The sequence below is a fragment of the Coregonus clupeaformis genome, chromosome 23, assembly GCF_020615455.1.
Source record: "Coregonus clupeaformis isolate EN_2021a chromosome 23, ASM2061545v1, whole genome shotgun sequence".
Lineage (NCBI taxonomy): Eukaryota > Metazoa > Chordata > Actinopteri > Salmoniformes > Salmonidae > Coregonus > Coregonus clupeaformis.
In genome coordinates this window covers 33,438,127-33,580,514 of record NC_059214.1, presented here as the reverse complement: position 1 = coordinate 33,580,514, position 142,388 = coordinate 33,438,127, and the positions used below count along the sequence as shown (strand labels likewise).

Here is a 142,388-nt window from a genome sequence, read left to right as displayed (position 1 = left end):
AAAAGGCACATGAAAGCCCGCTTGGAGTTCGCCAAAAGGCACCTAAAGATTCTCTGGTGTGATGAAACCAAGATTGAACTCTTTGGCCTGAATGCCAAGCGTCACGTCTGGAAGAAACCTGGCACCATCCCTACGGTGAAACATGGTGGTGTTAGCATCCTGTTGTGGGGATGTTTTTCAGCGGCAGGGACTGGGAGACTAGTCGAGATCGAGGGAAAGATGAACGCAGCAAAGTACAGAGAGATCCTTGATGAAAACCTGCTCCAGAGCGCTCAGGACCTCAGACAGGGGTGAAGGTTCCCCTTCCAACAGGACAACGACCCTAAGCACACAGCCAAGACAATGCAGGAGTGGTTTCGGGACAAGTCTCTGAATGTCCTTGAGTGGCCCAGCCAGAGTCCAGACTTGAACCCGATCAAACATCTCTGAAAACAGCTGTGCAGCGACACTCCCCATCCAACCTGACAGAGCTTGAGAGGATCTGCAGAGAAGAATGGGAGAAACTCCCCAAATACAGGTGTGCCAAGCTTGTAGCGTCATACCCAAGAAGACTCGAGGCTGTAATCGCTGCCTAAGGTGCTTCAACAAAGTACTAAGTAAAGGCTCTGAATACTTATGTAAATGTGATATTTCATTTGTAAATTTTTTATACATTTGCTAAAATTACTAAAAACCTGTTTTTGCTTTGTCATTATGGGGTATTGTGTGTATATTGATGAGGGGGAAAACAATTTAATCCATTTTAGAATAAGGCTGTAACGTAACAAAATGTGGTAAAAGTCAAGGGGTCTGAATACTTTCAGAATGCACTGTATATCAATGATAGAATACACTTATATCCTTGAAATAAGGCTTTCCATATCTGAACTATAGTAGTATAGTAAAGGCTTTATTTCTTTAGGCGAAAGGTGAGCATGTGTGAGCTGACATCATTTCCTGAGGAAACACTAACTGTCCTCTTCTTCCATCTCCTAGCCTCTCCTTCTCTCTTTTTTCCTCTCCTATTCTCTCTCAGGGGTGGAGATGATCCCTCGCTCATTCCGAAAGAAGATAAAGAAACCAGCGACAAGCGGATTGTTAAATTCGCCTGATATTTCTGCACTCCGCATTATGTAACCATATTACTGTACGCTTGGCAGAGAAAGGTTGTATTGTATCACTGAATATTTATGACAGTGAATGGGGCTTTCTACCTCCACATTAGTGAGTTACTGTATGTTAGCCACTTACAGTACGTGACTATAGAACCAGCATTCAAGCAGAGACATTGATACAGACAGCGCAGTTTCTCCCACTTGAGAGCAAGCGCACACACACACACACACACTCCCCAGTCCTCACCTGGTCACAGCCAGCGTTGACCAGCTCCTGCAGCATCTGTCGGTTGACGTCTCCAGCGGGGTGGGCAGAGCCAGAGGAGGGTCCAGACTCATTGGCAAAGGGCATGAGGGACTTGCGGATCTCCCTCAGAGCGTTCTGGTAATTGTTGAACTTCTGAGGGGGCCGGTGCTGCTGCTGGCGACTGCCGGGGTCTTTGCCCTTGCATTCAGCCCCGCGGCCCCCCTCGCCCCGGGAGCTGCCCCCGTGGAGGGCCTGGCTCACCAGCTTGGCTGGCTGCTTTAGCCCCTCCTTGATCTCCTGGAGGCGCTGGCGCGTGTTGCCCATGTACGGAGCAGCGGGAAACGTCTTGGGCCTCATGACACTCCCGTTTTAGTCTAAGGAAATCACACCCAAACACACACACGCACACACCTCCACCAAAAACGGATACACTCGCACACACTCCTAAGCTTGCTCCGGAGCTCGTGACCTAAATAGTTAAGGCCCTCCAGTAGGAGAGATCTGTGCATAGATCTGTGAGATTCCTCCTTTCTCTCTCTCTCTTGGTCTAGGGTTTTATAGATTTTGTTTGTCTCTGTGTGGCTGGCTCCTACTGATAGGAATCCCACTGGCGTGCCATGGTGTGTGTGTTTTAGGGGTCACATTCCTCCTTATTCCAAGTAATGTGAGGGGTCACAAGGGTGCCCTTGCCCCAAACCGTTCTGGCTCCCATCTGCGCCTGTGGAGCAAGATCAGAACAGAAAATGTTACTGAATTGTCACTGAAATGTCACTGTGTGGTCGAGTTATGGTCATGGTGGCGTAGGGTCATATTATTTACACAGGTCTCATCCACTGTGTGTGAAATGCTCCTGTGTTATCCAATATTAACACCCCTTTACGGTTTTATCTCCAAGAACATTGTCTACATTCTATCGTGGCAGTGCTACTCTCCGGGGCAGACTATAGGAGGTGTGAAGGAAGTATGTCTCTGTGCACACTCACGTGGAATATGCGGCAACAACAATGTATTATCACTGTGTAATCGTGTAACAGCTTTTGTGGTGTAAAACACTGTATTACACATTTTCAATTATGACAATGATTAAAATATAGGTGTTTAGCTTGATTGCAATTCAGTGGCTTTAGAACAGGACTGATAGACCACCAGATCGGTATACTTGGTAGGCCTTGAGGCCTGGGATAGCTTTGAACAGCTTGAGATCAGCAGCATCCCCTAGGTCCATCTAAATCAGGACACTACCTTCAATAACACCCTCTGTCACCACCTCTCTCACTCTCTCTCTCTGCGCCATGTCCCCTCAAGGGTTGAAAAGGTATTTTTGGGGTTTGGATGTTTAAGAAGTTTTCTGACACAATCACAGCACTCACTGTGAGTTAAGACAGTTTTTCGAAACAAACACATATTTGAGATGGTAGTGCCAAGCTCCACAACAAGTTGCCCAATCTCCAGAATCTTTAGCCTCAGTTCCCATTCTTGTGATGCTTTGAGTGCCGCATCCCACCCATAAAGCATTCCATTCAACAAGTAACAACAAGAAAGCTCATATCATTCTATCACGGGGCAGAGCGGACAGAAACATGGATTTACCCTGAAGAACAACAGACAGAGGAGGGTAGAGACAGGGTCTCCTGAATGTTTAAAAAACACTAATAGGACCAGCTGTGGCCAGCAGTTGGAATTGTAGTTGACAGACGGAAGTTTACATACACCTTAGCCAAATACATTTAAACTCAGTTTTTCACAATTCCTGACATTAAATCCTAGTAAAAATTCCCTGTCTTAGGTCAGTTAGGATCACCACTTTATTTTAAGAATATGAAATGTCAGAATAATAGTAGAGACAATGATTTATTTCAGCTTTTATTTATTTAATAATATTCCCAGGTGGTCAGAATTTTACATATACTCAATAGGTATTTGATAGCATTGCCTTTAAATTGTTTAAATTGGGTTAAACGTTTCGGGTAGCCTTCCACAAGCTTCCCACAATAAGTTGGGTGAATTTTGGCCCATTCCTCCTGACAGAGCTGGTGTAACTGAGTCAAGTTTGTAGGCCTCCTTGCTTGCACACACTTTTTAAGTATTGCCCACAAATGTTCTATAGGATTGAGGTCAGGGCTTTGTGATGGCCACTCCAATACCTTGACTTTGTTGTCCTTAAGCCATTTTGCCACAACTTTGGAAATATGCTTGGGGTCATTGTCCATTTGGAAGACCCATTTGCGACCAAGCTTTAACTTCCTGACTGATGTCTTGAGATATTGCTTCAATATATCCACATAATTTTCCTTCCTCATGATGCCATCTATTTTGTGAAGTGCACCAGACCCTCCTGCAGCAAAGCACCCCCACAGCATGATGCTGCCACCCCCGTGCTTCACGGGTGGGATGGTGTTCTTCGGCTTGCAAGCATCCCCCTTTTTCCTCCAAACATAACGATGGTCATTATGGCCAAACAGTTCTATTTTTGTTTCATCAGACCAGAGGACATTTCTCCAAAGTGCAGTTGCAAACCGTAGTCTGGCTTTTTTACGGCGGTTTTGGAGCAATGGCTTCTTCCTTGCTGAGCGGCCTTTCAGGTTATGTCGATATAGGACTTGTTTTACTGTGGATATAGATACTTTTGTACCTGTTTCCTCCAGCATCTTCACAAGGTTGCTGTTGTTCTGGGATTTATTTGCACTTTTCGCACCAAAGTACGTTAATCTCTAGGAGACAGAACGCGTCTCCTTCCTGAGTGGTATGACGGCTGCGTGGTCCCATGGTGTTTATACTTGCGTACTATTGCTTGTACAGATGAACGTGGTACCTTCAGTCGTTTGGAAATTGCTCCCAAGGATGAACCAGACTTATGGAGGTCTACAATTTTTTTTCTAAGGTCTTGGCTGATTTCTTTTGATTTTCCCATGATGTCAAGCAAAGAGGCACTGAGTTTGAAGGTAAGCCTTGAAATATATCCACAGGTACACCTCCAATTGACTCAAATTATGTCAATTAGCCTATCAGAAGCTGCTAAAGCCATGACATCATTTTCTGGAATTTTCCAAGCTGTTTAAAGGCACAGTCAACTTAGTGTAAACTGGAATTGTGATACAGTGAATTATAAGTGAAATAATCTGTCTGTAAGCAATTGTTGGAAAAATTACTTATGTCACGCACAAAGTAGATGTCCTAACCGACTTGCCAAAACTATAGTTTGTTAACAATACATTTGTGGAGTGGTTGAAAAACGAGTTTAAATGACTAAGTGTATGTAAACTTCCGACTTCAACTGTAGTACTGATGTGCATAGTGTATATAGTGTACATATGAATCACTGTTCGTGTCACGATCGTCGTATGGAGTAGACCAATGCGCAGCGTGTTGAGCGAACATACTTTATTTAATTAAAGTGCACACACGATACAAAACCAACAAAACGATAACGTAACGTCCTAGGTAACATAGACCAACACGGAACAAGATCCCACAAACACAAAGGGAAAACAGACAGTTTAAATATGGCTCCCAATCAGAGACAACCAGCCACAGCTGACACTCGTTGCCTCTGATTGGGAGCCACTCAGGCAAACATAGAAATAAACACAACTAGAACTCCCAACATAGAACTACAACACATAGAATGAGCACACCCTGGCTCAACATATAGAGTCCCAGAGCCAGGGTGTGACAGTTCGCTCATGAACTGCACTTTTCTACCTGTATATGTCCTCCTCTTTGCTTGATTATGTGTTTTTATGTACAGTACCAGTCAAAAATGTGGACACCAACTCATTCAAGGGTTTTTCTTTATTTTTACTATTTTCTACATTGTAGAATAATAGTGAAGACATCAAAACTATGAAATAACACATATGGAATCATGTAGTAACCAAAAAAGTGTTAAACAAATCAAAATATATTGTATATTTTAGATTCTTCAAAGTAGCCACCCTTTGCCTTGATGACAGCTTTGCACACTCTTGGCATTCTCTCAACCAGCTTCACCTGGAATGCTTTTCCAACAGTCTTGGAGTTCCCACATATGCTGAGCACTTGTTGGCTGCTTTTCCTTCACTCTGCGGTCCAACTCATCCCAAACCATCTCAATTGGGTTGAAGTCGGGTGATTGTGTCATCTGATGCAGCACTCCATCACTCTCCTTCTTGGTCAAATAGCCCTTACACGGCCTGGAGGTGTGTTTTGGGTCATTGTCCTGTTGAAAATCAAATGATAGTCCCACTAAGCGCAAACCAAAATGGATGGCGTATCGCTGCAGAATGCTGTGGTAGCCATGCTGGTTAAGTGTGCCTTGAATTCTAAATAAATCACTGACAGTGTCACCAGCAAAGCACCCCCACACGGTGGGAACCACACATGTGGAGATCATCCGTTCATCTACTCCGCGTCTCACAAAGACACGGCGGTTGGAACAAAAAATCTCAAATTTGGACTCATCAGACGAAAGGAAAAGATTTCCACCTGTCTAATGTCTATTGCTCATGTTTCTTGGCCCAAGCAAGTCTCATCTTCTTATTGGTGTCCTTTAGTAGTGGTTTCTTTGCAGCAATTCGACCATGAAAGCCTGATTCACGAAGTCTCCTATGAACAGTAGATGTTGAGATGTCTGTTACTTGAACTCTGTGAAGCATTTATTTGGGCTGCAATCTGAGGTGCAGTTAATTGTCGATAGTTTTTGCAACTGCACTTGAAGAAACTTGAAAAGTTCTTGAAATTTTCCGGATTGACTGACCTTCATGTCTTAAAGTAATGGACTGTTGTTTCTCTTTGCTTATTTGAGCTGTTCTTACCATAATATGAACTTGGTCTTTTACCAAATAGGGCTATCTTCTGTATACCCCCCCTACCTTGTCATAACACAACTGATTGGCTCAAACGCATTAAGAAGGAAAGAAATCCCACAAATTAACTTTTAACAAGCCACACCTGTTAATTGAAATGCATTCCAGGTGTCTACCTCTTGAAGCTGGTTGAGAGAATGCCAAGAGTGTGCAAAGCTGTCATCAAGGCAAAGGGTGGCTACTTTGAAGAATCTCAAATATAAAATATATTTTGATTTCTTTAACACTTCTTTGGTTACTACATGATTCAATATGTGTTATTTCATAGTTTTGATGTCTTCACTATTATTCTACAATGTAGAAAATAGTAAAAATAAAGAAAAACCCTGGAATGAGTAGGTGTGTCCAAACTTTTGACTGGAACTGTATGCAGAGCCGCAACCAACATTTTCCCGCAGGGATAATAAAGTCAATTTCTTATTTTTTCAAACAAAAGGCCTATCTGACTGATTAGAGACACCTGTACTGTTTATTACACAGGATCTATGGTGTCTTTTGGCGAGCAATTACACGGTAACGGAATTATGTTTTGACTCAGATTTTTCAAAAGAAAATGTATGCCAAACAAAAACCATTGATTTCAAAGTTTAACAAACCATACAACCATATGCACAAGGACGACTTCGAACAATGTACACAGAAGATTTTACAAAAACATATTTACTGGAAGAACTGTGCAGATGCAAAGTTTGGTAACAGAATTAAGGTAAAATCTCCCTCTGTTTTTTATGCGAACACGTTTTCCAAAACTCTTAAATATCTGCTCTGAATTAAGATTCAAAGATATCTGCAGAAAGAACATGGTGTCAGCTATGACATGACACCTTGAGTTTGAAAAAACATATTCTGGTTATTGAACTACAGTGGGTGAAGTGGATTTACATCACGTAACGGAATTATGGTAACGGTATTACATCATGGGTCCCTGATCTGTACTATACAGCAATGCATAATTATGGATATGAATATCATTCTCTTCATGGTGATGTATGCAAAATAAGTACAGAAAGGTAGAAATATGCAATATCCTTCTTGCATATTTTGGTATTATTCTACACACTGGCTATTATTCTAATGAGCTCCGCCACCAACGAAGAACACATTTGGTTGGTCCGGACCAGACCAAATCTGAACCAATCATAGACATGTATGTTTCACAAGTTTGGACAAACATACAGTACAGCACAGTAGAGTTCAGTTCAGTACAGTAGATATGATCAGTACAGTACAGCAGAGTACAGTATGTTATACAGTACTCAGTCACACTTTATTTGGATAGTCCGGATAGTCCATTTGTAGATGCTCTACAGATGGTTATACTATCAACAAACTATCTGTTGATAAGCAACTGCTTGCTAAGGTTACGGTTAGGGTTAAGTTTAGGGTAAGGGTTAAGTTTAGGGCTAGGGTAAGGGTTAAGTCAAGTGTAGGGTTAGGATAAGGGTTAAGGTTAATAGATAGCTGAAATGTTACTGATAGTCTGTATAGCAAATAAAGTGCTACCCTGTACTCTCCTCTAGTGTGCTCTACTGTACTGTACAGAACTCTACTCTAGTGTGCTCTACTCTACAGAACTCTACTCTAGTGTGCTCTACTGTACTGTACAGAACTCTACTCTAGTGTGCTCTACTCTACAGAACTCTACTCTAGTGTGCTCTACTGTCCTGTACAGAACTCTACTCTAGTGTGCTCTACTGTACTGTACAGAACTCTACTCTAGTGTGCTCTACTCTACAGAACTCTACTCTAGTGTGCTCTACTGTACTGTACAGAACTCTACTCTAGTGTGCTCTACTCTACAGAACTCTACTCTAGTATGCTCTACTGTACTGTACAGAACTCTACTCTAGTGTGCTCTACTGTACTGTACTGTTCTCTACTGTACTGTGCTGTCCAAACTTGTGAAACATAAACGTCTATGATTGGTTCAGATTTGGTCCGACCAGGGCGGACCGACCAAATTTTAACTACTTTTCAATGTCCATGGACGTCCGGTATCGGTCGGTGCTCAGTGGGTGAGGATGCTTGTTACAGTAAATGGAAAGAGGGTAGGTGGTAGGTGTCAGTATGAGCCGAAGGTGACATTAACAGAGAGAGAGAGAGAGAGAGAGAGAGAGAGAGAGAGAGAGAGAGAGAGACAGAGACAGAGACAGAGACAGAGAGAAAGAGAGATTGTCCAGACTGTTTTTACAGTCTTGCTTTTAACACCAGACGACAGAAAGAGAAAAGAAAACAGTTATGAGCTGAACATAACATTATGCCAGAGGAAGGGAGGACAGTTGCAGGTGACCCAACTGTGGTTTGTGACTACTATGATTTCCCATTGTAGACAATTCAATTGCATTAATTCTGTTACTGATATTTGGGTAATTCCGTTACTGATTTGGTCACAGAATTATGAGTTCTAATCACTTAATAATTCATAAACAAACTTGATATAAATAAAAACACAAACTAATTGGTAGTCCTACCTTTAATTATTATTTCTGTAAAATTTCATTATCCTCCCTCCTCATGAGGGAGAGAAATTAGAAACTATATCTTAAAGATGTGGGTTTTTGGTAACGGAATTACACGGCACAAGGCAATGATTCTTAAACTTACAGAAGGCAAATAATTTATCCAAAACTAAATATAAGAGTTGATATTCATTGGCAGGGGTCTTTACATTTACATTTATGTCATTTAGCAGACGCTCTTATCCAGAGCGACTTCTTTACTTCAACATTATTGTGTTTTGATGAATTTCTAATACCTTTTAAAACAATTTTTGGTAGATATTGTGTAAGACCCCTTTTCCATCTGTTTGACCAGAAATCAAAGCCATTGCTTATTCCTAATTTTTGGGATGGAAAATGGTTGGAAAAAATATAGACTCTTAGCTTTCATTTGACACCCAAATGGACATGCTTCTATGAACGTCACTTTGGTGCTCACAGGTCCTTTTAGATGGAAATGCCTTGGCCTGTTTTTGCCAATGAGATCCTCAGTCTGCAATGCCTGACAATAATGTCTGAGTGGTTGTGGTTGGGATCCAATATTTGATTACATGTGGAGACACAAGTCACACAACGGTAACAGAAATGTACAGAGATCCTTTCAAACATGTAAAACATAAACAAGTTAACTTTAATGTTGCCATTCATCACATTGAAGCTGTTGCTGTAGATCCAATCTAGATTTAGGTTGGAATGAAAGTATATTTAGATGAGATTACTTTGATTCAAGGTATTGTAATCAAGAAGTCAATAATGTAAACAAATACAGTAGGCTTATATCTTATCTCCTGATGCGAGATGTAGGTTTGCAATAAAATGATACATATTCATTATATTGCATTCAAGTCAGATTGCCAGACAGTAACACAGACTGTAATCCAAAAAGCCAGTCTTATCAATACAATACTCACATCAATAGATAACATCTGATCCTGTTAGAATAGGACATTTAAAATGTATGCTACAGTCACAATAAAACGAATAGGCTATTCATTGTAATACCTGCATAATAATAATTGTATTATTGTTATCTATTGTAACATTATTTGTGTGCCTGTTATGTTGTTTAAAGGTAGAGATAGAACAAGGTTCCTACCTTGAACCTCGTGTGTTGTTGCACACCTGAATGAAACGCATGGTTGCATCAGCAGCAATCTACTAGCCTACTGTACTAGACTGATAATTTGGGATACACTACGCAAACTAATCTTAACCAGTTCAATTGTGGCAGTTTAAAACAAGTATTTGTCTTGAAAGTTATTTCATTATAGGTTTTATAATTAAAATGTCCAAACTTAATAAACAACCAGTGAGAAGTTTATGTTATTAAAAGTTTCTCAAACAGCATCATAACAAAAATCTGGACATTAAGAACAACGGTGCACATCACACAAGAAGACTGTAGACTATTTGCAGCCCGTCTACAGAATGAGAGTCCATTATGGAATGTAATAATTCACCAAACATTTAATGCAAACAGAAACAGCCTAAGAATCCATATTCATCGCAAAGAAACATTGTAAGGCTCATTCGTGTTTCAAAAGGTACAACGTAACAGTTTTAACACGTCATTTAAATATTATTTTGGCACGCTGAAGACCCCCTCCCATCCTAGGCTTTAGTGAAAACAAAACTCGACCATTGTAAAATAAGATTTGTTTGAATATCCTAAACACATTGATCACTTCATGGGTTTTCTTGTCGAGGTTATGATTAATTTGAACATTTCGAGAGTTAAAAATATTGTGGGGCCTTCTCAACTTTGCGCTGGAAGTTTTAAGATCTATCCGCGGATCAGAGCGCAGCTCTGCACCCTGTAGCAGCCCGACATTCCAATGTAGGGAGAATTTCAGTCCCAGCAGTCTTCCTCTGGCCGAAAGCTAGTCGCGTTGGAAGAAATCCGAGGCTTTATCTTCAATTTAAATAAATGTCAGTACTGAAAATAACGTTTATCTTTCTGTTTTCATCAAAATAGTTAGGCTTTCCCAAAATATGATGAAGATTTGAACTTACCATGTGATAGAAGTATCATTCAACTTTAATCCGAGAAAGAATCCAACCAAATACCCTTTTCGGAAAACTTTATATCCAATCCTTTGTTGCACAACCCATACGATAATGTATCGATATTGCTCTTAACGGTAGGCCCGAGTAAATATCATGAGAAGAGACTCCATTTTCTCCCAACTACAGGCAGAATTAGAATGCAGTACAAAGTTGGACACTTACTGCATTGTTAACATTCCTGGAGTCACGTGAGGGACCAATGCACGTCAGCACCGCACATATTCTAGGCGGGGCTTCCTAATACAACTTGGCATTGATTCTTGCATCCAGCAAAAACCCTGGGTTTAATGTCTATGGCAAAACCACCGTAAAACAAAATGTGTTCATCTTTACTGAGAATCCGAACACTCAAAAATATTCAATATTTTTATTTATTTTCATAGGCAAATAAACACAATCAATAACCCTTGACATTAAAGGCCAGGATGCTGACAGATTGCATTAAGGAATGCTTTTGATACAGTTAACCACTCTTTATTGATTCAAAGATTGTCTGCAATTGGTATGGATGAGACGAAAGGTGTCCCACAGGGGTCGGTCTTAGGTCCTGTACATTTTACTGTTTATATAAACAATGTTGGTCTATCTGCAAAATATTTTAACATAACCTATGTAGATAACACTGCTGTGTATGCTATTTCCCCCACGGTTGACCAGGCTCTTTCGGAGTTTCAATTTAGATGTACTAGATACCAGACCTGGTCAGAGGGATGGCTAACTCTGGAGATCCCTTCAATCGGAGTTGGGTAGATCTGCTTTTAGTTTTTTGACGCATCCCGGAGTCGCCTCTTCACTGTTGACGTTGAGACTGGTGTTTTGCGGGTACTATTTAATGAAGCTGCCAGTTGAGGACCTGTGAGGCGTCTGTTTCTCAAACTAGACCCTTTAATGTATTTGTCCTCTTGCTCAGTTGTGCACCGGGGCCTCCCACTCCTCTTTCTATTCTGGTTAGAGACAGTTTGTGCTGTTCTGTGAAGGGAGTAGTACACAGCGTTGTACGAGATCTTCAGTTTCTTTGCAGTTTCTTTCATGGAATAGCCTTAATTTCTCAGAACAAGAATAGACTTTCAGAAAAAAGTTATTTGTTTCTGGCCATTTTGAGCCTGTAATCGAACCCACAATTGCTGATGCTCCAGATACTCAACTAGTCTCAAGAAGGCCAGTTTTATTGCTTCTTTAATCAGCACAACAGTTTTCAGCTGTGCTAACATAATTGCAAAAGGGTTTTCGAATGATCAATTATCCTTTTAAAATGATAAACTTGGATTAGCAAACACAACGTGCCATTGGAACACAGGACTGATGGTTGCTGATAATGGGTCTCTGTATGCCTATGTAGATATTCCATTAGAAATCAGCAGTTTCCAGCTACAATAGCCATTTACAACATTAACAATGTCTACACTGTATTTCTGATCAATTTGATGTTATTTTAATGGACGTTTTTAATGGACAAGTGACCCCAAACTTTTGAACGGTAGCATATACTGTATATATATATATACACATATATATATATACACACATACATACATACATACATACACACACACACACACATACACACACACACACAGTGCATTCGGAAAGTATTCAGACCCCTTTACTTTTTTCATATTTTGTTACGTTACAGCCCTATTCTAAAAAGGATTAATTGTTTTTTGTCCTTATCAATCTACAAACAATACCCCATAATGGCAAAGCAATAACATGTTTTTGATGTTCAATCGGGTTCAAGTTCTGGCTCTGGCTGGGCCACTCAAGGACATTGAGACTCCCGAAGCCACTCCTGCGTTGTCTTGGCTGTCTGCTTAGGGTCGTTGTATGGTCCCGTGTAGCTCAGTTGGTAGAGCATGGCGTTTGCAATGCCAGGGTTGTGGGTTCGATTTCCCATGGGGGGCCAGTATGAAAATGTATGCACTCACTAAGTGTAAGTCGCTCTGGATAAGAGCGTCTGCTAAATGACTTAAATGTAAATGTTGTCCTGTTGGAAGGTGAACGTTCGCCCCAGTCTGAGGTTCTGAGCGCTCTGGAGCAGGATTTCATGAAGGATCTCTCTGTACTTTGCTCCGTTCATCTTTGCCTTGATCCCGACTAGTCTCCCAGTCCCTGCCATTGAAAAACATCCCCACAGCATGAGGCTAACACAACCATGCTTCACCGTAGGGATGGTGCCAGGCTTCCTCCAGACATGACGCTTGGCATTCAGGCCAAAGAGTTCAATCTTGGTTTCATCACACCAGAAAATCTTGTTTCTCATGGTCTGAGAGTCCTTTAGGTGCCTTTTGGCAAGCTCCAAGCGGGCTGTCATGTGCCTTTTACTGAGAAGTGGCTTCCGTCTGGCCACTCTACCATAAAGGCCTGATTGGTGGAGTGCTGCAGAGATGGTTGTCCTTCTGGAAGGTTCTCCCATCTCCACAGAGGAACTCTGAAGCTCTGTCTGAGTGATCATCTGGTTCTTGGTCACCTCCCTGACCAAGGCCCTTCTCCCCTGATTGCTCAGTTCTGCCGGGCAGCCAGCTCTAGGAAGAGTCTTGGTGGTTCCAAACTTATTCCATTTAAGAATGATTGAGGCCACTGTGTTCTTGGGGACCTTCAATGCTGCAGAAATGTTTTGGTACCCTTCCCCAGATCTGTGGCTTGACACAATCCTGTCTCGGAGCTCTACGGACAATTCTTTCAACCTCATGGCTTTTGCTCTGACATGCACTGTCAACTCTGGGACCTAATATAGACAGGTGTGTGCCTTTCCAAATCATGTCCAATCAATTGAATTTACCACAGGTGGAGGCCAATCAAGTTGAAGAAAAATCAATGGAAACAGGATGCACCTGAGCTCAATTTCGAGTCTCATAGCTAAGGGTCTGAACACTTCTGTAAATAAGGTATTTTTTAATTTATTTTTATAAATTTGCAAACATTTCTAAAAACCTGTTTTTATTTTGTCATGATAGAGTATTGTGTGTAGATTGATGAGGAAAAATGTAATTTAATCCATTTTAGAATAAGGCTATAACGTTACAAAATGTGGAAAAAGTCAAGGGGTCTGAATACTTCCCGAATGCACTGTATGTATATATATATATATATATATATATATATATATATACAGTACCAGTCAAAAGTGTGGACACACCTACTCATTCAAGGGTTTTTCTTTATTTTTACTATTTTCTACATTCTAGAATAATAGTGAAGACATCAAACTGTGAAATAACACATATGGAATAATGTAGTAACCAAATAAGTGTTAAACAAATATATTTTATATTTGAGATTCTTCAAAGTAGCCACCCTTTGCCTTGATGACAGCTTTGCACACTCTTGGCATTCTCTCAACCAGCTTCAAGAGGTAGACACCTGGAATGCATTTCAATTAACAGGTGTGCCTTGTTAAAAGTTAACCACCCTTTGCTTTCACAAAGGTTTTGCACACTCTTGGCATACTCTCAACCAGCTTCACCTGGAATGCTTTTCCAACAGTCTTGAAGGAGTTCCTGCATATGCTGGGCACTTGTTGGCTACTGTTCCTTCACTCTTCCATCCGACTCATCCCAAACCATCCGAATTGGTTTGAGGTCGGGGGATTTTGGAGGCCAGGTCATCTAATGCAGCACTCCATCACTCTCCTTTTATGTTTTTTATGGGTATATCAGCTTTAATATTGCAGATAGATTGTAACTTCCATCAATGTAATTGTCTGCATCACTTCCAATCCCCCATATGTTCCCCCCCCCCACAAATATATATATATATATTGTGATGTCACGAGAGGCTGTGTCCTGGAGGGACGTTACATCCCCCTGAGATGGCTGCAAACCCAGACAGCTATGGCTCCATCTGCTGGTATGGTCGGGAACTCCACCCCTCTATGGCCAATCTTCCCACGCAGCTGAAACAAATGAGGAGCTGATGAGCTGAAGGTTTGGGAAGGGAAGAGACACAGTCTCCAAGCTGGGCTCTCTGGAGGACAAGAGTGCTGCACGTCCACTTCCATGAGGAATATAAGGATTTGGAGATACTTACCTTTGGGAAATACTCACCTTTGGATATATGCACCTGTGGAAATACGTGAGAGACATTTGGAAGGACTTTTTGCTGGGTTGGCCACTAGCTGCAACGTGGACTACAGTAAGGCTGGGGAAAAGTTATCTGAGCGAGTGAGAATTATGATTTTGGATGTGGAAGAGACATCCCTGAACTGTTAACCCTTAAAGAGCCACAAGAGAACAGAATTTGGTTATATTTTCGTTAATTTCCCAAGACCTATAATAAAATCCTTGTTTTGTTTGAACCTTGTCTCCTTGCACTACTTGAGCAATCCCGCTGAAAGCTGTGTAGCCTCTCGTGACGTCACAGATGGTGGAGAATACGGGCACGCCCAAGCGTTAATAGTGCATGTCAGAGGAGGATACCGAAGGTTTGATCACCCAGTTTTCCAAGTTGGCCGTAGGCTCCCCGCCGACTGAAATGGAGGACATATTGAAAGCCCTTGTTGCTGGCCAGCAAGCCCAGATGCAAGCAAACGTGGCTCTCTTGGAGGAGCAAAAGAAAGCCAACCTTCTGAAGGCAGAGGAATTGCAGTTGCAGAGACAGAGGGTTGTCCAAAATACCCGCCCAATAAAGGCAAGTGACTTTATATCTAAGATGGGAGCTACCGATGACATTGAGGCATACCTGCATGCATTTGAGGCCACGGCCACTAGGGAAGCCTGGCCCAAGCAACAGTGGGTTGGTCTGTTAGCCCCCTTTCTAACCGGGGAATCGCTGAATGCTGTCCGGGACCTGGGCCCTGACCAGGTTACTGACTATGATGCCCTGAAGTCTGAGATCCTCAGCAGATATGGACTCACAAAGTTTGGTATGGCCCAGCGCTTTCACAGCTGGACCTTCCAACCAGACCAACCTCCCTCGGGCGCAGATGCATGAACTTGTCCGAATCGCAAGGAAATGGCTGGATCCGCAGAGGAATACAGCAGCGGCGGTGGTGGGAGGCCGTTGTGGTGGATCGTTACCCTACGCGCCCTGCCTTATGAGGCAAAACGGTTCATCAGTCAACAGGCCTTGACCACGGCTGATCTGACCGTGGAAGCTGTGGAAAAGTACCAGGCCACAGCGGAGATGCTGAATGCTTCCCGAAAAGACCCCAGGAGTGCGGCCCCACCACAAATGGGAAGAACCCGTCCAAAGGACCCCAAGGTCTCGAACCCAGCCACGTCAGGACTTATCCCGGCTCCAGGGGGAGCCAGAAACCAGGCGGGTCCAAGAAGAGTACACCAGGAGGGGGGAAACTCGACAGTGTTACCGGTGTGGGGAGATGGGACATATCTCCTGGCAGTGTGGGAAACCAGCCGATGAACCTATGCCCACTGCGGAGTCCTCCAGCTCAGCACCCACACACCGTTTTGCCTCGCTCTTGGGAGTCGTAGATGGCGGCCCAGATCGACCCCCACCTGCCCGGTAACTGTGAATCACCATGATGTGGAGGCCTTACTGGATTCTGGTAGCCGGGCCACCCTGGTGCGTAAGGATTTGGTGGGCCCAACGTGTCTGACCCCGGGGAAAGTCCTCCCAGTTTCCTGTGTCCATGGGGACACCAGAGAATACCCCATTACTGAACTTACAATGACCAGCACACGGGGAACCATACACACGACGGCGGGGTGGTTGATTCCTCCCCGTCCCTGTCCTAATTGGACGAGACTGCCCAGCCTTTACCCACTCTGGAGAGAGTCTCAGGAGAGGATAACCCGAGTACCTCGGAAACGGAGAGGCAAGACTCATCCTGGGAAGGCTCCGGTGCAATCCTCCGAGTTACTCACTCCCGCCCGGGCTCTGATAGGGATGGCAGGTGCCCAGACCGACACAGAGACGGAGCTACAGAATCTGGACAAAGAACTGTCTGGTCTGAAGGGGACCGCTGAGAGGTATCGTTTGTTAAAGCAACAGTTAGACATGAAGACAGAAGAGTTAGATATCCTCCAGGCTAAACTCCAACAGAGCTCCTTCCATAAGAAACAGGAGGAGCTGTAGAGGCTGCGCAGGACCATCGAGGAGTGTGAGGAGACCCTGCGCAGTAGTAAGGAGGTCCAGAAGAAGGCAGAGGAGAAGTACAAGGTGTTGGAGAACAAGATGAAGAATGCGGAGGCAGAGAGAGAGAAGGAACTGAAAGCTGCTCAACAGAAGCTAAACTCTGCTAAAACCAAGGCTGATGCGTTCAGTAAGAAACTCAAGGAGAGACAACAGGAGGCTGAGTCCCTGGTCCTAGAGTTGGAGGAGTTGAAGAGAGAGCAGTCTGGGAAGCACCACGGCAATGCGGACGCCCTCTCCCGGCGTGATGCCTTCTTCGCTGCCTTTACCCGCGACGAGGACGTCGGTCCCGAGGAGGGGGATGTGTGATGTCACGAGAGGCTGTGTCCTGGAGGGACGTTACATCCCCCTGAGATGGCTGCAAACCCAGACAGCTATGGCTCCATCTGCTGGTATGGTCGGGAACTCCACCCCTCTATGGCCAATCTTCCCACGCAGCTGAAACAAATGAGGAGCTGATGAGCTGAAGGTTTGGGAAGGGAAGAGACACAGTCTCCAAGCTGGGCTCTCTGGAGGACAAGAGTGCTGCACGTCCACTTCCATGAGGAATATAAGGATTTGGAGATACTTACCTTTGGGAAATACTCACCTTTGGATATATGCACCTGTGGAAATACGTGAGAGACATTTGGAAGGACTTTTTGCTGGGTTGGCCACTAGCTGCAACGTGGACTACAGTAAGGCTGGGGAAAAGTTATCTGAGCGAGTGAGAATTATGATTTTGGATGTGGAAGAGACATCCCTGAACTGTTAACCCTTAAAGAGCCACAAGAGAACAGAATTTGGTTATATTTTCGTTAATTTCCCAAGACCTATAATAAAATCCTTGTTTTGTTTGAACCTTGTCTCCTTGCACTACTTGAGCAATCCCGCTGAAAGCTGTGTAGCCTCTCGTGACGTCACAATATATATATATATATATATATATATATACATACATACACACACATACATACACATACATATAAATAAATACATATCCTTTAAAAAATATATATTTCCATTTATTACTTTCCAACCACACCACCCCTTCCCTAATTGTAGTAAACTAGTGAACAACAACGCTTAGGCCTCTACTTCCAGCTTATACATACTACAGTGGGGAAAAAAAGTATTTAGTCAGCCACCAATTGTGCAAGTTCTCCCACTTAAAAAGATGAGAGAGGCCTGTAATTTTCATCATAGGTACACGTCAACTATGACAGACAAAATTAGAAAAAAAATTCCAGAAAATCACATTGTAGTATTTTTAATGAATTTATTGGCATATGATGGTGGAAAATAAGTATTTGGTCAATAACAAAAGTTTCTCAATACTTTGTTATATACCCTTTGTTGGCAATGACACAGGTCAAACGTTTTCTGTAAGTCTTCACAAGGTTTTCACACACTGTTGCTGGTATTTTGGCCCATTCCTCCATGCAGATCTCCTCTAGAGCAGTGATGTTTTGGGGCTGTCGCTGGGCAACACAGACTTTCAACTCCCTCCAAAGATTTTCTATGGGGTTGAGATCTGGAGACTGGCTAGGCCACTCCAGGACCTTGAAATGCTTCTTACGAAGCCACTCCTTCGTTGCCCGGGCGGTGTGTTTGGGATCATTGTCATGCTGAAAGACCCAGCCACGTTTCATCTTCAATGCCCTTGCTGATGGAAGGAGGGTTTCACTCAAAATCTCACGATACATGGCCCCATTCATTCTTTCCTTTACACGGATCAGTCGTCCTGGTCCCTTTGCAGAAAAAACAGCCCCAAAGCATGATGTTTCCAACCCCATGCTTCACAGTAGGTATGGTGTTCTTTGGATGCAACTCAGCATTCTTTGTCCTCCAAACATGACGAGTTGAGTTTTACCAAAAAGTTATATTTTGGTTTCATCTGACCATATGACATTCTCCCAATCCTCTTCTGGATCATCCAAATGCACTTCAGACGGGCCTGGACATGTACTGGCTTAAGCAGGGGGACACGTCTCGCACTGCAGGATTTGAGTCCCTGGCGGCGTAGTGTGTTACTGATGGTTGGCTTTGTTACTTTGGTCCCAGCTCTCAGCAGGTCATTCACTAGGTCCCCCCGTGTGGTTCTGGGATTTTTGCTCACCGTTCTTGTGATCATTTTGACCCCACGGGGTGAGATCTTGCATGGAGCCCCAGATCGAGGGAGATTATCAGTGGTCTTGTATGTCTTCCATTTCCTAATAATTGCTCCCACAGTTGATTTCTTCAAACCAAGCTGCTTACCTGTTGCAGATTCAGTCTTCCCAGCCTGGTGCAGGTCTACAATTTTGTTTTTGGTGTCCTTTGACAGCTCTTTGGTCTTGGCCATTGTGAAGTTTGGAGTGTGACTGTTTGAGGTTGTGGACAGGTGTCTTTTATACTGATAACAAGTTCAAACAGGTGCCATTAATACAGGTAACTAGTGGAGGACAGAGGAGCCTCTTAAAGAAGAAGTTACAGGTCTGTGAGAGCCAGAAATCTTGCTTGTTTGTAGGTGACCAAATACTTATTTTCCACCATAATTTGCAAATAAATTCATTAAAAATCCTACAATGGGATTTTCTGGATTTTTTTTTCTCAATTTGTCTGTCATAGTTGACGTGTACCTATGATGAAAATTACAGGCCTCTCTCATCTTTTTAAGTGGGAGAACTTGCACAATTGGTGGCTGACTAAATACTTTTTTGCCCCACTGTATATACATTTTATGGACACAGTCAATTTTACAATAATTATATTTTGTTTGTTTTTACTAATGAACTTCCTCTACCCTCAACCTCTCCGATCCTTTTCATGATGTCCATCCGGTTTGCTTCTATATGCCAATGGTGGAACAAGCTCCAATACGGTGCCAGGACAGCGGAGTCACTGACCACCTTCCGGAGACACTTGAAACCCTACCTCTTTAAGGAATACCTGGAATAGTATAAAAGTAGTCCTTCTACCCCCCATTCATAAACAGTCCCAGTTCATAAACACTATGCCATGGAATCGGTATGTCAAAAATCTCTTCCCAACTATTTTGCAATCTATATGGGACGGCTGTCAATCCTTTGGTCATTAAATGAAACTGATATACTTTTTTATTTATCACAATTTTCTTTAACCAATTATGGTATTTAATGCAGGGCTGAAAGACAAGTTCCTTATTCTATATATACAGTTTGTTTCTCACTAGGGTTGAAGAGAACAAAATGTGGTTGATGAGAGAGAATGCTTGATAGGATGACATGCGATATATTGCGGTAATGCTGCAATTATTTGGTTGTAATTTTGGGTAGAGCAGACATATCCATATGTATTTGTTAGCTGCATGTGTGACAAACTCCACCAGTCCTACCTATGATATCATTAACGAAGATAATACCTTTTTTAATATTTTTAAAACAAAAAATAATGTTTTTTGATCAATTAGTATATTTGAGTTTAACCACAATATTTGTTGCATTATTTGTTCTGTTGTTTCTGGAGGATTAAATTGAAATTGCAACCAACTTTCTATGGCATGTTTTAGTGATATTGATAGTGATATTTGGGAGATTATTTCCTTTTCAAATAACTGAAAGTGAGAGGTTGTAATCTGAATAAAGGGAAAAAGGCCATTCTTGAACATGGGGTGAGAAAATCTTACTAATTTGCTAGAGAACCAGTTCGGATTGAAGTATAACTTCTGTATGACTGAAGCTTTTAGTGATAAGTCTAATGCTTTAATATTTAATAATTTCTGTCCTCCGAATTCATATTCATTATATGAATAGGCCCGTTTAATTTTGTCTGGCTTGCCATCCAAATAAAATGGAAAAAAAAAATCTCATTTAATTAAGAAAACTGTTCGCTAGGCATAGGCAAGACCATAAGCAAATAGGTAATCAGGGTGATTTTTCCACAAATAGACAGGTATTTACCATGGTAGCAAGAGCTTATCTATTTTTGCTAACTTTCTATAATAATGTATTGGAGTGAGATCATTTATTTCATTTGGGATATGTATTCCGAGTATATCCACATCACTATCAGACCATTTTATTGGTAAACTACATGGTAATGTAATTGTTTTATTGTTTAGTGATCCAATATGTAATATAGTACATTTATCATAATTTGGTTGTAATCTAGAGAGGTTAGAAAATGTATCTAGATCCTCTATGAGGCTGTGGAGGGATTCAAGTTGTGGATTTAAAAGAAAACATCAATCATCAGCGTACAATGACATCTTTGTTTTTAAACCCTGGATTTCTAATCCCATGATATTATTGTTGGATCTGATTTTAATAGCTAACATTGAGGGCCATAATAAATAGATATGCCAATAGTGGACAACCTTGTTTTACTCCTCGACAGTTTAACATTTTCGGAGAAATAGCCATTATTTATTATTTTACACCTATGTTTACTATACATGATTTTAACCCATTTTATAAGAGATTCTCCAAAATGGAAATGCTCCAGGCATTTATATATAAACTCCAGTCGTACTTTATCAAATTGTGGTCCTCTGTAGCTCAGCTGGTAGAGCACGACGCTTGTAACGCCAAGGTAGTGGGTTCGATCCCCGGGACCACCCATACACAAAAATGTATGCATGCATGACTGTAAGTCGCTTTGGATAAAAGCGTCTGCTAAATGGCTTATTATTATTATTATTATTTATCAAATGCCTTTTCAAAGTCTGCTATGAATAGCAGGCCTGGTTTCTCAGATTTTTCATAGTGTTCTATTGTTTCCAGTACTTGCCTTATATTTTCTCCAATCTATCGTCCATGTAAAAAACCTGTCTGATTTAGAATGAATAATGTGCGACAATACCTTTTTAATTCTATGCGCTATACACTAAGGGACTGGATCTTTATATTTCCCACTTGTATCCTGTTTCAGTAATAATGAAATCAGCCCTTCTTCTTGAGTGTCTGATAATCTACCATTTACATAAAGTGGTTAAAACATGCTAATAATGGTCCGCTGAGTATATCAAAAACGGTTTGGTATACCTCGACTGGTATGCCATCCAACCCTGGAGTTTTCCCGGAGTTAAAGTCTTTAATTGCATCCAGAAGTTCCTCCTCTGTAATTTCACCTTCACATGAGGCTTTCTGTATGGCTGTTAATTTTACATTATCAATAGAAAAAAAATCCCTACAATTAGCTTCAGTTAGAGGAGATTGAGGCGACTGAAACAAAAACATATGCTCAAAGTACTTTGCTTCATCTTTCAAAATATAATTTGGTGAATCTTGGGTGACTGTCATTTGTAACCAGTTTCAGTAAATAATTTTTTGTAGCATTTCTATTTTGAATATTAAAAAATAATTGGGTTAGGGGTTGTTAGTTAGACTCTTTGTTTCTGTGTCAGCATCTGTGTGTGTGTGTGTGTGTGTGTGTGTGTGTGTGTGTGTGTTGTGTGTGTGTGTGTTCAAGGGGGTTGAGAAGGGGAGGAGGAGGTGTGTGTGTGTGTGTTTGTGTGTCTGTGTTAAAGGGGGTTGAAAAGATGGTTTGGGTTTTTGTAGTCTTTATTTGGCAGCCTCTCTTTCCTATGGTAGTGTACAGTTGTACACAAATACTAATTTTCACAAAGTCTGCTGCCTCAGTTTTGATGATGACAATTTGCATATACTCCAGAATGTCATGAAGAGTGATCAGATGAATTGCAATTAATTGCAAAGTCCCTCTTTGCCATGAAAATTAACTGAATCCCCCCAAAAACATTTCCACTGCATTTCAGCCCTGCCACAAAAGGACCAGCTGCCATCATGTCAGTGATTCTCTCGTTAACACAGGTGAGAGTGTTGACGAGGACAAGGCTGGAGATCACTCTGTCATGCTGATTGAGTTAGAATAACAGACTGGAAGCTTTAAAAGGAGGGTGGTGCTTGAAATCATTGTTCTTCCTCTGTTAACCATGGTTACCTGCAAGGAAACACGTGCCATCATCATTGCTTTGCACAAAAAGGGCTTCACAGGCAAGGATATTGCTGCTAGTAAGATTGCACCTAAATCAACCATTTATCGGATCATCAAGAACTTCAAGGAGAGAGGTTCAATTGTTGTGAAGAAGGCGTCAGGGCGCCCAAGAAAGTCCAGCAAGCGCCAGGACCGTCTCCTAAAGTTGATTCAGCTGCGGGATCGGGGCACCACCAGTGCAGAGCTTGCTCAGGAATGGCAGCAGGCAAGTGTGAGTGCATCTGCACGCACAGTGAGGCAAATACTTTTGGAGGATGGCCTGGTGTCAAGAAGGGCAGCAAAGAAGCCACTTCTCTCCAGGAAAAACATCAGGGACAGACTGATATTCTGCAATAGGTACAGGGATTGGACTGCTGAGGACTGGGGTAAAGTCATTTTCTCTGATGAATCCCCTTTCCGATTGTTTGGGGCATCCGGAAAACACTTTGTCCGGAGAAGACAAGGTGAGCGTTACCATCAGTCCTGTGTCATGCCAACAGTAAAGCATCCTGAGACCATTCATGTGTGGGGTTGCTTCTCAGCCAAGGGAGTGGGCTCACTCACAATTTTGCCTAAGAACACAGCCATGAATAAAGAATGGTACCAACACATCCTCCGAGAGCAACTTCTCCCAACCATCCAAGAACATTTAGGTGACGACCAATGCCTTTTCCAGCATGATGGAGCACCTTGCCATAAGGCAAAAGTGATAACTAAGTGGCTCGGGGAACAAAACATCGAAATTTTGGGTCCATGGCCAGGAAACTCCCCAGACCTTAATCGCATTGAGAACTTGTGGTCGATCCTCAAGAGGCGGGTGGACAAACAAAAACCCACAAATTCTGACAAACTCCAAGCATTGATTATGCAAGAATGGTCTGCCATCAGTCAGGATGTGGCCCAGAAGTTAATTGACAGCATGCCAGGGCAGATTGCAGAGGTCTTGAAAAATAAGGGTCAACACTGCAAATATTGACTCTTTGCAAAAACTTAATGCAATTGTCAATAAAAGCCTTTGTGAAGACCAATACTTGTGTCATTCTCAAAACTTTTGATCACGACTGTACTATGTGCATGACACAAGTAATTTTTCCAACAATTGTTTACAGACAGATTATTTCACTTATAATTCACTGTATCACAATTCCAGTGGGTCAGAAGTTTACATACACTAAGTTGATTGTGCCTTTAAACAGCTTGGAAAATTCCAGAAAATGATGTCATGGCTTTAGAAGCTTCTGATAGGCTAATTGACATAATTTGAATTAATTGGAGGTGTACCTGTGGATGTATTTCAAGGCCTACCTTCAAACTCAGTGCCTCTTTGCTTGACATTATGGGAAAATCAAAAGAAATCAGCCAAGACCTCTGGAAAGAAATTGTAGACCTCCACAAGTCTGGTTCATCCTTGGGAGCAATTTCCAAATGCCTGAAGGTACCACGTTCATCTGTACAAACAATAGTATGCAAGTATAAACACCATGGGACCACGCAGCCGCCATACCGCTCAGGAAGGAGATGCGTTCTGTCTTGTAGAGATGAATGTACTTTGGTGTGAAAAGTGCAAATCAATCCCAGAACAACAGCAAAGGACATTGTGAAGATGCTGGAAGAAACAGGTACAAAAGTATCTATATCCACAATAAAACGAGTCCTATATCGACATAACCTGAAAGGCCGCTCAGCAAGGAAGAAGCCACTGCTCCAAAACTGCCATAAAAAAGCCAGACTACAGTTTGCAACTGCACATGGGGACAAAGATCGTACTTTTTGGAGAAATGTCCTCTGGTTTAAATATAGAACTGTTTGGCCATAATGACCATCGTTATGTTTGGAGGAAAAAGGGTGTGCTTGCAAGCCGAAGAACACCATCCCACCCGTGAAGCACGGGGGTGGCAGCATCATGCTGTGGGAAAGCTTTGCTGCAGGAGGGACTGGTGCACTTCACAAAATAGATGGCATCATGAGGAAGGAAAAGTATGTGGATATATTGAAGCAACATCTCAAGACATCAGTCAGGAAGTTAAAGCTTGGTCGCTAAATGGGTCTTCCAAATGGACAATGACCCCAAGCATACTTCCAAAGTTGTGGCAAAATGGCTTAAGGACAACAAAGTCAAGGTATTGGAGTGGCCATCACAAAGCCCTGACCTCAATCCTATAGAACATTTGTGGGCAAAACTGAAAAAGCGTGTGCGAGCAAGGAGGCCTACAAACCTGACTCAGTTACACCAGCTCTGTCAGGAGGAATGGCCTAAAATTCACCCAACTTATTGTGGGAAGCTTGTGGAAGGCTACCCGAATCGTTTAACCCAAGTTAAACTATTTAAAGGCAATGCTACCAAATACTAATTGAGTGTATGTAAACTTCTGACCCACTGGGAATGTGATGAAAGAAATAAAAGCTGAAATAAATCAGTCTCTACTATTATTCTGACATTTCACATTCTTAAAATAAAGTGGTGATCCTAACTGACCTAAGACAGGGAGTTTTTACTAGGATTAAATGTCAGGAATTGTGAAAAACTGAGTTGAAATGTATTTGGCTAAGGTGTATGTAAACCTCCGACTTCAACTGTATATCTCACTAGGTAAGGATATTTAAGCCTCCATATACAGTGGGGAAAAAAAGTATTTAGTCAGCCACCAATTGTGCAAGTTCTCCCACTTAAAAAGATGAGAGAGGCCTGTAATTTTCATCATAGGTACACGTCAACTATGACAGACAAAATGAGAAAAAAATTCCAGGAAATCACATTGTAGGATTTTTTTATGAATTTATTTGCAAATTATGGTGGAAAATAAGTATTTGGTCAATAACAAATGTTTCTCAATACTTTGTTATATACCCTTTGTTGGCAATGACACAGGTCAAACGTTTTCTGTAAGTCTTCACAAGGTTTTCACACACTGTTGCTGGTATTTTGGCCCATTCCTCCATGCAGATCTCCTCTAGAGCAGTGATGTTTTGGGGCTGTCGCTGGGCAACACGGACTTTCAACTCCCCTCCAAAGATTTTCTATGGGGTTGAGATCTGGAGACTGGCTAGGCCACTCCAGGACCTTGAAATGCTTCTTACGAAGCCACTCCTTCATTGCCCGGGCGGTGTGTTTGGGATCATTGTCATGCTGAAAGACCCAGCCACGTTTCATCTTCAATGCCCTTGCTGATGGAAGGAGGTTTTCACTCAAAATCTCACGATACATGGCCCCATTCATTCGTTCCTTTACACGGATCAGTCGTCCTGGTCCCTTTGCAGAAAAACAGCCCCAAAGCATGATGTTTCCACCCCCATACTTCACAGTAGGTACGGTGTTCTTTGGATGCAACTCAGCATTCTTTGTCCTCCAAACACGACGAGTTGAGTTTTTACCAAAAAGTTCTATTTTGGTTTCATCTGACCATATGACATTCTCCCAATCCTCTTCTGGATCATCCAAATGCACTCTAGCAAACTTCAGACAGCCCTGGACATGTACTGGCTTAAGCAGGCGGACACGTCTTGCACTGCAGGATTTGAGTCCCTGGCGCGTAGTGTGTTACTGATGGTAGGCTTTGTTACTTTGGTCCCAGCTCTCTGCAGGTCATTCACTAGGTCCCCCCGTGTGGTTCTGGGATTTTTGCTCACCGTTCTTGTGATCATTTTGACCCTACGGGGTGAGATCTTGCGTGGAGCCCCAGATCGAGGGAGATTATCAGTGGTCTTGTATGTCTTCCATTTCCTAATAATTGCTCCCACAGTTGATTTCTTCAAACCAAGCTGCTTACCTATTGCAGATTCAGTCTTCCCAGCCTGGTGCAGGTCTACAATTTTGTTTCTGGTGTCCTTTGTCAGCTCTTTGGTCTTGGCCATAGTGGAGTTTGGAGTGTGACTGTTTGAGGTTGTGGACAGGTGTCTTTTATACTGATAACAAGTTCAAACAGATGCCATTAATACAGGTAACGAGTGGAGGACAGAGGAGCCTCTTAAAGAAGAAGTTACAAGTCTGTGAGAGCCAGAAATCTTGCTTGTTTGTAGGTGACCAAATACTTATTTTCCCCTATAATTTGCAAATAAATTCATAAAAAATCCTACAATGTGATTTTCTGGAATTTTTTTTCTCAATTTGTCTTTCATAGTTGACGTGTACCTATGATGAAAATTACAGGCCTCTCTCATCTTTTTAAGTGGGAGAACTTGCACAAATAGTGGCTGACTAAATACTTTTTTTCCCCACTGTATCCACTAGTTCTAATGTGTCCATGACATTCATGATTTCTTTAAGAGCATGAGGGTGATAGTTTGTAGTGTGATTTCCTTTACAGTCCATTAAGCTATTTAAAACAGTATTGTAATCTCCCACCATAATAATATAGTCTTGTATTGCTTGCAGGGTTGATAATTTATTATATACAGTGAGGGAAAAAAGTATTTGATCCCCTGCTGATTTTGTACGTTTGCCCACTGACAAAGAAATGATCAGTCTATAATTTTAATGGTAGGTTTATTTGAACAGTGAGAGACAGAATAACAACAACAAAATCCAGAAAAACGCATGTAAAAAATGTTATACATTGATTTGCATTTTAATGAGGGAAATAAATATTTGATCTCAATCAGAAAGATTTCTGGCTCCCAGATGTCTTTTATACAGGTAACAAGCTGAGATTAGGAGCACACTCTTAAAGGGAGTGCTCCTAATCTCAGCTTGTTACCTGTATAAAAGACACCTGTCCACAGAAGCAATCAATCAATCAGATTCCAAACTCTCCACCATGGCCAAGACCAAAGAGCTCTCCAAGGATGTCAGGGACAAGATTGTAGACCTACACAAGGCTGGAATGGGCTACAAGACCATCGCCAAGCAGCTTGGTGAGAAGGTGACAACAGTTGGTGCGATTATTCGCAAATGGAAGAAACACAAAAGACCTGTCAATCTCCCTCGGCCTGGGGCTCCATGCAAGATCTCACCTCGTGGAGTTGCAATGATCATGAGAATGGTGAGGAATCAGCCCAGAACTTCACGGGAGGATCTTGTCAATGATCTCAAGGCAGCTGGGACCATAGTCACCAAGAAAACAATTGGTAACACACTACGCCGTGAAGGACTGAAATCCTGCAGCGCCCGCAAGGTCCCCCTGCTCAAGAAGGCACATAACAGGCCCGTTTGAAGTTTGCCAATGAACATCTGAATGATTCAGACGAGAACTGGGTGAAAGTGTTGTGGTCAGATGAGACCAAAATCGAGCTCTTTGGCATCAACTCAACTCGCTGTGTTTGGAGGAGGAGGAATGCTGCCTATGACCCCAAGAACACCATCCCCACCGTCAAACATGGAGGTGGAAACATTATGCTTTGGGGGTGTTTTTCTGCTAAGGGGACAGGACAACTTCACCGCATCAAAGAGACGATGGACGGGGCCATGTACTGTCAAATCTTGGGTGAGAACCTCCTTCCCTCAGCCAGGGCATTGAAAATGGGTCGTGGATGGGTATTCCAGCATGACAATTACCCAAAACCCGCGGCCAAGGCAACAAAGGAGTGGCTCAAGAAGAAGCACATTAAGGTCCTGGAGTGGCCTAGCCAGTCTCCAGACCTTAATCCCATAGAAAATCTGTGGAGGGAGCTGAAGGTTCGAGTTGCCAAACGTCAGCCTCGAAACCTTAATGACTTGGAGAAGATCTGCAAAGAGGAGTGGGACAAAATCCCTCCTGAGATGTGTGCAAACCTGGTGGCCAACTACAAGAAACGTCTGACCTCTGTGATTGGCAAAACCCTTGTTGGCACCAAGTACTAAGTCATGTTTTGCAGAGGGGTCAAATACTTATTTCCCTCATTCAAATGCAAATCAATTTATAACATTTTTGACATGCGTTTTTCTGGATTTTTTTGTTGTTATTCTGTCTCTCACTGTTCAAATAAAGCTACCATTAAAATTATAGACTGATCATGTCTTTGTCAGTGGGCAAACGTACAAAATCAGCAGGGGATCAAATACTTTTTTCCCTCACTGTATATTGTCAAAGAAGCGTTATATCATTATTTGGTCCGTAAAGGTTAATGAGCCATATCTGTTTATGGTCCAATAATATATTTAATAAATAATAAATAATAATAATAAATAATATTTAAAATATTATTCCATGTAAATATTGTTCTTCTTTTGTTATTATCTGCTAAGCCATTACAATTATAACTGGCTATACTTATTTATACTTACCATAATGAGATACAAGTTTCAAATCTATTTATCATAATAGATGTTTGTAAATTTACCAATAAAAAGTACCATAGTGATTGAGTGTCCATATAGCTGTACCATGATATTTGCATTGCTGCTAAGTAACCCTCCAATTGTTCTCCACTATTCCCCCCGCTAAAGCACCTCCCAATCCCAAATTGGGTCGTCATCCCAGTGATCGGCATACCACCCCCGTCCCTCCGGATCCCTAGGCCCCCCGAGAGGCCAGGACCAATCCTTCGAAAACAGCACACAGTGCCACCCACAAAACAGAAGCAGGTCAACCGCCAAAAGCATTTCCAATGCTCTCACCTCAATTTGCTTTATATATATATATATATATATATATATATATATATATATAGCTATTAAAAATATACATTTATTTATTCAAATATCTTGCATATCTTAATTTCCATCATTATCAATTAATATGCGTAATAATGTCAGCAGTTCATGCGAAGGATTGTTACCTATAACCCGGATTGCCATTGTATTACATTACATTTTTGTCAAGCAATTATTATTTTAGCAAACAATTATTGTGGTTCATCCTATATTCTCCCTAACATCCTTACCCCCTTGCAACAGATGTGGGATACACACACACGCACGCACACACACACACAGATACTCTTACACACTCAACCCATTTCCTCCACAATCAACCATAAACTCAGATGCTCAACGGTAATTACATCCTAGAGCCAAACTCAAGAAAGGACCTGATTTATGAATGCACATACAGTTACTTTATAATCGTTATAATCGACTGCGATATTGTTAAAAAGATCACTCAATCTTGAACTAAGCCATCATGCTCATAATTATGTATTTATTAGTGAGATTATTACATACAGACCCATTATACACATCGAAAAGACAACTACGAAAATGCTAAATCGACTGAGTATTCATGCATTGTGAACAGAAGCACCTACACAATTCAAAAGACCAAGACAAAACATATGTACAGTTGTCAAAGATGAAAAGAAAATCATTCATCCATTTTGGGCCTATTCTAGCTGGAGTACCAGTCTGTTTAGCTAACACTTCACTCCTTGTACACTGTCATATGCCAATGTTTAGCATGACAGGAGTGGCAAGGAGCGAATGATAGCTAAATAGACTGGCACCCAGACTAGGCCTATTCAGGGGAGTCAATAAATGGGACCTCACTCAGTATTGTTGAGTCCTTTGGGAGGTTTAAGAAGGTAAGGATTGTCATTGTACTTCTAATCAGGTACGTGTCTTTGACAGGACCTTGTACATAGCGCTGGTTCCTACTCCCTGCACATGCTCCAGCCTCTTTAGCTCAGTCAGACACAGGAAGTACATGGGGGCCTTGGTGCCCACCCCTGTGATCCTCTTCAGCTCCTCCATCAGAAACCATCCAGGGCCTGCATCACCACCTGAAGGAGGAGCAACAGAGTCACAATAAGATTAATTTCAGAAGGTCAATTAAGAGAGTGGAATGGAATGCAATGAAAACAAATGTGCATCCTGAGAGGGCATAGTTCTGTGTGTCCCCACTGGAGATCTGAAAATATAATTTCAGTGAGTTAAGTTTAACATGGTTTACAAAAGCAGTAAGCTGTGACTGACTGTGGCCTTGCTCCTCTTTGGCACCGTTGATCTTCTGAATGGCCTGGTTGAGGCTGGACAGAGGAATCTGTCTCAGGTAGCTTGGAAGACTCAGGAACTCCCTCTCTGACACCACAGCCAGACTCTGAGCCCTGGAGGAACGACAGAGAGAGACCAGAGGTATGACTAGCAATTCCAAGTAAAGTAATCTATTGATATTGGGGGCAGTTTAACTTCTGAAGATACGTTAATAATAACAACCCTATTCTACATTCTTTGTTGACATCGTAAGATTTTACCTGTTCTCCTTCCCTGTTGCAGTGTGGAGGGTTGAAGGCTTGAGGTGTGGCTGAACTACTGCTGTGGGGAGCTTCTTGCTCTGGGAAATGAGCTGCAAGATGAAAGACAAACCCATCAGAACCAGTCAGCACAGTAGTTATAATCACAAAACTATCTAAAAGCTTCACACATTCACACTTAGTAGTACAGACACCAACGCCTTTTTCCCACTGTCTGTGCACAGGGAAGGCACAGTTCCCACATCTACTCCATACTTTGACTCCCACAAGTCTCCAGTCCACTCACCTTAAAGATGTCCTGTGTGACAGAGCTTAGGTCCGGCATCTCGGGGGTGGATGGATCGGGGTAGTCCCCTCTGACCCGTGGGGTCCCCAGATTGAATGTTTGGGTGGGACCATCCTGATCCAGGACAGAGAGAGAGGGCTCTCCTGCCCCCATATTCTGCTCCCCACTGGTTCCACCACCACCCCTCTACAGTCAGGGAGATGGGAAAATAGATACACTCAAACTTAACTATAACTATACCAACATCCTTAGCAACAGGGGGAAAGTAAGCACTCAAGGGCCTTTATAGCGGTTTCAGCTTACACAGGGTAGAGAGTTGCCCAGAAAGGACTCTAGGCTTGGCATCTCTGGTGTAGGTTTGTCCTCTGTACATCCAATGATTGAGATCTCTGACACATTATATGACCAGGCTTGATTGGAGCCTCTAATGGAGGTTGGAAGTTCTGAGTGATCTTGGTCTTCATCTGCCTGTATGTCTCTCTCACCCTGCAACAACATGACAGTTACTCACTATATTTGAGTGCAATTGGTAGTTATGTCTATGGTCCATACGCCTCCATAAATAAATAAATGCATAAACAAACAGACACATTGACAGTAATACACACCTTTCTGGTGCTAAGGAGTCTGTTGATGTATGGTGTCTCAAATGCTGGGACCTCAGGGGTGGCTTGGCGGTTGCCAAGGCGACAGGGGGACTCTGGGTCAATCTCTCCCTGCAGAGGAGGGGACAGAGCGTGTCGCTGTGACTTTGTGATCTTCAGACCTGGGGTGCAAAACACAGGCGGCTCGGGGGACTCCATGGTAGCCAGGCTGTACATCATGGAGTTTGATGTTGGGGTCGAGAGGACATGTGCCGGTCTCTGTGACATTGCTCCCAAGCCAGAGGACACTGCTGAGCTGTTAACAAAACAGCACCATTCATAAGACTAAGAGCACAGGACATTCTACTTAAGAAGGCTGACATTAATTTTTGTAGGAACTTTGGAAGCTGTTAACCAGCCAAGTAGTAGATTTGAGAGTCAATCAGAGCCAAACAGAACAGTATTATACTAATCACCTGAGAGGCTTTGAGGGCTTCTTGCGCTGCAGGTCCATAGTGAAGTCGTTGTTGAGACACATGGTTTGTTCCGTGAGGCCAAAGTCGACCATGCGGGGGGTCAGGAGGTCGTCGTCTTCGTCCATACGCAAAGTGCACTTGGGCGTTTTGGGCATGGGTGGCTGCATGGCCAGGACTAGAGACGGCGGAGGGAGCGTGGGGGCCTCAGCGCTGGAAAACACTGTGCCACCCAACACCCTCTTCAGGTGGATCTCCGACAGACCAAAGTCAGAGAGCTGGGGGGTGCGCATGGGGTCAATGAAGGGCGGAGGGGGCATCTTCAGAGGGGTCACTGAGGGGAGGTATCCCTCTCCTTCCTCCTGGTCCTCCTGTCCTCCCTCGGTCTCATCCTCGTCCTCTTTCTCTGACGCTTCTGCCTCCTGGATGTTCGGCTCTGTGGGAGAGAGACAAGATATCTAGATAAACCAGCAGAGTTCAGGAGGGGAACATTCAGATAGAAATGGACAATTCCACAGTAACAGAGTGAAAAGTGCTCAAAATAGCCCACGTTAACATATGTAGCTTAAGAAACAAGGTTTCTTTTTAAATTTTTTAATTTTTAATTTGCTAGTAACAGATGACATTCATATTCTATCTCTGAAACTCACTTAGATAATATATTTGATGATACAGTGGTAGCAATACAAGGTTATAACATTTACAGAAAATATAGAAATGCCAATGGTGGAGGTGTTGCTGTTTATATTCAGAACCACATTCCTGTGAAGATTAGAGAGGATCTCATGTTAAATACTGTTGAAGTAATATGGCTACAGGTTCATCTGCCTCACCTAAAGCCCATTCTGGTGGAAAGTTACTATAGACCACCAAGTGCTAACAGTCAGTATCTGGATAACATGTGTGAAATGCTTGATAATGTATGTGATATCAATAGAGAGGTATACTTTCTGGGCGATTTAAATATTGACTGGCTTTCATCAGGCTGCCCCCTCAAGAGAAAGCTTAAAACTGTACAAACAGTACAGGAATGAAATCATCAACATGTATTGATCATATCTTTACTAATGCTGCAGAGATTTGTTTGAAAGCAGTATCCAAATCCATTGGATGTAGTGATCACAATATAGTAGCCATATCTAGGAAAACCAAAGTTCCAAAGGCTGGGCCTAATATTGTGTATAAGAGGTCATACAATACGTTTTGTAGTGATTCCTATGTTGATGATGTACAGAATATATGTTGGTCCGTGGTGTGTAATGAGGATCAAACAGACACTGCACTTGACACATTTATGAAATTGCTTATTCCAGTTACTAATAAGCATGCACCCATTAAGAAAATGACTGTAAAAACTGTTAAATCCCAATGGATTGATGAGGAATTGAAAAACGGTATGGTTGAGAGGGATGAGGCAAAAGGAATGGCAAATAAGTCTGGCTGCACACCCGATTGGCAAACGTATTGCAAATTGTGAAATCATGTGACTAAACTGAATAAAAAGAAGAAGAAACTACACTATGAAACAAAGATAAATGACATAAAGAATGATAGTAAAAAGCTTTGGAGCACCTTAAATGACATTTTGGGAAAAAAGGCTAACTCAGCTCCATCATTCATTGAATCAGATGGCTCATTCATCACAAAACCAACTGATATTGCTAACTACTTTAATGATTTTTTCATTGGCAAGATTAGCAAACACAGGCATGACATGCCAGCAACAATTGCTGGCACTACACATCCAAGTATATCTGACCAAATTATGAAAGACAAGCATTGGGGTCTGACAACTTGGATGGAAAATTACTGAGGATAATAGCGGACGATATTGCCACTCCTATTTGCCATATTTTCAATTTAAGCCTACTAAAATGTGTGTGCCCCCAGGTTTGGAGGGAAGCAAATGTCATTCCGCTACCCAAGAATAGTAAAAGCTCAATTTTAGTCTCATCTGACCAGAGTACCTTCTTCCATATGTTTGGCTTTTGGCGAACACCAAACGTGTTTGCTTATTTTTGTCTTTAAGCAATGGCTTTTTTCTGGTCACTCTTCCGTAAAGCTCAGCTCTGTAGAGTGTACAGCTTAAAGTGGTCCTATGGACAGATACTAAATTCTCCGCTGTGGAGCTTTGCAGCTTCTTCAGGGTTATCTTTGGTTTCTTTGTTGCCTCTCTGATTAATGCCCCCATGCCTGGTCCGTGAGTTGATGGGCGGCCCTCTCTTGGCAGGTTTGTTGTGGTGCCATATTCTTTCCACTTTTTAATAATGGATTTAAATGGTGCTCTGTGGGATGTTCAAAGTTTCAGATATTTTTTTATATCCCAACCCTGACCTGTTTGGAGAGCTCCTTGGTCTTCATGGTGCCGCTTGCTTAATGGTGTTGCAGACTCTGGGGCCTTTCAGAACAGATGTATATATACTGAGATCATGTGACACTTAGATTGCACACAGGTGGACTTTATTTAACTAATTATGTGACTTATGAAGGTAATTGGTTGCACCAGATCTTATTTAGGGGCTTCATAGCAAAGGGGGTGAATACATATGCATGCACCACTTTTCCGTTATTAATTAATTTTGTGTATGTCCATTACAAAATCAATTTAAATTACAGGTTGTAATGCAACAAAATAGGAATAACACCAAGGGGGATGAATACTTTTGCAAGGCACTGTAAATTGTGGATACAGAGTTACCTGTCTAACAGAACACAGAGGGTGTTCTTTAATGAAAGCCTCTCCAACATAATTCCCCAGGGCAGCTGTGTAGGCCCATTACTTTTTTAAAAATCTTTACTTAATGACATGCCACTGGCTTTGAGTAAAGCCAGAGTGTCTATGTATGCGGATGACTCAACTCTATACATGTCAGCTACTACAGCGACTGAAATGACTGCAACACTTAACAAATAGTTGCAGTTCGTTTCAGAGTGGGTGGCAAGGAATAAATTAGTCCTAAATATTTCTAAAACTAAAAGCATTGTATTTGGGACAAATCATTCACTAAACCCTAAACCTCAACTAAATATTGTAATAAATAATGTGGAAATTGAGCAAGTTGAGGTGACTAAACTGCTTGGAGTAACCCTGGATTGTAAACTGTCATGGTCAAAACATATTGATTCAACAGTAGCTAAGATGGGGAGAAGTATGTCCATAATAAAGCACTGCTCTACCTTCTTAACAGCACTATCAACAAAGCAGGTCCTACAGGCCCTAGCTTTGTCACACCTGGACTACTGTTCAGTCGTGTGGTCAGGTGCCACAAAAAAGGACTTAGGAAAATTGCAATTGGCTCAGAACAGGGCAGCACGGCTGGCCCTTGGATGTACATAGAGAGCTAATATTAATAATATGCATGTCAATCTATCCTGGCTCAAAGTGGAGGAGAGATTGACTTCATCACTACTTGTATTTATGAGAGTTATTGACATGTTGAATGCACCGAGCTGTCTGTTTGAACTACTGGCGCACAGCTCGGACTCATGCATACCCCACAAGACATGCCACCAGAGGTCTCTTTACAGTCCCCAAGTCCAGAACAGACTATTGGAGGCGCACAGTACTACATAGAGCCATGACTACATGGAACTCTATTCCACATCAAGTAACTGATGCAAGTACTAACATTAGATTTTAAAAAAACACCTTATGGAACAGCGGGGACTGTGAAACAACACAAACATAGGCACAGACACATTACATTTTACACATTTTAGTCATTCAGCAGACGCTCTTATCCAGAGCGACTTACAGGAGCAATTAGGGTTAAGTGCCTTGCTCAAGGGCACATCGTCAGATTTTTCACCTAGTCGGCTCGGGGATTCGAACCAGCGACCTTTCGGTTACTGGCACAACGCTCTTAACCACTAAGCTACGTGCCGCCTCATGCATACACACACACGATAACACACGTACACATGGGTTTTGTACTGTAGATATGTGGTAGTGGTGGAGTAGGGGCCTGAGGGCACACAGTGTGTTGTGAAATCTGTGAATGTATTGTGGTGTTTTAAAAATTGAATGAACTGCCTTAATTTTGCTGGACCCCAGGAAGAGTAGCTGCTGCCTTGGCAGCAGCTAATGGGGATCCATAATAAATACAAATACAAATGCTGAGACTAAGATTTTACACATTAAAATATCAAACAAAAACCAATGATTGCAAAGTTAAAATCATACAACTCTATACATAAGGACTACTTTGTGCCCTCATTGTTACCAAACTTTGCATCTGCACTGTTCTTCAAGTAAATATGTTTTTGTCAAAGGTTCTGTGGAAATTGTTACAAGTCCTTGTGCATAGAACAGCCTCAATTCGTCGGGGCATGGACTACAATGTGTCGAAAGCGTTCCACAGGTATGCTGGCCCATGTTGACTCTAATGCTTGGCTGGATGTCCTTTGGGTGGCAGACCATTCTTGATACATGCGGGAAACTGTTGAGTGTGAAAAACTCAGCAGCGTTGCAGTTCTTGACACACTCAAACCGGTGCGCCTGGCACCTATTACCACCCTGTTTAAAGGCACTTCAATATTTTGTCTTGCCCATTCACCCTCTGAATGGCACACATACACAATCCATGTCTCAGTTGTCTCAAGGCTTACAAATCCTTCTTTAACCTGTCTCTTTCCCTTCATCTACATCGATTGAAGTGGATTTAACAAGTGACATCAATAAGGGATCATAGCTTTCACCTGGTTAGTCTGTCATGGAAAGCGCAGGTGTCCTTAACGTTTTGTACACTCAGTGTATATCAAGTAAACCAAACCAAATACTGAATGATTTTGACGTACTAAGTGAAGTGTTAAATAGAGATACTTTCCTACCTGACTGTTCTTGTGTGTTCTTAGGCGCTCTGTAGCCGTATTTTTCATAGTGTCTCCTCAGTCTCTGGATGTCCTCTGTGGTCCTCTGCTTCAACACCATACACGTCTTTATGAAGCTCCTCACCTCATTCTCCCCTGCCTGCTGGCGCACCAGCTGCTCCTTCACCTGGCCCTGGGCATGCAAAACAAGCCAGTTATGTAAATATCTGTATACTAATGAATCACATAGTTATATAAGCTACACAGCGCTGCTCAAGCAGCTCAGCACAGCAGGTGTTAAATTGACAGTTACCTTGAGTCCCCTGACCTCCGAGTGCAGCTCATGCAGAACTCGCACCGCACCCTCAGTGCTATGATCTGAAACACAATTTTACAGAATGTTACAGTATACAAGAATACACTAATCACAAGTGGTGCATTGACTGACTAGACACGTTAGCCGAAATTACATTTGAGTGGAAGTCTGTTTCATAACGTTAACGTTACCTTCATCGTCGTAGTTCTGGTGTGCCTGCTGAAGACTGGCAGTTTCGGTCTCCAAATTCACGGCTAGGTTTCGCAACTTTGTGAAAAAACGTGCCGACAAGTCCATTTGTTAGCAGATATGTTTCTAAAAGTAGTATTATCTTGAACTGCAATTTAAACAATTTTCGCTGTGTGTTTACATTCATACAAGTTAAAACAGGAATATTTTTCAAATTTGGCGCCACATCCGGAATCTAACGGAAGTAGGTTTATTCAGGACTTTCACGACCGAAGAAGAGAAAGCATCTCGAGCTAAATGCAATTCTGCCACCTGCCGTCCTTGACGAGTTCGATATATACAGTATCTTTTTTTTTTTACAGACATGGGCAAGAGATCATTTTAGAAGAATTGTGTGGTGGACTCACAAAATAATCAATAAGCAAACTTCAAAGCCAAGAGTGTGTAATACACTTCCATGTGAACATTTGTAACATCCATGACGAAAACGTTTTTTTATACCTCTTTTAATTTGCATTAAACTCACTTCCTTTGCATATTACAGAGGAAGGTTAGAGCTGGGAGGTGGAGGGACCTTATCAGATCCCTGATTATGCTGGAGAGTGTATAAATACTGAGGAAACAGTGAAGGTCACTACAGACATGCACTAAGAAACATTCTGACAGGTGAGTAATGGAGCACAGCAAGTTTACATGTTATTCTGAATAGCATATGTATTTACAGTAGATATGGTTAGTGGATATTATGGTTAGTTAGTGGAGATTGGCCTACTATATCAACTACAGTGGCGTATTGGCCTATAATTAGATATGTGTCTGTTCTTTCCTCAGCACCAGAATCAGCTGGCAATTTCACACTGAACAGATATTTATTAATAATAATAATATGCCATTTAGCAGACGCTTTTATCCAAAGCGACTTACAGTCATGCGTGCATACATTTTTGTGTATGGGTGGTCCCGGGGAGCGAACCCACTACCTTGACGTTACAAGCGCCGTGCTCTACCAGCTGAGCCACAGAGGACCACTATTAAGTAAATCCATCTAGTTCTAGCCATGCAATGTTTGGCAAGGTGCTGGAGCCAGTTTGCTACATGCAGACCATGACAACCCTGGTGGAGGGCATGTGTACCTACCTGGGTGGCAGCGCCTCAGCTGAGGAGACCTGGCCAGGAAGAACCTGGACTACATAGACCAGGAGCTGGGTGCTGCAGGGCAGGGCCTGCTGACTGACCAGGAGGTCCATCTCCTGGAGGACGACCTGGCTGTGGTGTACTACCAGCTGGGCGCGGCCGTCAGGCCCAGCCGAAGTTCACCAAGCGTGTTCCTCCAGTACGTCCAGGAGCACCGGCTGGAAAGGCAGTTGACAACACTCCACAGCAGGCTGATGGGGGTGTTGGTGCTGACGGACCAGCCAAATCTGCTGGAGGAGCTGGTCCAGAGCCTCAAGCCCAAACGCTGGGAGATGAGGGAGTTCTGTGTCAAGGTCAGTGGGGGTCAGGGCGTGGTCAGCATCAGCACACAATGCCCAACAGGCAACAGAGATCATCATGTTACACTCTAAATATCTCTAACCAATGAATGTGTAAATCATTTGAACACAAATCAACAAAATTATGCACGAAGTTCAAATAACAAAATTGTTTGCCTGGGAGCCATGCTTTATCCAACTGTCAGACTAAAATAGTTTGTAAAATAGACATGAAGTTAATGATTTTCTAGCCTGGTCCCAGATCTGTCTGTGTTTTTGCCAACTCCATTGTTGTCATTGTTAAGCCAAAGCTTTTTGGCATGATAGCACAAACAGACTGGCACTCAGGCTAATGATTTTACCCCTAAATGTTTTACCCTAAAATAGTTGCAGGTTGTGTAGTTATTCAAAAATATATTAAAATAATTGTAATGCAGTTGCATATCCAAAGCTCACCCCTATCTAGTCCAACACTTGGTACGTCACACTGCAAAATTAGGTCAGATGTCTGTTTGCATTCCTCTCCTAGCGAGCAGAAAATGTGTAGAGAGAAAACCTTATTTCACCTTGGGAAAAATACAACCACATCTGTTATGTTAACCTTGGATAACTTATTAGGCACAAACATTGCAGCAAAATGTATGATGTATGATACTGATTAAATACCCGCTATTTTGGGCACTCTATGATCTTGAAGAATCATCCCAGCCCCTGCTGTTGCAGCAGATTTTTCAAATCATATAAATAGCTCTGTGCTATTCCTCTCCAAATGCTGATTCTACAAGATGCAGTCTGTTCAGTATAGTAGAGCACCAATCATCCAAGGGGGCCAACACTCTACAATTTTTGGTAGAGTCATATAGTCATAGCATAGAACTTGGGTTTTGTTGTATCAGCCTCTCTTCCCTTTCCTTGCAGGTGAACTTTGTCCTGGGCATGGGTCTGCTGTGCCTCTTCACCCAAACCTCCCTGACGGGCCGAGACCAGGCCCTGCTGATGAAGACCTAGTCTGAGCGCATGGGCGCCCTCTACAGGAAGATGAAGACAATTGGGGGTCACTGTTCAGGCTACTTCCTGCAGCAGACAGAGGAGGATGTGCGTCAGCAGCTGCATGAGGCCATGCAGAGCCGTTCAGCCCCCGAGGAGGCATTAGCCGGCATCCTTAAGACCCTGGAGAAGAACTACGACTGGCTGTAGTGGGCCGTCATGGTGCCGTCGTGGGACCCTTGGATGAGAACAGGGGGAGGTCCAGGGGACCACTCTACAGCCCAATCACTTCCTGTCCGTGTTGTCTGAGGCACCCTGCCCTCATGTGGTGGCCTGCTACCGTGACACGCCTACCTCGCTGGATAAGAGCCGCATCCACCAGCTGATCGTGGACCTGGAGTGGAAGATCCCCAACCCGCCTCCTGAGGTGTACGTCTCCATTGAGGAGGACCCGGGGAAGGCCCGATGCTATATGGCCTCTCGCATGCTGAAGAAGCTGCAGGAGAGGCTGGGCTCCGCGGTGGACGTCCACGTGGTGCCGGACAAGATGGAGATTAAGTGTAACTTCCCCCAAGCCTCCTACTACCTGTACGAGTACAAACACAGGCTGGCCTCAGGCACCGTGTGTGGGTTTGGATAAGAGAAAGGGGGGCTGGCTAGGCCTGCGGGCTGAGGCTCAGCTGCTGCAGTGCTACATCTGCTGAGGCTGGACACACATGAATGCACTACTTTAAAAAAAACTCCAGATGTTCACAGTCAACTGAAACCTTGTTTTCCTCTTTATTTCTGCTGTTTCATACCGGTAGTTTCATAACCAAATTGCCCTTGTATAATGTAATTGACATTTCTTCACAATAAAGGAAATTAGAAAAACAAAAAACATTTCTACTAATATTTCTTCACAATAAATACAATTTAAAAAACACAAAAAGTATTTTCATCATTACATGTCCTGAAATACACTCTTAGTTAAAGCAACAATATCATGTACCGTTTGGGATCCACCTAGAGAGCTTAGTAACTATTAGTAATCCAGACTAAGGGTTGTATGATGCACAGTTTACGTGGATTTGTTTAAATTGAACAAAAAAAAATAAATGAAATCTTTATATATATATATATATATATAAAGTATAATACAATTTTAGACCAGTCTACACAATACCAAGTCGGAGCTACACTATACATAAGTGGTCACAAATCCTGGTCATTGAGCGCTCTAGGCTGCGCAGGACTAAAACACCTAGTTCTACTAACAGAATCAGATGTGTTAGTGCTGGGCTGGAACATAAGCCTGCACATCCTATACCTCTCCAGAACCAGGCTTAGTGACCACTACTGTTGATAAATGGCCACACTGTACTAGAGATGTAGCACATATTCCTTATCCTGCTGTAAAAACTTTTCCATGTCTCTCCTGATATCAGGGAAGCCCTGTAGAACCATCTGGAAGCGGTCTGAGGACAGGGAGAAGAGCTGGCAGGTGGTCAGAGCTTGAACCGTGGCCAAACGCTTTCCTTTGGTCATGAGGCAGGTCTCTGTAAACCAGTACGGCATAGAACAACACAATATAAATGTATTACACAGCATATCAGCTATGCCCACTGTTCCTTGTCATATCCTGCATAGTCCCCAGGGATGTAATCAGCACAACAATGTAGAACAGGAGAATAAGAATAACTAGTGTGGGGGGTTGGGTCTTTTCAATTATGTAAGAAAACGGATGGGGGATGAGGTTTGACAATCAGAATTTCTAGATTACCCAATCTCTTGTGTGATGAATAGAATGATAGTCTGAACAAATGAATTAAGGAATGAATACTCGGATCTGAGCCTGACCTCCAAAGTAGTCTCCGTCAGCCAGTTCCTGCGAGAAGGAGTCTGTCTCCACCAGGACCTGGCCATGCTCGATGAAGAACATGCGGTCTCCGGGCGCGTTCTGGTGGAAGATGACATCATCCTCCTGGAAGACTTCGAGCTGAAACTGGAGAAGGACGGTGTTCAGGAAGTTGACGTCTCGGTTCTGGAACATGGGTACGTTGTTCAGCAGGCTCAAACACATCACTGTCAGAATCTCCTGCATCACACACACACACACAGAGCTTTTTTTCAGATAATTTCATAATGAAGTTCCACAAATAGAACTTTGAAAAATAGAAGTTCCACAAATAGACAGACAGGTCCCACTACTAAACAAAGGTGTGATGACCAAAGGAAACCACAGGTAAGTAGAATGTGGTTATGTACTTCATGTAGTTACATACTTATACCTATAGTGGTACATGTGTATAACTATTGTATTAGGTCTGTGTAATGTACAGTAGGACCTACATTCTATAGAATAAAATAGAATAGAATATGATTGACTCAAGCACCTCTCTCAAAGCTGAGGAGACTGAAATTAGAAAGTTCTTTTCGTCAAACCATCTCCCCCCATATCGGGCCCCGTAGTACTTCTGGATTCGAAGTCGAAGGTCGTTAGGAAGCTTCAGGAAAGTCATGTAGTCGTCTAGATGATTCATCTGTGGATTATCAGACGTGGTAGACTTTGAATGACATGCCATTACAATCAAAAGTGACATATCAATAGAGTTCCTTGCTTATGTGATCGAGTTTTTAGCCGAGTCGTCTGTGTTACACTTAGTATACCTTGTCCTTGTAGGCCTTTGCTGCTTGGTCTACGTTGGTTATGATGGCAGCAGCGTTGGCTACCAGTACAGTGTACATTAGAGCCCCAGACAGCATACTGGTCATGACCACCCACAGCTCCACCTCATCTATGGAGCAAAACACCCAGTACACACTTAAATACAGTGTAATACTTGGCTATTGAACTCCGGGCACTACAGTCTTGGAATAGCACAGGTCTAACATACTGTATGAGTATATATGAAAGACATGATCTATTGTGTGAACAGAATATCAACAGGTTATCAGAAGTCCTTACTTGTTGGTGACTCATTGGAGCCATAGGAAATTTGGATCATATGAGAGAGAGCACGAAACACTCCAAAGGAATACTTCTCACCGACCGTAGCATTCTGGAAAATATCACATTGTTTATATAGGGTGAACTAACCCTTTAAATGCAGCCAAAACCGTACACATCTCAGTAGGTGTGGGGCTTACCATCAGCTTCTCTTGTCTGACCCAGCAGTCAGATGGGAACTCCTCCAGCATCGGGACAAAGTACTGAATACAGCCGTTCCAGTGGCACAGCAGGAACATCATCATGAACAAAGACAGTATGCGGAAGAACAGCTGAACATACTCCAAGTTGGCATTTGAAACCTATGGAGAAAGAAACAAATGCACTCAATTAAAATGATGGCACTAAAAATATTGATTGGACTGCAAAGATAATCTAGAAGTGATGTGTACACCAATCAAAAGTTCTACATTTTACATTTTAGTCATTTAGCAGACACTCTTATCCAGAGCAACTTACAGTTAGTGAGTGCATACATTTATTTATTTTTTCTACCCCTGTCATTGTTTGTATTCATTTTTGACTTTGTGGTATTTTCAGCATGGGGAGATGGTAGCATACCAGAACTTACCTTCTCAACTTCATTGAAGAAGCGGACAAGCCTGGAGACTCTGAGGAGCCTGACAAGGCTGATGATTCTGACAAACATGAGGATCCGCACCATTCTACTGGCTTTGGAACCTGAGGTGGAGGTGTCACTGTGGGATTGTAACTCCTGACACAATAAAAATACATAAATAAAAATATATGTTTTAAATGTATTGATCTTACAATAGACTGGAACTACTGTATAACAGCGTGATGCTGGAACAGTTGGAGTAGTAATTTATCATTACCGCGATTAATAGTATGTAGCCAATTGGGAATGCTGCAATCACATCTGGTATGAACCAACTCTTTAGGTAAATCACACGGATCTTTTTGATATCCAGTATAGCCACCTACGGAATTGAAAAACAGACAGTAGATTGATATTAGTGCTTGGCAGCATTCCTCAGACAAATGAATACTTCAACAATGCAACTCAAGCTAAATGTTTTGGGATTCTGGCCAAAATTAAACGAGACTGTGATGCCATCCAGAATGTAAGTCAGAAGCTATTAATAGAGAACTGCATTAATATAAACTTGACAGGGTCGTCAATTGGCCAAACTTTCAGATTAATATTTTACATAAATTTGGCCTGAAACTGAAACAGAATAAGACACAACCTGGTGCTTGATCAGCCCCCTTACATGCCTATTTCCTTCTTATGAAATAAAAAGTGTCCACGGTCATGTTTCATCATGTTTCATCATCTGTACACAGTGCACTTCAGAACATATTTACTAAGCATCTTGCTCCCAAGTCAAATTTGCGCCTGTTATTTTCATGAGAGAATATAACACAAAAGCAAACCTAATCTATATAAATAGTTATCTGTAAATTAATCTACTTCTCTGAATCGTTATCTTCCACATTATGTCAATTCCCTCTTGCAAATAACAGCTGCAGGTTTAGCACATGTGCCAGGGGTTCAATTAATCTGTCCCCTTACATGTACTGAAACAAATACAAATAGGGCAGATTGGGTTTGCATGCTCGTGGAAGGGGATTATAAAACTATCGCAGATTGGGTCTGGTCTGAAAATAGAGTAAAGTCAGCGCCTCGTTACCTCACTGTCCTCAGAGATGATACCCATGCGAAAATTCAGAGCCACATCCATCAGAAACAGAGTGTCTGAGAAGACATTGAAACCTTCCCAGCCCACTCCACTGTACCCGTCTAAGAAAGCTATCTCCATGGGGATCCCAATCAAATTCAGGAATGTGATGGCAACCATACACATGATGTAGTAACTCCTACAAGACACAATAACAAAAGGTATGTATATTATTAAAGTCATGCACACACGCAGTTCTTAGAAGCACTGTTAGAAACACCCTTTAGTGTTTTCTTTGACATATACCTAAGGTCTTTGCTGTTTTTGCTAACTTTGCTGTGTTGTTCTTTGACAGACAAAAATGCCAAGACACCCCTTAGGTCTAACTCTGTTGTGTTGTTCTAGGACACACAAAATGCCAAGGCAGCACAAACAGTCGCTGGAGAAGAATACCTTATGGGGCTGAATGGGTGGATGACCCAGACTCCACTCTGCAGCTGGCGTATACATTCCTTCTCCACAGCTATCTCGCTGCCGTACACAGATAGAGACTGCCTGTTCAGCTGAGGCAGAAAGACAGCTCGCCAACCACAGGTGCTGGCTGTGCGTCTGCCGACGGGGGCTTGGGAGTTCTCCATCCCAGAAGCAGCACACGGTTCTTCTGTTCAGCCGACTGCGCTGGCCATCCTTCTCTGGGCTGCTGAAGAGTCAAGTCTAACTTTGCTCTAAACTGACCTGTCTTTTTGGTCACAGGGTAATTTTCCATCACAGCTCCTGTGGACGGGGCTTATTGAGGCGGTGTGGTGGGAGGAGAGCTGCTGCCAGACTTTCTCTCCCTCTCTCTCTCTCTCTCTCTCTCTCTCTCTCTCTCTCCCCCTCCTCCTTTCTCTCTCTGTCCCTCCCGGCTCATCAACTATTCAGTATCTCCGCTTCATGCAAGCATGAATCAAGCCCAGTCAAAAGGAAAGGCTGGATCACATTAATACTGAATACAATGGGTGGTTTTGAATATCACAATTATTGTCATCTGAATTAGACAACTAGCAGGGCACAGGGTGAGGTTTAGTAATGGTAACAGTAGACCATTGAATAATTAAAATAGTAATTTAACCAGGACAATAGTTACATGTTAAAACTATAACAACACATTAGTTATAAATTATAGGCTAACAACTTTCTTGTTTTTTGCTGGTTTTGGTATTTTAACATATTGTGTGCATACATGCTTATCTGGGATGCTATCTAATGGGATATGTGTATGTCTGTATATTATATTACAATGCCATGTCTTCTGGCTAAGCTCCCAGTAAATGCTTTATAAGTGTCAGATGAGGTCACAGTGTTGTCAGAAATGAAAGCTTACTAGTGTAACTGTAAAAGGAATTAACTCCTGCCAATACGATTTAAGTAAAGGTCACACAAGACAAAATTACACTCATTCCAAACAACATGGTCGATATCAATCGACTGGCCAAATGTCTTTTTTATGCATTCTATTTTCAATGCAACCTGAGTACCACAGGAGGTTGGTGGCATCTTAATAGGGGAGGACGGGCTCGTGGTAATGGCTGGAGCAGAATCAGTGGAATGGTATCAAATACATCAAACACATGGTTTCCATGTGTTTGATGCCATTCCATTACTCCGTTCCATACATTAGTATGAGCCGTTCTCCCCTCAGCAGCCTCCACTACTGAGTACATCAAAAATACATTTCAAGACATGCCACATCCTAAGTTACACTGAATTTTCTCATGTTGGTTTGCCTTTATGAATATGTTATTTTAGTATGCAAGAAGAATGTCGGATTTTTTTTGCCATGCAGTCTTGTTTTAATCTTCCATAACAATATGAGTGGATATAGAATTTTCTTCTTCAAATTGTTTTTATTATATTGTCAAAATAATTGTACATTTATAATGTAAGAAATTAATCTACAGTTTATAATATACAGCATACCGGTATCTGTTCATTTTATTTACTGAAAATTAGTAACTTCCTTAGGTTCTAATAATAATATAATAATATGCCATTTAGCAGACGCTTTTATCCAAAGCGACTTACAGTCATGCGTGCATACATTTTTTTTTGTGTATGGGTGGTCCCGGGGATCGAACCCACTACCTTAGCGTTACAAGCGCCGTGCTCTACCAGCTGAGCTACAGAGGACCACATAGTTCTACATAGTTTTTAAAACTAAGTGTTAGTGAATGGTGTTGTTCGAGGCCCCTTCACTCAGTTATCTCCTCAGTTTTTCCTCTGCATATCTTTAGGTTTGGATTCACTCTGTTGTTGTGCCTCTGAAAAGAAGAAAGGTAGATGAATGAAGAGTGAGTATTACATTTGTTGAGACATAAAGCAGCAGAAGAGGGGCTTTAATGAAGATAAAAGGGTCTCACTCTTCAGATCCTCCTGGCGCTATTGGGCGGTCATCTCCAGATCTTTCCTGATGTTAGGGAAGGCCTGAAGGACCTGCTAGAAGCTGTCTGCGTGCAGGGATAAGAGCTGGCAGATGGTCAGAGCTCGCACCGTGGCCAAACGATTCCTTTGGTCAGGAGGCAGATCTCTGTTGGACAGAGAGATATAAAGCAGTGAGTCCCTGCAGTCAGACCAGTCTGACTCACATTTCAAAGCAGCTGTACCAACTTTAGTCCTGGAGATCTACAGTGTGCAGGCTTTTGTTCCAGCCCGGGTTCAGCTAATCATGGTCTTCCTCTATGAAGAAAATGGAACTCTAGAGACAGACACACATGTCCAGGGATCTTTTTCCCAACCCACCTCCAAAGTAGTCTCCGTCAATAAGCTCCTTCTGGAAGAAGTCTGTCTTCACCAGGAACTGGCCGTGCTCGATGAAGAACATGCGGTCCCCAGACGTGATGATGTCAGCCTCCTGGAAGACCTCAAACTGCAACTGGGTGAGGACGGCGTTCAGGAAGTTGACGTCTCGGTTCTGGAACATGGGCGTGTTGTTCATCAAGGCTGCACAAATCACTGTCAGGATCTCCTGGATAACACAAAACAACAAGTAAAGCCAGTTAGCTTTACAACGTCACAATGCCTTTCCATTAATATTTAAAGGACCAGTGCAGTCAAAATTCTGTTGTCCTGTGTTTTGTATCATATTGTACAACAGCTGATGAAACAAACACTGTAAAAGTGTGAAAAAATGTGATCAGTGTTATTCCCTGATATTTGCAGGTTGAAAATACAATCTACACAGGATCTTCTAATCAGCAAGTTTCGGCACCAGGCGGTAAATTGGTTAATAGACCAATAACAAAGACAGTTCCAAACCTCTCTGGCAATAACAGCTAGTTTTCAGTTTTTCCCTCCCCACTGAGAACACTCCCAGTCAGTCCTAGCAAAATTCTTGTTTGAGAAATAGTTTCTTGCCAAAAAGTTATTTTTGTCCATTTTAAAGAAAAACTATTACATTAAGGTACTTAATTGTTATGCAGAAATGATTTGATACTTATATATAAACATACTGTACACCTTTACCTCTTTCAAAGACTTGGACACCAAATTGCGTGTCCTTCTCGTCAAACCATTTCCCTCCATAGCGGGCCTTGTAGTAGTCAGTGATGTGAAGCCGAGTGCCTTGGGAAGCTTTCTGTAGGACATGTAGTCTTTCAGATGATTCACCTGTGAAATACAGCATATGATAGGACATGACAACAACCCTTGATAAATCCACTGAAATCATTATTCTGTCCATGCCTCGTTTTACACTATTTCCTCTGTGAACACCTTGTCCTTGTAGGCCTTTGCAGAGGCATCTATGTTGGTCATCATGGCAGCAGCATTGGCTACCAGTACAGTGTGCATTAGAGCCCAAGACACCATGCTTGTCATGACAATCCAGAGCTCCACCTTGTCTACAGACAGGAACAAGTAATATTGGATTGGATTGACAGTATGTAGTGCTTTTCCTCCTGGTGCAACAAGCGCTTTACATTGTATGAGGAAACTCACCTCATCCACTATCAACAGATACAACAAATAGGCTAGATGTATAGAGATTTCACTAAGAACCATTGGCCCCTAACTAACAAAGGGTGGCCATAGGTCTACACATATAGTATACAGTATAACCCTACTGTATCTGGAATTAGTACAAACATAAGAAACTCCATGATCTTCCCAGCAGCCAGGGAAGTTGTGTCAGGGCCAGGGTTTAGCAAATACTAGATGAGAAAAGACACTGCCAGGGGACCATTGTGTTTTAGAGGATGAGCTGTATATTGCCGCAATGAGAATGATATGAGTAATGAGTAATGCTGTTATCACATCTGGAAAGAACCGTGTCTTAAAATATTACGTCTGGATCTTTCTCAGATCAAGAATGGCTACCTGAGAGTGAAAGTTAATTAGAATATTATCAGAGGGATGATTTGTGGCTATATTTGTGTTGCCTAGATGCTAGACTCACAATCTGATGAGTTTTCTTACCTCACTGCCATCACTGAGAATGCCCATACGAAAATTCAGGGCGACATCAACCAAGAACATGGCCTCTAACCCTAGGAAACTATTTTCTACCTTCTCCTTCCTCCTTAATCCTCCACCCCCTCCCCCTCTGCGGACAACTTTGTCAACCACTTCGAAAAGAAGGTTGACGACATCCGCTCCTCATTCACTCAGCCTATTGTCCATTGGTCCCACTCACACAAAACTACCCTATGCCTTGACCTCTTTCTCCCCTCTCTCTCCAGATGAAATCCTGTGACTAGTGAGGTCTGGCTGCCCGACAACCTGCCCGCTCGATCCCATCCCCTCCTTTATCCCCTGCTTTCGACACCATGAACCATCAGATCTTCCTCTCCACCCTCTCAGGGATGGGCCTCTTGGATTATATCCTACTTGGCAGGCCGCTCCTATCAGGTGACGTGGAGAGGATCTGTGTCTGCACCACGTACTCTCCCTACTGGTGTCCCCCAGGGCTCGGTTCTAGGCCCTCTCCTCTTCTCTCTATACACCAAGTCATTCGGCTCTGTCATATCCTCACATGGTCTCTCCCGTCATTGGTATGCGGATGACATTCAACTACTTTTCTCCTTCCTGACACCCAGGTGGCGACACGCATTTCTGCGTGCCTAGCAAATATCTCAACTTGGATGTCGGCCCACCACCTCAAGCTCAACCTCGACAAGACGGAGCTGATCTTCCTCCCGGGGAAGGCCTGCCCCCTCAAAGACCTCTCCATCATGGTTGACAACTCCACCGTGACGCCCTCCCAGAATGCAAGGAACCTTGGCGTGACCCTGGACAACACCCTGTCGTTCTCTGCAAACATCAAAGCAGTGACTTGCTCCTGCAGGTTCATGTTCTACAACAGCGGTTCCCAACCAGGGGTACTAGGACCCCTGAGGGTACCTAGTCTATCCACAGTGGGTACTTGAGAATATTCATGAGACCATAAGCCTACTGGTAAAATGCACGAGGGGGTACTTCAGGGGTACAGTAACCGAAAAAGGTTGGGAAGCACTACTCTACAAAATCCTTAGAGTATGACCTTACCTCACAGAAGAAGAGGCACAGGTCCTAATCCAGGTACTTGTCATCTCCCGTCTGGACTAATGCAACTCGCTGTTGGCTGGGCTACCCGCTTGTGCCATCAAACCCCGGCAACTTATCCAGAATGCTGCAGCCCGCCTAGTTTTCAACCTTTATAAGTTCTCCCATGTCACCCCGCTCCTCCGCACACCCCACTGCCTTCCAGTCGAAACACGCATCCACTACAAGACCATGGTGCTTGCCTACGAAGCAGCAAGCGGAACTGCCCCTCCCTACCTTCAGGCTATGCTCAAACTCTACACCCTACACCCCAACCCGAGAACTCAGTTCTGCCACCTCTGGTCTCTTGGCCCTTGCGCAACATGTAAAGTATTGGTCCCATGTTTCATGAGCTGAAATAAAAGATCCCAGAAATGTTCCATATGCACAAAAAGCGTATTTCTCTCAAATGTTGTGCACAAATTTGTTTACATCCCTGTTAGTGAGCATTTCTCCTTTGCCAAGAGAATCCATCCACCTGACAGGTGTGGCATATGACAAAAACGGATTAAACAGCATGATCATTACACAGGTGCACCTTGTGCTGGGGACAATAAAAGGCCACTCTAAAATGTGCAGTTTTGTCACACAACACAATGCCACAGATATGCAATTGGCATGCTGACTGCAGGAATGTCCACCAGAGCTGTTGCCAGATAATTAAATGTTAATTTCTCTACCATAAGCCGCCTCCAACTCCTTTAAGAAAATTTGGTAGGAAGTCCAACCGGTCTCACAACCGCAGACCACGTGTATGGCGTCGTATCGGCGAGCGGTTTGCTGATATCAATGTTATGAACAGAGTGCCCTATGGTGGCGGTGAGGTAATGGTATGGGCAGGCATAAGCTATGGACAACAAACACAATTGCATTTTATCGCTAGCAATTTTAATGCATAAAGATACCGTGATGAGATCCTGAGGCCCATTGTCATGCCATTCATCCGCCGCCATCACCTCATGTTTCAGCATGATATTGCACTGCCCCATGTCGCAAGGATCTGTACACAATTCCTGGAAGCTGAAAATGTCCCAGTTCTTCCATAGCCTGCATACTCACCAGACATGTCACCCATTGAGCATGTTTGAGATGCTCTGGATCGACGTGTACGACAGCGTGTTCCAGTTCCTGCCAATATCCAGCAACTTCGCACAGCCATTGAATAGGAGTGGGACAACATTCCACAGGCCACAATCAACAGCCTGATCAACTCTATGTGAAGGAGATGTGTTGCGCTGCATGAGGCATTTGGTGGTCACACCAGATACTGACTGGTTTCCTTATCCACGGCCCTACTTTTTTTTTTTTAAAGGTATCTGTGACCAACATATGCATATCTGTATTCCCAGTCATGTGAAATCCATACATTTGGGCCTAATGAAATTATTTCAATTGACTGATTTCCTTATATGAACTGTAACTCAGTAAAATCTTTGAAATTGTTGCATGTTGCGTTTATATTTTTGTTCAGTATATATATATACTTTCCTGAACCAACACTTGCACTTGATCCCTGAGAAACAATACCTGTGGCGCGACACCACCGTTAAACAAGCGTGATCAGGGATTTCCATTGGAGAAGTAGTTTATTTCTGCTTATCTTCATACTGTACTATCTTTGGTGCTGCTGCTGTGAGCTCAGCCAAAATCAAACAGCTTAATTTATAAGCACAGTGGCTGCAGTTACAAAGACAGCCCAATTCCGATCAATGCGTGAATCTGATATGGGTTGCATGCAATGATTTATTAGCCTGAAGACTCACACTAAATTCTTCTTTGTTCGCTAGATACTTTATTGTGGAGAAGAAACTAATGTCTGTGGGTGTTGCGTAGCGTTTGGTAGGAGCAAGGAGTCTGGGTAGCCAGGCAAATTATTTATGTTGGTCACATGTAAAACTGAGTGTGGACAGTCAGAAAAAAATATTGGATATGGAACAAAAATCTGAATTGGGTTCTTTGGGTGGCTGTGTAAACACAGCCAGTGTCACACACACACACACGGCTTGTTCGACATTGCAGCTACAAATCACCTTGCACCAGAAATAACTACTCATTGTTATTTGTAGATCAGTCAGTCACAATTTACACATGATACACTTAAGCAATAATGCCCGAGGATGTGGTATATTGGCCAATATACCACGACTTAGGGCTGTTCTTACAGTGGGGAAAAAAAGTATTTAGTCAGCCACCAATTGTGCAAGCTCTCCCAATTAAAAAGATGAGAGAGGCCTGTAATTTTCATCATAGGTCAACTATGACAGACAAAATGAGAAAAAAAATCCAGAAAATCACATTGTAGGATTTTTAATTAATTTATTTGCAAATTATGGTGGAAAATAAGTATTTGGTCAATAACAAAAGTTTCTCAATACTTTGTTATATACCCTTTGTTGGCAATGACACAGGTCAAACATTTTCTGTAAGTCTTCACAAGGTTTTCACAGACTGTTGCTGGTATTTTGGCCCATTCCTCCATGCAGATCTCCTCTAGAGCAGTGATGATTTAGGGCTGTCGCTGGGCAACATGGACTTTCAACTCCCTCCAAAGATTATCTATGGGGTTGAGATCTGGAGACTGGCTAGGCCACTCCAGGACCTTGAAATGCTTCTTACGAAGCCACTCCTTCGTTGCCCGGGCGGTGTGTTTGGGATCATTGTCATGCTGAAAGCCCCAGCCACGTTTCATCTTCAATGCCCTTGCTGATGGAAGGAGGTTTTCACTCAAAATCTCACGATACATGGCCCCATTCATTCTTTCCTTTACACGGATTAGTCGTCCTGGTCCCTTTGCAGAAAAACAGCCCCAAAGCATGATGTTTCCACCCCCATGCTTCACAGTAGGTATGGTGTTCTTTGGATGCAACTCAGCATTCTTCGTCCTCCAAACACGACGAGTTGAGTTTTTACCAAAAAGTTCTATTTTGGTTTCATCTGACCATATGACATTCTCCCAATCCTCTTCTGGATCATCCAAATGCACTCTAGCAAACTTCAGACGGGCCTGGACATGTACTGGCTTAAGCAGGGGGAAACGTCTGGCACTGCAGAGTCCCTGGCGGCGTAGTGTGTTACTGATGGTAGGCTTTGTTACTTTGGTCCCAGCTCTCTGCAGGTCATTCACTAGGTCCCCCCGTGTGGTTCTGGGATTTTTGCTCACCGTTCTTGTGATCATTTTGACCCCACGGGTGAGATCTTGCGTGGAGCCCCAGATCGAGGGAGATTATCAGTGGTCTTGTATGTCTTCCATTTCCTAATAATTGCTCCCACAGTTGATTTCTTCAAACCAAGCTGCTTACCTATTGCAGATTCAGTCTTCCCAGCCTGGTGCAGGTCTACAATTTTGTTTTTGGTGTCCTTTGACAGCTCTTTGGTCTTGGCCATAGTGGAGTTTGGAGTGTGACTGTTTGAGGTTGTGGACAGGTGTCTTTTAAACTGATAACAAGTTCAAACAGGTGCCATTAATATATGTAACGAGTGGAGGACAGAGGAGCCTCTTAAAGAAGAAGTTACAGGTCTGTGAGAGCCAGAAATCTTGCTTGTTTGTAGGTGACCAAATACTTATTTTCCACCATAATTTGCAAATGAATTCATTAAAAATCCTAGAATGTGATTTTCTGGATTGTTTTTCCTCAATTTGTCTGTCATAGTTGACGTGTACCTATGATGAAAATTACAGGCCTCTCTCATCTTTTTAAGTGGGAGAACTTGCACAACTGGTGGCTGACTAAATACTTTTTTTCCCCACTGTATGTACGACACAATGCGGAGTGCCTGGATACAGCCCTTAGCCGTGGTATATTGGCCATATACCACAAACACCTGAGGTACCTTATTGCTATTATAAACTGGTTATCAATGTAATTAGAGCAGTAAAAATAAATGTTTTGTCATACCCGTCTGATATACCACGGCTGTCAGCCAATCAGCATTCAGGGCTCGAACCACCCAGTTTATAATAGAGTACCACAGTATGAGTCATAATACCTAGCAGGGAAATGGTTCCAATTGTTTTTCCACCATTAATTTTTCCAATAGGGGATTTTAGAAACACTTAAAATAAAGGCTGTGTTTCGTGTATGCTTACCCTGGCGTGACGTTTTGATAACCGTGTATATCTCACTAGGACAAGGTGACTTTTATCAATATATTCGCCTGTATTTACCCTATATAAAAAAAAAGCTAATTAGCTGCTGATGTGGCTATCATAAAGAACTCCAAATACCATGGTGATGTGGACGAGACTGCGTAATCGAAGCAAAGGTAAGAATCTCTGGATTAACTATCTAATGTTAGCTAAATGTAGTAATTAATAAATTGGCAAAATTTCTTTAAATTTAACAATTCTGTTAAGTGTCTTGTGCAAGGTTTAAATTGACACAATACCTGTTTAGCAAAGGATTCAGCTAGAGATTATATGCAGGAGCTTGCAGGGATTTGTAGTCTTGCATGATGTCTACTTTGACGCTAATTAGAATTTTGGAATATGAGAGTAAATAGAGCCGAATATATTGATAAAAGTCACCTTGTCTGAGAGAGATTTTCATGGTTATCAAAACGTCACGCCAGGGTAAGCCTACACGAAACACAGCCCTTATTTGAAGTATTTCTAAAATCCCCTGTAAGACCGCTAGGTTTTATGGGTATTAGGACACCACTGTGCGGCTGTGGTGGATGCCAACCGCCGTTAAACCTAATCGAAGAAGAAGAAGAGACTCTGTACGGTTTTGGTGCTCTCCAACACAGCCACTCACACACACATGCCAGGGCCGTGTTCAGTACGAAAATGTTTTGGAACGTCGCAGATATAAATGCTATGGATGTCATTATTTACGTTACATGTCATAGAATAGAGGCATGTTTGTTCTAAATAGCATATTTATATCTGAATTTAACAAAACGTTGCGTCCTGCTGAACGCGATCCAGGTAAAACATGTAGGCCTAAATTAGATGACCTTTACTCATTGGAAAATTAATTCTAAACAATTCCACAATATTTGTGCATGAGAACGTCAACACCACATAATACACGCTAATTCCATGGAATTCCATTTGGGATATTTTGACAGGGTAAGTGTAGAATGGCGTACACTTTAATTGAATTCGTTGCAGCTCGGAAATTAAAACTGCATGTCCCGGAAACTTAGCGCAACCATTTAAAAACATGCCTGCTTCCACCATGTTGTATAAGGAAGGACAGAGTAGGACACACGTGAATCGGAGTTCCTGTGCAAGAAGGCTTACCAGCTAGCTAAGTATGTTACATAAGTTTTATTTCCACTAGTGTGATGTTAAGTATCTTCTCTCCTGAATGTTTCATTGCGCGCTGCTCGTTAAGAAAATCAGTATGAGTGATATTTTGCCATATTACAAGTTGATATTTTCCCAACATCTAACTAGTTATGTTAGCTGTCTGGCTATAGCTAGCATCCCTAACATTTGTGTTGATTTATAAGCCAGAGCCCATTCTTTCACAGGTTGGATGGTTTTGGTTCTCCTAGTAGAGAGCTAGTTGGCTATGATTTTGCAAGTTTAACTTCAACGTGATAATAACTAACTAGTTCATGTAGCACAAACTAAGTTCATGTAGCACAAAGCTAGCTAGCTAGCTACAATGTTGCCATCAATTTGGGAGCTACTATAATATTTAGGCTGGGTTTCTGTACAGCACTTCGAGATATTAGCTGATGTAAGAAGGGCTATATAAAATAAAATAAAATTGATTGATTGATTGATTTAGGAATGTCACTTTAACGCATGTATCAGTATCTCGTTATGTAACGCTGACTCGATACATTGTTGCCTCGCTTATTGTCCTCCATTTTTAACTTGGTTACAGCCTGAAAAAATGTCCACCATATCTGCTGCCAGCGTTGAGCCCGTTGCAATTGAGGGCACGGAGAAGAAACCACTGAAACCCTGTTGTGCGTGCCCAGAGACGAAGAAAGTTAGGGATGCGTGGTAGGTTTACAATGTCTTTGAACCTGAATTGCATTATTCTTGTAAAGTGAACGTTTTTCGTGGACTCTCTGTTTTTGGAGTAAGCAGTTGCTGATGACAATTCCTCTGTTTCAGCATCATTGAGAAGGGCGAAGATAGTTGCACAGATCTCATCGAGGCACATAAGGATTGTATGAGGGCGCTTGGATTCAAGATTTAATATAACTTTATATAATGAGTAATTGGTAAGTTTCAGATATGTCTATGTCCTGGAGCAGAACTCTCATATTAATTTAGCCTCGCTTGTGTTTTGAAAAGAACATTATGTCCTAGATGTAGCTCAATGCAATAGGAGTGGGCGGGGCACTAGAGGGAGGCATGTATTGAATTTGCTTGTCTGGTTTATCAGTGGTTTTACTTGTATGCTGCAGTTCAGCTAGCGTGATTCAATGACTACAGACCTGTCTTCTGCATGTTTTTCAGTGTCCTCTGTAGGGTCATGTTACCCTTTGCTGCCTTTTTTCTGCTAAAGTTGATCAAACTGCTGATGTCAACAACTGCTGTTGTGTTTTATTATTTATGAGTGGGAGCAAATACCCTTTGATGGTGCAGGACTTGTTGTTTCTCTGGGATTGACTTGAAGGAGATCCTGTGTAGCTGAGGTGGTAGAGCATAGCGCTTGCAACACCATGGTTGTGGGTTCGATTCCCATGGAATATCATGATGGAAGATATGTTCCACTGAGTGATGTGTTTTTAATGCTCTGGACTTTAGAATTATGGAAGGGGGGGAGTGTGAAAATGTATGCACTCACTACTGTATGACGCTGGATAAGAGCGTCAGCTAAATGACTGAAATGTAAATCAAATAGATTAAATAAATGATGCTCGCAAGCAGGGATGGGGACAAGCTTGTCTATATTACTAGTGTTTTTCTTTATTCTGATCAGTATTCATTACCTTTCCTGGTTTATTTCTGTTAAAGTTGACACTCCTGTTCTCCTCTTGCAGTGTGTCGTTGCTGGCTGGCTGTCTTGAAGGGACCTGGGATATTCCTTGTTTATATTTATACCTCAACATGAAAGGAAGATGTGATCGCTGCAAAGATGATCATGATGGAAGATATGTTCCACTGAGTGACATGTGTTTTTAATGCTCTGGATTTCAGAATTATGTGTATGTTCTGCTGATTTGAATGTCATAAATATTCTATGCAATTTGACTTGAGTACTTGATTTTATATGGCAGGATGAAACTCAATTGAATGAATTGTAAAGGTAGAAAGTGTTAAGGATGCAATATTGTCCTAATTTCATGCTGAACCATAGACATAACTATACATGAGAAAAGGCTGACTATACTTCCTGTCACTCTGCAAAAACTTCCTGGTTTGAAGGTCCTTTTGATGTTCTCCTAACTGTTCGAGGCTGACTGGGACAACTGCTCTCTCTGGTATGCACTTCGCTTAAAATAACTTCTGCTCCAGTCAACACTTGGCATATCTGAATTCTTAAAAGGAATTGGTGTGCTCAACTCAAATGTTTGTAGTAAAAAGTATTTGAAGAAAGGAAAAGTCCATTCTGTGGAAAGTTCTTTACGTTTTAATGTATTTTTGTAACAGAAGAGGTCAGAGCAAATGGATGCATCTTGTGTGGTGTGGAGGCACGTTCTAGTCTGACACCAACTCTTTTTGTTTCTCGATATCCCAGGTGGTATGATCAAAGCCACTCGTTTCACCCCGACCCCTATTCCAGTGACACTTGGACTACAGTCGTGGTCAAAAGTTTTGAGAATGACACAAGTATTGGTCTTCACAAAGTTTGCTGCTTCAGTGTTTTCAGATGTTACTATGATATACTGAAGTATAATTACAAGCATTCCATAAGTGTCAAAGGCTTTTATTGACAATTACATTAAGTTTATGCAAAGAGTCAATATTTGCAGTGTTGACCCTTCTTTTTCTAGACCTCTGCAAACCGCCATGGCATGCTGTCAATTAACTTCTGGGCCACATCCTGACTGATGGCAGCCCATTCTTGCATAATCAATGCTTGGAGTTTGTCAGAATTTGTGGGTTTTTGTTTGTCCACCCGCCTCTTGAGGATTGACCACAAGTTCTCAATGGGATTAAGGTCTGGGGAGTTTCCTGGCCATGGACCCAAAATGTTGATGTTTTGTTCCCCGAGCAACTTAGTTATCACTTTTGCCTTATGGCAAGGTGCTCCATTAAGCTGGAAAAGGCATTGGTCGTCACCAAACTGTTCTTGGATGGTTGGGAGAAGTTGCTCTCGGAGGATGTGTTGGTACCCTTCTTTATTAATGGCTGTGTTCTTAGGCAAAATTGTGAGCCCACTCCCTTGGCCGAGAAGCAACCCCACACATGAATGGTCTCAGGATGCTTTACTGTTGGAATGACACAGGACTGATGGTAGCGCTCACCTTGTCTTCTCCGAACAAGCTTTTTTCCGGATGCCCCAAACAATCGGAAAGGGGATTCATCAGAGAAAATGACTTTACCCCAGTCCTCAGCAGTCCAATCCCTGTACCTTTTGCAGAAAATCAGTCTGTCCCTGATGTTTTTCCTGGAGAGAAGTGGCTTCCTCGCTGCCCTTCTTGACACCAGGCCATCCTCCAAAAGTCTTCACCTCACTGTGCGTGCAGATGCACTCACACCTGCCTGCTGCCATTCCTGAGCAAGCTCTGCACTGGTGGTGCCCCGATCCCGCAGCTGAGACGGTCCTGGCGCTTGCTGGACTTTCTTGGGCGCCCTGACGCCTTCTTCACAACAATTGAACCTCTCTCGAAGTTCTTGATGATCCGATAAATGGTTGATTTAGGTGCAATCTTACTAGCAGCAATATCCTTGCCTGTGAAGCCTTTTTTGTGCAAATAAATGATGACAGCATGTGTTTCCTTGCAGGTAACCATGGTTAACAGAGGAAGAACAATGATTTCAAGCCCCACCCTCCTTTTAAAGCTTCCAGTCTGTTATTCTAACTCAAATCAGCATGACAGAGTGATCTCCAGCCTTGTCCTCGTCAACACTCTCACCCGTGTTAACGAGAGAATCACTGACATGATGTCAGCTGGTCCTTTTGTGGCAGGGCTGAAATGCAGTGGAAATGTTTTTGGGGGATTAAGTTAATTTTCATGGCAAAGAGGGACTTTGCAATTAATTGCAATTCATCTGATCACTCTTCATAACATTCTGGAGTATCCAAATTGCCATCATAAAAACTGAGGCAGCAGACTTTGTGAAAATTAGTATTTGTGTCATTCTCAAAAGTTTTCACAACTGTAGTCCTCTGACAAGTGTCTCTGACTGGTTGGGCATGGTATGTCAACTATGGGGGAAGGGGATTCATTTTTGAAACCCGATCTACTCTGTAATTCTACCTATTTCAGTATCTCTAAATATGCACCCAGCAGAGCCCCTCTCTTAGCACCACACTGGACCAGTGAGGATTAGGGGCAAATAGTGATTCTGGTGAAAACATTGTTCAGTTCTGGCAGAAGGGAGAGTTCTTCTTGGTGTGACTTACCTGGAGGCATGACCAGAGCCACTCTATATGCACCCAGCAGAGCCTGGAGCATAAGATTTTCACTGTACCCTGCAATTACAGGTGCAGCTCAATAAATTAGAATATTGTGGAAAAGTTAAGTAATTTCAATAATTCAATTGACAAAGTGAAACTCATATCGTGGATTAATTACACAAAAAGTGAAATAGTTCAAGCCTGTATTTGTTTTAATCTTGATGATTACGTCTTACAGCTCATGAAAACCCCAAATTCAGTATCTCAGAAAATGTGAATATGACATAAGACATGTCGGCCTTCTGAAAAGTATGTTCTTGTACATGCAGTCAGTACTTGGTTGGGGCTCCTTTTGCAGGAATCACTGCATCTATGCGACGTGGCATGGAGTCGATCAGCCTGTGGCACTGCTGAGGTGTTATGGAAGCCCAGGTTGCTTCGATAGCGCCCTTCAGCTCGTCTGCATTGTTGGGTCTCATGTCTCTCATCTTCCTCTTGACAATACCCCATAAATTCTGTATGGGGTTCAGATCATGCGAGTTTGCTGGCCAATCAAGCACAGAAATCCCATGGTCACTGAATCAGGTATTGGTACCTTTGGCAGTGTGGGCAGGTGCCAAGTCCTGCTGGAAAATGAAATCAGCATCTCCATAAAGCTTGTCAGCAGAAGGAAGCATGAAGTGCTTTAACATTTCCTGGTAGACGGCTGAGTTGACTTTGGACTTGATGAAACACAGTGGACCAACACCAGAAGATGACATGGCTCCCCAAATCATCACTGACTGTGGAAACTTCACACTGGACTTCAAGCAACTTGAATTCTGTGCCTCTCCACTCTTCCTCCAGACTCTGGGACCTTGATTGCCAAATGGAATACAAAATTTACATTCATCTGAAAAGAGGACTTGGGACCACTGAGCGACAGACCAGTTATTTTTCTCCTTAGCCCAGGTAAGACGCTTCTGACGTTGCCTCTGGTTCAGGAGTGGCTTGATACGAGGAATGCGACAGTTGTAGCCCATTTCCTGGATACGCTCTTGATGCACTGACTCCTGCCTCAGTCCACTCCTTGTGAAGCTCCCCCACATTTTTGAATGGCCTTTGCTTGACAATCCTCTCAAGGCTCCGGTTATCCCTGTTGCTTGTGCACCTTTTCCCACCACACTTCCTCCTTCCACTCGACTTTCCATGAATATGCTTGGATACAGCATTCTGTGAACAGCCAGCTTCTTTAGCAATGATCTTTTGAGGCTTTTGCTCCTTGTGGAGGGTGTTGATGACTGTCTTCTGCACAACTGTCAAGTTAGCAGTCTTCCCCATGATTGTGAAGCCTACTGAACTGGACTGAGAGAATATTTAAAGGCTCAGGAAACCTTTGCAGGTGTTTTGAGTTAGTTAGCTGATTAGAGTGTGACACCTTGAGTTTACAATATTGAACCTTTTCACAATATTCAAATTTTCTGAGATACTGAATTTGGGATTTTCATGAGCTGTAAGCCGTAATCATCAAGATTAAAACAAATACAGGCTTGAACTATTTCACTTTTTGTGTAATTAATCCACGATATGAGTTTCACTTTGTCAATTGAATTATTGAAATTACTTAACTTTTCCACAATATTCTAATTTATTGCGCTGCACCTGTACATCTGCTGCCCTGCACATGTGACTAATAAACTCTGTCACTTATCTCACTTCTCTCTCTCTCTCTCCCCAGCAGTGTTATGTTAAGTAGCTGGTCTGCTTTCTGTCTGTGGCTCTACTCCTTGGGTTTCAATTCCAAACATGGTTATCCTTCTAGGGGTCTCTCTCCCCCTCTCGCTCTCTCTGTGCTGCCAACTGTGAGCTCTCTAGCGCAAGCAAATGGGTGAGGGGAAATAGAAAGAAAATCTAGAGCCCGACACAGCAAAACATTGAAGGGACAAGAGGGAGGGAGAGACGCACAATGTGAGAAATCTATTCCAATCGTGGTTATGGTGTAATAACCGAATAAAGACGAATCGTGTACTCCAGCTGTATGTAAGAGCGCAACAGGGAACATTATTTTTGCAATGTTTTCTCAGTTTTGACTGAACTTTTGAGGAATAGGCCAACTCCAGTGACAACGGTTCAGTCTCACTGATAAAGCAACAAAAACTTCAAGCTTGAGTGGAGGACAAACTTTTTCTACGAGCTTTGACCTCTGGTAGCTTTGTAAACTTTGGAATATTCTGAGTGTAAATTTTTTTAACTTATGGAACAACTAGACATTTGGTTTGGAATAACAGCCTCCCTTACCATGTGTGCAGACAACTCCACCCTGTTGGAGGCGGTTCTCTACGGCCATCCACCATGCGATGGCTGGACCAACAACACAGAGGGGGCCTTCTACCACCTGGGCAACACCGTCTTGTTCCTGGGGTACATGGGAGGCAGCGGCGCCTATGGCTGCCTGTTCATATTTGGTTTCCAGATGCTTGCCTTCACCTGCCTGGCCCTGTGGGGCTGGATGACCATGTGTGGGGTGGACGTGTTTTCCTGGAACTTGCTACTGCTAGTGGCCTGTGTGCTCCAGATCTGCCACCTCATATACAGGCTGCAACAGGATGGCCTGACCAGCGAGGAGCTGTCGGCCCTCTACTCAGCCGTCTACCGGCCCATGGACGTTCCTGTACAGGTGTTCCAAGACATTGTGGGTGCCTGTGAGAACAAAGTGCTGCCACTAGGGGTAGTGGAGATGTACACGTGGAGGGCAAGACACCCATCGAGTGAGGGAAAAGTGTAAGTCCCAATTCCAATGTTCATTCGTGGTAGTATGCTACTGTAGATATTGGAAAAGACCAGAGTCTTGTTTTAGTTAAGTTGCTGGAGTAACAGTAAATTGTAATTTAGTTAAATTACTGATGTCAGATTGCAATTGTCATGTTGTAGTGAGTGTTCCTAGTTAATGCTCTGAGTGAGGTGTGTTCTATTCCCCGCTTAGCGTTTTATCTCTCTTGATCTGTCTCTCCAACAACGACAACGACAATGACCCAGACTAGGGCTCATTGAAACCTGAGAGAGAGATATTACTTACCAACGATATAATTAAACACGGAACACTTTCAAGAGGTCATGTGTCCTAAGCAGTGACTCCGTTGCTTGTTGGCTAAGATCGAATTTAGTGTGTGTATCAAGTGTGTGTCTGTTGGGATTGGGAAGGTGTGGTTAAAATATCCAAGCCCCAGACGTTGTAAAATACAGAGTATTCGTGTCACTGACCCACTGTAGTGTAGTTGCTCCCCTTAGTGGCAGGGTGCCAGATCTGGGTCAAATACATCATGTCAAATACTTTTATTTTCAAGTATTTGAGGTGTGCTTGATTTAGCTCATTTGGGACTATTCCATTGGTTCCATTGTACCAGGCAAATTAAATTAAGTGCTGTTCAATGAATTTAAAGTATGTGATGTATTTGACCCAGGTCTGGTGGCTGCTGCTAAGTTGTTGGGATAGCTTTATATTTGGTGCTCTCCTGAGGTTGTGTACCAACACAGTAAACAAATCCCCCTATACGACCTCTAAAATTAAATGTTCATACACTGGGATAGCTAACTATCGTACGCAAATAATGTTTGGTGTCATAAGATGACGTCTGTTTATGCCATTTTTATGACTAACAATTCCAAGTTTCACTGACTTCAAACGAATGCCATGAACATGAAGTCATACCTGAAAGAGCACTGAGGGAATGTCTGTGACTTATAAACCAAGAATATATGTTTTTCTCTCTGTCTGTGTTTAACTTGGATCAGGACAGAGATATTCATGTTAACTTGTATTCATGTTAACTTGTTTCAAGGTTTTGGATCAAGCCTAGTTATGTGCATCTTCTCTCTCTCACTTCTCTCATTATCACCTATCCATGCTTTCTCCCCTCTTCTCTCTTACTAACCTTGTCCTTTCCTGCTCTCCTTGGTAGGATCCGTGTGTCTCTGGATGGACAGTTCCTCCATTACATCTTCCCCCACAAGTTCATGGACTCTCCTGAGTGGGAGTCTCTCCAACCCAATGAAGAGGGGAACTTTCAGGTACTGGACAGATGCTCGTCATTCATTCATCCAGTCATTCATTAATTTATGAACATTTAGCCTTTCCCTTCACTCTCACCCCTGACCATCTATCCCCCTGAACCTCAGATGACCCTGACGGCGGAGATGGACTGCCGCTACATCTCATGGCGCCGGCGCCGCCTTTACATGCTTCTGTCCAAGGAACGCTACATTGCCTGCCTCTTCTCTGTCATGCTGGGCAGCGACATCGCCGACAAGCTCTACTCACTCAACGACAAGCTCTTCGCCAAGAGCGGCGTGCGCCTCGACATCCGCCTGCCCAGCCTCTACCAGGTCCTGGCCCCCTCCTCCCCAGGCAACGAGGGGGAGGTCTGTAACGGCAGTGGTAGTGGGAGTGCCAGGGACCAGGTAGCCCCAGTGAAGCAGATAGAGCATGGCGTTTGCAACGCCAGGGTTGTGGGTTCGTTTCCCACAGGGGGTATGAAAAAAAATTAAATAATGTAAGTCGCTCTGGATAAGAGCGTCTGCTAAATGACGTAAAATGTAAATGAAGCAGCAGTGGTGGATGTGGACCCGGTGCCAGATCCGAGAGAAGACCCCCACCCCGTCAGCGCCAACCTCCCACCAACCCTCCCAGCGCCAGCCCTCAGACATGGAGATGCCCTCTGGTGAGGACTCTACCAGCCTGGTCCTGGAGGACTTTGCGGATATGACCGGGTCCTTAATGGATTATGGGAGTGAGAGGGATTATTTGAGGTAGAAGGCAGGTTGCTGGAGCTAACACACTGGGCCACTACTTAAGATATATGTAAGTACACCTGTGTGCAGTGAGAGAGTGGACTGGGCGGGGGGTTGCGTGTGTGTTTTGCTTGCTGTGTCCACACTCACTAATCCAGCTTTGAACAGGCCAGGCCATGTTGTAAAGAACCTAATTTCACTTTGCAATGATTTGAGTGATTTTCAGTTTGTTATCTGACATATTCAATCTATTTTATGCAGAGGCTATGCACTGCTTGCTCTTTCGCCTTCTAAAATTATATGAAAGTCGAGAGAGTGAGTTAGTAAAATCGATATTTCTTTGTAAAAACTAATGAGCCTGAGAGGAAAAACATTGGATTGATCAAAGAGTTGGCAGAACTGGGACACCTCGCCTCATGGGTACCCACCCAACCCCGAAGGCCTCTCTGTCTCTAGTTTCTAAAGTTTACGGCAAACTTTTAATTTGGCTCTATACTCCAGCATTTTCGATTTGAGATCAAAAGTTTTATGAGGTGACAGTACAGAATGTCACCTTTTATTTGAGGGTATTTTCATAAATATCAATTTTACCGTTTAGAAATGAAAGCACTTTATGTATCTAGTCCCCCCATTCGAAGGTGTCATACGTATTTAGACAAATCCACTTATAGTGTATTAAATGTGGTCCCATATTCCTATAGCACGCAATGACTACATCAAGCTCATAACCCTACAAACTTGTTGGCTGCATCTGCAGTTTGTTTTGGTTGTGTTTTTGGATTATCTTGTGCCCAATAGAAATGAATGGTAAATAATGTTGTCACTTTTATTGTAAATAAGAATAGAATATGTTTCTGAACACCTCTACATTAATGTGGATGCTACCATGATTACGGATAATCATGAATGAATCGTGAATAATGGTGAGTGAGAAAGTTAGAGGCATACAGTGCCTTCAGAAAGTATTCATACATTTTGTGACAGCCTGAATTTTGTGACAGCTTCACCTGGAATGCTTTTCCAACAGTCTTGCGGTCCGACTCATCCCAAACCATCTAAATTGGGTTGAGGTCAGGGGATTTTGGAGGCCAGGTCATCTGATGCAGCACTCCATCACTCTCCTTCTTGGTAAAATAGCCCTTACACAGCCTGGAGGTGTGTTGGGTCATTGTTCTGTTGAAAAACAAATGATAGTCCCACTAAGCCCAAACAAGATGGGATGGCGTATCGCTGCAGAATGCTGCGGTAGCCATGCTGGTTAAGTGTGCCTTGAATTCTAAATAAATCACAGACAGTGTTACCAGCAATGCACCCCTCACCATAACACCTCCTCCATGCTTTATGGTGGGAAATACACATGCGGAGATCATCCGTTCTTCTTCTTATTGGTGTCCTTTAGTAGTGGTTTCTTTGCAGTAATTCGACCATGAAGGCCTGATTCACACAGTCCCCTCTGAACAGTTGATGTTGTGATGTGTCGGTGACTTGAACTCTGTGAAGCATTTATTTGGGCTGCAATTTCTGAGGCTGGTAACTCTAATGAACTTATCCTCTGCAGCAGAGGTAGCTCTGGGTCTTCCATTCCTGTGGTGGTCCTTATGAGAGCCAGTTTCATCATAGCGCTTGATGTTTTTTGCGACTGCACTTGAAGAAACTTTCAAAGTTCTTGAAATGTTCCGTATTGATTGACCTTCATGTCTTAAAGTAATGAAGGACTGTCATTTCTCGTTGCTTATTTGAGCTGTTCTTGCCATAATATGGACATGGTCTTTTACCAAATAGGGTTATCTTCTGTATACCCCCCTACCTTGTCGCAACACAACTGATTGGCTCAAATACATTAAGAAGGAAAGAAATTCCACAAATGAGCTTTTAAGAAGGCACACCTGTTAATTGAAATGCATTCCAGGTGACTACCTCATGAAGCTGGTTGAGAGAATGCCAAGAGTGTGCAAAGCTGTCATCAAGGCAAAGGGTGGCTATTTGAAGAATCTCAAATATAAAATATATATGTTTAACACTATTTTTGGTTACTACGTGATTCCATATGTGTTATTTCATAGTTTTGATGTCTTCACTATTATTCTACAATGTAGAAAATAGTAAAAATATGAGTAGGTGTGTCCAAGCTTTTGACTGGTACTGTATGTAAATGAGATATTTCTGTATTTCATTTTCAGTACATTTTCTTCAAACATTTCTAAAAACATGTTTTCACTTTGTTATTTTAGGGTATTGTGTGTAGATGGGTGAAATATATATATATATATATATACAGTGGGGAGAACAAGTATTTGATACACTGCCGATTTTGCAGGTTTTCCTACTTACAAAGCATGTAGAGGTCTGTAATTTGTATCATAGGTACACTTCAACTGTGAGAGACGGAATCTAAAACAAAAATCCAGAAAATCACATTGTATGATTTTTAAGTAATTAATTTGCATTTTATTGCATGACATAAGTATTTGATACATCAGAAAAGCAGAACTTAATATTTGGTACAGAAACCTTTGTTTGCAATTACAGAGATCATACGTTTCCTGTAGGTCTTGACCAGGTTTGCACACACTGCAGCAGGGATTTTGGCCCACTCCTCCATACAGACCTTCTCCAGATCCTTTAGGTTTCGGGGCTGTCACTGGGCAATATGGACTTTCAGCTCCCTCCAAAGATTTTCTATTGGGTTCAGGTCTGGAGACTGGCTAGGCCACTCCAGGACCTTGAGATGCTTCTTACGGAGCCACTCCTTAGTTGCCCTGGCTGTGTGTTTCGGGTCGTTGTCATGCTGGAAGACCCAGCCACGACCCATCTTCAATGCTCTTACTGAGGGAAGGAGGTTGTTGGCCAAGATCTCGCGATACATGGCCCCATCCATCCTCCCCTCAATACGGCGCAGTCGTCCTGTCCCCTTTGCAGAAAAGTATCCCCAAAGAATGATGTTTCCACCTCCATGCTTCACGGTTGGGATGGTGTTCTTGGGGTTGTACTCATCCTTCTTCTTCCTCCAAACACGGCAAGTGGAGTTTAGACCAAAAAGCTCTATTTTTGTCTCATCAGACCACATGACCTTCTCCCATTCCTCCTCTGGATCATCCAGATGGTCATTGGCAAACTTCAGACGGGCCTGGACATGCGCTGGCTTGAGCAGGGGGACCTTGCGTGCACTGCAGGATTTTAATCCATGACAGCGTAGTGTGTTACTAATGGTTTTCTTTGAGACTGTGGTCCCAGCTCTCTTCAGGTCATTGACCAGGTCCTGCCGTGTAGTTCTGGGCTGATCCCTCACCTTCCTCATGATCATTGATGCCCCACGAGGTGAGATCTTGCATGGAGCCCCAGACCGAGGGTGATTGACCGTCATCTTGAACTTCTTCCATTTTCTAATAATTGCGCCAACAGTTGTTGCCTTCTCACCAAGCTGCTTGCCTATTGTCCTGTAGCCCATCCCAGCCTTGTGCAGGTCTACAATTTTATCCCTGATGTCCTTACACAGCTCTCTGGTCTTGGCCATTGTGGAGAGGTTGGAGTCTGTTTGATTGAGTGTGTGGACAGGTGTCTTTTATACAGGTAACGAGTTCAAACAGGTGCAGTTAATACAGGTAATGAGTGGAGAACAGTAGGGCTTCTTAAAGAAAAACTAACAAGTCTGTGAGAGCCGGAATTCTTACTGGTTGGTAGGTGATCAAATACTTATGTCATGCAATAAAATGCAAATTAATTACTTAAAAATCATACAATGTGATTTTCTGGATTTTTGTTTTAGATTCCGTCTCTCACTGTTGAAGTGTACCTATGATAAAAATTACAGACCTCTACATGCTTTGTAAGTACGAAAACCTGCAAAATCGGCAGTGTATCAAATACTTGTTTTCCCCACTGTGTGTGTGTATGTATATATATATATATATATACAGTCATGGCCAAAATTGTTGGCACCCCTGAAATTTTTCCAGAAAATGAAGTATTTCTCACAGAAAAGTATTGAAATTACACATGTTTTGCTATGCACATGTTTATTTCCTTTGTGTGTATTGGAATAACACAAAAAAACAGGAAAAAAGCAAATTTGACATAATTTCACACAAAACTAAAAAAATGGGCCGGACAAAGTTATTGGCACCCTTTCAAAATTGTGGATAAATAAGTTTGTTCCAAGCATGTGATGCTCCTTTAAACTCACCTGGGGCAAGTAACAGGTGTGGGCAATCTAAAAATCACACCTGAAAGCAGATAAAAGGAGAGAAGTTGACTCAGTCTTTGCATTGTGTTTCTGTGTGTGCCACACTAAGCATGGAGAACAGAAAGAGGAAAAGAGAACTGTCTGAGGACTTGAGAACCAAAATTGTGGAAAAATATCAACAATCTCAAGGTTACAAGTCCATCTCCAGAGATCTAGATGTTCCTTTGTCCACAGTGCGCAACATGATCAAGAAGTTTGCAACCCATGGCACTGTAGCTAATCTCCCTGGACGTGGACGGAAGAGAAAAATTGATGAAAGGTTGCAACGCAGGATAGTCCGGATGGTGGATAAGCAGCCCCAAACAAGTTCCAAAGAAATTCAAGCTGTCCTGCAGGCTCAGGGTGCATCAGTGTCAGCGCGAACTATACGTCGAAATTTGAATGAAATGAAACGCTATGGCAGGAGACCCAGGAGGACCCCACTGCTGACACAGAGACATAAAAAAGCAAGACTACAGTTTGCCAAAATGTACATGAGTAAGCCAAATTCCTTCTGGGAGAACGTCTTATGGACAGATGAGACCAAGATAGAGCTTTTTGGTAAAGCACATCGTTCTACTGTTTACCGAAAATGTAATGAAGCCTTCAAAGAAAAGAACACAGTACCTACAGTCAAATATGGTGGAGGTTCAAAGATGTTTTGGGGTTGTTTTGCTGCCTCTGGCACTGGGTGCCTTGACTGTGTGCAAGGCATCATGAAATCTGAGGATTACCAAAGGATTTTGGGTCGCAATGTAGGGCCCAGTGTCAGAAAGCTGGGTTTGCGTCCGAGATCATGGGTCTTCCAGCAGGACAATGACCCCAAACATACTTCAAAAAGCACCCAGAAATGGATGGCAACAAAGCGCTGGAGAGTTCTGAAGTGGCCAGCAATGAGTCCAGATCTTAATCCCATTGAACACCTGTGGAGAGATCTTAAAATTGCTGTTGGGAAAAGGCACCCATCCAATATGAGAGACCTGGAGCAGTTTGCAAAAGAAGAGTGGTCCAAAATTCCGGGTGAGAGGTGTAAGAAGCTTATTGATGGTTATAGGAAGCGACTGATTTCAGGTATTTTTTCCAAAGGGTGTGCAACTAAATATTAAGTTAAGGGTGCCAATCATTTTGTCCGGCCCATTTTTTGAGTTTTGTGTGAAATTATGTCAAATTTGCTTTTTTCCTGTTTTTTTTGTGTTATTCCAATACACACAAAGGAAATAAACATGTGCATAGCAAAACATGTGTAATTTCAATACTTTTCTGTGAGAAATACTTCATTTTCTGGAAAAATTTCAGGGGTGCCAACAATTTTGGCCATGACTGTATATATGTGTATATATATATGTGTCCCCTGTTATTGGGTAATGGTGAGAGGTTAGCATGTTTTGCTTCAATAAAAGTGACACAATACATTATTTACCATTCATTTCTATTGTGCACAACATAATCTGAAACACAACCAAAACAAGCTGCAAATGCATCCAAGTTTGTTGAGTCACATGCTTGATGTAGTCATTGCGTGCTAGGAATATGGGACCAAATACTAAACTTTTGACTAAATGTAATACACTATAAGTGAATTTGTCCAAATACTTATGACACCTTCAAATCGGGGGACTAGATTCATAAAGTGCTGTAATTTCTAAACGGTAAAACCGATACATATGAAAATACCCTCAAATAAAAGGTGACATTCTGTACGGTCGCCTCGTACAGTGCATTCGGAAAGTATTCAGACCGCTTGACTTTTTCCACATTTTGTTACGTTACAGCCTTATTATAAAATTTATTAAATAATTGTTTTTCCTCATCAATCTACACACAATACCCCATAATGAAAAGTGAAAACAGGTTTATAGAAATGTTTGCAAATGTATTAAAAAATAAAAAACAGAAAAACCTTATTTACGTAAGTATTCAGACCCTTTGCTATGAGACTCGAAATTGAGCTCAGGTGCATCCTGTTTCCATTGATCATCCTTGAGATGTTTCTACAACTTGATTGGAGTCCACTTGTTGTAAATTAAATTGATTGGACATGATTTGGAAAGCCACACACCTGTCTATATAAGGTCCCACAGTTGAGAGTGCATGTCAGAGCAAAAACCAAGCCATGAGGTCGAAGGAATTAGAGCCCTGAGACAGGATTCTGTCGAGGCACAGATCTGGGGAAGGGTACCAAAACATTTCTGCAGCATTGAAGGTCCCCAAGAACACAGTGGCCTCCATCATTCTTAAATGGAAGAAGTTTGGAACCACCAAGACTCTTCCTAGAGCTGGACGCCTGGCCAAACTGAACAATAGGGAGAGAAGGGCCTTGGTTAGGGAGGTGATCAAGAATCCAATGGTCACTCTGACAGAGTTCCTCTGTGGAGATGGGAGAACCTTCCAGAAGGACAACCATCTCTGCAGCACTCCACCAATCAGGCCTTTATGGTAGAGTGGCCAGACGGAAGCCACTCCTCAGTAAAAGGCACATGACAGCCCACTTGGAGTTTGGCAAAAGGCACCTAAAGGACTCTCAGACCATGAGAAACCAAGATTGAACTCTTTGGCCAGAATGCCAAGCGTAACGTCTGGAGGAAACCTGGCACCATCCCTACGGTGAAGCATAGTGGTGGCAGCATCAACCTGCTCCAGAGCTCTCAGGACCTCAGACTGGGGCGAACGTTCACCTTCCAACAGGACAACAACCCTAAGCACACAGCCAAGACAACGCAGGAGTGGCTTTTGGACAAGTCTCTGAATGTCCTTGAGTGGCCCAGCCAGAGCCTTGAACCCGATCAAACATTTCTGGAGACACCTGAAAATAGCTGTGCAGCGAAGCTCCCCATCCAACCTGACAGAGCTTGAGAGGATCTGCAGAGAAGAATGGGAGAAACTCTCCAAATACAGGTGTTCCAGGCTTGTAGCATCATACCCAAGAAGACTCGAGGCTGTAATCGCTGCCAAAGGTACTTCAACAAAGTACGGAGTAAATGGTCTGAATACTTATGTAAATGTGATATTTCCGTTTTAATTTTTAATACATTGGCAAACATTTCTAAAAATCTGTTTTTGCTTTGTCATTATGAGGTATTGTGTGTAGATTGATTGGGGGAAAAACTATGTAATCCATTTTAGAATAAGGCTGTAATGTAACAGAATGTGGAAAAAGTGAAGGGGTCTGAATACTTTCCGAATGCACTGTATAAAACATTTGATCTCAAATCCAAAATGCTGGAGTATAGAGCCCAATTAAAAGTTTGCGCTTCACTGTCCAAATAAATACGTAGGGGAGAGTATATTGCAGCTTGTCCCTCACTCATCTCCCAGTGTGTGGCCTGCCCTCTTGGTAGCTAATGTCCTGCTGAGTATGGGTGTGTTTGTTTACCTACAGTAGGATAGACTGCCCTTTTTCCGCCAGGATTCAGGCCATATGAAAGACAATTTTGTGCTACAGTTTATGAAACCGTTTACCTCAGAGTGACCCTGGTAGCTTATGTTGGTTCAGACAAATGGGGGTACCATCTGAATGTATGTTGGAGGTTTGTAGTTTGGAACAGGAAGGGGAGACAGCAGGGTGGGGGTGGGATGCTGGCAGTCAGCTGTGTGTTTTTGTCTGACAAGGATTAGAGCCTGCTGGAAACTTTTGGAATATCCTGGCAGTCAGAGATGCAGTGCCATGCACTTAATCCACGTGCCTGCCCACTGCCCCCTCCCTCTCCCCCGCTATCCCCAAATCCTCCCAGAACCAATTGCGGGACAGACCGTGTTTTGGGCGGAGTGGGGAGAGGGTGTTGGATTCCAGGATAGTTGCTGGGTAGAGGGTGGAGGGCTCTGACTCTGCTGTCATTGTAACGGCTTATGACCTTCAGGTACAGTCTATGGTCGGTTAGCCAGTGGCTACGGCAAGTAGGGGAATGAGTGGAGTGAGGTTCGAGAAGGGTGAGGGTTGACAGGGGTGAGGTATGATAGGGGTGAGGGATATGAGGGATGTGGGTCATGTGAAAGCAGAGACCAGACACGCTTAGAGAACAGCTCATCACTCCACTATCATTAACTAGGTTTCCATCCAATTGGCGACAGATTTTCATGTGAATATTGTAAAATCTGCATAAAACAATATGCGCATGTTTCCATCAAGCTGACTTTTTGTGGATAAAAGGCTGTGCGTAATAAATTAAAAAATACAAGTAAAAATGGGTTTCCATTGTATTTTCATCTCTAGTGATGGTTTTATCAAAAAAACTGTGTTATATAGCAAATATGCCCATTCTGGTCTTGACACGTGTGCTCTAGCCAACCGCTTGCAGATACAGTGCGGGTAGGCTACTTACATGATGAGATTATTTTTATTTGTCAAATGGCAGCCAAGCATGATCATCATGTCACCAGAATAAGACCCTCGATTATTTATTGGAAAGGACCATCAAGCTCATCACCGTCCAACCTCCCACTGGGCAAAAAATGGTTGAATCAACATTGTTTCCACATCATTTCAACCCCCCCCCCTAAAAAATATGAAATCAAGGTGGAAAACTGATTGGATTTGCAAAAAGTCATGAACATGAGGGCATTTTGTATTTTTTTTCACGCAATTTTTAATCCAATGGTGAAATGTTTTGTTTATTTCATGTTGAATTCACAAATGTAAATCAAAACTAGACGTTGAACTGACGTCTGTGCCCAGTGACTTAAATGTATGTTCATCATAACTGATTTAATCTGTAGCCATTTCTCGCATAATTAAATGATCCCACCATGTCGAATGAACAAATTGTCTGACATTTATAAAATGTTTCGACATTTCCTATTTCCATCAGCCCGGTTGTGACTTTTTTCATGTGTCAGGTAATTAATTCACATGAAATGGTTGGATGGAAACCAGGTAAATGTCACATCACAGGTCAATACATCCCTCACTGTTAACCAGTTCAGGTGTCAGGAATGTGAGGACTATGCCTATGTAATTTGACCAATGTGAGCGTTCGTTGTGAGATCATCTTGCAACCCTACACTATGCTGTAAGGCATGTACATAGCATTTAAGGGAAGATGAAATACTCTCTATACTTGGACAAGGTTAATATGAACTGCCTGCCATTAGGTAGGTTGCCGTAGTAACAGTTCTGCTTGTGTTTCTTGACAGTTCATGATAGACCGACCAGTTGTCAATGACCGGTGTTCTCTGTTGGTTCCACAGGAGAGGAAAACGCTGGGACTGTACCGATGCGATACCAGAGAGGGAGAGCTCCTTTGGCCCCCACGGACACCCATAAGCTGTGATGGTTTCACCCGCATTACAAACAGTGGACACATTCCAGAAAGTCTTTATTACAGTCAGGCTATGCAGATTATCAGATGTCACAACACCTGGCAAAGTGTTTAACATCTCAGGAACCACATTGTCTTATAGCATTCTCCTGAGATGAGCAGTGCGACTGCAAAAAAGACAACCTTGAACACAACCATCATCACTGCCCTGGGTGGAATCAGACCCACCCAACACCAAATTCCACTCTCTCACCTTACCTCTCTTCCTCTGATGTGCGTGACAATATAGGAAAGAGTGAAACCCTGGACACTGAACAGAATTATGTTCTAAAACTGCATTTAATAGTAAAGGTCACAGACCTCTTTTTATTATGTCACTCACATGTCTCCCATTCATCTGGATGGAAAGCCTTTTGATGTGGTATATTGTGTTAGATAGGATTATGATTCCACATTAAAGCAATCATGTGTCTTTTATTTTTGAACAGCCAGGGTTGGGTTGGCTAGCTAGGGGCACGTTAATCGTGTTTGTTTGTGCAGACATAATCTGAGAGAATAAAGTTTGACAGACAGCATGCTAGAAAGGGATTTATCTTCATACTCACATTTCCCAAAACATGATTTCAAATTGAACAGGCATTTGTGTATGTGAATGTGAGATGTCTCACACATTGTACATTTATTTAGTCATAAACATAGAGCATGAGTGTTTTGTTTTTGTTGTTGAAATAAAAAATGGGACTACATATACACACTGTGATAAAAATGTATTTTCATGGGGCCAATGTTTCTCCATAAAGCTCTTGGTGAAAATGCATTGCCTGTCATTTTTTATTCTGTCTACTCTCTCCTCCATCCTTTGTCAGAAATAATGTTGTCTCAAAGTTTATCATCATGAGGCACTCAAACTCAGTTCTTATCACAGTTTCACATGTTGCTCACCCCTGCTTCTCAGAACTCACAGATGTAAGCCCTTGAGAACAGACAAAATACACACGTTCCAGAGTTACCCTTTTATTGTTTTGCTTAAACAGAAGCTCTGAATAAAGTAACATTCAGCTGCATCGGAATGATTATGTACAGCAATACTACTAATGCTGTTAGACAATACTAAAGACATTTAAAAAGTAGTTTGGAACTGTCCTGGAATTTGTTTGGCTGTAGGTGGTCCGTCAGTAACATGACTAGGGTTATAGCATGGCAAAGTTTGTGTTTGTGTGTAGCTGTTTGCAACGGGAGCTATTAGCTGCATGTGTGTGTTTCTGTGTGAGCTAGTCCCAGTAAAACTCCTAATTTCCTTTCCTTCATGCCAAATGATAACTATAAGGATAGGCTTCCTCCTTACCGCTTAGACCTATCAAAGCATTCCACATCATTGATGATGAAGGAAAGGAGACGAGGAGAGGACGCTGTTTCAGACTATTGGGAGGTTGCCAGAGAGAAAGAAACACATGTTGGTTCATAGGCTCTGTGTGTGTTTACTACATGAGGGTTCTCAGTAATTCCAACACAGCTGCACAAAATCATGGTTCCATGGAGCTCCTCGCCTTACATCAATCTTCTTCACACACAATGGCTCCACTTCTCTGAAAGAGAAACGAAAGAGTAACAGTGTCATATGCATGCACAGGAATGCATACACACTGCATGCTGCTGTGTGTGGTGTAGGTACGTGTGTGAGAGTATGTGTGTGTTAAATAGATGAAAGGACTTATACCCGACAGAGGGGAACTCTGATATGCAGACAGACACAAAGTGGATGTCTCCCTGCCGGTAGAAGCGTGCTCCAGTGTTCTTCAGCTGGATGGAGTCTATCTCACACAGTGGCACTGGGTGGCCTATCACCCTCTTATACACAGTGTTGTCTGACTTTCTGAAATACACACACACACAGCATGCCTGTTACTGAGAATATAATCCATGTTTACGTATCATACCGTGAACAGCTTTGAATCATGCTGTGTATACATTTTGGTCTCTAACAGTAAGGGTTAATGGTTGTACCTACAGCCTGAGTTTCTGCTCTGTTCGAGGAAGTCCCTCAGTTCTCAGGATCACCTGCACCTCAGCACTCTTGTCCAGGGGGGACACCTCCAGCTGCACCAGGATGTGATGGGCTGGGGAGAGAGGGAACAGAGTGGGAAAGAGGAGGAGGGGGAGGATGGGAGAAGGGGACGGGATGTAACTTGATTATCATCACATGAGATATTTCTGTATTTAACCATTCAACTGTGGGGCCAAAGTAGTGGGGATGTGTCATAATGAGCATCCAACAATCGTCTGATGGGACAGCCAGTCTGTGTTTTTACATAGAGATAAATGTAGGCTACTCACCACAGAAGGGAGGTGCAGAGGTTGTCAGGAGGAAAAGCTTCTCTAGTTGAGGAAGAGGAGAGACTGTTATTCCGCTGTTCTCCAATAACCCTGAAACACACAAGGACACATGCACATAAAAAAGACAGAGAGTAAGATGTAAAGTAGCAATTCCTATCACAGTTATGACAGATGAAAGGCCTCCATAGTACATTTACTGGTTTATCTGTTGCAGTCTGTCACTGTATCTGCTGCGCCAGTGCACCATAGTGATAAGTGGACGCCAGACCAGACATGACACTAGCTAGGTCAGACAGTTGCACTGTCTCTCATTGAGTGAAACCTGACCAAAGTGAAAATGGAAAGTGTGCTGGGAAGTTTGAATATGACAAAAATATCATATTTAAACACATTTCACACGTTTGTAAATAGCCTACTATAGGCTACATGTAAAAGGTGGCTATTTATAATATTTACATTTGCATGACCAACGTACTCACAGACAGCAGGTTTGTATAATATCTGGGGAAATAGCATAATGTTGATGATGCCCTCACCTATTCGTGGACATCTTCCCGGGCAGCCTAAACAGCGCCCCTTGAGGAAGTCCTCATAGCTGGAACAAGGGATGCCAGACAGTGGGCAGGTCCCGTTCAGTGCGCTTATGTAGAGGTGGAGCGCCCTCATGTGGTTACAGATCACATTGCCGTATACTGGAAAGTAGACAAGAACTGACCACAAACGAAGATTCTCAGGCAGCCAGAAGCTTACCACTAAACAGCCTATAGGTTAGTAAACATAGTGCTTACTGCTTAGTTAGTGAATGATAAACAGTTGTTTAAGTTGAACGACATGTCTGAAGCTGATACTGAAATTAATACACACTTAGGTTAGGCCTCTTCGCCAATGAAACATTTTGGCGGCCAAACACGCACTTACTTGACAAAAACCTGGAGTGCGAGCAACCTGCTTGGTCCATCCCGCCATTTAGGAAGAAGTCTGCATGGCCGACAGGGATGGAGATGCCAAAATCTGAGATAAAAGGTTGATAATCGATGTGGAAAGGCTGATACCAGGACACATCATTTTGTCATTCCAATGAACAGTGAGACTTTTGAAATTGAATAGGTTTAAGAGGAAAAGATGGAAAGATAGCAGAAATCTCTTTGCAATAACAATGATTTGTGTGATTTGTGTGTAGCCTATTCTCTCACAGTCGGAATCAGTGTGGATGGCCTCGACAAACAGTGCATCTGAGGGGTCAAGACGGTCATACTTGTCGGCTCCTTTAAACATGGGTCCAGCCGGGTCCAGACCTACAGCAGGAGATACTGAGGTCAGTGGGGGATAGATAGAGTACTGCATCAGCAACAGTGATGACAAACATAAATACACACACACAGAGAGCCTGTGAACTACTGTACTAAAGCATTCAGACTACTTCACATCACAGCGCTGAAGGCCTCTACTCTGACAAAAACACCAGAGATAATGTGCAGACAGACAATTGTATGTATTATTGTGTCGTTGTGTGACCTCAGAAGGGTAACGTCTCCCTCTTTCACAAATTCAGAGTGCCACCTTTCAATGTCTGCTGTTGTTGTTTTCCGGAGCTGTCTCTTTCTTTGAAAGTCTAATTCAGTCAGGTTGGCAGAGATGAGAGGGTGACTGCCCTGCTTTGTGGTGACCAGTCACTGTCTGGCCCTGTAGAGCCTTGTTCTGCAGACAGTAGGGGCCCTGTGGAACTGTTAATGGGTCAGACACAGATGGCGCTCACCTGTGATTCTCCCTATCTTGCCCTTGAACAGGGTCCCCACGAATCCAGACACATGTGCCCCAAGACTAACCCCAATGAAGTGAAATGACTCCAGTTTGCATCCATGGTTCTGTGGGACAGACATCAGATCTCCGTTATTTTCATTACTTTTAACTTAATTTGCTGTCAGTATGTAGACGTAAACAAATGAGGAGGCCCTGACCTGGAGCTGGTTGATGAGGACAGAGATCTGGATGGCCACCTCCTTGTAGTTCTCCACCACCAGGTTGTAGGCGTATGAAGCCCCATAGACCCAGTCCACCACCACCACGTTGGCATCCTGCACCTGCAGCAGAGCCTGGGCAAGCTGCTTCACCCAGGATGGCTTACTGCCCAGAGCCCTGGGAGGGAGGGAGGAAAGGGGAGGTGGAGGGAGGGAGGTTGGGAGGGAGGGAGAGAGAGAGAGATAGCTTATACGTTTTATATGTAGAGTATGAATATACCAAGTTTTTGACCTCCCTCCCTTTCTCCTCACCTGTATCCATGGACAATTATCTTGGTGGGTTGGGAGGAGTTGAAGTAGGAGGTGTTGTTGCTGAGGGATTCCTGACTGAAGAGGCTGGCACAGTCTGTATTCTTGCGTGTCAAGAGCAGGTACTGCACCTGTAGCTTGCTGCCCTGCTGATGGTACTCCAGCCAGGTCTTGTTGTTGAAGTCAGCACATTCTGATCTGGGCTGCTCATCTTCCCCTGCAGGTTCAGAGGAGAAATGTCCATAAAGAACCATGAGAACAACACCAACACCACCACATTTTACCTAATTTCTACCAGCATGTCACATGTGCAACCAGAGGAAAAACAACTCTAGACCACCTTTACTCCACACACAGAGATGCATACAAAGCTCTCTCTCGCCCTCCATTTGGCAAATCTGACCATAATTCTATCCTCCTGACTCCTACTTATAAGCAAAAAAAAAAAAGCAGGAAGTACCAGTGACTCGCTCAATACGGAAGTGGTCAGATGACGAGGATGCTACACTACAGGACTGTTTTGCTAGCACTGTTCCGGGATTCATCCAATGGCATTGAGGAGTATACCACCTCAGTCACCGGCTTCATCAATAAGTGCATCGATGACGTCGTCCCCACAGTGACCTTATGTACATATCCCAACCAGAAGCCATGGATTACAGGCAACATCTGCACCGAGCTAAAGGCTAGAGCTGCCGATTTCAAGGAGCAGGACACTAATCCGGACGCTTATAAGAAGTCCCGCTATGCCCTCAGATGAACCATCAAACAGGTAAAGCGTCAATACAGGACTAAGATTGAATCCTACTACACCGGCTCTGACGCTCATCGGATGTGGCAGGCTTGAAAACTATTACGGACTACAAAGGGAAACCACAGATGATGCAATCTCAATCGCACTCCACACTGCCCTTTCCCACCTGGACAAAAGGAACACCTATGTGAGAATGCTGTTCATTGACTACAGCTCAGCGTTCAACACCATAGTGCCCACAAAGCTCATCACTAAGCTAAGGACCCTGGGACTAAACACCTCCCTCTGCAACTGGATCCTGGACTTCCTGACGGGCCGCCAGGTGGTAAGGGTAGGCAACAACACATCTGCCACGCTGATCCTCAAAACAGGGGCCCCTCAGGGGTGCGTGCTTAATCCCCTCTTGTACTCCCTGTTCACCCACGACTGCGTGGCCAAGCACGACTCCAACACCATCATTAAGTTTGTTGACGACACAACAGTAGTAGGCCTGATTACCGACAACGATGAGACAGCCTATAGGGAGGAGGTCAGAGACCTGGCAGTGTGGTGGCAGGACAACAACCTCTCCCTCAATGTGAGCAAGACAAAGCAGCTGATCGTGGACTATAGGAAAAGGAGGGCCGAACAGGCCCCCATTAACATCGACGGGGCTGTAGTGGAGCGGGTCGAGAGTTTCAAGTTCCTTGGTGTCCACATCACCAGCGAACTATCATTGTCCAAATACACCAAGACAGTTGTGAAGAGGGCATGACAACACCTTTTCCCCCTCAGGAGACTGAAAAGATTTGGCATGGGTCCCCAGATCCTCAAAAAGTTATACAGCTGCACCATCGAGAGCATCCTGACCGGTTGTATCACCGCCTGGTATGGCAACTGCTCGGTATCTGACCGTGAGGCGCTACAGAGGGTAGTACGTACGGCCCAGTACATCACTGGGGCCAAGCTTCCTGACATCCAGGACCTATATACTAGACAGTGTCAGAGGAAGGCCCTAAAAATTGTCAAAGACTCCAGTCACCCAAGTCATAGACTGTTCTCTCTGCTACCGCACGGCAAGCAGTACCGGAATGCCAAGTCTAGGACCAAAAGGCTCCTTAACAGCTTCTTCCCCCAAGCCATAAGACTGCTGAACAATTAATCAAATGGCCACCTGGACTATTTACATTGACACCCCTCCTTTGTTTTTACACTGCTGCTACTCGTTGTTTATTATCTATGCATAGTCACTTTTTTACTTTAGTTTATTTAGTAAATATTTTCTTAACTATTTCTTGAACTGCATTGTTGGTTAAGGGCTTGTAAGTAAGCATTTCACAGTAAGGCACATGTGACAAATACAATTTGATTTGATTTGAACAACAACAACAACGACAGATGCAGCATTTGCACACAAAAAAACATGATTTCACAACAAGATTTTAAAGAATGCTTTACATCTACAGTGACATGGCATATACTATAATAAATATTTTTAGAGCAAGGTTAGTATATTCATTTCATAGAACTGTATTAGGAAGAAGCTTCTGCAATAGAAATGAGTTGTACTTACCTACTGCAGATGTGACGTAGAAGGCTAGAATACTGAGAATAGTTTGCACTGTTTTTAGTTTCCAGCCCATTCTCTTGAAAGAAGAGTGTCAAGAATGGTAACTTGGCTTTACCAGTTAGGTTGGTGAACTGTGTTGGTGAACTGTGCTTCAGATCCTTAGCTTTGGAAACTCCTCTTTTCCCTCTCAGCAGTCCTTGTAGCTATGCAATGACTATGTTATAGTCCTGTAGTTCACTTTGGTTCTTGAAATACCATTCAATCCTCTACTGGTCAACAGTGACCACAAACAGGGCAGGAATCTAATTAAGAGAATAAAGCTGAACATAATACGTTATTTCACAATGCCTGGCATTGAAATAGTTACACAGAAACAGAGATGGGGGGGTTGGGGGAATTTCCTTCCCTGCTTTCTCGCAAAGCTCAGCTGCCACAGTAAACTAGTCTTATGAAAACATACCCACATACCCCTCCTGCTCCAGTCGTTTGTCCGTGTGTTGTTCAGGACCCAGTGCTTAGTCTATATGGTGGGTTGCCACTGGCTGTGGATCCATGACCTCACTGGTGATCAATGCCTGTTTGTTTTAATACTAAGCTCTGGGCGTCTGGGGGTGACATTCTCACCGTGTCATATGTTGAATTCAGCAATGGATTCACACTAGTCTACCCTTATACTTGTCCATGTGACCATAGAGATGGACCTGCAACTGGGACAGACTGTAGTAGCTCAGCTTTTATTTAAGAATCCTCCTCTCTGGAGAACTAGATCAAGGACATGTAGGCATATTGTGTCTGGGATTTAGAATACAGTGTCAGTCTCCATGCATTTCTCATGATATCAAATGGATCAGGCTGAGTGTTCATAAGTGTGAACAGACCGGGAAAGAAAAAGTTCAGAGATTGGTTTTCACACAACTTTAATATAAACTTTTACAGAGTACAGTAATGAGGATTATACACTTGGACTGGGGATGGTGAGTTATATGTTAAGTGTTATTAGCAGATCGTGGGGCAATTATTTAGCCTTTATTCGCTCTCGCTCCTTGGGTAACTGGGAAGCCACCCAATCCATGGTCCGCTTGCGTGCCTCCTCCCAGCTGTACCGCGGGGTGTACCCCATGTCCCTCTGAGCCCTCCGATAGGAGAAGCTGAAGGGTGTGTTCAGCATGGTAAGGAGCTGCCGGTTTATGGGCGGGGTGAAGCGCTTGAAGGGGCGGAGCAGCATCTGCAGCATCTCCATGAGGAAACAGATGAGGTAGAGGACTGGGATGGGCAGGATAGGCTTCTCCTGGATGCTGAAGCCCAGCGGCGACAACACAACATGGTTGAAGTCAGAGTAGCTGACGGGAGGCGTGTCATCTGAGATGTAGTAGAAGTTCCCTCCAATGGCGGCTCTCCGCTGGGGGTCTCGCAGGGCGCGGGCGGCCTGGAGGTGGGCCAGGGCCGCATTCCCCACGTATACAGGGTTCACCTGGGCCTCCGGACGGGAGGTACGGTACAACATGTCCCCGTTACGAATCCCGTCTCCCATGTGGCCCAGCAGGAAGCGGCAGCCCTCTCCATAGATGTACATGGGTCGGAGGGCGCAGGTGGCCAGCCGGCCCCCATTCTGGAGCACCTCACCCTGGGCTTGCAGGGTGACCCGTTCTGCCTCCTTCTTGGTCCTGCTGTAGGGGAACTTTAGGGAGCATGTGTAGGGGGTATTCTCATCACCGTTGATGATGGGGTCTCCGTTGGCGTTGGGGCCTGCCACCTCGATGCTGCTGGTGTAGATAAAGGACATCACATTCTCCTGGACGCACGTCTCCAGAAGGAGCTGGGTTCCTGAGGAAGATATCAGATCAATGAGTACATCAGCAGGGTCAATTCAGTTCTCAAGCGCAGCTCAAGTATTTGAAAGTATTGGACATGTGTATTTCACTCAGGTCTGCTGCCAATCCCGACACAAATCTGATCATACCTTTGACGTTGACCCTGTGAAGCTCACCGTAGTCCACCTTCCCGGTGACGTCTATGAGGGACGCGGTGTGGAAGACCAGCGATGCACCCTTGCACGCTCTCCTCAGCAGTTCACTATCCCTGATGTCCCCCTCAAATACACTCACCAGCGTGTCCCCTCTGACCTCTGACAACAAACCAATCAGAGAAGAAACAAACCAAAGAAAAGTTGTAAAATATCAATATTTACACTAACCCTGGTAGAGAGAGAGAAAGAAAGGAGAGCTGGTATAGTATTTACCTTCCAGACACTGTATGTGTTGTGGTCGGACATGTATGTCCAGCATACGGATCTCTGTGAGCTTCTCTTCCTCCATTAGCAGCCGGACCAGCCTCTCCCCCAGGAACCCACAGGCTCCTGTCACCACACACACATCGCCTTGCAGAGACATGGCCCAGTCCAAACTCTGAACCTACAACCCCTTTCAGAAAACTCCCTTTCCTAGCCACTGGGAATGACCAATGCGCCGGACTTTGTCCCCTGTCCTAAAACTCCTCTTGCTATCCTGAGGGCATGGCAGACACTCCTAACTTAACACCGCTCTCTGAAAACTCCCTTTTTCTAGCCGTAGGGAATGTGCTAGAAGTGACGGTAACGCTGCCACTCTGGGGTGAGAAGTGAGGCAAGGTCTAGAGGCAGGCAGACGCAAGAGAGGGAGGGAGGACAGGGACGTTTTATTACCCAGTATCTGCCAAGGACGGCCGCCAAGGCTACTGGTCCCAGACCAGCCATGGAAAACAGTCTGCGAAGACTTGAATGTCAAGGCGACGTCTGCCAGAAGACTAACAATTTGTTTTTGTCTCCTGTTGACACAGTGATAAACTGACTCTGGTCAGGGTAGAGTCAGTACACTGTAGATTTACTGTCTCTGGATGGTTTATTTTGACAGGCTTGGCCACTGATTCTCTACATGCTCTATAAAGCATCTATATATTCAGCCTGTGTCATTTATTCCAGATTTGAAACCTAATCTGGGATCTGCATTAGGATCAGCTTAGTCATGAGTAGCATATGTTGAAGTGGTTTCATCCTCTCATAAACTGCCAAATGTATATGATTGCAGGTGGTTTTGTGGCATTTTGAACAGCTCAAGATTCTAGAGTTACACACTGGACATGTCTGTGTTATGAGATGGTTTTAAAAATATGGTTTTGGTGTCTGTTGAGTTTATTGTTTCCAGTTTCATAAACTCTCCATCTCCCTGTGATAGCAGACGTGTTTAAAGAAGACCTTGGTCTGGTATCAGGGCCTCCCTCTCTGCTGTCTTATCTGGAGGATGAAGGATGATGTCACTGTGCCAAGGCTACAGCTGAATTCCACCCGCATCACTTCAACTCAATCAACCCCTCTAGACTAGTTAGTGGGCTGAAATGTTAGATTGTGTGGTGTCCGGTTTGTTTTGAAAAGTATGATGATTAATTTATTTTCATAAAAGTACACTAGTCGTTCATATACAATACAAAATACTATTTAATCAATCAAACATAATTTAAGCCATTACTTACAGTTTGAAAATACAATGTCAAAAGTTTAAAAAATATTCTCCATGAAAAGGAGCTTTTTGAGAAGTGTTGCACATTAAAGAGCATAGCAGAAGTCATTCAGATACAAAAATAGTTCCAACAAAATAGACTCAAGGAGTAGAAACTAACAGTCAGTCAACTACACATACAGTCAGTCAACCACATAGCTAAGGAGGCAATGGGACCCAGGGGTTTGAACCAAAATGATTTCCCAATCATTTAGTTCTGAACAGAACCACTATTTTTTTCCCGTGACATTCCACTGTTCTGACCAGCAAAAGAAAGTTCTGAACTGGTTTGAACCCCCCAAAAAGTACTGGTTTATATTGTTCCTTTCTATTCCTTTTTTAACCTGTGAAATCAACAGTTTTTTACATTTAGCTCATTAAATTACTCCACCAATCAGTGCGGATAGAGCAGGCAAGCTAGTTGTTTACATGCGTGATGGACAGACAAATGTAGCCTATAGCGCAAGATGCAACGGAAATTTTGAATATCTTTTGAACTAGCTAGCTAACAAATTTGAGCTAGCTAGCTAACAAACTTGTGTGCGCAGAGTGGCACCAGAATTAAAAACCTTTTTGTAGTTAATAAATCCAACATGAAACTTGATAACTAGGCCTATAGTATCCTTAACTAGCATTGAACAAGTTAATCCATTCTTCTCTAACTAATAAAAAAAAATCTCTCTCCCTATCTTCTGAATCACGCTTGTAACGTCAGTACAGAAGCCTATGCTTCGGAGGGGGGAGGGGCAGATAGCCTAAACACTCACACGCACAGGCAAAGATTTTAATCTTGCAGGCAGACACTGGAATACGTTTCTGAGTGACATAGTGACGGCTTTGCATAGGCACTTTGTTGAATTTTCTTGTGGGACTAGAAAAAAATGCCTGGAACGTAAAATAATGTTATTAACCGGTTGCCATGCTTTTAAAATAAAGGTTCTGTTCCGGAACAGTATGGATCACTTTCGTTCCCGGTTCCGTTTCTGTTCCTTGAAATGTTTTGTTATTTTCCGGTTTTCTGTTCTGTTCCCTGAACCAGTTTCAACCCCTGGTGGGACCTATTCGAGAAATTCTACTGCAAACGTTCCACTTCTCCCACAAAAAGGTCACATTTAGGCTAAATCCATATGTTCTTGATCTCAGCTTTCAGTTCTTGGTGGTGTCCAGCGGGCACTCCTGCATCTGGCCGTCGTCCACGGCACCCTCAGGCAGATGCACGGTCATGGTGCAGGCCCGGATGCCGCCCAGGGGTTCCAGCACGTTGAACACCCGGTCCCACTCGTCCTTCTCTGGGTCGTAGCGCTGCACGATGTCCACCATGCAGCGGCTGTTCCAGGAGTAGCCCCCCACCACGTAGACCTGGCCCTGGAGCACGGACACCCCTACATCACTCTGGCCCCGTGGCATGGCCGCCACCACCGTCCACTGGTCCACCTGGGGGAAGATATAAAACACAGGTCTGAGCTCTAAATGGCTCTCAGAATTCCGCTTTTCTCCAAGTGTCATTGGTTCCTTGTTTGGTTGTCATTTTTGCCCAACCCAGAAAGTTCCTAAAACTTTAAGACATGTGACCATCAAACTCAGGACTTAGTTAACTAACAGTTAGGATTAGAGTAAGGTTTCGGGAAAGTGGTAAAATTGCTTATTATATTGTTGGGACCAAAACCAAGGCCTTTGTCATGTTTCACCTCCGGGCTGTAGAATTCACAGTTCAGTACGTCATCGTAGTCGCTGCTGCCCCGGAAGTGGTTCCCTCCCATCACATAGAGCCGGTCGCCCACTGTGCACATGCAGTGTAGGCCACGCAGTTCCATCATGTCGGCACGGCGACTCCATGTGTCAGTCTCAGGGTCATAACACAACAGCTCCTTCTGGAACGTGTCCCGTGTGATTCCGCCTGTTGGATCAGTGAATTGACATTGGTTTCATTATTAGATACTGTAGATACCATGACCACATGTTTACTAAAATACTGTTTTATGACTACAAACTACAATGTTTTTAATAAGACAAACATTTTCATTTCAATCCATCCATACCATTTTCATCTGATGTGGAATACACCATAGTCAGAGAGAGTTTGTATTTGGTATTTTATTAGGATCCCCATTAGCTACTGCTAAATCAGAAGCTACTCTTCCTGGGGTCCACACAAAACATAAAACAGGACATAATACAGAGCATTAATAGACAAGAACAGCTCAAGGACAGAACTGCATAAATGTAAAATAAGAATACACACATTCATACAATTATGCCTTAACATTCCATCTATCATGTGCTCATAATCATCAATGTTAACGGCAATACTGCAGCCGTTCATTTTTTTCTCATACTTTCTCTAAGCAGGCCCTGCTATTCTAATCTCACAGCACCAGTGTTCTGTAAACAACAGAGAAAATCTCACAACATTAGGAAGACACACTGTGTTTCACGCGATCAGTGTCCTTGGTGATTCCGTCTGACGTCAATACTATGCATAATCATGTGGAGTTCCACCGAGGTCATTGACTCCTGCTCACTTCCCCTGACGTGAACAGAGCCATGGAGTTCAAGGGGAAGGCAATGTAACTTTGGTAGTAAATGTGAAGGATGGACGTTGAGAAGGAAAGAATGACGGTGTAGGGGACTGAACTGTGAGCCGGTGGTCAGGTGCTTTCCTACCCATACTGTCAACCACCAGTGTAGAGTGGGATAGGAGCAGTAATGTGAGAATCATAAATGTTTGGGTCTGAACAGGAAGGATGTGGTCTGCTGCTGTGAGCTGCAGAGAGCTGTGGCCATTACCCAGGCTCCCAGTGTCCGGTCTGGAGCGTGAAGTCACGAGCTCTGCTGGTCGGCTACTGTGTAGCAACGTAGCAGTGCCAAAGCCCTGGTCTGCCCTAGAAAGCCTATGTAAATTTCGATTGCCAGAACGGCCAAACCCAAAAAATTGTAGACGCCGTTTTGGGCTCTAAAATGTGTTTATTATGATCAAGTTCGATCCCCACTGTGAATTATTTTAAAGTTCGCTAGAAATTGAGATATTTAATTAAATAGCGATCCATTCTGACTGCTACATTTGTCGTCACACAGGGCCACATGCTGACACAGACCAATCACGGGCCGGCAGGCTACGAGGAGACTCCCGGTTGACTCTCTCAGGCAGGATGAAAATGACTACATCGACCATGATCCTTTGCTAGTTAGGGCCATGATCCTTAGTGATTTTTTGTTGCCATTCAGCCCACAGGAGGTTGGTGGCACCTTATTTGGGGAGGACGGGCTCGTGGTAATGGCTGGAGCGGAATCCACATGTTTGACTATATTTCATTTATTCCATTCCAGCCATTCCAATGAGCCTGTACTCCAAAAGGTCCTCCCACCAGCCTCCTCTGCACATTACACCCTCCTCTACATGTTCCCCACACCTCCAATGGAATCCACCTGCTTTTTGTCATGCCACTGCCACTCACCCTTGGGCTCAAACTACTAAGCCACTGTTGAAATTAATGCAGATAAAAAATGATACATTTTCTGCATGCACTTTCAAAGCATGTGTTCAGAATAAGCTGTTTTCTGGCTGTCTGTGAGCATGAAATTGACACAATTGTGGTTAACCTCGTCGGAAAATAAGTATACTCTCTGACCTATTTCAACCAAAGGTCTTTGTGTTTCCTGGCCCTCAGGGTTGCTAGGAGATCGACATAGAAATCGACCAAGATGAATGAGAACCTTCCAGAACTACTATGTTATGTTAAAGACCATCAAAGCTGTTAAGCGGCAAGAGTGGATTAAAACACGTCAACAACACAGCCTTTGTTTGTCTGAATTCATTAACTCAAAACCTCTCCAGTCTGACTGAGCTGATTTTATCAGGACAACAATCACAGTCAATTCAGGTCTTCTACATTGTGGGTTTTAACTGTTTGGTAAGTTTGTATTCTAACTATCAGTGGTCTGAGAAACTCACCTGAGACATACATCAGGTTACCATGGACTGTCCCAGCATGCCCGTAGTGGGGGTCGTTCATGGGCGACACGAACGTCCACTCGTTCTTTCTGAGGTTGTAGCACTCCACGGTGTCTGAAAGAGTAAAACAAACGTAAATTCACTCGACATGCACCTTAAAGATCATAATCACTTGCAATTTATTGATATTTCTGTGTAACAGATTGCAGTAAAAACCTATCCAGTACACTAGTGACTCACCGATCTCTCCTGAGGCGTTCCGGCCCCCAACAGCATACAGCTTCCCCTTCAGGGTGCTCAGGTGGAAGAAGGTTCTCTTCTCGTTGAGCGAGGCCACCTGCAGCCACCGGTCGAAGCGCGGGTCGTAGAGGTAGGCGCTGTCCACCGCCGTCTTGCCCTTGGTGTCGTAGGTGCTCTGGCCACCTACGATGTAGAGAAAGCCCCCGAGCAGGGCCACACCGTGCTGGTAGCGAGGAACCTCCATAGGCTTCAGCGCCCTCCAATGGCCGATCTCCTCGTCATACAGCCTCAGCTCCCTGCTCACCACCAGCTGCTGCCTCATCACCCCGCCCAGTGCCAGCAGGTGTGTGGCGTCCGACCGGATTCGCGTGCGCTCTGTCTGTAAGGAAGGCTGGAGGAAGGGCATCATCTGGTAGTTGCTGGCCTCTAGCAGGAGGTTGACGCAGGCCGTGTCCGAGCGCATCATGGCCGCTCCGCCGTCGTCGCGCCCCTCATCCTCCTGGGAGATCTCGAGCAGCTCCGTGGGGGTCATGAGGGGGAAGCGGACATGGCGCATCAGGGAGTAGGCGGCGGAGCGGCGGGTGGGGGGGTCGTGGTCCAGCCAGGAGCGGGCGATGCGGTACAGCTCCATCTCAGAGAAGCCCTTGAGGCTGTCGCTGGCCAGGGCATTGGCCAGGCTGGGCTCAGAGAGTTGCAGGTAGCGGCCAGACTGTAGCAGCGCTGACAGGTTCTGACACACAAACTTCCCAATGTGGGCCTGTACGTCCTCCAGGAGCAGGTCCCCGGCGATGCGCTCCACCTCCACACAGTTATCAATGGTGATCTGCCACACAAACAGGTAAACAGACAGGACTGGATGAACTTGTGAAGGGTCTCCTGTCTTTACATTGGCCAAACTTTCCACTGTCTCTTCAATCCACCCATCCCACCCATCCACCTGCCCATTGTTTCAGTACCAGTAAGTAACCTGATCCACTAACCTCAGTGCTGAGCAGCTCGTTGCAGAAGCCAAGGACAGGGAGGACCTGTAGGAAGTTGGCAGCCTCCAGAGTGTCCTGCAGGTTGGCCATGCTCAGACTCAGCCGGGACGTGTAGATGAACTCTATGATGTTCTTCAGACCCGTTTTACTCACCCCATGGAGCTTAATCTCCCTCATCTCCTGTTCTCTCATACCCCCTAGTGAGAGGGAGAGAGGAAAAGGGAGAGATATAGAGGGTTAATGCTGTTACAGTTAATGGTGTACGAGTGCAAGTATATTTTAACATAGTGAGATGTAAAAATAGGAAGTTTTAAGTCAAGATGGCGGTGTCCTTGTCTGGAATTGGTTCCTTACCACATTTCCCCTTTATGCTGGTTGGTCTGAGTGGAAATGATGAGTGCAAGTACAGTAAGAGAGAGCCTTTTCATAGGTTCAGCCCTGAAAGACTAATCTGTGAAACAATCTTACTTACTTAGGCCCATTGATCCTTTGGGAGCATAGGCCCTCGACAAATCCTCTCAATCACACATTGTAAAACAATCACCAGTGAAATAATTTGACATATTAAAATATATTGACATATTTGAATGTTATTTATCACACACTAACCAGTGAACATGGCTTTGAAGTAGTCGCTGGCAGAGGCCATAATGACTCTGTGCACGGGGAAGGTGTCACTGCTGTCCCCAGGCACCAGGATGACATCACACAGAGTCTCATCACCACGGAACAACTCAAAACCCTGGAAGGAAGAACAACATTCATCTTCCATCAATGGTCTAGATCCGCTCCATGTTTAATGGTGTTAGCAACCATTCAGATAGATTACTGAAATAATCGTCCTAGGATTCTTATACATCTTGACAACCCTCACAGCTAAATAATCCCACATGAAAAAATACTATAGTATACTGTAATATTTTTAAACGTAGTATTTACTGCAGTGTTTTTGCGGACATGACTGTAGTATACTGTAGTATTTACTGTAGTGTATTTGTTGTAATATGGGGGAGGGGATATGGATATGGGGGAGGGGAATGGGTGGGGTATATGCATATTAAACATTTGCGTATCAATACAGTGTGTAGTATAGTATTCTACAGTATACTACACAATTCTATAGTAAGCACTACACGATCGAGAGATACGACAGTGTGTAGTATAGTATTCTACAGTATACTACAGTTTACTACAGGATACTATTGAATTCTATTGTAAGTACTATAGTATTCTATAGTAAACTGTAGTATGTTTTATGTGGGACCTTTAATATCTCTGGCTGGTGTATGAGGTGTATGAGGGCTGGTTGGGTTGTACCTGTAGGACTGCGGTGCCGTGCTCATTGCTGCTGAACCGCCTGGTTAGAGGCCTTGGAGGGAGGCTTGGCTTCAGGCTGATCTCAGGGGGTTTCGGGGGAAGCTCCAAGGGTTTAGGGACTGGGGCTGGAGGAGTTGGAGGTTTCGCTGCTGGGAGAGTGGGTCTGTCAACTGGGGCCGGGGCTGGGGCCGGGGCTGGGGGCGGAGATGTGGCTGGGGGTTGGACAGGTTGGGGTGGAGGTCTGGGTGGCTCTCTAAGAGAGCCTCGGCTCCCCAGACGAGACAGCCTCCTGTGAAACCTCCCCTGCACACTCTCCTTCTCCTCTCCACTGCCCCTGGAACACAACGACAGGGGTCTGAGAGCTGCTGTATCATCCTCAGCTACAGTATAAGTTAACTCCACCCTTTATCACATGAACCTTTCTATGACATTGTTTTTCACACAAACTCTTAACTTCAGTGCTGAAAAGTGCATATGTCGGCTTTTTGTCCATTTACATTAAGGTTTACAGTGGCTGGTGTTTTGTATTCTCACATTGATTCATATACAAACATGATAATAATTATTATCCAGTCGGATAAACACTCCAAACAGCCTACCCGACCACTCGGAGGCGTCCGCATGGTCCTAAAGCACATGTTGCCTCGTTTTGTATCATATTCCAATGATAAAAATGTCAAAAAATGTCCACAAATTCTTAAACCTAAAAATGACAGATATTCCGATCAGCCTACCCCATCTCAGTTGGTGACTTGCTGGATTTCCTGCTGCCCCTCTGTGAAAGGTTCCTTAGAAACAGAGACACAAGACAAAACTAAAACAGGGCAGGATTAATGAGATGTCTAGTCTGTCAGTACAATATAATTTGCTGTTCTCTCTTTCAGAGCCTCTTCACTCTGAACAAGCTACAATTTGGGAAATTAAACAGTTGAGTATGCCTTTGTTTCATACATAAGTTGTCTGGTACTCAATGCTGTATAGTATGACTCACTTCATCAGAACAGGCCCAGGGCTAGAGGTGCATTTTTGCAATGTGGGGCTTTCCTGATCATTTCGTTACCATACTGTCTGTGTGTTAGTGTGTACGTGTAGTTTAATGTAGTTATCCTCAACTTGATTATGTTGCAGTATGTTGCTATGGTGTTGCTTCAATACTTTAATACATTTGTTGATGTTTCAAGTGGATTAAAATAGTATTTATTACATCTAAGTAGCCTCTGAACTCTGAACTTACGCCTCACTACATATTCATGCATATACTCTATTTTTGGATCATGGCAGTTTCTGTGTAAGATTTTGTGCTCTATATCAAGTGTACACACTTTACACCTGCATTAACATACATGAGAGGAAAGGAAGGAACCTACCTTGAAGCTATTATTTTCAACAGGTTCTCCCTAACTGGACGGCCTTCTTCTGGCATACACACATAACCAATATACAGCAATCTGTTTAATGCTTTACAGATCACTAAATGTCTTCCTGCAGCAGCAGGATGCAGAGTGGAACCGTTATGTAAAGCGTGGTAAACAGCAGCATAGTCAGTTTCTCACAGTTAACCAAGAGCTCAGCCACTTCCTGTGTCAGTTCTCTTTCTCGCTCATTTCGTCTTAACCCTCCCCACCCATATTTTGACACATTAGGTGTTGTAAAGACAGATGTGAAGATGGAAGAGGAAGCGAGACATCCCACACGCTATTTTTTTCTGGTTCAAATACAGACAATGAACAAAGCAGACCAGACCCAGCTGCTAATGCATTGGTGCCTATGGGAGAGCCACCCCCTTATGCAGACCAAATTGGCCTGGGTGGCACATCTTCATCTATCCACCATCTTTGACAGATGTATACAATGTCTTGTTGCTCATCTTTTCAGTCTCCAGAGACTCCTGTACTGTACTTCTTTAGTACCAAATGTGGCACTTCAGTGTCTTAAGTTTATTTTTTATTTACATTTTTATTATAATTTCATGTTTCAAAGAATTCATATCTAAAGAAATGTGAGTTAAATTGTAAGGTGAAACAAATAACAAAGACCATAAAATGTAGTATCAAATCAAACTAAATGAAAAGACATGAGGCAGAAAGTCTTCTAAAATATGATATTTTACTTTCAATGTGGTTTTACAGTAGTTCTCACATATAAATAAGTATGAATAGAAAGGGTGTCTCCATTCAAGTCAATGATGGCATAATGGGTGGACTGGCAGCCATTTTGAGTGCACCCATGCCAGGAAGTTAAATCAGAAAGTGTACCCTTCAATCTGTGCTGTGATCTGTTGAGTCAACTCAATTGACAAAAATACATTCCTTTGCATGAGCCACATCAGTTAGCATCATTTTAATGAACATTCTACATTACCATGTCAATCCAGCATCAGTTGATAAAACATTCCAAAATACCATGGAAATTATTGCATCATAATACCAGGCAGCCATTGCGAGTGTACCTATGAGTTTACCAGTCAATTGCCAGGGTTAGCACTTCCAAGTCCGTTCTATTCATTCTTACTTCTATGAGTTCTCATGTCATTGTGTCTCCAGGGTTCTGAATCAAATCACACTGTTGTTCTCAGAGGATTAAGAACTGGAATGCCAAACGGCCATGTTACATTACTCTATTAACCAATCAACCCCACTCCTTTCACTGCTGCATTCACAACCTTATTCCACCTCACCAGCCAGAACAGTTATTACAATCAAACCAGAAGGGATCAATCATTTCACCCTCACATCTGCTTTGAATGAGGGATCTCTGTTAGACCCTGATCTAAAAGCAAATCCACCTTCACAATTCACTTAACTTTAGTCACCACATCAGAGACACAAAATCAGGCCTCTCTCACTCATAGATGGGTTAACACTGGGCTTGCAGCCATTGAGAGTTAGGAATAGGTTAAATGACATGATCTATATCATGTCAACATATCTCAGCTGAATGATGACCATATTTTGCTGGTTATATCATATATAAGCTGCTTGTATTGAAATGTCCAGTTATTGGGCAGGCAAATTGGATTAAACTATTAAAGTTGAGGATTTATTATATTGATTTCAGTTTCAGTTTCAGTTCATTATGATTCATACGAGAGGTTTCATTTTGTTGTCCCAAATTCCGGTTTAGTTAGAAGTTATACTGATTGAGTAGATAGCTCCGTTTTGCTGCGTCGTCATAGTCGTCTGGATGGTTCTGGCGATCCCTGCTGTCAAGTCACAGTTTGGAGAACTGGATGAGGTTCCTGTTGATCTCAGCCACGTTCCTGCACCCTGAGATAGGAAAGACCAACAAAACATTAGTGTTGCATTGTTATGAGGTTGATGCAATGATAGCTAAGGGTTTTTAATCTCAGACTGGAGAAAATATGATTACAGATGTAGAATCTTAATTTGTTGCTAAGAATTTTCCTGCACAGCAGGAAATACAAACTTGTAGTGTATTTGAGGTTTAAAAAGGCTTCTAAAGTTTGTAATTTCCACTTCGAAATTTCAGACTTGATTTCCTCTAATGAAAAATGGATCAACCCCTATAATCCACATAATGATTCACATTTCCTATTGCTGCAGGATTATTTTCCTGCTGTAGCAAACTGGCTCAAATTAAGATCCATCATTTGTATGTAAGAACTTTTGTTCCTTACTCACCAGACAGAGCCATTGACAGACGGAACTCATCATTGAGGATCTGTAGTACCTCCCTCACCCCCTCCTCACCCTGAGGGAACAAACACAGGCAGCAAGACAGTTTGTTACTCTCAGTATCTTAAATTAATAGGTCGATGACACACAACGTTAATAGTTACTTTATAGGCAAGGCCCCACACGGCTGGCCTCCCGATGAACACACACTTGGCTCCCAGAGCCACGGCCTTCAGCACGTCACTACCGGTGCGAATCCCCCCGTCCAGATACACCTCGATACGCCCCTGCACCGTATCCACGATCTCAGACAGGGCATCTATCTGTGTGGTAGATAGAGAGAGCAGAGGGAGGTAGAGAAGAGAGCAGAATTGAGGAACGAGAAGCCTACTTAGCCATGACATAAAGGACAGTTAATTTGAGGATTCCTACTGTACAACAATGGAGGTTGAGCTCTAGGGGAAGATCTCAATTGCATACTCCTCGTGTCCTCTCTCCTAGTCTCCTAGCCTCATTCTCAAAACCCATTGGAGGAGAAGGTCAGAGAGGAGGGACCTCTGGCATTTCATCCAATGGGTTTTGAGAAGGAGACAAGGGGAGAGGATGCGAGGAGTATGCAATTGAGATCTTCCCCTAGAGCTCAACCTCTATTGTTGTACAGTAGGAGTCCTCAAATTAACTGTCCTTTAATATCAACATTTCATTAACTAAATATTGTTTGGCTTGATGATTGTAGAGTGAAATAGAGAGAACATGAGTATGAGGTGGTGTACTTTGTCCCCGTTCTTACCGTGGCGGGCCCTCCGTCCAGCTGGCGTCCTCCGTGGTTGGACACGATGATGCCCTGGACGCCGTGCTCCACAGCCAGCTCAGCGTCCTCCTTGGTCAGGATGCCCTTGATGATGATGGGCAGGCGAGTGAGAGACTGCAGCCAGTACACGTCCTTCCAGCTGATGGAGGGGTCCAGGGTGTTGGCAGGGATCCCATACTCCTCAGAACTCGCAGCCTCCTACAGGTGGTGTCAGAGGGACACCCACCCAGACAAGACAGACATAAAATACAGTACACAAACATATACAGTACAGTAACATATACAGTACAGTAACATATACAGTACAGTAACATATACAGTACACAAACATATACAGTACACAAACATATACAGTACAGTATCATATACAGTACCATATACAGTACAGTAACATATACAGTACAGTAACATATACAGTACAGTAACATATACACACAGAAGGACGCCTCAGGGGAAATGCATTCGTTGGATTTCTTAAATAATTCAATAGCAGCAACTTTCTCTCTACGATGCGCACTATGGGCCGGTTTCCCGGACATAGATTAAGCCTAGTCCTGGACTAAAAAGCATGTTCAATAGAGATTCTTCATTGAAAGTGCTTCTTAGTCCAAAATTATGATTAATCTTTGTCCAATAAACGGTCCCAATATGATTTTACGGTTAAATCATTACTGTTAAAAATATTTAATCTAGAAAATAAATAAATAAATATATGTTTATTTTACCATTACCTGGATGACCCCGTCAAAGTTCTTGACCTTGAGGTGAGGCGGGAGCTTGAACTGGTTGCGTATATCGTTGCGGCGCTTCCCAGTGTAAGGCACGTCGACGGTGAGGACCAAGGCCTTGTAGCCCAGGGCCTCCACACGGTGAACGATCGACTCAGACAGCTTCCTGTCCCGGTACAAATAGAGCTGGAACCAGCGGTAGCCGTTAGGCGCTGCAGCCACAATCTCCTCCACAGAGCAGGTGGAGTAGGTACTGGTGATGTAACAGGTGTTCACTGCCTCCGTACCTGAGGAGAGAGAGAGAGATTTTGAGTTGACCACCCCTAGGATACTCGGTGACAACAAAGCTATTGACCTGCAGAGCTCAACGTCTACAGCTGTTAACCCCCTCCTAGTGCTCACCCCTGGCAGTGGCTATTTCGCCCTCATGCCAGGCCAGGCAGTGGAAGGCAGTGGGGGCGATGCCCACAGGGAAGCTGATCTCTGTGCCCTGCACCGTGGTCCTGGTGTCACTCACCGACACGTCCCGTAGAATCCGTGGTCGCAGACGGATCCTGGGACAGAGACAAATTGATTATTTTGAGTCACATTGTTACTGGATTTTCCTAGCACTACAGTTTGAGGTGTGTTGTTGATTTTTGTGATATTGAATTGTGTGTCCTGTAGTTTACAGGACGGGGAGAGGTACCTACCTTTTGTAGGCCAGCAGATTGTCGTCCCTAGTGCAGCACTCGTCTGCTCCGGCTGCGTAGTAATCCCAGTTGGCCTTGGAGAGGTGCTCCTTGGCATACTCCTCAAAGTCTGTGAGACATACCATAGCCATCTCAGCACAGCGGCTCCCCTCTCTGTGGGATATATGATCACTGTCAGGGACAGCAGATGTAAAGCAATGTTATCAATATGTCAATTACACTATCAGGTAAGCCTGTATTAAAAGCTGAACTGGAGAAATAGTTATGGCATTGATGGAGATTTAACACAGTGAAAACACGGTTCTTTGTTGTGAGCTGAATGGAGTTGTAAATTGTGCAATTGAAATGCATACAATAACTGCAAACAGCTTCTGGAAAATTGAGTGGTATCACTAGAACCTGGTTTTCGGAGCTTTAGACCCAAATTATTTTGTCTCAACAGCAAGTATTTTGCGCTGCTGGGATGGTGAATAAAAGTAGGCTACACTGCATTACACACTGCATTGGAAATACAGCTGGGCTTGGATTTGTGCGCACAGAGATTACGTCAAATAACCCAAAGTTAATTAAGGACACAATTCAAAACTAGCCAACTTGTCAACACCAACAAAAAAAAAGTATTAGTAAATATACCTACTGGACTAGTACAATACTAAACAATTATCACGACAGAGAAAGAAATCGATTAAAATGCCAGAAAACATAACAGTGCTGTCACATTATTCGTTTTCCTTTTCAAACAAAATAATTACAGTTGCCTATGAATCTCATTGTCTTCAGTTGAGTAGCTTAACTATTATAGAACCCCCCCAGCCCAGAAGAAGTTGCCGCCACTAGTTCTTCTTCTTCGTCTTCTTTTTCTTCTTCTATGATATCATGGCAGTCCGCAAACAAACGTTTAAGGTGCATGCCGCCACCTATTGTGCTGGAGTGTGCAATCAATCATGGTCTGCCTAATTCTGAATTACTAAGAAAATAACATTAAAAGACCAAATAAATCCCTACTAACTTCTACCATTTCGACAGTAACATCTGTTACCCCCAATAACTATTTTGCCGTATCCTCTATAACCTTCAACCTGGCATTTCTCCTTTCCACAACCCAAGTCGTGTTGATAACCTTACCAACCTTATTCACTATCAAAGTGTCCTTTGACACAGCACATTCATTCCACCAATCTGTTTTACAGCCTCTGCATATGCTACATCATGACTGATTCTATCTCTGAGCCTCTCTAGCCTCTCTCTGCACCTGGCATCCACCAAATGCTAAACTATGTTCCCCCCCACAATTACAACATTTAACCTTCACATTGCTCCCACATTCACCGTAATCATGTTCCCCTCCACACTTGGCACATATTTTCTTTCCTTTACACTGAACAGCTACATGTCCCATTCTTTGGCATTTAAAACGCTGCAATGGGGATGGGACAGATTCTCTGACATTGAAACTAAGGAATCCTATCTGTACTTTTCCAGACAAAACCTTCTCAAACCTCAGCAGCACTGGTAAGCTTTCACTTCTTTGACCCTCTTTCCTACTGATCAACCTTTTGGCCTCAATCACTCTGCCTCCCTTCACATTTTCTTTAATATCCGTTCAAATATTTTTTATTGAACACACACAAGAATGGTGTATAGGTATGAAAGACACGTGTACAGTTCTTATCTAAACATAAGAGAACAGATATGAACAACAAGACCCAGAGTTCTGGGCACAAAACAAATATTACAAAACAAGACATACAGAACAGGGACAGGTAGAAAGAAAAAGGGTAGATGTAACCCCCCCACTTATACCCCCCTTTATCCCCCCCCCCCTTATTCCACCCTATTCCCCTCCCGACTGCTCGGGTGGGGGGGCCAGCACACGCTGCCCAAAGGTAGATTACAATATGACAATTGAGAGTGCGTTAAAAAGTACAAATTCACAGCGCCGACTGGTCCAAGTAAGAGAGGAAAGGCTGCCAGATTTGATCAAATATTGATAATTTCTTGTTCAGAATATATCTAATTCTTTCTAAGTGTGCAGTGTTTGCCAATTCGCTGAGCCATACTTTGGTAGAGGGCGCTTCCCTCCTTTTCCAAAACAACAAGATAATTTTTTTTGCCGAAATGAGACTGTAAGAGATTAGTTGTTTTTGGGAGTTGGTTAATCCGTTTAGGGAATCGGACACTCCCAGGATTTTCAGAAGCGGGTCTGGGTCTATTGAAGTCTCCAGAACTTCAGAGAGGAACCCAAAAATTCCACACCAATAACCATACAGGCTAGAGCATAGGGCAAAGCAGTGGAGTAGTGTACCCTGCTCAGCCTGACATTTATCACACCTAGGGGATGTATCAGGAAATATCCTATGCAGTTTAGTTTTGGAATAGTGTAATCTGTGTAATACCTTAAATTGTATGAGATGATGTCTGGAGTTAATGGAGCAGGTGTGGATATACTCCAAGCTATCCTCCCAGTCTGCCACCAAAATGTCAGTCCCTAGTTCTTCCTCCCATTTTGCCTTAATGGCATCAGTAGAGGGTGCGCTAACAGATTGAAAAGCGTCATATAGACGAGATATCAGTTTGTCTGAGGTGGGGCATATTTTTATGCATCCGTCAAACATGGAAGGTTTAGCATTCCCAAATGTTGGGAGGTGTTTTCTAACATAGTCTCTAATTTGTAGGTATCTGAAAAAGTTACTTCTGGGAAGGTTATAAGTTTCCCTCATCAATTCAAAGGAAGCAAAGGTCCCTCCTATATATAAATCCCCTATGGTACTTATCCCCAACTCTCCCCATCGCTCAAAGGTGTTATCAAGGTTAGAGGGGGCAAAGGAGGGATTCCTGGCAACAGGGAGCATTAATGATATTGGTCTAAGCTCAAAGTGGACTTTAATTTGCTTCCAGATTCGGACTGTGCTATGTATAATAGGATTGTTACGGTAAAGTGACATCTCCAGATTGACAGGTGACAAAATCACAGCACCAATAGAGAAGGGGTGACACTCCTCACGCTCCATACTAAGCCAGCTGGATGGCGGGGGGTGCGTCATCCAGCAAAAAACGTAACAGCCGGAGGTTAGCGGCCCAGTAGTAAAATATAAAATTTGGGAGAGACAATCCTCCTTCCATCTTGGATTTACATAGGTGTTTTTTACCTATCCTGTGTGTTTTATAATTCCAGATGAAAGGATTAACAATAGAGTCCAGTTGTTTATGAAAGGATTTAGGTATGAATACTGGGATGTTCTGGTATAGGTAGAGCAGTTGTGGGAGGAAGACCATTTTAATGGCATTCATTCTTCCGAGCAGAGAAATTGGGAGAGTTCTCCAAAATTGTATGTTTGCCTTGAGATTTTGCATCAGAGAGGGGAAATTCTCTTTAAATAGTAAGGAGTATTGTTTGGTAACTACAATTCCAAGGTAGATACATTTTTCTGAAGATAACTTAACTGGAAGATGTTCTAGCCAGGAGGTGTTTTGCAACCGTATGGGCATTAATTCACTCTTGTTCCAATTTATTCTGTATTCCGAGAAGGTACCAAACAAATTAATCACCTCAAGAATAGCTGGAATACTAGCTTGGGGTTCTGTTACATAGAGGAGAATATCATCTGCGTATAGGGAAATCTTATTTAGAATATCTTTAGTATTATAGCCGTGTATTGCTGAATGAGATCTGATCGCTTGAGCGAGAGGTTCAATAATTAGGGCGAAGAGCATAGGCGATAGCGCACAACCCCTGCCTTGTCCCTCTGTAAAGGTTAAATCGGGGCGACAGTGATTGGTTAGTGAGTATTCTCGCACAGGGGTTCCTATATAAAAGCTGGATCCAATTTATGAACCCATCTCCAATATTACATTTCTGTAGGACCTTGAATAGATAGGGCCACTCAACTTGGTCAAAGGCCTTTTCGGCGTCAAGAGATATAACGGCAAGGTCCACGTTAGGTAACCTCTGAGAATACATAATGTTGAAGAGGCGCCTGAGATTGAAGAATGAGTTTCTGTTAGGGATAAAGCCGGTCTGGTCCGAATGGACCAATTTGCCAATTAAAGTGCTAAGCCTGTTAGCCAGAGTTTTTGCTAAAATATTTTGGTCTGTATTAAGGAGGGATATTGGTCTGTATGACCCTACCTCTTCCGGATCTTTACCCTTCTTATGTATAACTGTAATAAACGCCTCATCCAAAGTAGATGGGAGAGCTCCGTCCTCATTGGCCCGAACCAACATTTTGTGCAGGTAGGGAGAGAGCATGTTGCTGAATGTTTTATAGAATTCACCAGGGTATCCATCTGGGCCCGGGGTCTTGCCACTCTTTAGAGATTTAATTGTTTCTCTAATTTCTTCAAGAGATATTTCCTTATTCAGGAAGTTAGAGTCTTCCTGGTTCAGGGCAGGAAGATTACAGTCCTCCAAAAAGTTTTGCATAATTAAGGGGTTAGGATCTGCTTTAGATGTATATAGAGTCTCATAAAACTGACCGAATCTGTCATTGATGTCTTTGGGGGAGGAGAGTAATTCCCCAGATGCAGATTTAACTTTGTGAATCATTCGGTCACTCACATTTTTTCGAAGTTGTCTGGCGAGTAATTTGTGTGGTTTGTCACCGAACTCAAAATATTTTTGCTTGGCATAGAGAAAATATTTAGCAATTTTAGCAGAGAGGATCTGATTGTATTTCAATTTCTCCATAGATGGATGTCTAGCATTGTCCCTATCCAGTAAGTGAATTTGTCCCTCCAGTTCTACCAATTTTCTTCTGTTTTGCCTACTCCTGGCAGTCTGAAAGGAGATGATACAGCCTCTCTAATACGCCTTCAGCGTTTCCCACAATAATGCTGGGGAAGTCTCTGTGTTGTCGTTGGTATCAAAGAAAAATGTAATTTGGTCTTTAAGATGTTCACAGAATGTTGGTTCTGTGAGGAGCTGAGGATTCAACCTCCAGACCCTCTCGTTTGGTATGATGTCACCCAATCTCAGGGAGAAGGTGAGTGGACTGTGGTCAGAGATTATAATATCATGATATCTCACATTACAGGTATAGGGGAGTAGTTTAGCATCAACCAAAAAGTAGTCAATTCGAGTATATACATTGTGAACATGAGAGTAAAAGGAGTATTCCCTACCCGTAGGGTTAGAGATCCTCCATATATCAAATAAGTTCGAATTTTTTATGTAGGTATTCAAGAATTCGCTTGAATAGGAGGTAGGGGTTCGCCGGGTAGAGGATCTATCCAAATATTGGTCTAGTACACAGTTAAGGTCCCCTCCAATGGCCAGATTAGTATGGGAGATATCTGGAATCAGGGCAAGGACTCTTTTGAAAAAAGAGGGGTTATCAATGTTTGGCCCATAGATATTTAGTAGAGTTACAGAAGTAGAGTGGATCTCTCCTATTACGATCACATAACGACCCTCTTTATCCACAATAGTGGTTTTATGTAGAAAGGGAATTCCTTTCCGTACCAGAATCGCTGTGCCTCTCGTTTTGGCAGAGAAGTTAGAGTGATACACTTGCCCCACCCACTTACATTTAAGTCTGTTATGAGAATTGTTTTTCAGATGGGTTTCTTGCAAAAATATAATATCAGACGAAAGTGCTTTCAAGTGGGCTAGGACCTTGCTTCTCTTAATTGGTTCGTTTAAACCCTTGACATTCCAGGAAGTGAATGTAAGCCCCGCCCTCCTCTCATTTGTAGTTCCTATGGTGGCCTGCATAACATGTAACTCACTAAAAAGGTAAGAAAGCGCACCAAACCATCACGATCAGCATATAACCGACATAGACAGCAGTACAGTTACATATTGTGGGTTAGGAGATGGGAACAAGGATTTTGATAAATTGAACGTACCCCCAAATCAAAAAAATTAAAATGAAATAAATAATAATAAATAATTTTTAAATAATTTTAAAAAATAGTGATTTATATATACATATGTGCACACATACACATCCACACACACACATACATACATGTGCATACCTACATACATACACACACACACACATAGACGTGCGTATATATATATATATGCACACACACACACACATATACACACACGTGCACCCACACACATACACACATATATACATACACACACATACACACACACATACATACATACACACACACCTACATACACATACAAACACATGTATACATACACATACAAAAAAAATATACATATAAAATAAATATTCTTAAATATATACAGATACATACACACGCATACACATACATCCATCCACATACATACATCCATACACACACATCTACATACACAAACATTCATACCCCAGAATAATAATCTATACTAATTTAAAATATACACATACATAATACTAAAATGCAAAGAGAAAATAATAGTAAAGTACAAATAATAATTATTATATGTACGCACACCTACACAGACACAGGCACCACGGAGGGCTGGTGGGAATCAAATCGTGAGAGCGGGCCAGGCTATGACAAAGGCAGAGCAGCACAAAGCATCAACTTGCTATCCAGGTGTCTGCGTCTGCCCCTTCCCAACCATCACCCCCAGACCCCTGCAAGCAATAAATACATGGTATGGTAATAGGAATAATGTAAGAATTGAAAAATAAATAACGAAACAAAACAAAAATGGGGGAATATAAGTATATCCATCCGAAAGTGTCAATGATCCGACCTGGAAGGCCTCCCAAACAGGCATCGCTCTAAACTCAGTCGGAATGAAAGTGTAATTAACGTTAAATGAGAGCTCTGACCGCCCTCCATTGGTCAGCTCAGCGTATTACATGTTCGGTAGCCCTTGCTGAGACCGTTTAATACGGTTTCACCCGTTATGGTATAGTATGGGTTCGAGTCCATGATCAGACCCTAACACACAATGACAAGGCACTCTAACCTGTACGGGGGATTGGCGTATATTCCCGGATAAACTTCTCTGCGTCCAAAACTGAGGAGAGCCAAATCTTCTCCCCGGAAGGCGGGGTAATTCTTAGTCTTGCAGGGAAGAGCAAGGCTGGGCGAAGATGGAGTTTGTAGAGTTTGGTCATGACATCTCTGTAGCCAGCGCGGTGCTTTGCCACATCGGGCGCATAGTCCTCATAGACACGAAAGGGGTGCCCTTTATGTAACAGGTTGCCCCTCATTCGAGCCTCGCGCAGGATAAGATCCTTGGTCTTGAAACTGTGACAACAGATGATTACTGGGCGAGGACGCTGGCCCGGTCCAGGCACTGGGACAAGGGCGCGATGTGCACGGTCCAGTAGGGGATCCGAAGCCAAAACATCAGGTCCCATTGCAACCTTCAGTAGCTTGGCGAAGAAGTCGGTGGGGCGAGAGCCCGCCTCCACCCCTTCTGCCAGACCCACAACGCGAAGGTTATGACGCCTGGATCTGCCCTCCAGGTCGACCACTTTCACAGAAAGCCTCTGCACACTATCCTGCAATGACGTGCATAGCATTTTCACATAGAAAGTTACAATATTGTATTAGAAAGACACATTTGTTGTAACAAGTGCCATAAAGTAAGTTAGGTTAGATTATTTCGCAAAAAAGTTGCAGGAGCCTCTCACACACAGCCGTTCACTCCAACATGCTAGCTCCGCCCGCCACATTTTCTTTAATATCATCTATGGACATAGATATTGGGACCCCAGTGATGACTCCCCTCAACCTAGCATAAGCACCAGGGACATGGGACTTTTCATCTTCTTCCAATTAAGCTTTTCCATTTGCAGAATCTTCCCTTGCTGAGCCTGGCTACGACAAAATATTAGCAATTTACCTTTTCCAATGAACTGGGCTAGTTTGACTTCACCTATCTCTTTCTCTACGGAATTGGTTAGTCGGATAGGGTGTACGCCACTATTTCGACGTAATGTCTTGTCCTAAAGAGGAAATGCACGTTTAGGTTCCATCTCCAAAGAATGACGAAGGCTACTTATACATATTCACAAATTGGGTGTTGGAATTTTCACATGGAGTTGATAAACATCAACAAATAGGGCACTGACAGCTGTCAGTGTAGCTACCTAGCATGCTAACCGTATCTAGCTGATTATACATATAATTGATTGATTATATATATAATTGGTTACATAGTTATGTTTATGATAGAGAACAATTTGTTTATGCAAACAGCTGTGCATCGACCAAGGCCAAGATATCCCGTGGTTTCCCACAGGGTTCGATAATTGGACCTTTGTTATTCCTAATCTATATCAATGACCTTGCTGCTGTGTCTTCTACCATACTTTCCATTCTCTTTGCTGATGATACCAATTTGATTTTATCACACAATAATTTTGATTCACAAATTAATGAAACCAACTCAGGAATGGCCAAATTTCCTGAATGGTTTCAGATAAACAAATTATCTTGAAATGTTAAAAAAATCCAACTTTATTGTATTCACTAGTAAGAATAAGAAATATTGTTAAAAAAGAACCAGAATTTCAATTGGTTCTACAGTGCCTTGCAAAAGTATTCATCCCCCTTGGCGTTTTTCCTATTTTGTTGCATTACAACCTGTAATTTAAATGGATTTTTATTTGGATTTCATGTAATGGACAAAATAGTCCAAATTGGTGAAGTGAAATGAAAAAAATTACGGAAAAGTGGTGCGTGCATATGTATTCACCCCCTTTGCTATGAAGCCCCTAAATAAGATCTGGTGCAACCAATTACCTTCAGAAGTCACATAATTAGTTAAATAAAGTCAACCTGTGTGCAATCTAAGTGTCACATGATCTGTCACATAATCTCAGTATATATACACCTGTTCTGAAAGGCCCCAGAGTCTGCAACACCACTAAGCAAGGGGCACCACCAAGCAAGCGGCACCATGAAGATCAAGGAGCTCACCAAACAGGTCAGGGACAAAGTTGTGGAGAAGTACAGATCAGGGTTGGGTTATAAAACAATATCCAAAACTTTGAACATCCCACGGAGCACCATTAAATCCATTATTAAAAAATGGAAAGAATATGGCACCACAACAAACCTGCCAAGAGAGGGCCGCCCACCAAAACTCACGGACCAGGCAAGGAGGGCATTAATCAGAGAGGCAACAAAGAGACCAAAGATAACCCTGAAGGAGCTGCAATGCTCCACAGCGGAGAATGGAGTATCTGGCCATAGGACCACTTTAAGCCGTACACTCCACAGAGCTGGGCTTTACGGAACAGTGGCCAGAAAAAAGCCATTGCTTAAAGACAAAAATAAGCAAACACGTTTGGTGTTCGCCAAAAGGCATGTGGGAGACTCCCCAAACATATGGAAGAAGGGACTCTGGTCAGATGAGTCTAAAATTGAGCTTTTTGGCCATCAAGGAAAACACTATGTCTGGCGCAAACCCAACACCTCTCATCACCCAATTTGTAAGTCGCTCTGGATAAGAGCGTCTGCTAAATGACTTAAATGTAAATGTAAAATCACCCCGAGAACACCATCCCCACAGTGAAGCATGGTGGTGGCAGCATCATGCTGTGGGGATGGTTTTCATCGGCAGGGACTGGGAAACTGGTCAGAATTGAAGGAATGATGGATGGCGCTAAATACAGGGAAATTCTTGAGGGAAACCTGTTTCATAACTGAATAGTTATGCACGCTCAAGTTTTCTGTTTCTTTTGTCTTATTTCTTGTTTTTTTCACAATAAAAATATTTTGCATCTTCAAAGTGGTAGGCATGTTGTGGAAATCAAATGATACAAACCCCAAAAAAATCCATTTTAATTCCAGGTTGTAAGGCAACAAAATTGGAAAAATGCCATGGTGGGTGAATACTTTCGCAAGCCACTGTAATTGATGAAAAGTTATCCTGGAAAGATCATATTCAATTTGTCTGCAGCAAAGTGATTAAATCTGTTGGTATCATCAGGAAGATTAGTGGTTTGTGTCACGCCCTGACTCAGGGGACGCTTATATGTTGAGTCAGGGTGTCCTTGTTGTGTTAGTTCTATGTTGTAGAATCTAGTATGCCTATTTCTATGTTGGCCAGTGTGGTTCCCAATCAGAGGCAGCTGTCGCTCGTTGTCTCTGATTGGGGACCATACTTAGGCAGCCTATTGGCACTAGTGGGTTGTGGGATCTTGTTCCGTGTTAGGTATGTTGTTTGTGTACCTTGGACCTCACGTTTCGTTTCGTTTCTTGTTTTGTCGTTGTGTTTAATAGTCAAATAAACATGTATGCATATCACGCTGCGCCTTGGTCTGACCCGTTCATGAATGAACGTGACAGTTTGGTTCATCAGGCTTGCTTCCTAACTCTTTACTATAGCTTAATTTACCCATATTACATTTTACATTTTACATTTTAGTCATTTAGCAGATGCTCTTATCCAGAGCAATTTACAGTTAGTGAGTGCATACATTTTCATATCTCATTTACTGTAATATTGTCTGGGCCAGTACATGTGCCTCCTACCTACACAAATTACTCATCATACAAAATCAATTTGCAAGACTAGCCACCTCCTCTAACTACCTGGCTCCATCTGCACCTTTGTCAAAGTGGAATTATGTTTTTCAAAAATTTTACAAATCAATTAAAAATGACAAGCTGAAATGTCTTGAGTCAATAAGTATTCAACCCCTTTGTTATGGCAAGTCTAATTAAGTTCAGGAGTAAAAATGTGCTTAACATGTCACATAATAAGTTGCATGGACTCACTCTGTGTGCAATAATAGTGTTTAACATGATTTTTTAATGACTATCTCATCACTGTACCCCACACATACAATTATATGTAAGGTCCCTCAGTCAAGCAGTGAATTTGTCACGCCCTGACTCTGGGGACTCGTATTTGTTGAGTCAGGGTGTGTATTTTCTGTGTGGTATGTTCTATGTTGTGTTTTCTAGGTTTTGATCTAGATCGTCTAGATCTATGTTGGCCGGTGTGGTTCCCAATCAGAGGCAGCTGTCGCTCGTTGTCTCTGATTGGGGACCATACTTAGGTAGCCTATTGGCACTAGGGGGTTGTGGGATCTTGTTCCGTGTCAGGTATGTTTGTTTTGTATACCTTGGACTTCACGTTTCGTTTGTTGTTTTGTCATTGTGTTTATTCTGAAAAAATAAACATGTACGCATATCACGCTGTGCCTCTGTAAACGATCGTGACAGAAGATCCCACCAAACGAGGACCAAGCAGCGTGCCCAGGAAGAGCGAATAGCGATGTCACAGGTGGGCAAATGGTGGTCATGGGAGGAGATATTTGCGGGGAAAGGGCCATGGGCGAAGGTAGATGCCCAGGCAGGAGAGGAGAAACGGCGCTAACCGTGCCGACGACAGAGACCCGAGAGGCAACCCCAAGAACATTTTTTGGGGGGGCACACGGGGTGGATGACGAGGCTACAGGAGGCTAAAAGGGAGGAGGAAGGTGTAGAGGCACGGCGAGAGGAGCTGGTTAGGCATCAGAAGGAGCGGGGGTTAATAAAGGAACCCAGTCCCGCTCCTCGCACCAAGCAAGTGGTGCGTGTCGCCAGCCCGGCCCGGCCTGTTCCTGTCCCTCGCACCAAGCCAGTGGTGCGCGTCGCCAGCCCGGTCCGGCCTGTTCCTGCCCCTCGCACCAAGCCAGTGGTGCGCGTCGCCAGCCCGGCCCGGCCTGTTCCTGCCCCTCGCACCAAGCCAGTGGTGCGCGTCGCCAGCCCGGTCCGGCCTGTTCCTGCCCTCGCACCAAGCCAGTGGTGCGCGTCGCCAGCCCGGTCCGGCCTGTTCCTGCTCCTCGCACCAAGCCAGTGGTGCGTGTGTCCAGTCCGGCACGGCCTGTGCCTGGTCCGGCACCGGTCAGCTGCTCCACTCCGGAGCCAGAGCAGTCCGTTCCACCGGTGCCCAGTTCAGCTCCGGTCAGCTGCTCCACTCCGGAGCCAGAGCAATCCGTTTCACCGGGGTCCAGTCCAGCTCCGGTCAGCGGCTCCACTCCGGAGCCAGAGCAGTCCGCTCCACCGGTGCCTGATCCAGCTCCGGTCAGCTGCTCCACTCCGGAGCCAGAGCAGTCCGCTCCACCGGGGTCCAGTCCAGATCCGGTCAGCGGCTCCAGTCCGGAGCCTGTGCAGTCCGCTCCACCGGTGCCCGGTCCAGCTCCGGTCAGCGGCTCCAGTCCAGACCCAGACGTCAGCCCCTCTCCAGGTTCGGGGTCTCCCACACCAGGGTCCAGACAGGGCTTGGTACTTTGTGGGAGGAAGGAGAGGGGAAGCAGCGCGCCGAGGTCCAGACCAGACCAGGGGCGCAACAGGGAGTCGGAGAGTAAGTGGTCGTCACGCCCTGACCCGGATGTTTATGTTGTGCGGTCGGAGTCCGCACCTTTGGGGTACTGTCACGCCCTGACTCTGGGGACTCGTATATGTTGAGTCAGGGTGTGTATGTTCTATGTTGTGTATTTCTATGTTGGGTTTCTATTATGTGTAGATCTATGTTGGCCGGTGTGGTTCCCAATCAGAGGCAGCTGTAGTTCGTTGTCTCTGATTGGGGACCATACTTAGGCAGCCTATTGGCACTAGTGGGGTGTGGGATCTTGTTCCGTGTAAGGTATGTTGTGTTGTGCTGCCTTGGACTTCACGTTTCGTTTTGTTTGTTATTTTGTCGTGGTGTTTAATGTTTAATAAACATGTACGCATATCACGCTGCGCCTTGGTCCGTCCCGTTCATGAACGATCGTGACAGAATTTCAAACACAGATTCAATCACAAAGACCAGGGAGGTTTTCCAATGCCTCGAAAAGAAGGGCACATATTGGTAGATGGTTTTTAAAAAAGCAGACATTGAATATCCCTTAGAGCATGGTGAAGTTATTCATTACACTTTGGATGGTCTATCAAGAGATCTAGCAGCTACAAAGATACAGGCGTCCTTCTTAACACAGTTGCCGGAGAGGAAGGAAACCGATCAGGGATTACACCATGAGGCCAATGTAGACTTTAAAACAGTTACAGAGTTTAGTGGCTGTGATAGGAGGAAACTGAGGATGGATCAACAACATTTGAGTTACTCTACAATACTAATCTAATTGACAGAGTGAAAAGAAGGAAGCCTATACAGAATAAAAAATATTCCTAAACATGCATCCTGTTTGCAACAAGGCACTAAAGTAATGCTGCAAAACATGTGGCAAAGCAATTCATTTTTGTCCTTAATACAAAGTGTTATGTTTGGGGCACTCTCCGTATTTTCAAGCATAGTGGTGGTTTCATCATGTTACGAGTATACTTGTAATCGTTAAGGACTCTGGAGTTTTTCAGGATAAAAAATAAATGGAATATAGCTAAGCACAGGCAAAATCCTAGAGGAAAACCTGGTTCAGTCTGCTTTCCACCAGACACTGGAAGATTAATTCACCTTTCAGCAGGACAATACCATAAAACACAAGGCCAAATCTACACTGGAGTTGCTTACCAAGAAGACAGTGAATGTTCCTGAGTGGCCGAGTACAGTTTTGACTTAAATCTGATTGAAAATCTATGGCAAGACTTGAAAATAGTTGTCTAGCAATGATCAACAACTAATTTGAAGAATTCTGAAGAGAATAATGGACAAATATCGTACAATCCAGGTGTGCAAAGCTCTTAGAGACTTACCCAGAAAGACTCACAGCTGTAATCGCTGCCAAAGGTGATTCTAACATGTATTGACTCAGGGGTGTGAATACTTACAGTACCAGTCAAATGTTTGGACACACATTTACATTTTAGTCATTTAGCAGACGCTATTATCCAGAGCGACTTACACACCTACTCATTCAAGGGTTTTTCTTTATTATTACTATTTTTTACATTGTAGAATAATAGTGAAGACATCAAAACTATGAAATAACACATATGGAATCACGTAGTAACTAAAAAAGTGTTAAACCAATCAAAATATATTTTATATTCTTCAAAGTAACAACCCTTCGCCTAGATGACAGCTTTGCACAGTCTTGGCATTCTCTCAACCAGCTTCACCTGGAATGCTTTTCCAACAGTCTTGAAGGAGTTCCCACATATGCTGAGCACTTGTTGGCTGCTTTTCCTTCACTCTGCGGTCCAACTCATCCCAAACCATCTCAATTGGGTTGAGGTCGGGTGATTGATTGTGGAGGCCAGGTCATCTGATGCAGCACTCCATCAATCTCCTTCTTGGTCAAATAGCCCTTACACAGCCTGGAGGTGTGTTGGGTCATTGTCCTATTGAAAAACAAATGATAGTCCCACTAACACAAACCAGATGGGATGGCGTATCGCTGCAGAATGCTGTGGTAGCCATGCTGGTTAAGAGTGCCTTGAATTCTAAATAAATCACAAACAGTGTCACCAGCAAAGCACCCCCTCACTATCACACCTCCTCCTCCATGCTTCACGGTGGGAACCACACATGCGGAGATCATCCGTTCACCTACTCTGCGTCTCACAAAGACACGGCGGTTGGAACCAAAAATCTCAAATTTGGAATCATCAGACCAAAGGACAGATTTCCACCGGTCTAATGTCCATTGCTCATGTTTCTTGGCCCAAGCAAGTCTCTTCTTCTTATTGGTGTCCTTTAGTAGTGGTTTCTTTGCAGCAAATCGACCATGAAGGCCTGATTCACACAGTCTCCTCTGAACAGTCGATGTTGAGATGTGTCTGTTACTTGAACTCAGTGAAGCATTTATTTGGCCTGCAATTTCTGAGGCTGGTACTCTAATGAACTTATCCTCTGCAGCAGAGGTAACTCTGGGTATTCCTTTCCTGTGGTGGTCCTCATGAGAGCCAGTTTCATCATAGCGCTTGATGGTTTTTGCGACTGCACTTGAAGAAACGTTCAAAGTTCTTGACATTTTCCGGATTGACTGACCTTCATGTCTTAAAGTAATGATGGACTGTCGTTTCTCTTTGCTTATTTGAGCTGTTCTTGCCATAATATGGACTTGGTCTTTTACCAAATATGTCTATCTTCTGTATACCACCCCTACCTTGTCACAACACAAACAATTGGCTTAATCGCATTAAGAAGGAAAGAAATTCCACAACTTAACTTTTAACAAGCACACCTGTTAATTGAAATGCATTCCAGGTGACTACCTCATGAAGCTGGTTGATAGAATGCCTAGAGTGTGCAAAGCTGTCATCAAGGCAAAGGGTGGCTACTTTGAAGAATCTCAAATATAAAATATATTTTGATTTGTTTAACACTTTTTTGGTTACTACATGATTCCATATGTGCTATTTCATAGTTTTGATGTCTTCAGTATTATTCTACAAAGTAGAAAATACTAAAAATAAAGAGAAACCCTGGAATGAGTAGGTGTGTCCAAACTTTTGACTGGTACTGTATGTAAATGAGATATTTGTCTAAAAATATGTTTTCACTTGGTCATTATGGGCTATTGTGTGTAGATGGGTGATAAAAAATATATATAATACATTTTGAATTCAGGCTGTAACACAACAAAATTTGGAATAAGTCAAGGGGTATGAATACTTTCTGAAGGCATATATACTGTAAGTTCCTTGAATTTTCTTTCAAGGGTGCCATTTCACCCTTTACACACTTGTGGTTTCTAGCTAATGTTACACCAATCAAAGCAGTGGAGCGTATAGAGAAGCAAAACTTTAGTTGTCAAAACCATTGATCTTGGGGTGACAGGGGGACGGGTTTGCAAAATGCTATCATATCACCCAATTAAATGTTCACATATATACACTGAACTAAAATATAAACACAACATGTCAAGTGTTGGTTCCATGTTTCATGAGTTGAAATAAAAGATCCCCGAACTTTTTCATAAGCACAAAAACCTTATTTCTCAAAATTGTTCTGCACAAATTTGTTAACATCACTGTTAATGAGCAATTCTCCTTTGCCAAGATAATCCTTCCACCTGATCCACGCACCTACTTTTTTGTTGTTGTTGGTATCTGTGACTAACAGATGCATATCTGTATTCCCAGTCATGTGAAATCCTTAGATTAGGGCCTAATGAATTTACTTCAATTGACTGATTTCCTTATATGAGCTGTAACTCAGTAAATGTTTTGAAATTGTTGCATGTTGCGTTTATATTTTTGTTCAGTATATATATTTTTAATACAGACTAGCTCAAAAATAAGTGAAAATTGACAAATTAGCAGTGGCGGCTGGCCGATAGAGGGCGCTAGGGCGCCGCCCCCTTAAATAAAATTATTTAAAAAAATAAAATAAAAAATAAATAAAAATAATAATAATAATAATAAAAACATCAGTATGTCAATATTTGTGTGTTTGAAATATGGAATGCACACAGTAATATGTGTAAGATATGATAGAAAATCATATTCGCAACCTTTCCTCTGCCTGTCAAACGCCTCGTCAGCTCTGGGCGATACAGAAAGTGCCCCGAGGAGGCGGGTCTACGTAGCAGTTAAGCCAATTGCTAATTTAAGATATGAATGTATGACATAAAATGTAGCTAATCAGCGATTTTAATTCGAATCCAAGGAGGGCGATTATTTTATCGCCCCAAGCTCGCCCCCTGATAAAATAAGGACCGGGCTCCAGTGGCGCCATTTTTACTAGACGACAATGGCGAGCGCAAAGCGTTACTCCTCCAAGACCCAACCCTAACTCGGTGAAATCTCTCCTCCAAGATCCGTTTGAGAGGAGAACTTTGTCAGAGAAAGTTCGGGTGAAAGAGCTGGGCCCAGATCAACCTGACCTCTCAATCAGACAGCAGGCTAGCGAGAAAGGGAAGCAGTATATGCGCGGCTTCTCCCGTAGCTGGTACACCAGGAAGGCTTGGCTAGCTGGGTGCACTGATGCTAATGCTTTATTTTGCTTTCCGTGCTTGCTTTTTAAAACGACGGGGTCAGATTCAGCATGGACAGGTACCGGAGTGAGGGATATGAAGCACCTGTCAGAGAAGGTAAAGAAACATGAGAACACCAGGGCACACATGGACAACTCTGTAAAGCTAGCTGTATTAGGAAGGGTGAACATTGCTACGCAGCTGGATGACGGCCACAGGATTGCGGTGAGGAAACACAATGAGGAGGTGGATAAAAACAGGCACATTCTATCCAAAATTATCGATTGTGTGAAGTTCTGTGGGGCTTTTGAGTTGGCCTTGCGTGGGCACGAGGAGACTGACTCCTCGGACAACCCCGGCATTTTCCGGGGCTTAGTGGATTTTGTTGCCTCCCTCGACAGTGTGCTGGAGGAGCACCTGAAGACAGCTACCGTTTTTAAGGGCACGTCAAAGACGATACAGAACGAGCTGTTGGACTGTATGCTGTCAGTGCTTAAGGATTACATCCTGGAGGAAGTAAAGAGTGCTGATTTTATCGCCATTCAAGCTGACGAGACGACTGACGTTTCCACCCACTGCCAGTTGGTGCTTGTGAGGATGCTCGAAGACGAGGCTTTCTGTTTTTTCCCTGGCACTGTTCCACAAGATCATGCCAAATGTGGACATGCTTTTCAGCCAGCTGCAGAAGAGGAACATCGACCCTGTCTTCATTAAAGCACTTGTCCAGAGGTTCACAGACAGCATGCTAACAATCAGGTAAATAACTATATTTACTATTGGCTGATAAAGATGTTGTTAGAAAGATGAATAGTTCACTTACAACAGTTTAAAAGCCTAAATGTGTCTGGTCATCAAAGTGAGTGATTATCATAGAGCCGTCACAATTATATTTGTTTTAGTATTTTAAAAGGAAAGAGAAGACACAATCAGACGTTGATAATAATGCAGGAAAGTACTACACAGTTTGTAATAATTATTCAGGTGTCCACCAGGTCAATTTCTAGAAGAGGCCTAGTTGTTATTGAAGATTAACTTTATTGCTAAGTGCACAGCAGAACAAAATGATGTTGCATCCCTCTCACAAATGTAATAGAAAAAGGCTTTAAAACGTAATAACATCAGTTAATTATGTACATCACAGGTTAAAAGCAGTTACTAGACATAGTTTGTGTGTATATACACACTATCTGTCTGTCTGTCTGTCTGTCTGTCTGTCTGTCTGTCTGTCTGTCTGTCTGTCTGTCTGTCTGTCTGTCTATATATATATATATATATATATATATATATATAAAAGTCACTGGTTGTGTGTTGAGGGGGAATTACAGTGAGTTAAGAAGTCTGATTGCAAGTTATCAAATTAAACTTTATTTTTTGGACCCAGGGCCTCAATTCCCTCTTTGTGTGGGGACAGCGCATCTGACGAGCAGCAACAGCCCATCAAGCGACGGAGGATGCTGGGACCAGGAGAACAACAGAGGTTGGCTATAGAGGTAAGTTGTGATGTAATTGTCAGTGTTTCCCCCTAGAACTTTTTTCAGGCCTGGTAGTATGTAGCCAAAACCCTGAACAATCAGCACCTTGGTAATCATATACTTGAGTTGGACATAGGCATGTGTCAGTCAGGATCACTTGCATCAAAATAGCTTAATTGCAAATTAAAGCTGATGATGTATCTTTTACAGGTATGTGATACCATCCTGAGTCATGCCAAAGAGAGGTTCTCCTTCACCCAGCACCTCATCAGCGCAACACTATTGCACGGAGAGTTGTTCCCACAACACAGTGTGAAGTTCCCCGATACAGCGCTTGAAACAACCGTGGAGGCGTACCCCATGTTGAACAAGGCCAAGCTCAAAACCGAACTGTCCCTCATCTATGAGAACAGTGAGTTCAAGGCTTGTAGTGGTGCAGTGCCCCTGTACCAGTTCTTCATGGAGAACAACCTTCAGAGCACTTTCACAGAGACTGCCAGCCTCCTCAAGATCCTCATCACCACACCCATGACAACTGCTGAGTCAGAAAGGTGCTTCTCTACACTGAAAAGGATCAAGACCTTCCTGAGAAACAGCATGACACAGGATCGCCTGAACGCTCTGGCCATGCTCTCCATGGAGAAGAAACTTGTCAGGGACATTCCTGACTTTAATCAAAGGGTCATTGAGAGGTTTGCCACTCAGAAGGACAGACGGGCAAAATTCCTGTACAAATAAGATGACAGACACACACACACAGAGCAGCTCTGGCCGCATGTTTCTTTGTATATAGTTGACCTTAGCATAAAAAATCCAGTTATATATGGTACTCTAGAAAGTCTTAATAGTGTCTTTGCTAATATTACTGTATATATGTTGTTTTGTATCAATTAATTGTTGCAGTTCTGGAGCACATTAACAATTAGTCACATTTAGTATGATCATAAAATACTGTATGCTATTCTTCCAGTCAAAGGTTTGAGTTCATCCACTTGATATCCATTTCTATATTATACATCCTTTTATACAGTGTAAGATTTCCTATAAACTTTATAATAATTTCATGTTATTGTCCACTTTCCACTCTGTTCTGACAGCATGCCTGTTGCGTTGCCTGTTTACTACCAATGGTGAAAAGTTCACTTTAAATGCAAATGAAAGGCTTGGGTTTGTGTAATATGTTTTTGTGTAAGAATGCCTCAACTTTTTAATATTGGCATTAAATAATTACTGAATGTTTCACTGAGCACTGCTGTCCTGCAGTTTGTGTTAAAATATATCGCGATGGTTACAGGAAAAAAAAAGTATGGCACAGCCCCACCGAGAATATTTTTCACCAGCCGCCACTGCAAATTAGCCAATGGATTATAAAACATTTCTGGTAAGAAAAGTGTAGGTGCAAAATAGGGCTGTGGCAGTCATGACATTCTGTCAGACGGTTATTGTCATGCAAAAGTTACAGGTCTCACGGTAATTATCCGTAAATTAACATAAACACGTTTAGTATCTCTAGGCCTCCACCCATATAAACTGTGTACACGCCGTCTTTGCAACATCCACATTTTAAAAAGTATAATAAATCAGTTGACTTTTTAGGCAGGTCTAAAGAAACATTATGATATGAAGAAAATTTATTTCAGAAGAACAGAATATGAGTTGGCCTACTGTATGTTATCTGGCTATGCTCCATGCAATAGGCTGTAGGCTTGTTCGTTTAGCTGACAATATATGCTTATAAGTCCTATGCCATTATTTTATATTATATTATTTTATAGTAAGAATAATATAATTGAATTTAGCTGAATAAAATAGAAAGGATATTTTTCCCATTCCGGAGCGATTGTGCATGTGAAGTGGCTATGTTGAGCATAAAAGTGATCATTTGGTTGTTGAAACAGATCCTATATGCTAGATTTAGAGTTATTTGGCAACTTTAGCTGTTAATGATACAAACCTTAGAATGTCTTAGAAATCAAAACATATATGGGCTACATGGTGCGAGTATAGGCTATTGATGTTTTGAGACAGTAGCAAAAAAAGTGCTCTGTTCCTTGCCTCAGGCTGCACAGCTGTTCTCTCATCAAGTGATCATATTTTCACCCATCAGACTATTCTCAATTTAATCTTGTCTTTACTAATATGTAAAATTAGTTTCGATTTAGATTGGCCCATTATCAAATGGGCAGGAACAGGGGCAGGTGAAAAAATAAATGTCACCTGTATGCACTGGAATAGGGAATGGAGGCAGCGCGCTTTCCCGCCGTCAGTTTTTCAATGATGCCTGGTAGACTACTTCGGCTTTATAGCGGAGCTTGTGCTTAATACGAGCAAGCTGAGAAATAAATATGAGAACACTTGTTTATCTCCAAGCATCAACCACTGTTTGAGGAGCATGCTCTGCGTGACAGGTGATATTCCGCCCAAACTGTATGCCATGGGCTCTCCAACCCTGTTCCTGCATCTACTCAGTGCTTAATTTGGGAAACCAAGCCAAATCTGTTCGGGAACATCGATAGTAACATGTTTTCGCAACGAAACAAACAAAACCCTCTGCGCGATCTAGAAAATAATAAAGAGAGAGAGGAGGAGATGGAAACGCATGGTGGTGAGATATTATGTATATCTAAGCTAAAGGTAATGTGTCTCCCAATGAATAATGAAAATATAAAACAATTCTCTATTACTAGGCTATTCAAAATCGCCCTGTACAATTAATGAACCAACTGCATCGCTTAGGGCTGGCTATATGTTCTCTCCCAGACTCGTGGATATACATTTTGGAGCATAGCATAAGGTAACCAGTCCATCCAGTATGCATAATAATACAGTTCACACTCAAAGGCGATTACTCAAATGTGTTTAATTTTGGAGTATAGGCTAGACCAATTATGTGCCAAAGACATCTTAAATCAGTTTTGTTTTATGTTTTTCTGCCATGTGTAATATGCAGTAATGTCAGTGTTGCTGTAGGTGGGTGTGGTGGTGGAATCAGGCGCAGGACGCAGAAAGTAAGTCCAAAAGACTTTAGTGGATGCACAAACACAAGCACGAATAAATGCCCTGAGGCGAGAACTCCGCACGCAGGCGAAAACAAAACGGGCGCACTAAACAGGTGCGACAAAACACTCCAACACAATGGAGAACAGCTCAACCGAGCAAACAGTATACGTACTAGCCAAACGCACGACAGTGAAAACAATCACACACAACACTTGACAAACACAACGAGAACTTATAGGACACTAATGACACTAAACGATAACAGGTGTACAATACAAGACCAGACCAAACGAACATAGAAACATGCAACGGTGGCAGCTAGTATTCCGGAGACGACGAACGCCGAAGCCTGCCCGAGCAAGGAAGAGAGGCAGCCTCGGCCGAAACCGTGACAGTACCCCCTCCTTGACGCGCGGCTCCAGACGTGCGCCGACTCCGGCCTCGGGGACGACCAGGAGGACGCGGAGCAGGGTGCGTCGGGTGACCCCGATGGAATTCCGTCAGGAGAGACGGGTCCAAAATGTCTCTCCTCGGCACCCAGCACCGTTCCTCCGGGCCGTACCCCTCCACTAGATATTGGAGACCCCCCATCCGACGTCTCGAATCCAAGATGGACCGCACGGAGTACGCCGGTGCCCCCTCGATGTCCAATGGGGGCGGAGGAGTCTCCCTGATCTCATTCTCTTGGAGTGGGCCAGCTACCACCGGCCTGAGAAGAGACACATGGAACGAGGGGTTAATACTTTTATACTCAACAGGTAGTTGTAATCTGTAACACACCTCGTTCAATCTTCTCAGGACTTTAAATGGCCCTACAAACCGCCGACCCAGTTTCCGACAGGGCAGGCGGAGGGGCAGGTTTCTGGTAGAGAGCCAGACTCGATCACCAGGTGCGTACACCGGTCCCTCACTGCGGTGGAGATCGGCGCTCGCCTTTTGACGACGGAGGGCCCGCTGCAGGTGGACGTGTGCAGCGTTCCATGTCTCCTCCGAGCGCCGCAACCACTCATCCACCGCAGGAGCCTCGATCTGGCTCTGCTGCCAAGGTGCCAGAACCGGCTGGTAACCTAACACACATTGGAAAGGGGTTAGGTTAGTGGAGGAATGGCGTAGGGAATTCTGGGCCATTTCGGCCCAGGGAACGTACCTTGCCCACTCCTCCGGCCGGTCCTGGCAGTATGTTCTAAGACACCTACCCACATCCTGGTTCACACGTTCCACCGGGTGGTAACCCGAGGTGAGGCTCACCGAGACCCCCAACCGCTCCATAAAAGCTCTCCAGACTCTGGAGGTAAATTGGGGACCTCGATCTGACACAATATCCTCGGGTACCCCGTAGTGCCGGAACACATGGATGAATAGCGCTTCGGCGGTCTGCAGGGCAGTAGGAAGGCCCGGCATAGGGAGCAAACGACAGGCCTTAGAGAACCGGTCCACAACGACCAGTATAGTGGTATTCCCCTGTGAAGGAGGAAGGTCAGTGATGAAATCCACCGAGAGGTGAGACCATGGTCATTGTGGAACGGGCAGGGGTAGTAACTTACCCCTAGGCAGATGTCTAGGCGCCTTACACTGGGCGCACACCGAGCAGGAGGAAACATAAACCCTCACATCCCTCGCCAACGTGGGCCACCAGTACTTAGCACTAAGACAGTGCACTGTCCGGCCCGATACCAGGGTGTCCAGAGGAGGGTGACGTGTGAGCCCAATAGATCAATCGATCCCGAACCTCGAGCGGAACGTACTTCCGACCCTCCGGGCATTGAGGTGGACTAGGGTCGGTGCGTAGCGCCCGCTCGAGTTCAGCATCGACCTCCCACACTACCGGTGCCACCAGACAAGACTCCGGCAGTATGGGAGTGGGCTCCACGGACCTCTCCTCCGTGTCATACCGCCGAGACAGTGCGTCTGCCTTACCGTTCTGTGACCCAGGGATGTACGTGATCTTAAATATGAACCGGGTCAAAAACATATTCCACCGCGCCTGGCGAGGGTTCAGTCTCCTCGCTGCCCGGATGTACTCCAGATTACGGTGGTCCGTCAAAATGAGGAAAGGGTGTTGAGCCCCCTCAAGCCAGTGCCTCCACACCTTTAGGGCCTGTACCACGGCTAACAGCTCCCTGTCCCCTACGTCATAATTTCGCTCCGCCGGACTGAGCTTCTTGGAATAAAAAGCACAGGGGCGGAGTTTAGGTGGCGCGCCGGACCGTTGCGAAAGCACGGCTCCTATACCGGCCTCTGACGCGTCCACCTCTACCTGAAATGGTAAAGAGGGATCCGGATGCGCCAGCACCGGGGCCGAGGTAAACAGGTCCTTCAGCCTCCCAAACGCCCTGTCCGCCTCGGCTGACCACTGCAGACGCACCGGACCCCCTTCAAAAGAGGCGTTATGGGAGCTGCCACCTGTCCAAAACCCCGGATAAACCTCCGGTAGTAATTCGCAAACCCCAAAAACTGCTGCACCTCCTTCACAGTGGTTGGCGTTTGCCAATACGCACGGCTGACACCCGGTCTACCTCCATCTTCACCCCTGACGCAGACAACTGATAACCCAAAAAGGAGACCGACTCCTGGAAAAACAGACACTTCTCTGCCTTGACATACAGGTCGTGCTCCAACAGCCTCCGCAACACTCGGCGCACCAGGGCCACATGCTCGACTCGGGTAGACGAGTACACGAGAATGTCATCTATGTACACGACCACCCCCTGCCCCTGCATGTCCCTGAAGATCTCATCCACGAATGATTGGAAAACTGAAGGAGCGTTCATCAACCCGTATGGCATGACAAGATACTCGTAATGGCCCGAGGTGGTACTAAAGGCTGTCTTCCATTCATCGCCCTCCCCTAATGCGCACCAAGTTGTACGCGCTCCTGAGATCTAATTTAGTGAAGAAACGCGCCCCGTGCAATGACTCCGTCATGGTCGCAATCAGCGGGAGTGGATAACTGTACTTCACCGTGATCTGATTGAGACCACGGTAATCAATGCACGGGCGTAACCCACCATCCTTTTTCTTCACAAAAAAGAAACTCGAGGACGCAGGGGGAAGTGGAGGGCCGTATGTATCCTTGTCTCAGAGATTCGTCTATGTAAGTCTCCATAGCTCTCTTCTCCTCCTGAGACAGAGGATACACATGGCTCCGTGGGAGCGCAGCTCCTGCCTGGAGGTCTATCGCACAATCTCCCTGCCTATGGGGAGGCAACTGCGTCGCCCTCGACTTACTGAACACAATATCCAAATCCCCATACTCAGGGGGAACGTGCAATGCGGGCACCTGGTTTGGACTCTCCACCGAGGTAGCCCCTACGGAAACGCCTAAACATCGACCCACACACTGAGCAGACCACTCCATCAGAGCCCTCTCCTGCCACGAAATAGACGGGTTATGGGTACTCAACCAGGGCATGCCCAGCACCACCGGATACGCAGGCGAGTCGATCAGAAATAGCTGGATCATCTCCTGACATCCTAAGTGGCGCCGTGACCTCCCTGATCAAGCCCGCACCCAACGGACGGCTATCTAGGGCATGAACGGGGAAGGGGACGTCAACAGGGAGAAGGGGAATCCCTAAGGCTAAACAAAATCTCTTATCAACTAAATTCCCAGCCGCGCCTGAATCTACCAGCGCCTTATGCTGGGAATGAGGTGCGACCTGTGGAAAACGCACAGGTATACAGAAGTGCGCAACAGAGAGCTCTGGGTGAGTGGGGCGCCTACTCACCTGGAAGGGGCTCCCCAGTGCGGGGCCTGTCGTCTTCTCCCCTAGGAGGCCATCCCCAGCACCTAGCCGCGGTGTGTCCTCCCCGACCACAGTTGGTGCAGGAGATGGACCCCCTCGTACTCCGACCCCTCCTCTCTCTAGCGCCAGCGCCCCGAGCTCCATGGGGCACGGCTCGGAGGCGCTGGAGGGTGAAATGGACGGACCCCCTCGGGACGTCCGCGGGTAGCTAGCAGGGTATCCAGCCTGATGGACATGTCGACTAACTGGTCGAACGAGAGGCTGGTGTCCCGACAGGCCAGCTCCCTACGGACGTCCTCACGTAGACTACAGCGGTAGTGATCAATGAGGGCCCGCTCATTCCACCCTGCATCCGCCGCTAGAGTCCGGAATTCCAACGCGAACTCCTGGGCACTCCTCTTCCCCTGCCGGAGGCAGAACAGACGCTCCCCGCCGCTTTCCCTCCGGGGGATGGTCAAACACCGCCCTGAAGCGGCGGGAGAACTCGGCGTACGTGATGGTGGTAGCGTCTATTCTCCTCCACTCGGCGTTGGCCCATTCTAACGCTTTGCCGGAAAGGCAGGAGATCAGGGCGGACACGCTCTCGTGTCCCGAGGGCGCCGGGTGCACGGTGGCCAGGTAAAGCTCCACCTGGAGAAGGAAGCCCTGACACCCGGCAGCGGTCCCATCGTAGGCCCTCGGGAGCGAGAGTCGAACTCCTCCGGAGCGGGAATGGGCTGACTGGCCGACGGTGAGGGCAGGGAAGATGGCGTTGGGGGTGTCCCTCGGGTCTCCCAGCGTTGGAGGGTGGTGATCACCTCCTGCAGGGCGGACCCCATCCGCAGGATCTGGTCATTCTGCTCCCGGACCCTGTCCTCCAACGTCTCCTGTGCTGCTGCGGCTCCTGCTGATTCCATTCGAGCAGGTGTGTGATTCTGTCAGTGTTGCTGTAGGTGGGTGTGGTGGTGGAATCAGGCGCAGGACGCAGAAAGTAAGTCCAAAAGACTTTAGTGGATGCACAAACACAAGCACGAATAAATGCCCTGAGGCGAGAACTCCGCACGCAGGCGAAAACAAAACGGGCGCACTAAACAGGTGCGACAAAACACTCCAACACAATGGAGAACAGCTCAACCGAGCAAACAGTATACGTACTAGCCAAACGCACGACAGTGAAAACAATCACACACAACACTTGACAAACACAACGAGAACTTATAGAACACTAATGACACTAAACGATAACAGGTGTACAATACAAGACCAGACCAAACGAACATAGAAACATGCAACGGTGGCAGCTAGTATTCCGGAGACGACGAACGCCGAAGCCTGCCCGAGCAAGGAAGAGAGGCAGCCTCGGCCGAAACCGTGACAAGTAAGTAGGCTATGTATTGTATAATGGCACATCATAGTTTTAATGTAGGTTTTTTCTTCAGCCTTGGGCTCATAAACCTATGTAGTCCCCTGTAGATTTGTCACTTCAAGCGAAAATATATCATACTTTGACTAAAACGATGACTCTTTGACTTAAAGCGTTGTGCAACAGCATGGGTAAGTTCTGGCCATCCTATTTCAGTTCGAGAAAGTGAATTTAGACTGGATTGGGCATTTAACAGGCTGTATATAAAATAACAATTAATGTATTCAGCTAGCCATTGTCATTTCACAAAATGCCAATCTGCGAAAAAAAATAAGAAAGGAAAAAAACTACAAAACTCAAGTCAATAGAGGTGTGCACATGAGCAAAACAGCTGAAATGCAACACACACAGCAACGTGTCAAATTACATTTAGGCATTTAGTATGAAGGGTCTACTAATATAATTCTGATGTAACTCATCACTCTAGTCCTCAGTGACACAGACACACACAAATCCATTCGGAAATGTCTGGTTAACAGAGCAATGCAACTCAAAGTTAGATCTATTCCTATTGTGTGCTTTTGTGTGAGTTAAATTAAACTATCATAGAGATTAACACTGGCAGTGAGTGTGACCCCACTGTGACCTTTGGGGTTATTGTGCTTACAGAGGCTGGAAATGTGCTGATGGCACAGCGAGCCATAGAGAAGGGAGGGGGGTCGCACATTACATACTACAGCACAGACGGGGACATACATACTAGGCCTACATATAAAACACAGAGAATGGGGCAAACCGCAGCATGGTCAGTAACACACAGCACTACACTAACAGTACATGTACAGCAGGGTGGTCAATGACTTACCATAGACCTAGTGTACATTGCACACAATAACTTGCACCACTACTGTAGCCTACATATCAAATGATCACAGGGTTGTTAGTGACTCCTCAACTGACATAGGTTTATCTTTGAGTTTGCCTGACTGAGATTTTTATTCTGCAATTTTATCTGAGTATACTGTATGTGACTGTATCTGAGTTCACCTGCTGACCTGAGCAGCCATCCATGCAGAACCACTCACCGATTACAGCTGGTGCTCATTGTCTCTGAATGAACTTCAATACTCCTGGCAGAATCATAACCTGGAAGAAAATTAAGATACAAATTATTTTTCCCCCGTGATTGAAAAGCTAAAAAAATATAGTCAACCTCCAATAAAACAATGCCAAAAAACACAAATAATAAAAACTCAATTATGCTTTTTTGTTGTGCAGTGTCTGTAACTTTTGGCCTGTACATCTCCCATGTTGTGATCGATAACAATGTGATCTATGAACACTTGAGGGCAGTGCAATACAGAATAAAGGGATTATAAAAAGAGCTGTCTCAACCTGTATTATATTACATTTGAGTCATTTAGCAGACGCTCTTATCCAGAGCGACTTACAGTTAGTGAGTGCATACATTTTTTTTCTTCATACTGGCCCCCTGTGGGAATCGAACCCACAATGCTGGCGTTGCAAATGCCATGCTCTACCAACTGAGCTACACGGGACTGTATAATGTGTGATATGCCAGGCTATCAAACATTCAGCGAGAGAACAACATGTTCAACAACAGTAGATACTGAGCTGCCATTCAAATGAAAATGGCTGTTGACATAATACTGTATCTCAAATGCAAAGGGGTCTACTGTAAAATGATTTGTGTTGAATTTCGAGGCCTTCATTAAAAACCTTTAAATTAGTTCTTTAACCTCTTAAGGATCGGACCCTTTTTTTCAATTTTCGCCTAAAATGACATACCCAAATCTAACTGCCTGTAGCTCAGGACCTGAAGCAAGGATATGCATATTCTTTATACCATTTGAAAGGAAACTCTTGAAATGTGAAATTAATGTAGAAGAATAACACATTAGATCTGGTAAAAGATAATACAAACAAAAAAACATGCGTTTTCTACTTATTTTTTTGTTCCATCATCTTTGAAATGCAAGAGAAAGGCCACAATATAATATTGCAGTTTAGGCGCAATTTAGATTTTGGCCACTAGATGGCAGCAGTGTGTGTGCAAAGTTTCAGATTGATCCAGTGAAGCGTTGCAATACTGGACTATTTTGTATCAAGTCTGCCCAAATGTGCCGAATTGGTCAATTGTTAAATTTTCAAATACATAACTATAGAGAACATACAAAAATTATATGGTAATACAAAATGTAAGTTTACACACTCCCAGGAATTTCATACAGGATGGAGCATTAGCTTATACACTAACTTTCACACATCTAGATGGCCGGGCGGGGTGGGTGTGGAGCCAGAGACAGCAAGGGTTCAAAATGTAGAACCCAGTTCCTACATTTGAATATAAAAATGGATTTTATCAAACAAAACTATGCTATATTTTATCTCTGGGACCCTCAGGATGACAAATCAGAGCAAGATGGCTGAATGTAAGTACATTATTTACCTTCAGAGGTGAATGTATCAAACCAGTTGCCGCGATAAGATAAGTGGTCCTCTGTAGCTCAGCTGGTAGAGCACGGCGCTTGTAACGCCAAGGTAGTGGGTTCGATCCCCGGGACCACCCATACGTAAAAATGTATGCACGCATGACTGTAAGTCGCTTTGGATAAAAGCGTCTGCTAAATGGCTTATTATTATACGTTTTTGTTGTTGTTGTGCACTCTCCTCAAACAATAGCATGGTATTATTTCACTGTAATAGCTACTGTAAATTGGACAGTGCAGTTAGATTAATAAGAATTTAAGCTTTCTGCCAATGAAGACATGTCTATGTCCTGGAAAGTTTGCTGTTACTTACAACAGTCATGCTAATCACATTAGCGCACGTTAGCTCAACCGTCCAATATACGGGACACCGATCCCGTAGAGGATAAACAATGATCATACTATTTCCCATCAATTCTGTCTTCTATAGAATGTGCAAGATAGACTTGCAGGTAAGGTTCAGATCCGATCAGTTCTAAGGTAATGTTTCTCCTCAATTATCAGTCAAGTTCGATGAACATGATGTTAATTGAATGTTAGCCTGTGTCCTATAGATTGTGAATGATAAATTACCTCCCTCTCTACACCTGTCAATGTCGGTCATTTAGGTGCTCTCAATGGGAGTTCAAAGCACATTGTTATGGTACATTTGTAGAAGAGCAGCTGTGTGTATTATAATAAACATGTCTATAGAAAAGAGCATACATATAACAGAAAATAAAATGACCTTTTGGAAAAAAATTAAAGGTTTGGTTTACTGTAGATCATGTAAATGATTACGATTTCAGATGTTTTGATATTTATCAAAGAAAGCAGCTACATACCAGTTTCCAAAGAGAGACAGGCAGTGATGGTGTTATTGAGCAATGTACATCTTGTACATTTTGTTTACAGTCTCTCCCTCTCTCTCTCTCTCCCGAGCTCTGCTATGTTAATAGATGTAGGCCTACAGTAGCTGATGTAAAAAGGCCCTGGGGGTAACCACACAGGAGGAAAATATGTGAGGTGTCTTACCTTGTCCTTTAACCTGTCCTAGTTTGCTCTCGTAGCCTGTCACCTCTCATATGACACAAGTGTGCAGGGCAGGACAGTGTCAGGGGCAGGGCAACTCTAGCTCCAGACCCTCCCATTGGGAGAATCCCTTTGATACCGCCCCCCACCACCCACTCACACACACTGGCTCGACACTAACCTCCCCTGTCAGCAGTATGGGGCCCCTGTTCTCCTTTGTACATGCCTGAATAAGGGGGGCAGATAGGATAGCATAGCAACCCTTGTCTTCAATTGTATGGATGGGTGGGTTGGTGGCTGAATGAGTGAGTGAGAGTGAGTGGGTGAGTGACCAACAGTCACATTACTTATGGGACAGTGTGCGTGTGCATTCGTTTGTATCCTGTCCTCCTGGATACAGTTGAATGACTATCGCTTTTTGGATTCTTGATTAATTATTATCTTCATCTTTTCATATGGACAGTACCCCGTTGATTGTAAATCATTACTGTCAAAGTCCTCTGGAAATAACCTCCAAAGGAGGCTGTACACCCACAGAACACATCTTTTCACTGCATAGAAAGGAGGATGGAGTAGAGAGAAAGAGAGCGAGAGAGAAAGAGAGATTGATTGACAGAGAGGAAGTGAGAAAATAAAAGTGAATTCAATAAATGTCACAGTGTCTGAACTTCCCACGAACGTAACAAAACTCCCTGAAACGTTGTTCAAGCGTTCTAAGACAGCAGTGGTGCTAAATTAGATTTTGTCTCTCTATTTCATTACTTCTTTGGAATTCGGTTAATTCTTACCGCTGCAGTAACAGAGCCAGGCCTCTTAAAACAGCTCTTTGCTGAGTGTTTTATATTGTTTTAATTCAAAGACTGTGAAGGTGCAGGCCAGGGGCTGGGGGTTGAGACTGGGGTTGGGGCTCTGAAGCTTGGGCCAAGTCTCACACGCTGGTGGCCCCTCTGAGGGCCATGGGGAGGTGGCTCTGTTACCTGCTCTAAGTGACGTGTAAATTGTGTTATTCCACAGCTGGCTCTGATGCCTATCACTGCGTCTATCTTGCTCCCACTCCTCAGACGCGTTAGGAGAGGAGGGGAGAAAACCTCTTCCACATGCTGCCTCTCTCTCAGGTTATGGCTCGGCTAGCCCAGAACATGTTTGTTGGATTGTTAGGGTGTTCTCTGGCTAGCATCCTCTACTCTTTCTATACCTCTGTCTAAGTTGCTGTCTTTTTCTCAGTCAGAGAAAAAATTAATGACATAGGTCTGTAGTCTCAGGTGTTTGGGTCTCTATGTTTCGTTCCACCTTGCATTGAGGCCATAAGGCTGGCTGCTGATCACAGTTCTTAGATCAGGGGAGAGCAACCCACTATGTGACCAGGGACCAGGGGTCAAACATGTGGCAGATTTGCCACCCAACAGATTGTGTTGTGAACTGTACTTGCAGTTGACTAAATTGTGAGGGTAAAAGTTGGGAACAAAAGATAGTCAAATTTTAGGCCAATAAAAGTTCTTAAAAGTTTTACTCTGATAATACAAAATAAATAAATTGGAGACCTGTTCTAAGAATGCAGCAATCAAAACAAACACATTATACAGAAATCCACAATGCAGTGACAGCAGGTGTAACCCCCATCTGTTACACAGGCACAGATATAGGTAGTTGTTTCTCTGCTTCTCTACTGTTGAGTGAACAGTGGAGTGAAAAGTCCTAAAGTGAACAAATGAGTTGCTGTAAATCTCATGTACTGGATGAGTGATGGATGTCTCCAGTGTTTGATGTCTGGGTGAGACTGGGAGCATAACTCACCGTTTAACTGACAATGAGCCCTCGTGATTCATCTATACTCTGTATTCTCACTCCTCTCATCTACAGTAAATGCAGGGGAGACTTCCCAGCCAGCACATTTGGTTCCTTGGAAGTTGTGGGAACGTACGTTTTTGGTTTCCAATTGGTTCTGGGAATGAAGCCATACATTTCCTGACTGGTAAAACTGAACGTTTTTTTAACGTTCTGAGAACGGAAGTGAAAATGTTGCCTGTTCTGGGAAAGTTACTTTTTTGGTTGCAGGGAGGTTCCAAGAATGTTTTACTATGGTTCCTGAAAGTTTTTCAGGGAGGTTTTATTAACACTATTTGGAGGTTTTTTAAATAACTTCCTTGAAACTTTCGCTGAACGTTTCAATAAGACTTTTAATAACATTGCTAGCTTATTTTGGGTAAACTTGATTGAATTCCAAGGACACATGAAAATTCACATGAAATAGGACACATGAAATTCATTTCCTTAGGCATTAATTATGCAAACTAGGGCTGACCCCAATTAGTCGACTGGTCGATTGTTTGGTTGTTAGGCTGTTGGTCGACCGAGATTGTTTTAGTCAAGCAGTAACAAATATATACATATATATATTTGCCCCCATCTCAGTGAACTAATCCATTGCGGAGGCCTAGACTAAAAGCCAATTTATGCTTGATCCGAAATGTGGTCGGAGGCTCCATATGGAGGGTGTGATGCAATTGCAGAGCCTCCAGAGGCATGCAGAGGCCAAATCGAGCTCCGTATGGCATCGCCATGCGCCTCCCAAATTTTGTAACAATGCGGAGGGCTCTGTATAGCTCCGCATTGACATGATTGGTTGACGGTAGAAAACACAAACTTACTTCCTTGACAACAGCTCTGCACTGCTCCGCGAAGCGCAAGAAGTATGAATGAGGTCATATCACCGTGGCCAATGCAGACGTCGGATTGACCATGCGCCTAGATGCACAATGCACTTCTCTCTCCAGAATGCGCTCTCTCCCGCCAATTTGTGTACATTCATTGTTTCATAACTTCATTGTGTGAATTGTTTACATTTGATTGTGAGTGTATATCAATTCTCTATTACATATATCACCAGTAGTACATGTACCGTTAATTTCTATAATTTCTAATCTGCAAAGTTTATTCCAGTCTTCCCATTATCATTGTCAGAGAGCACAACCTATTCTACACTTGTGAAAAACAAATGTTGGTTTATTTCATTCCATTTACGAGTTTTGTCAACTTAGTCATTGTCTTTTGTTTGGAGCGCTCCTGTCAATGTTGAGTAAGGACGCACACACAAGAAGTAGGCCTATAGGCTACCTGGCCTGCGTGCAAATGTAGGCATATAAATGTGCCCATTTGGGGATCTGATAGTATTTCTGATTGGCTTAACGCACCACCACTAATGACCTGTGGAGCTTCTCGAAGTAATGTTTTCTTCACCTCAAACAGCAAGCAAACAAAGTCTGTTTTTACATCCATTGAGAATTGCAATAGTTCCTCAATGTATTTGAAAAATCTTTCCAGCTCTCTCCCTTTTGATAACCACTCAGTGTGAAAGGGAAAAATGTCATGCTCTGATCCAGTGGATCTTGACTTGGACTGAAATAGGTTCCGGTACTCATTTTGGGTGCTGGTACTGTTTATATTTAGGTGCAGGAGCTCCACAATACTTTTGAGCTAATATTCTATAAGAGGAACAGGAGCTCAAGCAGTAGAACATTTGAGGTGCCGGTACTCAGCTCTGGTGAGCTCCTGCCAAAGTTGAGCACTGCTTCTTATCCCTTGCACTTATAGCCTACAGCTGTGTCTGTCCCGAGCTCACTGGTGCAGGAAACTCTGAGGGCCCAGAATATTTTATACAATGTTGCAAGTTCACTAGGGCAAGCTTCTGGCCGGACCCAAGTTAATAGTTGATACAATGTTTCAAGTTCGTTGCAGACAGGCCATATGTAGCCAATGTGATTTATAGGATATTTATTTTTATCAGGATATTTTCTACCTGCAGGCTGCAATGTTTTTATTTGTTGGCTTTATGTAGGCTATTTTTACATAGTTGGCAATGGCACTAGAATTCACTTTTTAGGTTTGTATCATTTTCATCTAGATTTGGATATAATTTGTATTAACCACAAGACAATGGTTTTGAGATATTAAGAATTTTATTATAAATTAAATTAAACATATGAAAATGTGCATATGAAAACCATAACTGTCATGCAGATTGGCAGAAATGGTAAGATAAATTGGCATTCCACATGAGAAAGGTTGCCGACTCCTCGTGTAGCCTATTACCGGCAACTTCAGGAGAGTAATGGCAGAATCTGCGAAAGCCAGCAGGAGCGGGAGGAGAATAGTTGGGTCAGGTTAAGTTTTCTTTCTTCTGGTTATCTAGATCTCTGGTGCCCTCTTGAGGCATTTGTCTTATTTCATCAAACCGTTAGCTTTAAGCATCAGACAAGCTCAATGCATATCGTTGATTTTATTAAAACCCATAGGCTGTGTCTATAATGGAAAAATACATGTTTACAAATTTCGACCAATCGATTAATATTTTTTTTAGTCGGGGACAGCCCTAATACAAACACAGTTTTTTATTTATTGTGACTCGGCATCAGTGAGATTCAAACAAATAATATTCTGTTCTCTATCCATGGAATTAGTCCACTGCGCCACCAGGATGAAGCTAGCATGCCATGTTTTGTTATGCATACAAAGCTGTTCATTTTAGTCTATTCAAACAGACCCCATTTCAAAGGAAACAAGCACTCATTAAGATCAGGTGTGGCCAATTAGTGGGTGCGGCCAACACACCTGAACACACTTAACAAGATAGAGGATAGAGAGATTTTTGTTGATGCTGAGACTGGAATGTGTATGTTTTTAAATAACATTCTTAGAACGCTCTCTGAACGTTACTAAAGTTTTCTTGTGGTTTTCATGGAAAGTTGTCTTAACGTTCTTGGGACAATTTGAGAAAATGACTTTAAATAGAACCATGAGGAAACCTGTAGGAAACGTTATGCTGAAGTACTGATATTCCCACAGAAGAACGTTGTTTCTTAACGTTCTTGGAACAATTTGGTAACATTACTTTAAATAGAACCATGAGGAAACCTGTAGAAAACGTTATGCTGAAGTACTGAAATTCCCACAGAAGAATGTTGTTTCTCTGAACTATTTGAGAACCTACCCAATGTCAAACCAGCTGGAGAACGTTCTTAGAACATTACCAAAATTGAAATTAAATGTAACCGTGTTTGAACTTTTAGGAAAAGTTCTGTTAAAGTAATGAAATACCAAGAAAAAAAAGTTTTCTTTGTCAAGTTCCTTAAATGTGCTGAGAATGTTCCTAAGCCAAGAAACTACCCTGAAATATTCCCAGAAAGTTGTGGGAAGGTTGTATGCAAAATAACCATAGGACAACCATGCTCTCACCAAGATATCAGAAACATTTGGTTCTCAGAACGTTATGTGCTAGCTGGGTTCATACTGCTCCCTAAGCTGTCACAATATTTTCAGGTTGGTTTCAGGGTTCTTTTGATGTTCTTGTGCTAAGAAAGGTTGATTGTTAGTGTTCAGCACTCTGGACAGCTCTCATGTGGGACAAGGGGGAAATTCTAAATGTCTCTGGCCAAAAGTAGTACAGTGTATTCCGTAGGTGTGTGTGTGTGTGTGTTTCTCAGGCCTGTCTGTCAGGCCCGTGTGTGTTAATGCCATCTGTCTGAGACACCAAGGGAGACTTCTCTGTCATGTCAGTCATTTTTACAGGAGAGCCAAAGGACCAGAGCCAGAGTCTCTCTAAAGTCCTGCCAGCATCTATCTACGCTGGACACTAGCCCTACCCCACCACTCCAGCCTCTATATATAAATCAGATAGACAGATCTTCCTATGTCTCAACTCGATGAAAATCTATTTGTCTGCCTCTCCTTATCCAAAGTGAAAGTCTAAAGCCAACAAAAACCTCTTATGTCCTCTTATCTTAGTCCACTTCTTTACTGGGGTGAATATTTGTGCGTGCCTCTAGAGACAGACAGGATGAAAGCAGACATGAAAGACTTGAAAGACATGATGACGCGCTACTCGTTATAACTTTGGCGTTCATTGTAAATATCCTGTAATGAATCTGTCAGATCATCCAAAATCAAGCAAGTTTCAATCCCAATTCTTTGATTTAGTATGCCTATGAAATAAGAGCAGGATAACAACGCTCCAGCACTCTCTCTCTCTCTCTCTCTCTCAATTCAATTCAATTCAATTCAATTTCAATTCAATTTCAATTCAATTCAATTTCAATTCAATTCAATTTAAGGGCTTTATTGGCATGGGAAAAATGTGTTAACATTGCCAAAGCAAGGGAAGTAGATAGTAAACAAAAGTGAAATAAACAATAAATATTAACAGTAAACATTACACTCAGAAGTTTCAAAAGAATAAAGACATTTCAAATGTCATATTATGTATATATTAGGGGTGTAACGATTCGTTTTAACAACGATTCGATTTGTATCACGATTCGTGGTTGTCGATACGATTCAAGGACGATATTGGTTCATTTAGAACGATACGATCCGAAACGATTCAGTGACTTGAAATCGATTCAGTAACCTTTTAGCCAAAAATTCAACCAGTGTGACTGAAATAAATACCTGGATACTGGACAGTGCAGGTGAAGTTTCCTAGATTCCTGTTTCTTGTAAGGACCGCAATGGTGGCTTGATAATTTCTCGCTCATCGGCTTCTCCTCTGTCGTCCGCCATGCTATGTTTTGTTGTCTTTGCGCCTTTGCGCTGCTGCTGGCGCGGGGCGATGACGTCACGGATAGGCAGACTGAATCGAGTAACGTTTAAAGCCTTTATCATTAAAAGTGCTAAGAAAAAACATCCATATTAAGTCTGACGTGCTTAAATCCAATGGGTTATTTCCTAGTATCGATACAATCGATTTATTACATTTTAAAACGATGTTAGATTGATATATGTTGTCCAAAAGGCCAACTCGCCGAGCACAGATCGATGTAGTTGGATCATAGGAATATAAATCGATACATCGATGTAGTAGATGGATCGTTACACCCCTAGTATATATACAGTGTTGTAACAATGTACAAATAGTTAAAGTACAAATGGGAAAATAAATAAACATAAATATGGGTTGTATTTACAATGGTGTTTGTTCTTCACTGGTTGCCCTTTTTTTTCTCTCTCACCTATCTCTCTCTCGCTCTCTCTCTCTCTCTCTCGCTCTCTCTCTCTCTCTCTCTCTCTCTCTCTCTCTGCTCTCTCTCTCCCCCCCTCTCTCTCTCCCTCTCTCTCTCTGTCTCTCTCTCTCTCTCTCTCTCTCTCTCTCTCTCTCTCTCTCTCTCTCTCTCTCTCTCTCTCGCTCTCTCTCTCTCTCTCTTTCTCTGTCCAACTTTCCAAGACTTTCCATGTCCTCCGGGCTAATTTGGGAGGCTTCAGGGTCAATCAGTTGCTGCTGAAATCTGAATCCACTGTGACATCTGCCCTAATCAACTCTCTGTGTGCACTCCACTCACATATTATGCAAACTACTATGCTCTATGCTGGCCAATTTGTCTCATTGGCCCTTGGCCAACTTGTACACTGTTCATGTGATGTGCTCTGTTTGTCCACATCTTTCTTGGTCTTTTTTTGGTCTGGACTGTTGATGCAGTCTCAAGCCCAGGTCTGACTGCATCAACTGCAGTTTATTTGGCCCAGCATGTTGGCTAGTCTTGGATCTTTAGTGCTTAAGCTGGAGCTGCCAATGTTTTCTGAAGTCTGACTACCTCTGAGAGAACACAGTCATCTGGGATATAGCAATCTGATCTGGATTGAGTTTTTAGTCCATTTTCATTCTCTAATATTCTAGTATTTGTATATCTCTGGCTTTATATTCATGGTGGTGCAAAGGCATCAATCTCTAGCACGGTTCACGCGTTGCGTTGCGTTGTGATGCGATGTTGTGCTACAGTAATTTATCACAGGGCTGAGAGAAAACACAACTGAGGAAAATCAGCCAGTCAATTTGTTACAGCTGCACAGAGACAGAAACGCCATTTTTCAGAGCCCAATCACTCCCACGTTTCCACAAGTATATTTAGCTCAAAGAGGCAGAGGGAAGTAAATATGTTTTACTGGTTTTCTCTGTTTAACGATATGCAGCAGATGTGGAGGAAAGGCGGGATGCATGGGAACTCCGGCTTTTATGATGGCCCTGTTAGTGAAAAACTAATGAAAAGGAACCAACGAGTCCTGTGACCTTTACTGAAGGGTCAGGGGTCAAAGAGGCATTGTTTCAGCGATTTTAAAGATGATATGAGTTTGGGACCTTAGTTTTGTCCCCTCTAACTTTCAAAAGAAATGAGTCAACAGCTGTTTTGTTATGAAGACAGATCTGTTGTGCTGCTTTGGGTTCAGCAGGGGAGTCGATGTTTTGTGTGTGTGTGTGTGTGTCTCAGTGTGTGTTTTGAACCAAAAGTGGGCCCAAATCCCACCCTCCGGCTTCCACCGAAAGCTGTCAATCTCCTTTAACGCTAAAAAGATGAGCACTCACATGCTACACGCTACACGCTACACACTCATACGCTACAGGCCTCGACACAGCCTCTGAAGCCTGACGATCTCTCCCCTCCAGAAAATAGAACCAGGGTGACAGAGACAAAAGCATATTTGCCAAATAAAAAGTGGCGCCGGATTTGCTTTACACATTTTTTGTTTTATTATCCCCAAAATCAACAATATCAGATGGCAAATCGAAAACATGAGCGTTAAAGAGTGTTGGAGGATGGACCTGTGGAAGGATGAAGTGCTGTTGTATGGTTTACCGTACTGAGCCAGAGAAGGGGTGTTTCATTTATCCATTGGGTTAGGAACGGGCCTCCCAACGCCGTCACACAGCCAGAAAGGAAGGCTCAGCCTCAGCCATAAAACAGGCAGCCAGAAGCACTCTGCGCCAGGCTGCTGGGGGTGAAAATGAGATGCCACGTTGCTCTGTAGAGACACATCAATGCTCTTTGGAATGAATATGCAGTTGAACTTGTTTTGAGGTTCACTCTCTTAACGTGGTATTGATGAGAACATGAATCCTCATGTGCATTAGTGCATTAGTGCAGTGTAAAAAAATTGTTTTCTTGACTTATCCCAGAAAAAATTTGAAGTTGTGTTTGATTGAATACCAGTCCCCAGTCAGTGGTCTGGTGTATAACAGGTGGAGAGAGAAAGATGGCAGGTTAACATGCTCAGAAGGGATGTTATATTCTCTCTCTCTCTCTCTCTCTCTCTCTCTCTCTCTCTCTCTCTCTCTCTCTCTCTCTCTCTCTCTCTCTCTCTCTCTCTCTCTCTCTCTCTCTCTCTCTCTCTCTCTCTCTCTCTCTCTCTCTCTCTCTCTCGCTCTCTCGCTCTCTCTCTCTCTCTCTCTCTCTCTCTCTCTCTCTCTCTCTCTCTCTCTCTCTCTCTCTCTATCTCTCTCTTTCTGGTTTCCCTCTCCTCTCCCTCTGTGCTGCAGCAGATCTACCTGGTCAGACCTCCCTTGGGCCTCATACAGTACACTACAATCAATGTCCTCCAACCAGCTGCCAACTATGGTAGTCGACACCCCCCACCCCTCCACCTCACCACCCCACGTCTCACTGAAAGGTGAGGACAAAGTTCCTGCAGAGAGGCAGAGTGTGCATGTGGCATCAGGTTTACCAAGCTGTCACTAGGCCTTAGAAGATGGAGAAATGATGATGGTGTGTGTGTGTGTGTGTGTCTGTGCGGGCTGCTCCAGAACACAGGACAGCGGAGGAAGACCTGTTTCCAGTTAAAAGCAGAAGCCCCACAACAAAGGAATCGGCCGGAGGAGTCGTAACGAGAGGAATATCATTTTTCTTGGCCTCTGTGATCTGCCACTCTAGTGTTTCACTTTCAAAGCGCTGCTCGCTGGCAAAAGTCCTCGGCGCCTAATCTCTGGTGGAAGGAAGGAAAGATCCCATCCACACCGCTCCGTTTTTCCAAAGAGAAAAACAATCCAATCTACTCCTCCTATTCAGTCTGGCTCCGTGATAAAGACAGGATACAAAATAAAGGAAGCAGCAGGGTTGTTTGAGGCCCATATTTCCCCTCTCCGTGGTCTTGGCTCAGCCAGAGAGCATCCTGGGGTAATCCTCAGATGAAGTGTTTAAACCACTGGGCTCTTTGTCTGGTTAAGACGTCTTAGAGCATTCCCCTCCTCAGACTCAGAGAGACAGAGGTTGGGTGGTTGGTTGGAGCCGCCCGGGGTTGCAGCCAGAGCTGCACTAAGTCAGGCGTGACCTCAGCTTCCGTCTGTCAGAGCCCACATCCTGGTTATGTCATTAGCATAGAAATAGAGTCACTAGCAGTGGCTTGTATTCATGGTGCCAAGGGAAGCCAGGCTTCCCCAAATTATCTTTAATCTCTCTGTTTCATAAATGTACTTCAATTCGCAAGAGGCTGAATGTATCTCACCAGAGAAAGCATCCGAGCGAACGAAACAGCGCCCCCTCTGTCTCAGTATGTGTAGCCCATCTGTCTGATACTGTCTGATCAAAAAGAGTATGACATTATTGGAAGGGAAGCCCGCAGCATTGAATGCAAGGGAAGCCAGTGAGCATTTGGCCTCCCTTGATAAAAAATAAATAAAATAATAGCCAATTAGCGTTGAGCTAAACTGAGTGCGCTCAGCTGTGAATGGTCCTGGCACACCAAAAAAAAGTGTCACGGGAATTTGGCTTCACACCAATCACATCACATCAGAAGACAAATGTCATTGACAGAAAATGTATTGTTGCATCTTGTTGTGTCATTGTCCTCCGGTGGCTAGCTAGCTAGCTAAAATCGTCCCTTTCCTAAATTATCCATGAATGGAGACAGGGATTTGGACACGCGGTTTTACTTAATTCTCAGTACTGACCAATGATTATGACGGCGATTCTGATCCAACCCTAAATTCATACATTGTGAGCCTGAGAGGATGAAAGTTAAACATGTAGCTAGATGTAACATGCTAATGTTAACTAGCTGGCCTGGCGCATCATTGCCCATGAAAGGAAATTAGGCTAGCAAGCAAGCATTTTAGCCATGTAGCCTAGGACAACAAAAACAGTGTGTACTGCATGACAGAGTCATAGACCGTTTAGGAAACATGAAAGAGGAGGATGGCATTGGAGTTTGGCATAGTTGTCCCGTGTGGCTCAGGTGGTAGAGCATGGCACTTCCAATACCAGGGTTGTGGGTTAGTATGCCACGGGGGACCAGTACGAATGAAAATGTATGCACTCACTACTGTAAGTTGCCCTGGATAAGAGTGTCTGCTAAATGACTAAATGTAAAATGAGTTTCTCTACAAGTAGGGTGAGTCAACATGTTTTTGTACTTGCACACAAGTACGCACACACACACACAAGCACACGCACACACACACGCACACACACACACGCACACACAAACACAGAGAAATCAGTACCATGGACAGCCACATCATATTTAGCTTACATTGATTGGACTAAATAGTTTTTGCTATCTTTTAGTTGTCAAAGTATCAGACTAAGCATAGGTGATTAAATGATGTTGAAATTTTGAAGTTTAAGTGGTGCTGGAATAGTGGAGATAGCGCCTGTTTTCTTTGCGACTTGCAGTAACTCTCCATGGTTCTAAATCAATAGTTGTCTAAGGCCGAAAACAAAGGTGTGGTTGAATTTATTCTGTCACTGTGTCTTCTTATTGTCTCGGCCTTAGACCTACAGTGGGGAGAACAAGTATTTGATACACTGCCGATTTTGCAGGTTTTCCTACTTACAAAGCATGTAGAGGTCTGTCATTTTTATCATAGGTACACTTCAACTGTGAGAGACAGAATCTAAAACAAAAATTCAGAAAATTAATTTGCATTTTATTGCATGACATAAGTATTTGATACATCAGAAAAGCAGAACTTAATATTTGGTACAGAAACCTTTGTTTGCAATTACAGAGATCATACGTTTCCTGTAGGTCTTGACCAGGTTTGCACACACTGCAGCAGGGATTTTGGCCCACTCCTCCATACAGACCTTCTCCAGATCCTTCAGGTTTCGGGGCTGTCGGTGGGCAATACGGACTTTCAGCTTCCTCCAAAGATTTTCTATTGGGTTCAGGTCTGGAGACTGGCTAGGCCACTCCAGGACCTTGAGATGCTTCTTATGGAGCCACTCCTTAGTTGCCCTGGCTGTGTGTTTCGGGTCGTTGTCATGCTGGAAGACCCAGCCACGACCCATCTTCAATGCTCTTACTGAGGGAAGGAGGTTGTTGGCCAAGATCTCGCGATACATGGCCCCATCCATCCTCCCCTCAATACGGTGCAGTCGTCCTGTCCCTTTTGCAGAAAAGCATCCCCAAAGAATGATGTTTCCACCTCCATACTTCATGGTTGGGATGGTGTTCTTGAGGTTGTACTCATCCTTCTTCTTCCTCCAAACATGGCGAGTGGAGTTTAGACCAAAAAGCTATATTTTTGTCTCATCAGACCACATGACCTTCTCCCATTCCTCCTCTGGATCATCCAGATGGTCATTGGCAAACTTCAGACGGGCCTGGACATGCGCTGGCTTGAGCAGGGGGACCTTGCGTGCGCTGCAGGATTTTAATCCATGACGGCGTAGTGTGTTACTAATGGTTTTCTTTGAGACTGTGGTCCCAGCTCTCTTCAGGTCATTAACCAGGTCATGCCGTGTAGTTCTGGGCTGATCCCTCACCTTCCTCATGATCATTGATGCCCCACGAGGTGAGATCTTGCATGGAGCCCCAGACCGAGTGTGATTGACCGTCATCTTGAACTTCTTCCATTTTCTAATAATTGCGCCAACAGTTGTTGCCTTCTCACCAAGCTGCTTGCCTATTGTCCTGTAGCCCATCCCAGCCTTGTGCAGGTCTACAATTGTATCCCTGATGTCCTTACACAGCTCTCTGGTCTTGGCCATTGTGGAGAGGTTGGAGTCTGTTTGATTGAGTGTGTGGACAGGTGTCTTTTATACAGGTAACGAGTTCAAACAGGTGCAGTTAATACAGGTAATGAGTGGAGAACAGGAGGGCTTCTTAAAAAAAACTAACAGGTCTGTGAGAGCCGGAATTCTTACTGGTTGGTAGGTGATCAAATACTTATGTCATGCAATAAAATGCAAATTAATTACTTAAAAATCATACAATGTGATTTTCTGGATTTTTGTTTTAGATTCCGTCTCTCACAGTTGAAGTGTACCTATGATAAAAATTACAGACCTCTACATGCTTTGTAAGTAGGAAAACCTGCAAAATCGGCAGTGATTCAAATACTTGTTCTCCCCACTGTATATATCACAGTGTCAAAGCATATAAACTAACAGGTTATAGAGCAAACAATGCAATTGTCACAACACATAGGTTGTAATATGGCTTTTTTCCCCTGGCTTTGCTTCCCCAGTGATTTTACCCACGCACCGCTACTGGTCGCTAGATGAGTCACTGACATTCATTGTTGCTCTTCGAAAGAGTCCTACTTACTCTAAATTTACTCGTTGATAATCAGCACCAATCTAGCTGGTCCATTTCTATACTGATGAATAATAATAATGATCACAACACCTGACTTACAGTGAGGGAAAAAAAGTATTTGATCCCCTGCTGATTTTGTACGTTTGCCCACTGACAAAGACATGATCAGTCTATAATTTTAATGGTAGGTTTATTTGAACAGTGAGAGACAGAATAACAACAAAAAAATCTAAAAAATGTTATAAATTGATTTGCATTTTAATGAGGGAAATAAGTATTTGACCCCTCTGCAAAACATGGTGGCAAAACCCTTGTTGGCAATTACAGAGGTCAGACGTTTCTTGTAGTTGGCCACCAGGTTTGCACACATCTCAGGAGGGATTTTGTTCCACTCCTCTTTGTAGATCTTCTCCAAGTCATTAAGGTTTCGAGGCTGACGTTTGGCAACTCAAACCTTTAGCTCCCTCCACAGATTTTCTATGGGATCAAATCAAATCAAATCAAATTGTATTAGCCACATGCGCCGAATACAACAGGTGCAGACATTACAGTGAAATGCTTACTTACAGCCCTTAACCAACGGTGCATTTATTTTTAATAAAAAAAGTAGAATAAAACAAAAAAGTGTTGAGAAAAAAGCAGAAGTAAAATAAAATAACAGTAGGGAGGCTATATATACAGGGGGGTACCGGTGCAGAGTCAATGTGCGGAGGCACCGGCTAGTTGAGGTAGTTGAAGTAATATGTAGGGGGGGCAGTGCAAATAGCCCGGGTAGCCATGATTAGCTGTTTAGGAGTCTTATGGCTTGGGGGTAGAAGCTGTTGAGAAGTCTTTTGGACCTAGACTTGGCACTCCGGTACCGCTTGCCGTGCGGTAGCAGAGAGAACAGTCTATGACTAGGGTGGCTGGAGTCTTTGACAATTTTGAGGGCCTTCCTCTGACACCTGGTATAGAGGTCCTGGATGGCAGGAAGCTTGGCCCCAGTGATGTACTGGGCCGTACGCACTACCCTCTGTAGTGCCTTACGGTCGGAGGCCAAGCAGTTGCCATACCAGGCAGTGATGCAACCAGTCAGGATGCTCTCGACGGTGCAACTGTATAATTTTTTGAGGATCTGAGGACCCATGCCAAATCTTTTCAGTCTCCTGAGGTGGAATAGGCTTTGTCGTGCCCTCTTCACGACTGTCTTGGTGTGTTTGGACCATGATAGTTTGTTGGTGATATGGACACCAAGGAACTTGAAGCTCTCAACCTGTTCCACTACAGCCCCGTCGATGAGAATGGGGGCGTGCTCAGTCCTCTTTTTTTTCCTGTAGTCCACAATCATCTCCTTTGTCTTGGTCACGTTGAGGGAGAGGTTGTTATCCTGGCACCACATGGCCAGGTCTCTGACCTCCTCCCAATAGGCTGTCTCATCGTTGTCGGTGATCAGGCCTACCACTGTTGTGTCGTCTGCAAAACTTAATGATGGTGTTGAGTCGTGCCTGGCCATGCAGTCATGGGTGAACAGGGAGTACAGGAGGGGACTGAGCACGCACCCCTGAGGGGCCCCCGTGTTGAGGATCAGTGTGGCAGATGTGTTGTTACCTACCCTTACCACCTGGGGGCGGCCCGTCAGGAAGTCCAGGATCTAGTTGTAGAGGGAGGTGTTTAGTCCCAGGATCCTTAGCTTAGTGATGAGCTTTGAGGGCACTATGGTGTTGAATGCTGAGCTGTAGTCAATGAATAGTATTCTCATGTAGGTATTCCTCTTGTCCAGGTGGGAAAGGGCAGTGTGGAGTGCAATAGAGATTGCATCATCTGTGGATATGTTGGGGCGGTATGCAAATTGGAGTGGGTCTAGGGTTTCTGGGATAATGGTGTTGATGTGAGCCATGACCAGCCTTTCAAAGCACTTCATGGCTACAGACGTCAGTGCTACGGGTCGGTAGTCATTTAGGCAGGTTATCTTAGAGTCCTTGGGCACGGGGACTATGGTGATCTGTTTGAAACATGTTGGTATTACAGACTCAGTCAGGGACATGTTGAAAATGTCAGTGAAGACACTTGCCAGTTGGTCAGCACATGCTCGGAGTACACGTCCTGGTAATCCGTCTGGCCCTGCGTCCTTGTGAATGTTGACCTGCTTAAAAGTCTTACTCACATCGGATACGGAGAGCGTGATCACATAGTCATCCGGAACAGCTGGTGCTCTCATGCATGCTTCAGTGTTGCTTGCCTCGAAGCAAGTGGTTAGGCCACTCCAGGACCTTAATGTGCTTCTTCTTGAGCCACTCCTTTGTTGCCTTGGCTGTGTGTTTTAGGTCATTGTCATGCTGGAATACATGGAGGAGGTTCTCACCCAAGATTTGACGGTACATGGCCCCGTCCATCGTCCCTTTGATGCGGTGAAGTTGTCCAGTCCCCTTAGCAGAAAAACACCCCCAAAGCATAATGTTTCCACCTCCATGTTTGACGGTGGGGATGGTGTCCTTGGGGTCATAGGCAGCATTCCTCCTCCTCCTCCAAACACGGTGAGTTGAGTTGATGCCAAAGAGCTCGATTTTGGTCTCATCTGACCACAACACTTTCACCCAGTTCTCCTCTGAATCATT

The 142,388-nt window shown here is 43.5% G+C and overlaps 9 protein-coding genes across 20 annotated transcripts in view; 2 read left to right on the top strand and 7 right to left on the bottom strand.

Annotated features, from left to right (window-relative positions):
* lats2 (large tumor suppressor kinase 2) overlaps positions 1–10,898 on the bottom strand; it is a 31,459-nt gene extending 20,561 nt beyond the window's left edge. Inside the window, exons 1-2 of the mRNA XM_041844515.2 lie at positions 10,697–10,898; positions 1,342–2,059 (exon numbers count right to left, since the gene is read on the bottom strand). Of these exons, the coding sequence (XP_041700449.1) occupies positions 1,342–1,698 (357 nt within the window). The 5' untranslated portion in view covers positions 1,699–2,059; positions 10,697–10,898. The remainder of the gene's footprint in view (positions 1–1,341; positions 2,060–10,696) is intronic.
* An 18,908-nt stretch (positions 10,899–29,806) lies between these two features.
* On the bottom strand, positions 29,807–37,765 carry ska3 (spindle and kinetochore associated complex subunit 3). The gene is made up of 10 exons (XM_041843557.1): positions 37,534–37,765; positions 37,340–37,404; positions 37,048–37,219; positions 32,221–32,653; positions 31,769–32,060; positions 31,464–31,646; positions 31,161–31,346; positions 30,875–30,966; positions 30,597–30,727; positions 29,807–30,403 (listed from the first exon to the last, which is right to left on the bottom strand). The coding sequence occupies exons 1-10, from the start codon at positions 37,637–37,639 to the stop codon at positions 30,231–30,233; spliced, it is 1,833 nt and encodes a 610-aa protein (XP_041699491.1). The 5' UTR covers positions 37,640–37,765; the 3' UTR covers positions 29,807–30,230.
* Positions 37,766–40,746: 2,981 nt separating this feature from the next.
* LOC121536291 (potassium/sodium hyperpolarization-activated cyclic nucleotide-gated channel 1-like) lies at positions 40,747–45,455 on the bottom strand. 2 transcript variants are annotated; one of them, XM_041843556.2, is made up of 10 exons: positions 45,076–45,455; positions 44,635–44,821; positions 43,816–43,920; positions 43,551–43,694; positions 43,120–43,281; positions 42,938–43,031; positions 42,640–42,767; positions 42,366–42,512; positions 41,830–41,974; positions 40,747–41,528 (listed from the first exon to the last, which is right to left on the bottom strand). In XM_041843556.2, exons 1-10 carry the CDS (start codon positions 45,258–45,260, stop codon positions 41,353–41,355), a joined length of 1,473 nt encoding a protein of 490 aa, XP_041699490.2. In that variant the 5' UTR covers positions 45,261–45,455; the 3' UTR covers positions 40,747–41,352. The 2 variants fall into 2 exon arrangements, with proteins under 2 accessions (XP_041699490.2, XP_041699489.2); XM_041843555.2 differs by having other exon boundaries at positions 41,830–42,067; positions 45,076–45,443.
* Positions 45,456–54,892: 9,437 nt separating this feature from the next.
* Positions 54,893–57,340, top strand: LOC121536887 (cytochrome c oxidase copper chaperone). Of its 2 annotated transcripts, XM_041844513.2 has the most exons (5): positions 54,901–55,249; positions 55,371–55,434; positions 56,019–56,140; positions 56,255–56,364; positions 57,130–57,340. In XM_041844513.2, the coding sequence occupies exons 3-4, from the start codon at positions 56,028–56,030 to the stop codon at positions 56,337–56,339; spliced, it is 198 nt and encodes a 65-aa protein (XP_041700447.2). In that variant the 5' UTR covers positions 54,901–55,249; positions 55,371–55,434; positions 56,019–56,027; the 3' UTR covers positions 56,340–56,364; positions 57,130–57,340. The 2 variants fall into 2 exon arrangements, with proteins under 2 accessions (XP_041700446.2, XP_041700447.2); XM_041844512.2 differs by lacking the exon at positions 55,371–55,434 and having other exon boundaries at positions 54,893–55,249.
* Positions 57,341–61,219: 3,879 nt separating this feature from the next.
* Positions 61,220–74,715, top strand: LOC121536888 (popeye domain-containing 2). Of its 2 annotated transcripts, XM_045206681.1 has the most exons (4): positions 61,220–62,414; positions 63,593–63,701; positions 63,810–64,491; positions 73,828–73,916. In XM_045206681.1, exons 1-3 carry the CDS (start codon positions 61,888–61,890, stop codon positions 64,176–64,178), a joined length of 1,005 nt encoding a protein of 334 aa, XP_045062616.1. In that variant the 5' UTR covers positions 61,220–61,887; the 3' UTR covers positions 64,179–64,491; positions 73,828–73,916. The 2 variants fall into 2 exon arrangements, with proteins under 2 accessions (XP_045062616.1, XP_045062617.1); XM_045206682.1 differs by lacking the exon at positions 63,810–64,491 and having other exon boundaries at positions 73,828–74,715.
* Positions 74,716–75,161: 446 nt separating this feature from the next.
* LOC121536886 (phospholipase A1 member A) lies at positions 75,162–81,364 on the bottom strand. Of its 2 annotated transcripts, none has more exons than XM_041844509.2 (11): positions 80,806–81,364; positions 78,503–78,716; positions 78,191–78,368; positions 77,989–78,097; positions 77,426–77,527; positions 77,151–77,243; positions 76,769–76,942; positions 76,233–76,322; positions 75,907–76,015; positions 75,616–75,771; positions 75,162–75,484 (listed from the first exon to the last, which is right to left on the bottom strand). In XM_041844509.2, exons 1-11 carry the CDS (start codon positions 80,873–80,875, stop codon positions 75,394–75,396), a joined length of 1,386 nt encoding a protein of 461 aa, XP_041700443.2. In that variant the 5' UTR covers positions 80,876–81,364; the 3' UTR covers positions 75,162–75,393. The 2 variants fall into 2 exon arrangements, with proteins under 2 accessions (XP_041700443.2, XP_041700444.2); XM_041844510.2 differs by having other exon boundaries at positions 76,769–76,924; positions 80,806–81,361.
* A 338-nt stretch (positions 81,365–81,702) lies between these two features.
* Positions 81,703–83,433, bottom strand: hsd3b1 (hydroxy-delta-5-steroid dehydrogenase, 3 beta- and steroid delta-isomerase 1). The gene is made up of 3 exons (XM_041843554.2): positions 83,042–83,433; positions 82,763–82,927; positions 81,703–82,626 (listed from the first exon to the last, which is right to left on the bottom strand). Exons 1-3 carry the CDS (start codon positions 83,190–83,192, stop codon positions 81,818–81,820), a joined length of 1,125 nt encoding a protein of 374 aa, XP_041699488.2. The 5' UTR covers positions 83,193–83,433; the 3' UTR covers positions 81,703–81,817.
* Positions 83,434–85,296: 1,863 nt separating this feature from the next.
* Positions 85,297–92,366, bottom strand: si:rp71-68n21.9 (kelch-like protein 9). The gene is made up of 9 exons (XM_041844508.2): positions 92,189–92,366; positions 91,556–91,609; positions 90,822–91,155; positions 90,114–90,246; positions 89,505–89,701; positions 88,525–89,347; positions 88,285–88,398; positions 86,021–86,229; positions 85,297–85,766 (listed from the first exon to the last, which is right to left on the bottom strand). Exons 1-9 carry the CDS (start codon positions 92,242–92,244, stop codon positions 85,479–85,481), a joined length of 2,208 nt encoding a protein of 735 aa, XP_041700442.2. The 5' UTR covers positions 92,245–92,366; the 3' UTR covers positions 85,297–85,478.
* Positions 92,367–92,908: 542 nt separating this feature from the next.
* Positions 92,909–126,596, bottom strand: LOC121536883 (hydroxyacid oxidase 2-like). Of its 8 annotated transcripts, none has more exons than XM_041844500.1 (9): positions 126,496–126,596; positions 124,057–124,117; positions 96,688–96,858; positions 96,398–96,549; positions 95,993–96,282; positions 95,247–95,465; positions 94,621–94,779; positions 94,463–94,532; positions 92,909–94,087 (listed from the first exon to the last, which is right to left on the bottom strand). In XM_041844500.1, exons 2-9 carry the CDS (start codon positions 124,074–124,076, stop codon positions 94,032–94,034), a joined length of 1,137 nt encoding a protein of 378 aa, XP_041700434.1. In that variant the 5' UTR covers positions 124,077–124,117; positions 126,496–126,596; the 3' UTR covers positions 92,909–94,031. The 8 variants fall into 8 exon arrangements, with proteins under 8 accessions (XP_041700434.1, XP_041700437.1, XP_041700438.1 ...); XM_041844503.1 differs by having other exon boundaries at positions 95,999–96,282; XM_041844504.1 differs by having other exon boundaries at positions 96,688–96,840.
* Between the last annotated feature and the right edge of the window lie 15,792 nt (positions 126,597–142,388).

Excerpts from the sequence above, each read along its gene's own strand:
- ska3 (XM_041843557.1), bottom strand. The coding sequence starts at position 37,639 with ATGGACTTGTCGGCACGTTTTTTCACAAAGTTGCGAAACCTAGCCGTG. Across the intron at positions 32,654-37,047 it reads GAACACACAAGAACAGTCAG|AGCCGAACATCCAGGAGGCA; the intron begins GTAGGAAAGTAT and ends TCTCTCCCACAG. Across the intron at positions 30,967-31,160 it reads TCACACAGGACATCTTTAAG|CTCATTTCCCAGAGCAAGAA; the intron begins GTGAGTGGACTG and ends TTCATCTTGCAG.
- LOC121536291 (XM_041843555.2), bottom strand. The coding sequence starts at position 45,260 with ATGGAGAACTCCCAAGCCCCCGTCGGCAGACGCACAGCCAGCACCTGT. Across the intron at positions 42,768-42,937 it reads CTCCAATGAGTCACCAACAA|ATGAGGTGGAGCTGTGGGTG; the intron begins GTAAGGACTTCT and ends TTTGCTCCATAG. Across the intron at positions 41,529-41,829 it reads TGACGGAGACTACTTTGGAG|AGACCTGCCTCATGACCAAA; the intron begins GTCAGGCTCAGA and ends ACTGGTTTACAG.
- LOC121536887 (XM_041844512.2), top strand. The coding sequence starts at position 55,220 with ATGGAATTCCATTTGGGATATTTTGACAGG. Across the intron at positions 55,250-56,018 it reads ATTTGGGATATTTTGACAGG|CCTGAAAAAATGTCCACCAT; the intron begins GTAAGTGTAGAA and ends ACTTGGTTACAG. Across the intron at positions 56,141-56,254 it reads AAGAAAGTTAGGGATGCGTG|CATCATTGAGAAGGGCGAAG; the intron begins GTAGGTTTACAA and ends CCTCTGTTTCAG.
- LOC121536888 (XM_045206681.1), top strand. The coding sequence starts at position 61,888 with ATGGAACAACTAGACATTTGGTTTGGAATAACAGCCTCCCTTACCATG. Across the intron at positions 62,415-63,592 it reads CCATCGAGTGAGGGAAAAGT|GATCCGTGTGTCTCTGGATG; the intron begins GTAAGTCCCAAT and ends TCTCCTTGGTAG. Across the intron at positions 63,702-63,809 it reads ATGAAGAGGGGAACTTTCAG|ATGACCCTGACGGCGGAGAT; the intron begins GTACTGGACAGA and ends CCTGAACCTCAG.
- LOC121536886 (XM_041844509.2), bottom strand. The coding sequence starts at position 80,875 with ATGGGCTGGAAACTAAAAACAGTGCAAACTATTCTCAGTATTCTAGCC. Across the intron at positions 78,369-78,502 it reads ATAATTGTCCATGGATACAG|GGCTCTGGGCAGTAAGCCAT; the intron begins GTGAGGAGAAAG and ends CCTCCCTCCCAG. Across the intron at positions 78,098-78,190 it reads TCCTCATCAACCAGCTCCAG|AACCATGGATGCAAACTGGA; the intron begins GTCAGGGCCTCC and ends TCTGTCCCACAG.
- hsd3b1 (XM_041843554.2), bottom strand. The coding sequence starts at position 83,192 with ATGTCTCTGCAAGGCGATGTGTGTGTGGTGACAGGAGCCTGTGGGTTC. Across the intron at positions 82,928-83,041 it reads ACACATACAGTGTCTGGAAG|AGGTCAGAGGGGACACGCTG; the intron begins GTAAATACTATA and ends GTTTGTTGTCAG. Across the intron at positions 82,627-82,762 it reads TCACAGGGTCAACGTCAAAG|GAACCCAGCTCCTTCTGGAG; the intron begins GTATGATCAGAT and ends TATCTTCCTCAG.
- si:rp71-68n21.9 (XM_041844508.2), bottom strand. The coding sequence starts at position 92,244 with ATGCCAGAAGAAGGCCGTCCAGTTAGGGAGAACCTGTTGAAAATAATA. Across the intron at positions 89,348-89,504 it reads ACGAGCTGCTCAGCACTGAG|ATCACCATTGATAACTGTGT; the intron begins GTTAGTGGATCA and ends TTTGTGTGGCAG. Across the intron at positions 85,767-86,020 it reads GTGAATTCTACAGCCCGGAG|GTGGACCAGTGGACGGTGGT; the intron begins GTGAAACATGAC and ends ATCTTCCCCCAG.
- LOC121536883 (XM_041844500.1), bottom strand. The coding sequence starts at position 124,076 with ATGAGCACCAGCTGTAATCG. Across the intron at positions 96,550-96,687 it reads AATCTGCTGGCCTACAAAAG|GATCCGTCTGCGACCACGGA; the intron begins GTAGGTACCTCT and ends TCTCTGTCCCAG. Across the intron at positions 94,088-94,462 it reads TCTGTCAATGGCTCTGTCTG|GGTGCAGGAACGTGGCTGAG; the intron begins GTGAGTAAGGAA and ends TTCCTATCTCAG.